Source organism: Rhinolophus sinicus, linkage group LG11 (assembly GCF_036562045.2).
Source record: "Rhinolophus sinicus isolate RSC01 linkage group LG11, ASM3656204v1, whole genome shotgun sequence".
NCBI lineage: Eukaryota > Metazoa > Chordata > Mammalia > Chiroptera > Rhinolophidae > Rhinolophus > Rhinolophus sinicus.
This window is the reverse complement of record NC_133760.1, coordinates 14,856,326-14,970,305: the sequence shown is the minus strand read 5'-3', so window position 1 is coordinate 14,970,305 and position 113,980 is coordinate 14,856,326. Positions and strand designations below refer to the sequence as shown.

At 50.3% G+C, this 113,980-nt stretch overlaps 3 protein-coding genes across 6 annotated transcripts; all 3 read left to right on the top strand.

Moving 5' to 3' along the window:
- Nucleotides 1-25,442: 25,442 nt before the first annotated feature.
- GRAMD1A (GRAM domain containing 1A) lies at nt 25,443-49,750 on the top strand. Of its 3 annotated transcripts, XM_019710634.2 has the most exons (21): nt 25,443-25,579; nt 26,386-26,704; nt 35,452-35,662; nt 35,749-35,769; nt 36,213-36,297; nt 36,434-36,537; nt 36,624-36,719; nt 37,570-37,650; nt 40,701-40,813; nt 40,984-41,134; nt 41,666-41,864; nt 42,854-42,997; nt 44,568-44,686; nt 44,765-44,907; nt 45,502-45,605; nt 45,689-45,862; nt 45,954-46,041; nt 46,942-46,953; nt 47,280-47,387; nt 47,470-47,590; nt 49,292-49,750. In XM_019710634.2, exons 2-21 carry the CDS (start codon nt 26,436-26,438, stop codon nt 49,382-49,384), a joined length of 2,436 nt encoding a protein of 811 aa, XP_019566193.2. In that variant the 5' UTR covers nt 25,443-25,579; nt 26,386-26,435; the 3' UTR covers nt 49,385-49,750. The 3 variants fall into 3 exon arrangements, with proteins under 3 accessions (XP_019566193.2, XP_019566194.2, XP_074171840.1); XM_019710635.2 differs by lacking the exon at nt 46,942-46,953 and having other exon boundaries at nt 25,444-25,579; XM_074315739.1 differs by lacking the exons at nt 25,443-25,579; nt 26,386-26,704 and adding an exon at nt 29,316-29,678.
- Nucleotides 49,751-52,524: 2,774 nt separating this feature from the next.
- Nucleotides 52,525-62,239, top strand: SCN1B (sodium voltage-gated channel beta subunit 1). The gene is made up of 6 exons (XM_074315840.1): nt 52,525-52,947; nt 54,602-54,768; nt 55,568-55,808; nt 60,822-60,963; nt 61,450-61,521; nt 61,611-62,239. Exons 1-5 carry the CDS (start codon nt 52,908-52,910, stop codon nt 61,514-61,516), a joined length of 657 nt encoding a protein of 218 aa, XP_074171941.1. The 5' UTR covers nt 52,525-52,907; the 3' UTR covers nt 61,517-61,521; nt 61,611-62,239.
- Nucleotides 62,240-63,877: 1,638 nt separating this feature from the next.
- HPN (hepsin) lies at nt 63,878-81,541 on the top strand. 2 transcript variants are annotated; one of them, XM_019710632.2, is made up of 13 exons: nt 63,878-64,331; nt 64,872-64,941; nt 70,959-71,060; nt 71,144-71,185; nt 76,460-76,589; nt 76,663-76,785; nt 76,929-76,969; nt 77,252-77,417; nt 77,518-77,708; nt 80,203-80,298; nt 80,489-80,631; nt 80,791-80,955; nt 81,177-81,541. In XM_019710632.2, exons 2-13 carry the CDS (start codon nt 64,926-64,928, stop codon nt 81,213-81,215), a joined length of 1,254 nt encoding a protein of 417 aa, XP_019566191.1. In that variant the 5' UTR covers nt 63,878-64,331; nt 64,872-64,925; the 3' UTR covers nt 81,216-81,541. The 2 variants fall into 2 exon arrangements, with proteins under 2 accessions (XP_019566191.1, XP_074171912.1); XM_074315811.1 differs by lacking the exons at nt 70,959-71,060; nt 71,144-71,185 and having other exon boundaries at nt 64,182-64,331.
- Nucleotides 81,542-113,980: the final 32,439 nt, after the last annotated feature.

Below are 113,980 nucleotides of genomic sequence, written 5' to 3'. Positions count from 1 at the left end.
CAATTTCATGGAAAAGAAAATGTATGTAAAACCAATCACGTTACTAGTAATCAAGTTGTCTGTTTTATGCTAGTAGTTTTTCTGATGTTGTTCCTTTCAAAATATAGGTTTCTCTTTTATACAGGTTCTCAACTATAATTGTTTCAAATGATAGCGGCATCAGTTCTGGCTCCACACATAAGACAGGTACCCCAGACCTGACCCCCAAATTATGTACCGGCATCACATAACTTCTCATTGTCTTCTCCAAATGCTCAACTTCCTGTGCAGTGGAGATGAGTCTCTGAAGACCACGTTTTCATTCCCCCTGAATACTGTACATTTCCTCCAGATTTCCAAACGTATACAGTTGACCCTTGAACAATATGGGGGCTAGGGGTGCCAACCCCTGCGCAGTCAAAAATTCATGTATAACTTTTGCCTTTCCCAACACTTAACTACCGTAGTCCCTTGTCCCTCAGTATCCACAGAGGATTGGTTCCAGGCCCCATGCAGATACCAAAATCTTCGGATGCTCAAATCCCTTAAGTAAAATGGGTGTAGGACAATGTGTATAGTTGGCTGTCACACTCACAGACTCCCAACCACCGATCAAAAATATAGTATTTGATCTGCAGTTGATTGAATCCATGGATGCAAAACCCAGAGACATGAAGGGCTAACTGTATATTAATTGAAAAAAAATCTGCCTATAAGTGGACCTGTGCAGTTCAAACCCATGTTGTCCAAGGGTCAACCATATATAGCCAGCTCTCACTTCTCTGCACTCTTGGCCAGTATTTCCAATAGATATCTCACAGCCTCTCAAAGTGAACATTTTTTTCCTCCAAATCTATTCCTTCTCCAGTATTTCCCATCAGTGAGGAAGAGAGAGGTGAGAAAAGGTAGTGTCTGAGACCGAGGTATGGAGAGAGAGAGAGAGAGAGAGAGAGAGAGAGAGAGAGAGCAAATCGAGTCTTTGAACCTCAGAAAATAACAGATTGAGGAGCAGCCCTGGGCCAGACACACTAAAGACAACCCTGACGGTCTGGGAACCTGATTCCAGGTATTGGGATGGGAGTCCCCAGGTTAAGTCCTTTCCTGGCTAGGACTGATCCCTGAGGAGCATCAACGTTTAAATATCAGGTGCCACTCTTATGGGGATACCCTGCAGGCCGAGAGTTTTTGTGCAGCTGCCTGAGCTCATTATTCTTGCCTAAGGTGCACCTCACTCATGCCTCGTCCCTCCCTCCCACTCTGCTCTCACAATATTATAACTTGACTCATCAAAAGTGTCAAGGTCATGAAAAACAAGGATAGATTGAGGACTTATCACAGATTGGAGGAGACGAAGGCAACAATGACAACAAAAGGCAATGTGGGATATTAGATTGGATCCCGGAGTAAGGAGAGTATATTACCTGGTGAAATCCCCAAAAAGTCTAGAGTTTAGTCAACAGTATTGCACCAGTATTCTTTCATTTTGATTATTGTATTATAGTTATGCAAGATGTTAGCATTAGGGGAGTTTGAGTATACCTGGTATATGGAAACTCTGAGAGTTGTTTTCATTCCCCTTCTATAAATCTAAAATTATTTCGAAACAAAAAGTTACAAAAGACAGATGCAGGAATAGAACATTTCAGGAAAATGTGGGAAGGATTGGTGGTGTCACCTGAAATGGGATTGATGGGGGCAGTTGAAGGGTCATAAGAAAATCTGTCCAAGAGGTGTTGAAAGTCAACAATAAGCAAGAAATGTGGTGAAGCCACCCAGGAATCAGGTGGGTTCTGGAGATCTGAGGACCGGGCTGAAGATGGAGATTTGAGACTCATTGGTCTCCAGGGAATAATTAACACCCAGCGAGTGAGAGTGAGGAACAGAGAGGGTGGACAGAGAGAGGAGCAGGAGGGGCCAGACTAAGCCCTAAAGAATAATACTATTTAAACACAGGATGCATTTTGTGCTTTAGAAAATAAGAATCTAGATTCATATTTGCTTATATATGCATAGAGAATCCAAATGCTACAAATCAATGTTTTTTTTCCGTGAACAGGGAGCTGTTGGTAAATATTTACCAGCATACCACTACATGCACCGGAATTCACTTAATTAGTCCCCCATCACTGAACCTTTAATTGTTTTCCAATCTTTCTGGGGAAAAAAATGGGAGGAAAATGGAAAGGGAAAAAAAAATGCTGAAGTGAATAATTTAATATCTATGTCATACCTCATATGTGTGCATATATCTGTAGGAAAATTTCTAGCACCGTAATTCCTAGTTAAAAGGGAGGTGCATTTGTAATTTTAATAAATATTTCCAAATAGCTTTCTATAGAGGTGATGTCAATTTATGTTCCTACCAGCAATGTATGATGATGCCTGTTTGCCCATATCATCACCAGCACAGTGTTATCAAACTTTTTTTGTCATAGCCGATCTGATACATGAAGAATTATGCTTCCTTGTAGTTTTCATTTGCATTTCTCTTAAGATGAGTGAAGTTGAGTGGCTTTTCTTATGTTTAAGAGGGCTTAGATTTTCCTTGTCTATGAACTATCTCTTCATATTCTTTGCCCATTGTTTAAACTGGATTGCTGGTTTTTTCTTATTGATTTGAAGAGCTCTTTATATATGTGGAAAATTAACTCTGTTATATGACTAGCAGTGATTTTTATCAGTATCTCGTTTGCATTTTATTTTTTTATGGCATTATGTTAATGTGGACATTTTTTAATTTCTATGACATCATACATAGAAAGGCCACCCCAAAGCTGAGTTTTAAAAATGCTCTTCATATTTACTTATAGTATTTTATGGTTTTGGGGCTTGATGGTTACATCTTTGCACCATTTGGAATGGATCCCAATTTAGGATGTTGGCTTTGTGGGGAAAGGAAAAAAATTCCCCTTTCTTCCTCTGGTTCTTTTGGCTGGTTGATAATGAAATCAACATGAGACAGATTGACAAAAGAAAATTGTCATAAATGGGAACCTCACATACATGAGAGAGTCAGGGACCCTGTATACATGAGAGGTTCAGAGACAAAAGTTAAAATAAGGTGTATATGGCATTGTGAGCCAAGGATGAGGTAAGGCACGTTGGAGCTTCAGAAGGGAAGAAGGTCATTGCAGGATGATAAAAAGCACAGATGTTCAGTAATCAGTAGTTTGACCTACCCTATCGATGGGTAATAAAAAACTTATTTCTGGTAATAACTCTTTTTATGGGCAAAGCCCCTAATTAAATTCTTCTGCGTAGTTAGGAGGGGTGGATGCAGAAGTTTCTCTTGAGCCTGCAACATCTTGTTGCTTATAGCTCAAAATAATTCACGTACCACAGAGACAAATCTTGGGGTGACTCATTCTGAACCCCTATAGGTCTATATGTCTTATCCTCCTCCTCTATAGCACTAGTTCCAAAGACAGTGTCTGGAACCTAGTAGATACTCAATAAGTATTTGTCAAATGGATGAAAAAGTTAGCGTGCAGGCCTGCTAACACATGTCTCCTGAAACCATTATTTTCTGTTGCCTGTGGTGCTTTATTGTATTGCAGGGACCTCCGTACTGCATGCCTCCAATTTTCCTTATCTCTCACAGGAGATCTCACTTAGACCATGTCCCCACAGAGCAATGTGCACTGATGTTTCTCAGAAGTTGAGAAAACTACCAGCGTTCTCTCTCCAGGTGAGGGCCTAGGCAGGGAAGACCAACGTGGCTCTGCTTATAGCTGTCTGCAGTATTGGTCTCTGTATGGTGCTTACCTAACTAGTCTTGCTGAATCCTTTCTCATAATGTGGGGTGGCAACTAGGTCATAACTACAGTACGCCTAGCTCCAGAATATAGAAAACATCCTCTTCTATTTCTGGCCCTGAAAACCATTGCAGATGTGAATACAAAAAGTCCTGGGAAAATGCTCTTTTCTCTAGTAATTGAGAACCAAAGCAGGTCCATTTTCCTTGGTGTACAGTGCTTGGTTCTGGTTAATAGAATGTAAATTAAGGCTGTAATGTGTGAAGACAAAAGGAAAGATTGAGGGTATGAAGGCAACCTTTGTGGGGGAAACAACTTATGTTGTCACATAATATAAGTGAGTAGATGTGGGAGCAGAGAGGGGCGGCAGGGAGACCAAGCAGAAATACCCAGGTGGCCTCAGCTTTCACTGTCCTGCTTCCAAATTGTTCTTCATCCAATAAAACTCAGCCCAGAATTCCACTTCTGTTCCTCTCGTCTTCTGGTCTGCTCACATGGAGAATTCCTCCATCAGTCACACTGGGCAAGTCTTCTCAGATTTCAACATGGAGAGCATAGGTGGCTTCTGACCGGGTTCCAGATCTGCCAGAGAAGGAAAGGCAGGAGCTCAAATGAGAGAGAGTTCATGAGTTGGAGGAAATGGTTCTTCCGGCCACAGGAAGAGACAGTACATCCTGAGGAAGCCACTTGTGCAGAGCCAGAGCCTACCTGGCCCGGAGGGAGAGTACATGAATTTGCAATATTCAGGGGTGAAGTGTGTGCCTGAGGCTTTACCTGATCAGACAGAATGTGACACAGGCACCAGGGGAGAAGATTTATGGGGGTGAGGCACGGAGTCAAGTGTTCCAAGATCGGCCCAACAAACACAGGCACAGACACCAGGGAAAGAAGGCAGCGGGCATGTGGCACTGAACTGCTTCCTTCATTTAGACATTGGCTGGCACGCTCGGGTGAGAATGCTGGTGGGTGTGGGCATATGTTTAGCTGGAGTGTGATTGGGGATTCTGATAAAGAAATGACACAGGGGCAGCCAAGGGAAGGGTAGTGTATCAGTTATTTACAAAGGGTGCCAACAAAATGTATACACATTGTAAGAAAGGAAAAAACTGTATTAAATTGTAATACAATGAATGACGCTAGTATTCATTTGATTAACGCCACCTTTTGAGCGAACATCATAGGACACATTGCTACCGTAATTCAATTCAACTTTGAAAAGTAATAACATAGATAACATCTCTTAAAATGTGTACAGTTTTTGGGTACTCCCAGTATTACTGCGTAACAAATTGTCCCCAAACTTAGTGGCTTAGAACAACACACAGTTATTCGCATTATCTCCCAGTGTCTGTGGGTCAGGAGTCCAGGCACAGCTGAGCTGGCTCCCCTGCTCAGGGTCTCTCCCGAGGTGCTAGCCAGGGCTGATGTCTCTTCTTATGGCTCAACTGAGAAGGAGCTGCTTCCAAGTTCTTTCTGTTTCTCGCAGAATGTTGAACTAAGGGCCTCAGTTCTTCACTGGCTGTTGGCCAGAGGCTGCCTTCAAGTCCTCTTCTCCAAATGGCAGCTTGTGTCAGCAAAGTGTGCAAGCCAAGAAAACAACTGAGAGAGTCTGGTAGCAGACAGAAGCCACAATCTTTTGTGGCCAAATCATGGAAGTGACATCTTCCCTCTGCCATATTCTATTGGTTAGAAGCAAGTCAGGAAGTCAGAGCCGCACTGAAGGGAAGGAAATCACACAAGGGCACCAGTAACGGGGTAGGGATCACTGGAGGCCCCCTTGGAAGTCTGCCTCCCACAGATGGGAAGATACCTGGAGAAAAATGCTTAAAGCTACACTTCCCTCTGGTCTACACTGTTCTTGAGAACTATTTCAATGAGTTAAATGGCAAAGAAGAAGTTATAAAAATGCCAGCCTTTATAAAACATTTTAGGGCTGATTTCCTAATAGTTTATAAGCATTGGACTTAATCTCTAAGGAGACTGTCTTTTAAAAATATCAATTAGGGCTGGCCTGGTGGCTAAGGTGGTTGGAGCGCAGTGCTCCTAACGCCAAGGTCGCTGGTTTGATTCCCACATGGGCCAGTGAGCTGTGCCCTCTACAACTAAGATTGTGAACAACAGCTCTCCCTGGAGCTGGGCTGCCGCCAGCTGCCACAGGCTACCGTGTGCTGGCATGAGTGGCCCGCATGCTGGCGAGAGCTCCCATGAGTTGCTGTGAGCGGCCAACCTACGACTGGCAGCCAACTGCCTCATCCTGGGGGAGTGCAAGGCTCATAATACCAGCATGGGCCAGGGAGCTGTGTCCTACTCAACTAGAGTGAGAAACAACGGCTTGAATCAGAGTTGGGGGAGGGAAGGCGGAAGAAGGGGGGGAAAAAGAGAAAGGGCTTTGTGACCCTTATTAAAAAAAAAGTAATTAATGAAAAATAGGCCACTCACCTGTAATTAATCAAAACCAGAGTTTCCTCACCTCCACCCCCAGCCACTGTCAAATTCAGTGTATTTTCCTCGGGAGAGTGTGAGAGTGTTCCAGTTGCCCATTGCCACATAACAAATCACTCCACAGTTTAGTGGCTTAAAACAGCATTTATTTTGCTTACAAATCTGCAACTTAGACAGGGCTCAGTGGGAACAGCCGATGTCTGCTCCACTCGGCATTAGCTGGGGCAGTTGAAGACAGGGAACCAGAATCTTCTAAAGGCTGTCTCACTCACATGTCTGCAATTGATGCTGGCTGTCAGCTGGAGCTGTGGCCCTGCTGTGTGGCTGCTTGGGCTTCCTCATAGCATGGTGCCTGGGTTCCAAGGAGGTGTATTCTGAGAGAGAAAATCAGGCAGGGTGTATCACCTTTTATGATTTAGCCTCAAAAGTCACCTAGCGCCACACCCACTGTAGTCTCACTTCTAGATTCCAGGGCAGGGAACATAGACCCCATATCTTGATGGAGGAGTCTCCAGGTCACATGGTAAGAAGGGCATGTGGGATGGGATTCAGTTTTGGAAAATACAATCTGCCACAGAGAGCAAAATAGCCCCCTGGCCCATCCTTGAGCTTTCACAAGTGTCACTGACAACAAACACCATAAGATTAAAAGAAATGTGCAGTCATGGAGAAAGAGGCAGCAGGTATAATCTTGATACATGAAAGTGCAATCCTTTCTGCCGCTTCTCCTACTGGGACAGGAGGCTGGGAACCAATCCGTCCGCATGGACTAGAGAAGAGGCATGATGCAGGGTCACTGGCCAAGCCTATAGGCTTGGGATTCTCATTATCCTGTTATTGTGAAGCCTATAAAACTCTCTGTGTTTTCTATTGCTACAAAACAATTTCCTACAAATTTATCAGCTTAAACAATACTCATTTATTACTTCACAGTTTTATAGGTCAGGAATCCAGGAAGGTTTGGCTGGGCTCTGCTCAGGCTGAAGTGAAGATGTTGGTGGCTGGGCTCTGGGGAAGAATCTGTAAATATCCCAGAAATTATATTTATTAGAGGAGGCTTCTAACATCAGTTCTTCTCTGCTAGATGCGGCTAGGGAGATTTTGACCACCAGAGGGCGCAAGAACCACAGTCCCTGTCGCATGTGAGCGTCGCCTGAGTTCCAGCTCCTTTCTGCCACTGTGGTCCAGTTACCAGCAGCATCAGCATCACCTGGGAACATGTTAGAAAAGCAGAATCTCGGGCCCCAGTCCCAGACCTGCTGAATTAAAATCTACATTTTGTCAAGACCCCAGGCTATTCGTGTACACACTGAAGTTCAAGGGGCCCTCTGGATTAGTGGTTCTCAACCTTTGTTGGTAGGTAGAATCATCCTAGGAGCTTTAAAAATTTCTGATACAAGACAGCCTTCTCCCCACCCCCACTCCCCGAGATTCTGATTTTAACATTCCTTGTGGCTGGATTCTTAAAGGCTCCCTTGAGGATTTTATGTGCAGCCAAGGTTGAGAATCGCTGAGGCCAGCTCATTCCACACTGTAAGAACCTTGTGTGTGAACAGAGCTGTGCTGTGTACGGTGCCACACCACCTGGTGGGGACAGAGAAGGACATAGAGCCCACGCCCAGGGGTCTCCTGGAATGCAAGACCCCAGGCCTCAGGGGCCTCTAGGTAATAGTGAAGTCAGGGCCAATGTGAAAATGTGAAACACTGAGGAAGTGTTATCTCGCATTCCAAATGCTTTGAAGACCCACATCAAACGCCAACTCTCAGACAGAAATTGTAGTTCCCTGGGCAGGTGCTCAGTGATGGTGCTCCCTGATGGGTGCTCTCTGATCAGTGACGGTGCCTCCTGACTTCTACCTCACGCTGCTTGAGAGCAGGGAATATGTTGGTTCTCCTCTGCAGACTGTTCAGTGAAGCAGTTTCCTCAACAATTTCCTCAACCCTCCGCCACTGCCACGTGACCTGGGCTGACCCCAGCTGGTGTTGGACCTGGTGAGCTGAACCTCAGGAAACAAGGTACCTTCCGATGGACATGTGTCCCATTTGGGAGACCACCTCAGGGATGATGTAGATGCCTGATCTCTGCACAGTACACCTGAAGCTGAACAATACTGAATGCCAACTATAATTTTATATAAATATATATATGTATGTATATTTATATATTTGTATGTATATTGTTACAGGAAGCGGAGTACAGCATTAGGAATAGAGACAGTGGAAATGTATTGGCTCTGTGCGAGGTCAGAGGGATAGTGGATGGGAGGTTCACACAGTGTGAGGGATATAAATGATAAACGTCTAAGTTTTGCTTTGTCTTGTGCACCTGAAACTAATAAAATTAAAAAAAAAAAAAAGAAAGAAAGAAGGTACCTGGAGGACAGAGAAACTCAGCAGTGTCAGGAAGGACTTTAAAAAGATTTATCCCTTCCCATTGATACAGCACTTTGCAGTTCTCAATGCACTTTTATGTGCATTATCTCATGATACCTGTCTGCAGCAGGTTAGATTGGTAGAGATATGAAGAAGTGAGTGACAGAGAGATAAATGGTCATGCAGAAATTTGCAGGAGGAGTCAAGCAGAATTAGAACTAGAAATTGCTTTCCTCAATTTCCTGAGTTTCTAAGCGCTATGTCCAGGAGGGAGCAATATCCCACGTCTGGCTGCTCTATCCTCACTGCTTGAGGGCATTTCTAGGGATTTTGTCTTTGCTCTTCCTTCTCCATTCTCTTCCCCACGTTGAGGGTTTGTTTTGTCATTCTGGAGTTCTCAGTCTCCTACCAAATGTCTGCTGCCATATATTTCTCATTTTCAATAGAAGAGTCACCAGATGTGGAGTAAATTCTCAAAATGTGCTAGCAATAATGATAATATTTTATCATATTACAGATTTCTTGAATGCAAGGAATTTATTTCCCGCTGTGTCTCTAGCACTTTAACAAAATATTTGCGGAATGAGTGAATCACAAATATGAGCAAAGTGAATGAATTTGTGAAGTTAAGTCTGAGAGAGACACAGAAGACTATTCCAGCAGCAGGTGGTGGGGTGGGCAGGGTTCTGACCTCTGAACCAAAAGCTGTGAAAGATAGGGTATGTAGAAATACTGTCAGCACCACGGGGAGGGATTTGGTTTTCTAAAATAACGGCCCACTCCCCTGCATCACATGGTGCAGAAAAAGGAAGTTAAAGTCTATATTTTCTACACAAATGAAATGCTGTATTGTTCTTTTAAGAATTCAGTGAACTTCCGGATGTTGACTCTTTTAATCTGGGCCTTCCTGCTCTCTCCCTTTCTTCTGTCAAGTGCTCTTACTCCTCTCGTCTCAGAAACACTTCTTCTTGGGGCCCTAAACAACTCTCCTCCCCAGACATCTGAGATGTAGAAAGGATGTGAAATGATGGGTTTCTGCCCATCAAAATGAGGCCCCATCTCAAGCCCACCCCTTCTTGAATGACTAACCTTTCCCTTCTCTCATGGCTTGTCTCCCACCATCTCCCACTTTCTTCCTTGAGACCTGGCCCTCCAAGGATCTGAAGTGCCCGTGCAGGGTGGGGCTGTGGCCAAGGGGCATGGCTCCTGCTCTGCCCACTCTGCCCTTGGTACCAAGAATCATTGTCTGGCATCCATGGTGCAGGAGGCCTCTGTTTGCTCTTGGTCCATATTTAGGGTCTCATGAAGGGCAGGTAATGGTGGGTGAAGAGGCTACCACCAGTGGACACCTGAGACTGACAATAGGCAGGCTGAGGGAACAGTGATGGTACCTGGTTAGAGTGCTTCAGGAACAGCATCCCAGGGTAAAGAAAAACTTTGTTTCTCCATATCACAAGGGAAAAACTTACATGAGTGTGTGGATAAAAAGAAAGAATATTATGACTGGATAAGTTGAGGCTGATTTGGGGTTGGATCCCAGGAAAGTGAAGAGGCCCTAAAAGCCCAAATCTTTCCCTTCATGTTGCCTGCAGGGTATTTAGAATTTCCTGTTTCTGCAAGACCCAATCCCTCTCCCTCAGCTTGTCTTGGATCACATCTGAATGAGGTAGCAGACATTTATTAAGAATTTTTATCCCCAAAACTCTGTGCCACGAAGGAACTTCTGGGGCTCATGAGTACATATATTTGCCAAACCATTGAAGTGTACACTCAAAACAAGTACATTTTATTGTGTGTAAATTTTATCCCAGTAAGTTAATTATTTTTAAGATTGGCAAGCATATTGATAACTGTCAAAGCTGGATGATATACACGTCACAGTTCATTATGTTTTTCTCTCTACTTCTGGGAAAATTTGAAAATTTCCATAATAAAATGTAAAAACAACAAAAAAAGATGTACTCTTTGTGCTAGACTTAGTTCAAGGAAGCAAAGTCATGCTTGAATTCTCCCATTTCACAAGCAATTCTTTGAGCCTCAACTGTGTGCCAAACATTGCCACTGGGAATCTGATGACCCAGTCATGCCCTGTCCCTGCCTTGGGCATTCAAATAATCACCCAGATAAATTATGACTTTCAAAATCCATATAAAGAGTACGATGCCATGAGCTGTTATAGAAGGACCCATCTGACTCTAGGCAATCAGAAAGGCTCTCTAGAAGAGGTGATAGTTAAACTGGGTGCTAAAGGATGAACATGAGAGAGAAAAATACTACAGAAGCATATTAATTCAGCAAACTTTTATGGAATCAATGATGTGTGACTAACACCTAGTACTTTCCCTTTGGGGATTCTTATTCTATCAGGAGATTTCAAATGGCGGTGAATACTTTGATTCAAGGTACTTTGATAAGTACTCTGACAAAATCATTCATGTCTTTGGGGACCAAGATGAGAAATATTTCTTGGAGAGGATTACTGCTAACGTGTTTACAGTGAAAGTTGCCAGCAAACTGAGTGTTAAAGCACAGTGTGTATTCACCAGGTAGGCCAAAGGGTATGCATGAAGCAGAAATGCTCCAGCAAGTCAAAAAACTGAGTGAATAGTGTGTCTAGAGATGATCCAGAAGGAAGATATAAGCTTGAAACTGGATTTTGAAAAGTGGGCAGATTTATACAGGGAGAAAGAATATTCCATGCAGCCTGGTAACATGAGTTTGGAGGGGGATATTTCCTAGGATGTGTGTGGGAGATCATGGGACTTGATCTGAGGGTGACCTCTGAGATGCAGTGGGAGATATGGTCCAGCATTTAAGTCAGATGGGGTCAGGATGGGGTTCTTGAATGCCAAGCTGAGGAGGTTGGAGGGTCAAGTGATGTCATTGGTACCAGTTCAGCATCAACAAGAGTCTCCAATTGGGGGTACAGTCATGGGGGAGACTTTATTCAGTGCAAATAGCTCAATTGTGATACAGCTCAATTATGATACGGCATGGCTGTGGAATATCATGGCGGTGAAGCTGAGGCAGCCCTGGGCAAAAGGCAGCTCAGCCCCAGTGTGGCAGTTTGGCCCTTCTCCAGAGAGATGGCTGCAGTCCACGGAGACAGCTCCACTCTGCTCTAGCCCTCTGCTTGGTCCAGCAAGACAACTTTGGTGTTATAGCTCCAGTAAGGTAAACACAGAGCCCAAGGGGTGCCAACCTACAGAAAGATAAGTCCCTGCCTCTGGTCCCTGATTGGTTCATTCCATGCAAATAAGGGCTCCAAATCTCAGTTTGATTGGTTCAAAAAGCACTCTCCTGATTGGTTGGAATGGAGCTGCTCTGGTGGGTCGGTGAAGATGCAAATGAGGATATAGATACGTGGCTCCAATTGGATGGGAAAGCCTCCTCCTAGTGGAATAGAATTTCAGGAACTCCTTTATAAGAGTTGGCTCAGCCAGCAGAAACACAGTACAGGCAGATTAATGCAGGCTTGTTCCTGAAGTGTGACTTGTGTGAGAGGCCCCTGTTCAACAATGGCTGCTAGGCTCTATTTTTAAATGTCAGCCCAATTAACCACCACGATCCTTTTTTGGTAGGTATTTTCTTTTTCAAGTAAACAGAGCAATCCCCGACAGTAGGAACTCACTGCCAGTTGTGGTTTCCTCTCCCCACCTCAACTTTAGGCCTGTGGAAGAGCAGAATCTGGTGGCATTTTACTGCCAAGATGAGTCTTCTATCAAATTTGCTGAGGCTCAAGCCTGGCCAGGACACTTCATCTGGCTGGAAATGAATGTGACCAGGAGCTTAGCATCAAGTGGAGAAAGCTCACAGCATGATGATGAAAGCATAATCCAGTTTACATCTTTCTTTGTGAAAGAATCTTCAGGTTCTCCTGCTTGAACCACAGGCAGTAAGTTTCACATGTCCCTGCTTATAACAAACACCCCACAGCAGTTCATGCCCTGCTGGACGTGGTGCATGGAATTGACAGCTATAGAAAAGAAAGACAATAATGTCATCCACTATGAAATGAATTGACAAAATTCTAATCTTCTCAAAACAATTGCTTGAAATATTAAGTGCTATATTTTTATGTGCCTTTCAAACTCTAGATACATATACAGTAAAATTAAAAGACATATTTAACATTTAAGCATCTGTCACACGGGGAGGCCTCCGGGTCTCTGCTCCCGCTCCCCACATAAGAATGCAGGACATGGTGAGGCCAAAAAGGAACACCCACGGAGGCATAGGTAGGGGAGTCATACCACTGTGGTCTCACTGGAGGCTGGGTTCACACGACGTGCGACCTGCTGTCCGCTTTGCTGCCAACTGACCGACTCTCCTCGACTCTCCTCAACTCCCCAACGTAGCGGCAGCAGTTGTATTAGTGGCCAATGGCTAAATGGTTACAGCTGATGACCAACTAGCCACAGCTGACGGCTATCTACTACCTGAGCCAGCACCTTTCCACATGAGGCCGAGAGCCTGGAAACTGCTCTCTGGGGCTCTGTCCCCACAGCATCATATAATGTTAAAAATATATAAATAAACAACCATCCCCTGCCCTCCAGCCACTTCCTGTAAGCAATCACTTTCATCTTTTAGCTCTTCTGACATTGCTCCATGTTGCTGTATAATTTTCATATTCTGATATCTTTTTTGCATTTTAATATTGTTGAAGGATAATTTATATACAATAAAATGCACCTCTTCTTTTTTGTTACTTGTTTTTTTAGTAATACGTTCATTGCATTCATGTTCATTAAATATTTACAATGCCCTAAGTACATTACAAGTAAGTCTTTCATATATTAGCTTAGCATTTTTACACAGGCATATTGGTAACATGGGAAGTAAAACAATTAATTATAATGCCTTGTTAATGATATCTTGTAAATATCACACACAATGCCTTATTTCTTTGTCTCCATTGCAAACTATGTTGCATTGAACATCCCTGTACAAAAATGTTTAGGTATATTACAAGTATTTCTATCACTTGGATTCTTAGAATTAAAATTGTTGGGCCTAATAAATACAAACTTTAAATTTTCATTTTGATCAAAGTTGTACACATACATAATAGAAAAGATGAAATAACTCAACAGGCAGTCATCTTCTCCACCCCAGGTCTTCTCATCCTGAGTCTGCTCTCCAGAATCATCCATTCTCTTTTGTGGATACTTCTATTTTAATCTTCATGTTTACAAACAGTAAGTTTATATGTAGCCTTGATTTTTCAGCTTTATATACTATTACCAATTTACTTTTCACTAGATGATGATGAATTAGATCTTAACCACTCCTCTCCCTCACACATATTTCCTTCCCCTCCATCCATCCCCTAAAAATTGTTATTTCAAGATTTTTATTAAGTCAAGTTCAGTGATTATATTATGATGATTAGGAAATTGTTAAAGTTGAGCTGTGTAGTGTGCTGTGGTTTACATTTTGTTCTCATGTAAACTTTGGTTTTTCTTTACAACTCGAGCTAATATTTGCCTGTTTTTCCCCTTTGAATAGTTTTACCTCTAATATCTCTGTTCTGTTCCAAGCTGGACTGGCTGCTCTCTCCCTTTCAAGGAGGGCGCAGCTCACCAGTGGCCCATGCAGGGATTAAACTGGCAACTTTGGTGTTATTAGCACCACACTCTAATCATATGAGCTAACAAGCCACCCCTGGACTGGCTGCTCTTAAAACCAGCTGCTGAATTCTCATGCTGGGACATCCCTTTACCATCTTGTATGTTGATTGTCCCATTTTCTCTTTCCTCATTTACTCCCTCATATTTTTGGTGGAAATATCTTCCAGAAGCTTCCTGAGAAAGAGTTTTAACCTTCTCAATTGCTTGGGAGGCATTTTTTGAGACATTGTATGTCTGAAAATGTCTAATCCTGTATCCACTTGATTGATAGTTTGATAAAATCTAGGTTAAATAGCCTTTTCCCCAGACCTTCCAGTGAGCTTCCAACTATGACTCTTTAGCATAATCTTTTTTTTTCCTCTCTGGAAACTTTTTAAACTGATGTTCTGAAGTATCATTACCATATTTTTAACACCTGTGATGGACCCTTCTAATTTCTTTCACTTGTGGGGATTTTTCTTGTAATATTTCTTTCTTCACTACTGTATTTTCAGTTTTGTCTTTTTGGGGATTTCTGAGTTTATCCTCTAATTTTCTTTTGTTTTCTCTTATTATTCATTTTGTTTTATATTCTACTTTCTAGGAGTTGTCCTTTTAGTTTAACACTTTTAGTGCATATACAATTTATCAGTTAAAGTACTCTTTTATTTTCAGTTTGCTAAGAAGTTTTAATCAAAAAACAATCTTGAATTTTTTTTGCATCTTTGGATCTGTTAATGCATTGAATTACATTTATTGATTTTCTATGTTAAACCATCCTTGCATTTCTGGCATAAACCCAACTGCAAGATTCAGTCCACTAATATTTTGTTTAGGATTTTTGCAGGATTTTAAACCAGTAATTCAACCTATTTAATTTATTTGCTACATGACCATTTATATTTTGCATTTATTCTTGAATTTGTTTTGGCAAATTATATATGTTTATCTCTAGGAATTAATTGGTCCATTGTATCTAAGTTTCCAAATATATTGACAAAAAGTTGATCATAATATTCTCTAAATGTCATTTTAATATCTGTAGCATCTGTATCTTTGTCCCTTTTATTCATTTTTAAAAATTTTTTGTGACTTCACTCTGTTTTTTCCCTTGATTAATCTTTCCAAAGTTTTGTTAATTAATTTTTTCCAAGAACCAACTTTTATTATTCTCAGAATCTCTTTTCTATCTTTCTAATTTGGTTGCTTATTTCATTAAATGGCATTTAAGGCTATCATTTTCCTTCAAGTTTTCATAGGTGGCATTTTAATTATTAATTCCATATATTTTCTAATTTCTATTATGGTTTGTTTTTTTGACTCATGAGTTAATTAGAAGTGTGTTTCTTAATTTCAAAATATGAGTTTTTCAAATAATCTTTTTGTATTAATTTCTGACTTAATTTTATTATGATCAGAGATTGCATTTGTTTGCCATCAAGACCTTTAGCAATGCATTGACACTTTCTTTATGACCTAGACTGTGATGAAATTTTGTAAATATTCCATGTGTGCTTAAAAAGAAAGTATATTCTTTCCTTATTATTCATTAGTGCATCCAAGCTTAGAACTGTTATATTTTCCTAGTGAACTGACCTTTTATGTTGTTAGGTCATTGGTGTTTTTACCTCTAAAAATGGCTTTTGCTTTAATATTTTTTTGCCTGGCATTATTATAGCAACGCTGTTTTTCTGTTGGTTAGTATTTTCCTGATAAATCTTTTCCCATCCTTTTACTTTCAACCCTTCTTTGTCCTTACCTGTCAGTTGTTTGTCTGGTAAACAGCATGTAGCCAAATTTTTTCTTGGTCTACTTTGGCAATGTTTGTCTTTTAACTGGGCAGTTAGTCTTTTTACTTGTATTATAATTATTGATATGTTTACTATATTTCAGCCATAATATTTTGTGCACTTTCTCTTTATCCCACAATTTCATGCTTCTTATCTCATCTTTTGTGCTTTATTTTGGATTGAGGGTTTTCCTTTTTCATTTTCTTCCCGCTACCAGTTTAGATGTTATATATTCTCTTTGTATTATTTTAGATGCACGTGTAATGTATCAAAGTTTCTTATCAGTATCTTTATTCTCCTTGAACAACATGAGGACTTTAGAACACTAATTCCAATCAGCCCAAAGAGACCCACACCAAGGCAGATCATAATTAAAATTCAAAAGTTTAAAGACAAAAAGAATCTTAAAAGCAGCAAGAGAGAAGCAGTTAGTTACCTACAAGGGAGTCCCAAGAGACTGTCAGATGATTTCTCAACAGAAACTTTGTAGGCCAGTAGGGACCGGCACAAAATATTCAAAATGATGACCAGCAAGAATCTACAAACAAGATTATTCTACCCAGCAAAGCTATTCTTTAGAATCAAAGGAGAGATAAAGAGCTTCCTAGACAAGAAAAACCTAACAGAGTTCATCATCACCAAACCACTATTAAAGAAATATTAAAGGGACTTCTTTAAGAAGAAGAAGAAAACAAGAGATATAAAATATGACTAATAAAATGGCAATAACTACATATCTATCAATCATTACTTTAAACGTAGATGGATTAAATGCTCCAAACAAAACAAATAGGGTGGCTGAATGGATAAGAAAACAAAACTTACATATGCTGCCTACAAGAGACTCACTTAAGATCGAAAGACACACACAGACTGAAAGTAAAGTGATGGAAAAAGATATTTCATGAAAATGGAAACAAACAAACAAACAAACAAACAAAAGCTGGGGTAGCAATACTTATACTAGATAAAATAGACTTTAAAACAAAGGCTATAAAAAGAGACAAAGAAGGATTCGCTAGTCCCACTTCTGGGTTATTTATTCAAAGAAACCCAAAACACTACTTCAAAGGGATATGTGCATCCATATGTTCATTACAGCATTATTTACAATAGCCAAGGAATGGAGGCAATCTGGGTGTCCATCAATGGATGAATGGATAAAGAAGAGGTGGTACAATCATACAATGGAATATTACTCAGATTTAAAAAACAAGGAAATCTTGCTATCTGCAACAACACGGATGGACGTAGAGGGTATTGTGCTGAGTGAAGTAAGTCAGACAGACAAAGACATGTCCTGTGATTTCACTTACAGGTGGAATTTGCAGAACAGGATGAACAAACAAAACAGAAACAAGCCCATAGATAAAGAGGGCATTTATATGGTTGCTAGAGTTGAGGCAGGGGATTGAAGGGGGTTAAGAGGTACAAATTGGTAGTTACAAAACAGTCATGGAGATGTAGAGTATAGCATAGGGAATATAGTCAGTTGTGATAACTATGAATGGTGTCAGATGAGTACTGGATTTATTGAGCTGATCATAGAAGTTATATAAACATCTAATCACTGTGTTGTACACCTGAAACTAATACAGTATGTCAACTATAATTAAAAAATTAAAATATTTTAAAAATAAATAAATAGACTCCACCCATTTCCCAGTTTGTCAACCTTAGGGGGGAAAAAAAGTAAATTGCAGGCATCAAGTCTGCCTCTAAATCCATCAGCTCTGCACTCTTCTTCTAATTACCTAGCTCTGAACCAGGAGGGAGCAGTGCTCCTCATGCCACTGACTGAAGAGGTTTCTGTGGGGGAGGGGAAGGTTTTGTTTCTGCCAAGCAGGAACTCTCCCTGTGTTCCAACTTCTGAAGTTCCGAATTCAGAGGGCTGTGTGCAAGTGGAGCTGTTTAACCTGCCTGTGCCCCAGCAGGCCAGGAGTGACAGCAGGAAGGTCCTTACAGTGCACCTCACAATCTCACCTGCCAAGCAGTTCCAGCAAAGATTCAGCTGCCAGGCTCATTCTTGTATCCCAGTCAAGTGACTGCTGGTTGCCCGTGGGGAGGAACCTCTTGTGCTTTGCGGGCTCTGCCCGAGGTCATAACCAAAGGCATTCTGTCGGCCTTGGCCTAGACTCATTTGGCTTTCGTTGTATTGGCAGCCCTTCCTCCCAGGCCACGGTCTTGTCTTTCAAACACCCTCTAGTTATCACAGAAGTGGAGAGTGAATTTATGTGTCTAAGTTCTCTTTGCTGGTTTGGTGTAATTCCTGAAAGAAAACATTCAGCAGAGATTTTATTTGTGAAACATTTTAACATACAAATGTCAATGTTATGGTGATGGAGGCCATGTGGAGAGGCCAGAAGTAAACTGAGGGTGGTGGATATGCTGGTTAGCGTGATTGTGGGGATGGTTTCATGGATATATATATATATATATATATATATATATATATATATATATACCAATGTCAAAAATCAAATTGTATGCTTGAAATATGTGCACTTTCTTATATATTAATTATGCTTTAGTAAAGCTGTTAAAATCGTTTTAATGTTGATATATAGCAACTTTACATAAAATTTCATTTTGTAACTATTTATTGAGGTATAACACACATATGGTAATGTGCATAAACCTTAAATACACAGCATAATTAAATTTTCATATATACAGAGGGTGCCAAAATGTATACACATTTTAAGAAAGGAAAACACTGCATTAAAATTGTAATACTCAATATATACTGATAACAAAAGATGAATACAAGTCATGTGTATACATTTTTTGGCACCCCTGGTATATACTGTAACCACGCATATTAAAATATAGAATAGTCCCATGTCTCAGAAGCTCCAATAGTCCCTCCCAGTCATAACCCCCTACAGGGTAAGCACTATGCTAACCTCTGGCATCGTGGATTAGTTTTACCTGTTCTTGAACTTCATATTAATGGAAATGTATCCATGTTGATGCTTGTAGCAATAGTTTGCTCATTTTCTTTGCCATGTAGTATTCTATATCATGACTATATCACAATTTATTTAATCATTCTATTGTGGATAGACATTTGGGTCGTTTCAAGTTTTGGGCGACTGTGAATAAAGTTGCTGTTATCATCCTCATACATTTCTTTTAATGGAGCTTTACAGTCTCTTCTTTTGGGTGATGTAGTGGTGGGTAGCCAGACTTTTCCTCCCGTTTCTGAGAACAGGTAGTGTTTTGTTGCAAGTACAGTAGAGTTGAGAGTGGTCCCAACAGGCTTGTCAGTGTGGATCTGCCAACCTTATCCACTGCAGTGTGAGCCACTTTGAAAGCCATGTTCCATCTCAAGGTGTCTATTCCTTAAGTGGTCTGTGCCTCCTCTGCTTGCGTGGCCAGTTTCCCTACTCCTGCCCTTCCTCTTCTCAGGCTTTCAGGGGTGAGGGTAGTTGTTTCCTATTAAAATTAGCCATACTTCCATTAAAAATTTTTTTTAAAGTAAAAGCAAAAAATATGCATAGTACCAATTCAAAAAATAGAAAAGAAAAAAAAAAAGCCATACAAAACCTGCCCTGTTTGCAGGGTTCCCCTCCTCACAAGTCTGACTATGCAGCAAAATGAAATCCTTCCAGTTCCTCCCTTCTTTAGTCTCTTTGCAAGCAAGTGTGTATCACCTTCCGTTTTGAGAATTTGCCTAATAAGTGGTGTGTAAAAACACCCAGGGCTAAACAAAACCAACATGGGGACATGACAAGCATTCTAGAATTTTTATTTCCAGCATCGTATACAGCATGGTTGTTGAAATCACGATCCATGGATGCTCATTTAAATACTCCTCCCAGCCCCCCACCCCGAATATGTAATAATAGCTAAAACAGTGATTGAGCACTCACAGTGTGCCCAAGCCCAGGCTAAGCACTTCTCTTCTATTGTCTCATTAGATGGTCTCAACACCCCCTGAGGTGGGTAATAACATTTTCCACACTTCACAGATGAGGGCTGTAAGCTCATTGATTACCAGGACTGGGTCCATCTGCCTGTAGTTTAATTCTCATTTTCTAGAAGAGGAGCTGACAAGTACTGTGTTTCCCCAAAAATAAGACCTAGCCAGACAATCAGCTCTACTGTGTCTTTTGGAACAAAAATTAATGTAAGACCTGGTCTTATAGTAAAATAAGACCGGGAATGTAATATAATATAATATAATATAATATAATATAATATAATATAATATAATATAATATAATATAATGCTGGGTCTTATATTAATTTTTGCTCCAAAAGACGCATAGAGCTGATTGGCTGGGTCTTATTTTTGGGGCGACACGGTATGTCCATGGGAGGCAATAGGAAATCATTACAGTTTATCAAAAGGCTCCCCATTGTCACTGCTGAAATGAAGGCTCCAATATCAGAAGTAACCTTGAAGAGTTCAGTCTAGGCGAAATACTGAATGAAAGTTCCCTGGGGCATTATTGATCCCTCCAAAGCAGTTATTTTCTACAGAAAATGTTATATTTGGTCCTGTCAGGCTCCTGCAGAAATGAACCCAAATGATCATGAAAAAAATGCGATTCTGTAGGTTTTGAGAAGTAGAACAGGCCATCCTTTCTTAGACTGTATCTGCACCCCTTCTTGCAGTTTTTAGGGTCGGAAAAAATATATAAAATGAGAAGGCAAAACAGAAAAAAACGGTTCTAGGAAGGAAGCGGGGGAGAAGAAAGAAACCCTTGGGAGGCCTCATCTTTAATCCTCTGGTTGACAAGATGCAAAACATCCATCTTTATCCTTCCTGCCCTGTCCTTGTCAAGGTACACCAAGCTTCCTCCCAGTTTAAGGGCAAGAAATGGTCTTGGACCAGGGTATCTTTGCTCTGAGAGCAGAAGCACCAACATTTGGATCCAAGATACTGGAGTGACAGAGCAGCAGTTCATGAGGAACAGAGATCCCCAGCAATACTGTCGGCGAGGTCAAGGCAGCAGGTGACAGGGAGGGAACGGTTCAGCTCGCCCCACGAACAGCCAGTTAGTACCTGGGAACTCATCAGTTTTGTAGGAATGGAGCTCAGTCTCACCAGGAGGGAGAAATCTCAGGAGGTAAAGAGACAACTGAAGGAGAGGACATCAGAGAATGTGGGACTTTCCAGGGTAGAGAGTGTGGGAAGGATTTCTTAAAATCAGACACACTTGACTAAGACCTTACATACGTAGACAGTGTGGGTGAGAGTGGGTAAGAAGTCAACTTCCCAAACCCACATGGGCATAGAGAAGAAACCAGAAGTAACAGTTCACTGGAAACTGATAGACACATAGGAAAACTTGAAGTATCTGGGGAGTGCAAATATCACATTATTGGTTATTATTTGCCAGAAATACATAAGCCCACACTCTCTTGATCACCCCATAGGAGTGGAAAATGGAAGTCAGCATTGACGCTACCTGTGCATCAACTCTCCATGTGGAAGAATGCTGTGGGAATCGCACCAAATCTGGACCCCTCAACCTACCACACCAACCCCAGCTGGGAGGAGACTCCAGTGCGCAGTCCCATGACACTGCGACTCCCCTGAATATGGGGAAGGCAGAAAGAATGGAATAAGAGGCAGGTGGTTTTCAACACATAGAGCTGTTAGGATAGGAAACATGGGGGCCTTCATGTGGAATCCTCTCATGGTTGTTCTTAGGGAGCTCTGCTCTGTTTGAGGCTTCATTTCCACACACCAACCTCTCCCGTGTTTCCAAGGACATCAGTTTCCTTCTCTCCACAGCCCTAATGCCAACCATGAACTTTACTCAGAAATCTGTCTGTAAGGCAAAGAACAGCAAAGGTAAAGACAGCACTAACTATAAGCCCAGGTCCCCACATAGCTCAACCCCCTAAGTAAGAATCACGAGTCAACCTCAGTGTTTCTGGAAGACAATCATCCTGTGCAGGGAGCGGAGGGTGGGTTCTCAGCAAAGATGTGAGGTGAGGGACATCTTGACAGCTGGACACCTTGGGGCACATGATCACTATCAGTATACTGAGGACACCCAGAGCCAGTCCTGCTCTTTGCTTGGCCAGCTGCCTGCTGGACCTTTCCATCTGGAGTTTCCACAGGCATCTCCAACAAGTTTTTCTAAATAGAGCTCTGATGTTTTTCTGCAAACCATTTTCTTCTTTCAGTCTTCTACTGCCCCTGTAGTTGGAAGGCTAAGCTTTGTGCTGGGCCCCACTTCTAAATATGAACAGACAGGCAAGGACTGTATATATACATACACTGTATATACACATACAGGAAAATTAGGTATATTTAATTAGGATAGTGTGGTTTTGCACAGGGAGAGACAAATGGGTGGATGGATGGATGGATACTTGACGTGTAACAGAAACACAAGGAGACATGTAAAAGAATGTTCCTAGCAGCACTATTTTTAAGATTCTAGACTGGAAAGCCCTCAAATGTCCATCAACATAATCAGTACGTATATAGTGGTGTTTATCTACAATTTATTTTATCGGTGGAATACTATACAATATTAAAAATCAACAAATCTCAGCTATGCACAATAAGGTGGATGATTCACAAATATATTGTTAAATGGAAAAAGTCAAATATGAAAGAATTCAAAGTGTGCTCTTCTATTTATGTGAATGAAGTTCAGAAAGAGGCAAAACTAAACTGTGTACTCCAGTAGTAAAACTCTAAAGAAAAGCAAAGGAAGGGGTTATCACAGAAGTCAGGGTGTATTTGTCTTTAGAGGGCAGGAAGGTTTGGTTGTGGCTTCTAGGCTGCTGACCTGGATGCTTTTTCTTGACCTGGATGGTGGGTCCATGGGTGTTTCCTTTATAAACATACATTTAGCTTTACATTTATATTTTATGCCCTTTCTTGTGTGAATTATCGGATACAGAAAAGTTTGTATAAACATAAAATACCAAAGGAAAAAAAAAACTGGCAAAAATACGAAAGGATTTTATAAGAAACTTTATTTTTCAAAAGTACCTGAAACACCTGGTGGTGATGATTGCACAACAATGTGAATGTACTTATCGCTACTGAACTGTACACTTAAAAATGGTTATGGGTGTAACTTTTTATGGGGGAACAGTGTGTACTTCCAGGACTTTTTTTTTTTTTTCCAAGTCAAGTTGTTGTTCTTTCAATCTTAGTTGTGGAGGGTGCTGTTCAGCTTCAAGATGTTGTCCTTTCAGTCTTAGTTGTGGAGGGCGTAACTCAGCTCCAGGTCCAGTTGCCGTTGCTAGTTGCAGGGGGCACAGCCCACCATCCCTTGCGGGAGTCGAACCTGCAACCTTGTGGTTGAGAGGACACACTCCAACCAACTGAGCCATCTGGGAGCTCAGTGGCAACTCAGCTCAAGATGCCGTGTTCAATTTTAGTTGCAGGGGGCGCTGCCCACCATCCCTTGCGGGACTCGAGGAGTTGAACCGGCAACCTTGTGGTTGAGAGCCCACTGGCCCATGTGGGAATCGAACTGGCAGCCTTCGGAGTTAGGAGCACGGAGCTCTGACCGCCTGAGCCACTGGGCCGGCCCCTGGTTGTAACTTTTATGCTATGTGCATTCTACCACAATTTAAAAAAAATTCCTAAACACACAGAGAGCGACATTAAAACATACCTAAATTCAGGGAGAGTGACTCCATGTGTACATTTTGGAAAACTCAGTATGTTACCATGCAAAGGGCCCGGCTGCTTGCTGAAAGAAAGCCAACACTCGAGAGGTGAGAGTGGTGGAAAGAAAAGCAGGTTATTCTAAATTGCCAGCATTAAGGGAAGACAGTGGACTCCCTGTCACAAAGACTGCCCTTTTCCTCTTAATACTGCCAAAAGGTTTTATAGGCACACGAGGAGGGGCAGAAAAAAGGAAGGAGAAGTTGGCTGGGCAACTCTAGGAAAAAGTGCTTCCTAGAGGTTGGTCTGCCCCAGGGTTAGGAGTGAATCCCATACAGATGCAAAAATCCCCTCCCAACTAATCTGGCCAGGTGTGCACACCGGCCAGAAGTACACAGAACCATTGCAACTGGTTTGCACAGTAAATGTATAGCAAACAGAGTTATTAAGGTTTGGAGGGAAGTCAGAGAAGCAAAGAAAAATATTTTCAAAAGTCCCAAGCCAAACCTCAGTCAAATACAATTACATCAGAGTTTTAAATTTCAAAAATAGAAGATATAGGGTCACTGTTACAGGTAGTGTAAATATATCAGTTGTTAGTTATAGCATGATATAACCAACAGGTTATATTAAAACCCTACGTTGATTTCCCCGCCTTGGAACTTGACAAGCTCACTCTGGTGGAAGAGGAACAAGACAGGAAGACTTGCTTGACCAGATATCAAGACTTACTTTAAAGCTAAAGTAATTGAGGTAATATCTTATAGACTCAGAGCTAGAGAGATCCATGGAACCCACCTGAGCACTCAGAGACAGACCTGCACAGGTAAGTCATGGATGGGAGTTACCCACCCAGGAGTTACCCAAGAAGCACACCCAGAAACATTCAGGGCTGCTTCGGTCATCAGAGCAGAGAATCAGAAACAACCCAGGGTCCATGGGCAGGAAACATAGATAAATAAAGTGTGGTGTATTCCAAAAATGAAATATAGTGCCCCGGCAAAATAGATAAAGTGTAATTCCCTGCACCCGTATGGATGATTCTTAGAAATAATGCTGAGTGAGAAACGCAAGTCACAGAAGATGACACATAGTATGATTCCATTTTATAAAGCTCAAAAGCAAGTAACACTAAGAAATATATTGTTTAGGGATGCATACCAATGTGACAGAAAACTATTTAAAACTATGAGGGCATGATATCTGACAAATGAGGGATGATGGAGGGAGGCAGAGGTGGGATAGGGGAAGGGACCTAAAGCAGCCATGAGTGGGGTGGGGGCACTCACCAGTGATATGCTGTTTCTCACATTGGATGGTGGATGGGGGTTATGGGCTTTATTTTATTGTTATACTTTGTAACTCACATCTACAGTACAGGCAGACTTTAGTATGTATTGATTATTATGTAATAAAAATGGAAAAGTCAGAGAAAAGTGTCTGGACCTAAGCCATGGGGAATACCAGCTTTTACAGATCAGGTAGAAGAGACAGAACTGTGCACAAACGTGAGATGGGAGGAGAGCCAGAAACTGCGGCATTTTGGAGGCTGTGAGAACCTCCCAGAAGGAAGAGGGGGTCTCCCAGTTTCCGGCTTGTAAGAACAGGGCGGGAAGATGAGGAGTGGAAAATATCTTGGACTTGACCCCCTGGAGGATCTCTGGGCTTGAAGGAGCAGTTCTGGGGGAGCAGTGGGGACAGAAGCTACATTGTGGCTGGCTGCTGGCCAACGGGAGGATGGACCAGCAGAGGCCTAGGGAGCAGACAGCCCCTTCCTCAATGGGGCTGTCAGGAGGGAAAGGTGAGACAGACGACTTCAGCCTCCTCCATGATATGCACAGCCCCACCCCCACTCTGTCCTTTCTCCCAGCTGGCTGGAGGGGAACATGACTCCACCAGACATGCTATTCCAGCTGGCAAGGTCACGACTCTCTGGCCAAGACAGGACTCCTAGGGGGAGGGAAGGGCCTGTTTCTCCTGGCCTTACCCTGGAAGTCCAAACCCTATGAGGACAGAAGGAGATAGAAGTGTCAGGTAGGAGTATTGGGGTACTTGGGAAGGACCCTGGGGTCCAGGCCTGCCCTATGAGTCAGGGTCTTCCCTGAACCAGGGAAACTTTCTCTGGTTTCCACAGGCCTCTTTCCCTATTCTCTGGCCGCTGGGTGCCAAAAAGCCCTTGCTGTGAGGATAGACACTGATCTGATCTCCCCAGACCCAGGCGGCCTCCAATATCACAGCCGCAGCCGGAGGAACTGGCCTGGCTTCCTCCCATCTGAGGAGGCCGCAGTCCAGCCTGGGCCACCCTCCCTTTGTTTGTCTTGGGAGGGGCAATTGCTGAGCTGAGCAAACAGGGAAGGGAAATCCTGGATTCTGCCTCTCTTGATCAGCCGCTACTCAGGCCTGAGGCCTCTGGGGTCCCCTCAGGCCTGGCTCCTTCCTGGCCCTGTGTGTGGAAGGGAGCTGGCTGGTGGGTATAAAGAAAACCCAGGGCTGGGCCTTGGTGAATGCTTAGAAAAAATAAACCCCAGCCCTGAACAGGTTTCATGAACAGACATTCACTGACCACTTACTGTGTGCCGGGCCCGGGGCTGGGTGTGCTACATGTCAGAGCTCTCTGACACTGCTCAGCCACCCTAGGATGTCAGCATCAGGACCTTCAGTTTCTGAGGAAACTGAAGCTCAGGGTCATGAAGGGAGGATGTTGGCAGAGGTTGGAATCCCACCCAAACCTCTTTGACCCCTCAGCTCAGCTCCCTTCTTAGTGGAACAGCATGGGGAGGGTGGGTGGGGTAGGGCTTAGACAGGAGATCTCCCCTTCACCTCTCGTTTTTCTACTCCAGAGACTACACAGCTGTCCAAGGTCCCCAACTGGGCAAGCAGAGACTTCCCCATGGCCGAGCTCCTGCCCTTGCTGCCTGGGGCACCCCTGCTGACCCAGGGTGCTGCCCAGGACCCACCTGTCCTCCCAGCCGACTGGCAGAGCCAGCAGCTACAGGATAGCAGGGCTGAGGGCCTGGCCTCCGAGCCCTGGAAGCTCCCGGAGGTGCCCTCCATTCAGATAATGCCATCCAGTGATGGGGAGTCACCCCACTGCATCCCAACACCCCAGTGCCTGCAGCTGCTGAGGACCCCAGACCTGGAGAGTCTGCCCCAGGACAGGTGAGACCTGGGCGGTGGGACAGGAAAGGGATTCTCTCTCTCTAGGAACTCATGCTCCAGAGTGGGTTTCCTGTGGCTGTCACTGTCCAGGTGGGGGGCTGAAGGTGAGAAAGCATGTGGCCTTAGCCCCACAGGGGCCTGACTGGAAGTTGTAAAATAGACGCACAAACAAAAACAGGCAACTGGGACAACCGGCTCTGAGCTCAGTGGATCACTACTTGCTAAGACTGGAGGTGGACACCCGCTTCTACCCACCCAGTGTTTTTCAAACTGTGGCCAGTGTTTTTCAAACTGTGGGTCATGACCCCTATAAGGGCCATGAAACCAATGTAGTACATTGCAATCAGCACTTTTTTCTAAACAGAACTAGGATAGAATAAAAAATAACACAGCATATGAGGCATAGTAAGTGTGGTTTCCTGCAACTTTTGTAACATTATATATATTTCTAAGTGTGTACTGGAAGCCAATGTAAAAGGTTATTCCTGCTGCAGCTCACGGGCAAAGAAAAAGTTTAACAAAACTTCTGCAAAGAAACCCTACCTCTGGCAGAAAGAGACAAAAACTGGGGGTTCAAGGTTACAGGTGAAAAGAGGAAAGAACTACATTGGCCCTGAAGAGAAATCTTCACTGTGGTTTCTTCCAACAATGAACACTCGATAGAGTTCAAGTTTATGAAGCAGAGCTCTGTGTATCAATGTGGTGAAATCTCAGAAATGATGTTGGAGAAAGGTTGCGTGATGATACAGTGGGAGCCTAATTGTGTATCTTTTTTAAATACCTTGAACAATAGGACATATTGTTGGTGGATGCATCCCGATGTTAGAAAACGTTTGGAAAAGTGCACAGGAAGAATATACATCAACTTCGGGGCAGTGGGTACCTTGGGGGGCAGAGGCAGAGAAAGCAGGGATGGGAGTTGGGCCTTTGGTTGTAACTGTAATAATTTATTTCTTTGAAAAAACAAAAAAAGATCTGAAGCAAAAATGGCAAAATATCCATATCAATTATATATGTGTGGTGGGGACATAGATGACCATTTTTTCCTGTTTGAAATAAATATTCCCTAATTAAAAATTTAAAAGTATTTCAAAAGAAGAAACAGGCAGAGAGAAATACAATGAAAGAAAGCAGTGAGACAGAGGGAGATGGTGGAAGGAGGGACTCTCTGAGATCTGACAGTGAGAGGCAGTCAAGGAAAGAACTGCAGGAAGAGCTTCCAAGTAGAGAGAACAGAACAGCACGTGCAAAGGCCCCAGGGCAGGAATGTGCCTGGTGAGTTAGAGGAACTGTAGAGAGGCTGGATGGCTGGAGGGAGGGAGCTGGGGCTAGACAGCGGAGAAGTCAGAGTGGTCCCTAGGGCACCCAGATGAGGGCTTTGCTTTTAGCTGTAGTGAGGTGGAGCCACAGGAGGGCTCAGAGCCCAGAGGCTCCTGACCTGACTCGGGCGACTGCGTGTTGGAAGCTGACTGTGAGGACCTGAACCGGAGCAGGAGACCAGGGAGGAGGTGGCTATGAGGTCCAGGAGGCTGGGGGTGGGGCAGTGGAGGGGAAGAAGAGTTTAAATTCTGGATAGATTGTGTAGCTGGAGCTCCCAGGGTTTGCTGAAAGACTAGAGTGGGTGTGAGGGGAAAAGAGGAGTCAGGAAAGACTGAAGTTCGGGGCCTGCCATCTATAAATGGGTAGGTCAAGTTGGGTTGTTTGGAGGGTGGGGCCAGGGATGGGAATGGACTTTTTTTCAAGACGTAGGAACAGCATATCTTGCAGAGGGGTGGGGAGCAAGTCTCTGTGTGGGGGCTCCTCTGGCCACCGCCTGTAAGGTGGGATGCACATTCTGTGTTCTCGGGCAGAGTCCAGGACCAAAGTACTCAGGCAGCGGGCAGAGATAGGTGCAGGGTTGCGTCCTGCTCTGCAGCCTACCCGCTAGGTGACCTCAGCCAGTCACTTCCCATTTTTGAGGTAGGGCTTCCCCTTCTGTGAAAGGGCTGCTGCTGCCCTTCTCCGCGCTGTCCCATGGGAAAGCCCTTACCACACAGGTAGTGGAATCCCCCAAACTGGGCTGACTTGCCCCAGGTCACAGCAGAGATAAGCGCTAGGAAGGCTGGATTCTAACTTGGTCTGGATGACGGGGACTGGGACCGAGAGGGGTCCCCGGAGACCGAGGTGCTGGGACCGCCTGGGACCAACATCGGGGGCTCGGACACTGGGATCGGCTGGGGGAGGTTGGAGGCCCAGGGATCCCGCGCCCCTCCCGCAACTGCGATCCCCCCAGCGCAAGCCGCCCCAACACCTGGGTGTCTCAGCATCTCCATCCATCCCCAGCTCCGCCCCGCCTCTCAGATTCCGCCCTGGGAAAAGCGGAGAGCTCCGGGCCAGGGGCACCATTGCCGCGGAGGACCCCTTTCCGGGGACGAGGGGAGAGGATGGTAGCCTGTACCAATGCAGCTGCCCTGGCGGTGTTTTGTTTTAATCAAGTCGGCTTCTGTATTTGTCTCCGTCTGTCTTTATCTTCCTCTCTCCCTCTATCTCCGGCGTCCCAGTCACCCCTCTCGATTTCTCCACCTCGCTCTTCCTCCCCCTGCGCCAAGTCCCCCAGTTCCTCCTCCGCAGGAACCAGCCCCCCGGGGTCTCCCTCTCTCTCCCTGGCTCCTTCTCTGCCTCCTGCACCTAGGCCCGCCGTCCTACCCCCCCCCCGCCCGGGCGGGTCCCTCCCCCTCACCCCTCACGGGCGGGGGGCGGCGCCGTGACGCGCGGGGGCGGGGGCAGGAAGAGGGTGCGTGACGCTGCGGCGGCCTCCCGCGGCCTTCGGCGGCTCCGGCCTTTTGTGCCGGCGGCGGGTGGCTGGGTCCGTGGGGCGGCGGCCGCGGAAGGCGCGGCGGGTGCCCTTTGGGGACGCCCAGCTTGGCCCAGCCCCGTTCAGCCGGCCCGGCCCTGCCCTGCGGCTGGGCGCGCCCGCCGCCGCATCCATGTTCGAGTAAGGACCGTGCGGGGGGCGGGGGAGAAGATGGGGGGACCCGGGCGGCAGTGCGGCTGCAGCCGCGGTCCGGGAGCCCGTGCACGTGGGCCGGGCCGGGGGTGGGGAAGGAGGCCTGGGGGGGTTTCAGGAGTGCAAAAGGGGGCTGAGCGCAGACGCTGGAGAGGCCCCGGCCTGACTGGTCGCTGCCGTGGCGCGATGCGCCGGGTTGGCGGGGCTTTCACCAGGGCGTCCCGGGCTCATACCGCGGGAAGCGCTGCCTGCGGGGTGGGCCCCCGGCCTGGATCGCCCCTGTCTGGGAGGGGAGGGGAGTGGAAGGGTGGGCGCGACGCTAATCGGGTCTTTGGACTTGGGGTGGAGGCAGGGCGGGCTCACAGGCCGCGGACCCTGGGGCAGGCCCGGGAGCAGCCCCTCGGGGCTGGGCCTCCTCCTACCGTCCTTGTCTGTTGTGAGTCTGGGGGCTAATGGGGATGGGGGCTTCCGCGTGCCCCGCCGACCGCGTCCTGACCCCTCTGAAGTTCTCCTGCACCCTGTCTGGGCCCCGTATGTTTCCGATTATGAATTGTAGGTGTCTTGGAAGTGTGTATGCGTGTCTGTGTTCCTATGTGCAGGCAGCAGCTGTGATCCTCTTTGGCTGTGTTGTAATTTACCTCGAATTCCATTGTTACTGTAAGTTCCCTGTGTGTGTCGGATTGTGACTGTAGTATGTGTCTGGGGCTCTGCTTGTGTGACTGCGACCTTCTGTGGTTGTATGTGTATGACGTATCTCATCACATCAGACCTCTGCTGTCTGATTGGGGCTTTGGAGTGTGTGTACACGTGTCTAGGTCTCCTAGTTTGCACACAGCTGTGATCTTCCCAGGCTCTGTGTGTGTGTGTGTGTGTGTGTGTGTGTGTGTGTGTGTATTTACTTCTGTGGCTCCGAGTGTCACTGTAAGTTGCCTGTGTGTCCAATTGTGACTTGTAGTGTGTGTCCATATGTATCTGGGGCTCTGTGGTTGCTGCTGCAACCCTCTGCCCAACCCTCTGTATGTGCCTACAATTTACCTCTGAAACTATTAGCTCTGTGTGCAAATGTCAGTTACCTGTGTGTCCATGTGTGACACAGTTGTGCATCTAGGGCCAGGCGTGTATGACAGATCCTCTGGGGTTGTGCCTATAATTTACCTGAGATTCCATCTTTGTGTGAAAGTTCCTATGTGTGTCCATTTGTGACACTGTTATGTGTGTCTGGGCTTCCATGTGTGTACCTCAGACCCTTTGGAGCTTTGTGTGTGAAGAGCAAGGAAAAGAGAGACTCTTTGTGCCTCTTAGTGGGCTTGGGACCTTGGGTGTACCCTTGACTCTCTGGAGCAAAAATCATAACTGACATTGTTCCCATTATAGTTTATAAAGCATGTGCCATGCATTATTTCAATACCTGGCTGCTCTGTTGTTGAGATGTGTCCATAATCCCTGGGGCTGTGTTATTCTGAGTCCATGGTAGTGTGAGTGTCAGGGTTCTCTGCCTGTGACAGCAGCTAATACCTCCATCCCTTGCCAATTCGAGCAGGCCTTTGCTTTGTCTTCCCCGCCTGATGGTGCACCATATGGGAACTGAACTGACCCTGTGACTTAATTTCCCTGGGTTGTACATGTGTTAGCTGGGATCTTATGTGACTGTTCTCTCACTGCGTGACTCTCTAACTATAGGAATGTTGTTTGTTTTCAGCTCTTCTCTGAGATGTTCCAATGGCTGTATGAATATAATTTATCTGAGGCTTTCTGTGGTTTCCTGTGTTTCTGTGACCCTCTGCAGCTGTGTGTGTGTGTGTGTGTGTGCATGCACATGCTATGTGTGTAACTTCTGGGACTTTGTGGCTGTATTATACTTGTAATGCTGCCTGTGTGTATGCTGGGACAGTGGGTCTATGTGTAACTAACATACCTATGATACTGCTGGGAGTGGGGAAGAGAGGGAGACTAATTGCAACTGAGGAGAACAAGAGTTTGCCTGTGATACTGGCTGTCAAGTTTCCCTTGTATGCACATCTGTGTATGCATCTGCCCTTCTTTGGGCTGAGGAAGACTGGTGGTGAGATATCTGACTGCAGTGGGCAAAACCCTATTTTTCTTCTGAGTCCCCTCCCCCCCATAACGGTCCTCCAGACATGTGGGGCTCCTCCCTTCCCTCTGCTTCAGCCTGCTTGGTTGGACAGCTCAGGGCTGGGCCTGCCCTTGGGCACTTCCTGTTCCTCCTGCCAAGGAGCAAGATCTGGGGGTGCGGGCCATGCCCTACTCTGTCTGTATGTTGTACCTGTCTTTCGATGCCCTCCCCAAGACCTGTGGCTGCGGGAGACTGGCACAAGTGGAGGAGGGGGTCCGCAGTTCAGACTAGAGGGGAGAAGATGAGAAGGGAGGAATGTGTCACCCCTTCTTCAGAACTCGCCATAGCTCAGCAGTGCCATCAGGGTGAAGCCCAGACTCCTGACCAGAGCCTGCGGGTGGGCGTGTGTCCTCCTGTCCTCCTCCCTCACCCCTACTGGCCACCACGCTCCTCAGACCTGCCAAGCTCAGCCCTGTTCCTGAACTCGCTGTTCCTGCCCTGAAAACAGCCTTCTTTTGCCCTTTGCCAGATCTGTTCTTTGTCCTTGGGGCTCAGCTCAAGTGTACCCTGTACCCCACCGTCCCACCCACCCACTTGTCCTCCTTTATCACTGCGGTCCTCCTACTTGAACATGCTGCAGCCTCCTGAGGCCCCCCCAGCTCTGATTCAGGAGGTCTGCAGTGGGCCCCTGAACCTGCACTTTTCACAACTTGTAGGTGCTACTAGTGCTGTTGGTCTGACTGGTGTCAATGAGATTATCACCCTCGTTTATGTGTTTCCTTATTGATAGTCCATTCCCCAACCAGAATGTCAGGCCCTGCGGACAGGGATTTGCTCACTGTGTATGCTTAGTGCCTGGTACAGGGCAGGTGGTCAGTGCGTACTCAGAGAGTGAATGACTGCAGTTTGGGGTCAGTTTGGGCTCCGCGTGCCAGGCTGAGGTGTTTGTGCCATACCTGTCAGGGTCAGCATAGCATCTTGGACACAGGTGCACGCGGGTGGTGGCAGGGCCCTGTACTCCATTTTGGTCTGACAGTGCCAGATGATCACACTAGAGTGCCTTCCCTGTGGTGGGCTGTATGTATGTATGGCCTCCTCCAGACAACCCTGTGAGGTGGATACTATTGTATTCCCTCTATACTTAAGAAGAAACTGAGGCACAGAGAGGTTCAGACACTTGCCCAAGGTCACACAGGGAAGTAGCCAAACTGAGACCTGGCACAGCCTCAGCCTGTGGAGGGTTGGGCAAGCCGCACACCTGGTTGAATCCAAGTTCTGTGAGGAGGGGGTGGAGGGTCATTCATTCCATCCACAAGAGCAGGTGCTCAAGGAGCACCCACCATGCATCAGGCCTCATTCTAGGAGCAAAACAGCCTTCCCCTTGGAGTGCACCTCCTGTGTGGATCAGAAACAAGGGAAAATATAGAAGGTTAAGTGGGGGAAGTGCTGAGGAGAGAGATGAAGAGGGATGGGGTCGGGAAATGGGGCGTGTGGTTTAAATTGGTGAGGGAAGGTATCTTAAAGAAATGTCCATTGAGAAGAGATCTGAAAGAGGTAAGGGAGCCCTGCAGACATCTGGGAGGAAGGGCATTTGGGCAGAAGGAACAATCAAGGCAGGAGCTGGGGGTGATGAGAGGGTCCAGCCCTGGGCGTTTAGCTGGAGTGAGGTGTGCAGCCAGGAGAGAGCGCACCAGGAGGGCCCTAAGCTGGCTCAGGTTCACAGGTTCCCTCTGCATGTGGGGGCACAGGGTTGGAGCAGGGAGACCTTGAGAGAAGGTGGCTTCAATAGTGCAGAAGGAGTGGCGGTGGCCCAGGTCACCATTTTTCATTTATTTATTTTATTCCACAAATTCGTTTCACAAATGCCTTCCTTGGGCCTTGTCCTGAGCAATACTGGGGACAGCAATGACCAAGATTTTCCATCAGGGAGCTCACAGACCTGTGGGGAAAAGAGCTGTCATCAGTGACAGCACAGAGTAGTCAGGGCTGGGATGAGGGAAGCATAGGCAGAGTGGTCTGGGCTGGGATGGGAGCTGTGGAGACCCACAGAAGGGAGGCAGCATCCAGGAGGAAGGGGGTTTGTGAGCAAGAGTCCTGAAGGTTGCATAAGAGTTTGCTAGTCAAAGGAGAAAGGGCAGTCTGGACAGGGAACGGTGCTAAAGCTTGGAGGCAGGGGAGAAACGTTTGAGGAGCCCCAAGTGGTAGAGGGTCTCCCACCTCCCCAGGGGAGATTAAGGACCCCACATTGGAATCTCTCCCTGAATTAAACCAGCTATGTGTCCTTGGACTAGAGGTTTGGTTGGTTTTGCTGCTTTGAACCTGTTCCGCTGTGAATAACAGTATCAAATGCATAGTTTGTGTGAGGAACCTTGCAATTCATCATATGCAGAGCTTGCCACGTTCCTGATAACACAGTGAACAAAAGTGTCCCTTTTCAAGTTCCCCCGATTGACGCCACAGCCCTATGACAGTTTGTGTTTATTCAGTCCTCTGAGCGCTGTATGCTCAGGGGCTGCCTCCCAGCAAGAGGCTCATTCCCCTAGGCAGGAGCCCCCCTGTCTGGTGGTCTGGCTGCTCCTCGCTGCAGGCAGCGCGCAGATTATTCAGATTATTCATGTAGTCACCAACCTGTATTCAGAGTTCACTATGGGCTGGTGACAGTTGGGTGCTGGAAGCACAGTGCCAGTCAGGACCTCCTGAAGTTCACAGTCTGGGCAGACTATGAGCAAACCAAATAAGCCATCAGGATGAGCAGAGATGGTACGACTGGGTCTGGGAGCTGGGCGCTACTTCAGGTCAGGCCACCAGGGGAGGAGTATTTGAGTGGAAGAAGACAGAGCCACGTATGCTGGGGCTGTGGAAGGACATTCCAGGCACAGGGAACAGCAGTGCAGAGGCCCTGACTTGGGAATACAATTGGCGAGCTTAGTGGACTTAGGGGCTGGGATGGCTGGGATGAAGAGAGTGGCAGGGACCACACTAAGGCCTTGGGCACCAAGATAAGGATTTTGCTCTTAGCTCGAGTGAGGTGCAGAGGGGGGATGGCTCAACCAGGAAGGCCCTGACCTGACTTGGAGATTCATAGGCTCCCCCTGGCTGCGTGGAGGAAGCAAAGTGTGTGTGGGGGGGGCGGGGGAGGGAGGGGGTACCTGGTATGCAGGAGGCAGAGGGTGGAGGCTGGGTCAAAGCAGTGGAGCAGGGGAAGTGGGTAGAATAAAAATAATGGATATAGATTTTGGAGGTGGACCAGGTGGGATTTGCTAATAGATTAGAAATGAGGGATAAGCAAGAAAGAAAAGACGCTTAGGTGTTGAGCTCAAGCAACTAAGTGGGAAGTGGCTGCTCAGTAAATATTTACTGTATGAATGAATAAGTTAATTCAAAAAATAGCAGGCTTATTGAGAGCTCACGGTATGCCAGGCTCTGTTAGAAGCACTGTACATGTACTGATTCATTTAACGCTCAAAGAACCAGATGAGGACATGTAGTTTTCACCCCTGGATCACAGATGAAGTAACAGAGGTAACGGAGTTTGGGAACCTGCTTTGGGCCACACTTCTAGGAAGTGGAGTCGAATGGATGGGTGGGGTCAATAGGCTGATGGGTGAGCCTCCCAAAACAGGCCTGTTCCCACACCCTGACTTGTTTTTCCCCATAACTCCCTTCTTTCTCTTCCCCCATAATCAGTACCACCCCCCACTCTGGGCGGAGCACGCCAAGCAGCTCCCCATCTCTCCGTAAGCGGCTGCAGCTCTTGCCCCCAAGCCGACCACCGCCTGAGCCAGAACTGAGCACCATGGTGGAGAAGGGGTCAGATAGCTCCTCAGAGAAGGGTGGGGTGTCTGGAACACCCAGTACCCAGAGCCTGGGCAGCCGGAACTTCATCCGCAACAGCAAGGTTGGTGCAAGCCTAGAAGGGTGGAGAGAAGGGTGTGAGGCGGAGGGATCGGGGGCTTGTACTGACTCTACTTCTTTCTCTTGCAGAAGATGCAGAGCTGGTACAGTGTAAGTATTGGGCAGGGGGGCTTGCTGGAGGGGTGGGATGGAGGGGACAGCAATTAAGGAGTGGGTGCTAGGGTCAGTAGACCTAGGGTCACATCCTGTGCTGCTGCGTATGTGCTGTGTGACCTTAAGTGAGTTGCTTCCTCTCTCTGGGCCTCTCTTGAGAAACAGTCCCAACATTACAAGGCTGAAGGGAACTTTCATTAAGAATCAGTGATGGTGGTAGGTACGTGACACAGGGCCTGACTTAAGTAGAAATCAGTAAATGGGAGCTCTCATCATGACTACCCTCATGTTACCGGCAGTGGAAGCCACAGTAAGCTAGACTTGAAGCCTCAGAGAGCCTGTCGGGGGCGGAGGAGACTGAGGGGCTTCTGGGAGCTCTGTGAGGCAGAATTAGGGGTGTGAATCCCCATCTGGGTTCTCACCTCCTAAACTTCCCCCAGATGCTGAGCCCCACATACAAACAGCGGAACGAGGACTTCCGGAAACTGTTTAGCAAACTCCCTGAAGCCGAACGCCTCATTGTGGGTGAGTCCTGATGCCCACCCTGTCCTGGACCCGACCCCGAGCTCCCAGCTCTGCCCTCCCAGCCCTCCCCGCCTGGGTGCTGGCCGGGCCAGCCGTGTGACTCGGGTGTCCGCCTGTCTCTCCCCGGCCGCCTCAGATTACTCCTGTGCCTTGCAGCGTGAGATCCTCCTCCAGGGCCGTCTCTATCTCTCCGAGAACTGGATCTGCTTTTACAGCAACATCTTTCGCTGGGAGACAACAGTGAGCCGACGCGGAGACGTGGGGAGAAGGAGGGGCCCCAGTGCAGGCAGGACCGTAGCCGCTCCTGACCCGCCTGTCCTCCTTAGATTTCCATCCAGTTGAAAGAAGTGACGTGCCTGAAGAAGGAAAAGACGGCTAAGCTCATTCCCAATGCCATCCAGATCTGCACGGAGAGCGAGAAGGTGAGCAAGGGCGCCTGCTGACGGGCCACGTGGTCACCGATCTTAGCCGGCTCCTCTTTCCTCCGCCCACCAAAGCCCTGTTTATTCTGCACCCTGAACTGCTCTTAGTTTGTCGCTTTCTCTTTGTTCTTCCTGCCCCTGCCCTGGCCCAGGCTCCCATCATCTCTGACCTGGATCTCCACACTAACCTCCTGTCTCAGTCCCTGCAGTTTGTCCTCTCACACAGCTGCTCAGAGATAATATTAACAGTAAAAGTCTTCCCTCCCATGTATCTGCAACTCAGACGTCCCCTCTCCTTGGAAGCCTTCCCTGGCTCTCTTCATTCTGTCCTCATGATGGTTGCCTCGTGGTCCCAAGATGGCTGCCTCACAACAATGGCCCAGACAGGAAGGGAGAAGGGATTGGGGCCAGACTCACATGCGCACGCACATACACACACACACACACATGTGCGTGATACTTCATAGTCGACTTCCCTTTCTGTTTTATTGGCCAGAAGAAGATCAGTTGACCACCTCTAGTGGGCAAAGGAGACTGGGAAAATGCCCTAAGTTTCTTCCCTCACAGCCTAGTTACTCTGGGCTGACCCCATCTGGAGATGTGCCTGTCTCCCACCTTGAACTGTGAGCTCTGGGAACAGGGACAGGGGACACCTCCTTATCACGGTGACTCCAGGGTCCAGTGCAGGGCTGGACCCAAGATAAATGTTTTGTGGAATGAGTGAAGGGATGAATGAAGGGATACATCAGGATGGAGATCAGGAACAGAGTATGGATGGGGGTGGAGCTTCCCCTCCCTCTGGCCCTGTCTTTCCCCCACCCCCTGACACCCCTCCCTCTCTCTCCTGCAGCATTTCTTCACCTCCTTTGGGGCCCGGGACCGCTGCTTCCTTCTCATCTTTCGCCTTTGGCAGAATGCGCTGCTTGAAAAGGTGAGCCTGGGTGAGACCTGGCGAGGGGAGTTAGGGGGTGGGCCAGGGGAGAGCATGGGGCCAGGGATGCCAGAAGTTAGGGACGAGGACCCTGCAGCTCTTTTCCATGGACACCTGGCTCAGTGTACTGGCTGCTTCCTCCTAAGGCTGCATCTGAGGCCAGCACAAGCCAGTGCCAGACCCTGCCCACTAGAAATGTGTATCCATGGCCCTTTACTCACCATCTACAAATGAAAAATGCTCTGAAAATGTAGAGGCTTTTTTGTTTTGTATGTGTGGTAGCAAGTTCTGATCAGAGGTAACAGAGTTATTTTTATCGTGTATATCACCACTATCTAATAGAACTTTCTGCTGTGACGGACGTGTTCTGTATCCGTGCTGTCCAGTGCAGTAGCCACTGGCTACACGTGCCTATTGAACTCTGGAAAAGTAGCTAGTGTGACTGAGGAGCTGCATTTTTAATTTAATTTTAGTTGACTTAAATGGACATTCATGCTTCTTGCATAGCCCAGGTCTATATTGAGTCCAATTAATGTGACTATTCATGTGTTTCAGGACAAAAAGTTATTAATGTGTATGTGTAAATCTTAGGTATAATTGTAATTCAATATAAAATTATAGTATCCAATATAGAATATTCCAGTGATTCTCCAACTTTGTAGTTTCAGGAACCCTTTACATTCCTTAACATAATTGTAGACGCCAAAGAGTGTTTGTGTAAGTGGGTTATATCTGTCGGTATTTACCGTATTAGAAATTGAAACTGGGAAAGTTGTAAACACAAAAATACACAAGCACACATTGCAGCATTGCCTGTTCACAGAGCCCCTGGAAAACTCCACTGCGTGCTCATGAGTGATAACAGTGAAAAGGGCAAGTAACATCTTATACTACTGGTAACACTTATCATACTTAGGAAAATAGTTTTTGCCTCATGGACCTCATGAAAGGGTCTAGGGGACCCCCAGAAATCCTTGGACCACCCCGAGAACCTCTGGTGTACATTGCACTGGATACTGCATACAATACATTTATTATCATAGGTGCTGTATTGCAGAATATGGTATTAGCACTGTATTGTTTTTCTTAAATCCCACATCTTAATTTGAATCATGTTTTGCCCCAAGGGTTCTGAGGAAGGGATTTTATTTTAGATTTTTATTTACCACAATCTGATAGTCTATTGAGTGCCAGTCCTGAGCGGGCTCTCCTGGGATGCCCACTATGGTTGCATGATTTTACGTAGGATGCATTCAGCTACAAATGACTGAAAACCCAGCCAAACAATGGTTTAAGCAAACAGATAATTGAATTGTTTCATAAGGTATTAATAATAGCTAATACTTATGGTGCTACTGGGTGCCAGGCACTGATCTGAGCATTACATGAATTAACTCATTTAATCTTCACAACCGCTCTACGAGGTAATATGGTTATTATTTTTATTTCGCTAATGAGGCACGGAGGGATAGACTTGTCCCCGGTCACATGGGCTTTGATGTGGCTGAGCTGGGGTTCTGACCCGTTGTAGTCAGGTTCTGGAGTCCCCTCGACCTCTGTCACACTGACACTCATGTAACGAGAGGTCTGGAGGCAGGCGGTCCAAGTTGGGTTTGAAGGCTCCCCTGTGTCGTCAAGGACTCAAACTCTTGTCCCTTTTTGCACACGGTCATCCCTCTGCATGTTGATATTTTGTGCACATGCTTGTTGCCTTGTGGTTACAAGATGGCTGCTCCAACTCCAGGTGTCATACCCTCACATAAGTGTCCCAAACATGAAGGAGGAAAGGTACGTATAGAAAGTGGACTTCCCTTTATCAGGGAAGAAAAGCCTTCTTTAGCAGACTTGTCTTTGCATTTCTTTGGCTAGTACTCAGTCACATGACTACCTTGGTTGCAAAGGAAGCTGGGTATGTGGCAAAGGAAAGATGAATCTGTGTAAACCAATCATAATTCATCCCTGCAGCTGGAGAAGACTTTTACCCCCAGATGAGGGTTCTGCTGGCAGGGAGGGAAGGTGGCTAGATGTCGGGTAGGCATGGCACAGTGTCTGCCGCTGAGGGCCTGCAGCACCTCACAAGGCCCAAACCCGCTCTTCTAGCAGCGCTGCTGTGTCACGTCCTGTCCTCTCAGGGGCAGTGCCAGCTATGGCCACTGGGGGCAAGAGTGGGGAGCAGGAGCCTGAGAGAGGGAACAGTGCTGCGTCTAAGTCTGCAAGGAGCGTGAGGGCAGAGGAGGGTTCAGAGCTCAGGCCCTAAGCCAGATTGCCAGGGTTTGAATTCCAGCCCCATCACTGAGGAGCTGAGTGACCTGGGGCAAGTCGTTGGACCCTATTGGTCAGGTGGGGACTGTCCCTGCTTCATAGCAGCCAGAGCTGGGCCCAGAGTAAGTTCTCAGCTCTTCTGTGAGGCAGGGTTGCCCAGTGGTTAGCTCTGGATGCTCTCCTGGCCCCTCGGCTCACATCTCAGCACTGCCACTTGGGCACCTCTCTGTCCGTGTCATTGTCTGCAAATGATTACATTAGCCCTGACTTGACAGAATTTTTTTGAAGACTCAGTGAGTTAGCTCATGTGCAGGGGTTAGAAGAATGCCTGGTACATGGTAACATTATTACTGTCGTTATTACTATTTCATCATTGTCATTCACCCCTTCTGGCCGTGGGTAGCTGAAAGCCCAGGGCTCCTGAGAACTCTTGGGAAATAGTGGGGGACGGGACAGCATGGGGTGTGGCAGCAGAGGTTCTGGGGGCTGGTTTGAATCCCTGAGTTGCCTCTTGTCACCTGTGTGACCTCCCCATCTAGGGCCTCATATTCTCTTCTGTAAAATTGGGACCATAAACTTGCAACTATGGGAGTACTGTGAGGACCTGAGGGGAAAGTCCTGAGCTTCTTCCCACTGGGCTGTGATGGGATGTGACATTTGGGATGGAGACCATGCTGCCCCCGTGTGGACACTGGGGAAACTGTTGAGGCTGAGGGCTGGTGGGGATGGGGTGGGAAGGGTTCTGGCCCTGGTGAGCTGGAGGCCAACCCCACGTCCTGCCTGCCCAGACGCTGAGTCCCCGTGAGCTCTGGCACCTGGTACATCAGTGCTACGGCTCAGAGCTGGGCCTTACCAGTGAGGACGAGGACTATGTCTGCCCCTTGCAGCTGAACGGTCTGGGGTGAGTCGGAGGTTGGCGGCTGGTTCCTGGGTTGGGGGAGACAGGAGGGGCTGTTGGCAGCGCTCTTGGACTCCTGGGTGGACTGAGGTTGGTGAACAAAGTCTGGGAGACCAGGAGGGTGTGTGGGGTCTCCAGGATACAGCGTTCCCATACCCTCTCTTTGCCCGTAGGAGCCCCAAGGACGTGGGAGATGTGATCGCCCTGAGTGACATCACCCCCTCGGGGGCAGCTGACCACAGCCAGGAGCCCAGCCCAGTGGGTTCACGCCGTGGCCACATCACTCCCAACCTTTCCCGGGCCAGCAGCGATGCAGACCATGGGGTGAGCAGGAAGGTGGAAGAGAGAGGAGGTTCTGAGTGGAAGAGACCGAGGAAGGCTGGGGGTGGTATCGGGGAGAGGGACTGATGGACAGGTTGGGGGGACAAGGGGGGATGAGAAAGGTGGATGGAGGGATAGGACGGAGCTGGGAAGATGGGCAAGGAAAATAGGGAATGAGAGAGACAGGCAAAGCGGAGATAGAGAGAAAGAATGAGAGACAGAAGAGGCAAGAGATGGGGGGATGGATGAGGAGGAGACAGGCAAGGCATGGGTAGGACAGACAGATGGACAGGACAGGCATAAGAAACCTTAGGGCCCAGGTATCCAAGACAGTCCTGGAAGGGCTGAGAGAAGCCCTTGTCTGGGCAGCCCCAGAGCCCCTCGTACCTCAGCTGTAAACCCTACATACCCGCATGACCTCCCAGCATTGGTTTTCTTACAGTCTCAAATCCTTGTGGCCACAGTGGGGGCCCCCAGGGGGCCCTCAGGCTGGGATGGAGGTGGGACAAGGTTGGATTAAGCTGTTCTCTGCAGGCAGAGGAGGAGAAGGAAGAGCAGACAGACAACCAGCTGGATGCCTCCTCCAGCCAGACAGTGACTGCGGTGGCTGGACCTCCGAGTGCAGAGCCCACCCCATCTGATGGGCCCACTTCCCTGGGCCCCTTGGACCTGCTGCCCAGTGAGGAACTATTGACAGACACAAGTAACTCTTCCTCATCCACGGGGGAGGAAGGTGAGGCAGATGGCTCCAGTCATTTGCTTCGGTTGCACATGACAAACCTTATTCAGACTGGCTTAAATCAGGGATTTACTGGCTCACTGGGCTAAAAAACCTAGGGGGTGGGCAGGTTAAACATTCACATGGTGCTGTTAGGCATCTGTCTTTAGCTCTCCTTTAAAGATAGCACGGCAGGGTGGGTGGGACCACAGACTCTGAAGCCAGATCAGCAGGGTTCAAATCCTGGCCACAGTGGTTCCTTGCTGTGTAACCTGGGCAAATTATTCAACCTCTGGGAGCCTCATGTTCTTTATCTGAAAAATAGGGTTAGCAATCGTACTCACCTCATAGGGTTGTTGTTCAGAATTAAATGAGTTAATGTATGTAAAGTTCTGGGGCCAGTCAGTAAAGGTTGGCTGTTCTTTTCATTATCATCATCATCTCCATTTCTCTGTGCCAGTTTCATTCTCAGGTAGCTTCTCCTTTTGTTGGGGCAGAGAGCCCCCACCCTGCCCTAGACAAGCTTGGCAGAGAGAAAACATGCTTCTCCCAGAGGCTGCACCAAAAGCTCTAGGGTTGGCTCTGATTAGAGAACGAGCCAACTCCTGAACCAGTCACTGGCTGCCTTGCCTGGCCTAGGTCACACGTATATCCCAGAACCAATTACTGGGCAAGAGCCATAGGCTGAGGAGCCTGGGAGCCTGTGCCCACCCTGTGATCACTGGGACTGCAGTTGGCTGGGCCTCCGTGTGTGCTCCATCCTGAGCTGATCGTGGTGGCTTTGATTGTCTGGTCCTGGGGCACATGCCACCCTGAAGCCACCCAGTGGCAGAGGGGGCCGAGTAGTGCGCTGTGTCAGTGTCCAGTCTAGGAGGATAGGTTTGCCCATCTACCCCACAAGTCTGGGAATGGGGAGGAGCTGTCACCCAGAGGGAAACTGAGGAACCAATCTGAGGAGGGGCAAGTGCAGGTGGCCTCATCTGCTGCCCTTCTCTGTTGCCCAGCGGACCTGGCCGCACTGCTTCCTGACCTCTCCGGCCGTCTCCTCATCAACTCCGTCTTCCACATGGGTGCCGAGCGACTCCAGCAAATGCTCTTTTCGGACTCGCCTTTCCTGCAGGGCTTCCTGGAGCAGTGCAAGTTCACAGGTCAGGGGCTGAGGTTCCCCAGGCACTGGGTGGGGTTGGGGGTGGGAGGCAGACAGGCAGTGCTGTGCACATTAAGTGTGGCTGGACGTGGGGCTTAAAAGCAGCATCTATGAGACCAGAGTGCTCTGCCTCTTATTAGCTGAGGGGCCTTGGGCAGGGGTCCAGCCCCTTTTAATGTTTCTTCTTCTTCATAGCGGGGGTGTGATAATAGTACCTGCCTTGTCAGGGTCTCAGGAGAACGAAATGTGTTAATACTAGAAGAGTGCCCAGAACAGCAGCATATAGTAAGCAAGTCATAAAGGCAAGTTAATGATCACACGTGTAGTGCCCGCTCTGTCAGGCCCGTGCAGAGCCCAGGACAGATAGGCCCCAGGATCTAGTGAGAACGAGGGTAGGTTCTCACACAAACAAGTGAGTGTCACAGGGGTAGCTGTGATCTGAGAGGTATCAGATCAGAAAAGGCTGCTGGAAGGATGTGAAATTGAATCCAAGGCCTGAAGGAGGAACTTTTCCAGAGAAAGGGGAGAAGTGTGTGTGTGTGTGGGGTGGGGGGGGGGTGGAATCCCAGGAGGGCTGCTCGGTACCTGCATAGGCCCTGAGGCTGGAGGCAGGCACTATGAGAAATCCCTTGAGGTTGGGCCTCTGCAGCCAGGTGTGGGGAGAGGACGCCACAGCGCCAGGTGAGGCAGAAGGGTTGACGGGGGACCGCAGAGGCGCTCAGGAGGCCGTGAAAGAGATTCAGGTAGGGAAGTGGCTAGTCAGATGGTAGTTTTTCTGTTTCTTTTTTCTATATTAATGAAAACCTTCAGAATGAGTAAGATTGTGCCTTATGTTGGGGGCCTACAAGTCTCCCCAAACTATGCTTACATGCTGGCGAGGCTAGCACATCAGACGGAGGAACTCAGACGGTATGAGGGCATTGGGGAGCCATGGAGTATTCTAGGCAGGTAAAGGGCAGGGTCCGGCTAGCCTTGAAGAAGCTATCCCTGGACCAGAGGTGGAGATTGAGAACAGGAGCTGGGGGAGATTGGAGAGGGCCCTGGGCAGGCAGGGACTTCCTGAACCAGCAGTGATGCCTAGGAGGTGGAGTGAACAGACGGGGGAGGGAGGGAGTGTCCAGGCCGGGGGCTCAAGGGGGAGCCTGGAGGACAGTGGGGCCACCCCTGAGATGAGGCCCCGAGAGGAGGGGCAGGTTTGAGGAGATGCGGAGTCCCTTGTGGAGCTCAGTGGGTATGAGAGGCTCAGGGGACTTCCTGGGGAAGGTGTTCAGGAAGTCGCAGGAAACCTAGGTCTGAGGCTCAGAGGGAAACAAGCTGCAGAAGTGGATGCGATGGCCCCAGGAGGGGTGAGAAGTATAGGAAGGGGAAAGGTCCTAGCTCTGGAGTATCGTCAGCATCTAAAATTTTAGGTGTCCAGAGGAAGGTGGGGCAGACACCAAGATGGGAACATGGAGAAGGGGTGGGTTTGGGGGCAAGTTCCCAGAGAACTGGAGCCTTCCAAAGAGGCTGAGTCCCACGGCCTGTGGGCAAAGCGCTAGAGAATGGTCTCATTCTGCTTTTCTTTCCCCCAGATGTGTCCTTGAGCCCCTGGACTGGGGACAGCAAGTGCCATCAGCGCCGAGTGCTGACCTACACCATTCCCATCAGCAATCCGCTGGGTCCCAAGAGCGCCTCCGTGGTAGAGACACAGGTAAGCCAGGCAGGGTGGCCCGCCAGGTGGGGCGGCCGGATGGGGTGGCCCTGACTCCCTCCTCCCTTGTCCCTGCAGACACTGTTCCGGCGCAGTCCCCAGGCAGGCGGGTGTGTCGTGGACTCGGAAGTGCTGACACAGGGCATCCCTTACCAGGACTACTTCTACACCGCCCACCGCTACTGCATCCTGGGCCTTGCCCGGAACAAGGCCCGTCTCCGGTGAGCACCTGACGCCTTGGTGGTCCCGGGGCCCCCGTCCCATGCTCCCCAGCCCAAGTTAGCAGCAGGATGTTGGGTGCCACCCTGGCTGGCGAGCAGAAGTTTGGGTCCCTGAGGGACCAGGAACACCCGGAGGTGTGTGGCCAGAGCCTCTAGCAGGTCGGGGCTTCCACTGACTGGGAGGGAGCTGACGGGGAGGAGTAGGTTTGGGGGAAGTCGAGGAGCTCAGCTGGGGATGTGTGGGGCTGCCTCTTAGACCTCCGTATGGAGTTGGGCGCAGCAGCAAGATGAAGGGGTTCCGGCCCCAGGTATGACTAAGCCACCAGTTTGGGTGGGCAGTGCCCAGGCAGCACTTATGGCTGGGAGACGTGCCAAGGTAGTGGGTGTGGACACAGAGGGGCTGTGGGCTGACTGGCTGGCACTTGGGGTGAGTGGGGATCGTAGAGTAGCCATGGGTGGGTGGGGAGAGTGCATCTGTTTTGTGTGTGGGTGACACAGGGCCCTCTCTGAATTAGGGGAAGGAAAGCACCCCCTAGGACTGGGGCGGGGCTGGAATCAGACCCTGACCCCCTCCCTCTTTTCCCCCAACCCCAGAGTGTCCTCTGAGATCCGCTACCGGAAGCAGCCCTGGAGCCTCGTGAAGTCTCTCATTGAGAAGAACTCGTGGAGTGGCATTGAAGATTACTTCCATCACCTGGGTAGGGGACTGAGTGAGGCCAGGGTGAGGTGGGGTTGTGGCCTGGTGGGTGCAGACACACAGAGCCCTCTCTTGTGTCCGCAGAGCGAGAGCTCGCCAAGGCCGAGAAGCTGTCCCTGGAGGAAAGCGGGAAGGATGCCCGGGGACTGCTGTCAGGCCTTCGGAGGCGGAAGCGGCCCCTGAGCTGGAGGGGTCACGGTGACGGGCCCCAGCACCCAGACCCTGACCCCTGTGCCCGGGCTGGCATGCATACTTCGGGTGCGTCTGTCAGGTTTGGGCAGGGCAAGCAGAGGAGCAGGGCCCGGTGGAGTGGGCTGGATGGGTCTGACTCTGAGTTGCTCTGTTGCAGGCTCCCTCAGCTCCCGCTTCTCAGAACCGGCCGTGGACCAGGGCCCCGGGGCAGGCATCCCCAGCGCCCTGGTGCTCATCAGCATTGTGTGAGTAAGAGGGCCAGGCTTCGGGATCAGACAGGCCTGGATCTACATCTTGGCTGTGTGACCTCGAACGAGTCCTTGGCCTCTCTGGGCCTCTGCTTAAGTGGGAGCGTGGGCTTAGCTCCTAGCAAGGCTTAAAGGAGCCGATGTTTGGGGTGTTCCCAGCAGAGCTCCGTGCACAGTGTACTGCTCAGTTCATGGTGGAGAAGTCTTCCTGCTGGGAGAGGGATGCCCTGGGGCTCTGGGAGGTTAGAGGGGCCTGACCTTGCCCCGGGGCAGGGTGGGCTTTCTGGAGGAGCAGACACCCAAAGGAGGCAAGATTAGGTGAATCGGGAGAGGTATGTAAAAGAAGCAATTTCATTTAGACATTTCATTAATGTTTTCTGTGCCTGTCCCTAAGCTGGGTGATATGGGGCCACAGTAGTGACAAACCGCTCTGTGGGGAGACAGATTGGCACTGACCGGAATGATGGCTGTTGTGATGGGGGAAACATACGCAGAGGGGACAGGGCCTGGATAGGGAAGCCATGGGAGGCTACCAAAGGCTTCCTCCAGGTGAGACGGGGGCAGTCACGGATGGCTTCCGGGGAAAGCAGAGGACTCCTGAGCTGAGACACGTGAGGGTTAGGCAGGAGACCCACCTGTGTAAAGGCTTGGAGGTGTGAAGGGGCAGGACGCTCTGAGGGTATGGAAGTGAGATCTGTGCTTCCAGCCGACCCTGGGAGGTGTGAGTCAGATCAGCCATACACTCAGCCTCCCTGGTCCGGCCTCAGTTTCCCGACAGCAGCAGTCCAGTGAGAGGCTGTGTGGCATGCTCTGCCGGGAGCTGGGTTTGCGGGGTGGGGTGGCTAGGATGGGCTGGGTAGCTCTCATTTCTTTGTCTTCTCCTCACTGCCTACTCAGGATCTGTGTGAGGTAGGGTCCTGCGTCCTGTACCTCCCCTTACCTCATGTCTCATCCCTGGCTGCAGCCCCTTCTCTACTCCATGCCCTCGGCTCTCCCAGTAAGGTTGTCTGGCGTAGCGGTTAAGGGCGTGGGGATTAGACAAGCCAGGGTTTGAACCCCAACGTTGCTGCTTATGGACCGTGTGACCCTATGCATGTCTCTCCCCTTCTCTGAGTCTTAGCTTCTTCCTCTGAAGAAGAGGTAATCGTAGGTGTCCCATCAAGGTGTGGCTGTGTGTGTGCCTGGCTTGTGGCAGCATCACAGCCCAACTCCTGACCTCTGACCCCTGCCCCTAGCCTCATCATCCTTATCGCCCTCAACGTCCTCCTCTTTTACCGCCTCTGGTCCCTGGAGCGGACGGCCCACACGTTCGAGTCCTGGCACAGTCTGGCCCTGACCAAGGGGTGAGTGGGTGTCCTGAGGGGGTTGGGAGTTGGGCAGGTCGGGGGAGACCAAGGCTACACTGAGGCCCTGCATCCCCCACAGCAAGTTCCCCCAGACGGCCGCCGAGTGGGCCGAGATCCTGGCCCTGCAGAAGCAGTTCCACAGCGTCGAGGTGCACAAGTGGAGGCAGATCCTGCGGGCTTCTGTGGAGCTCCTGGACGAGGTGCGGCCCGGGGCTGCGGGACCTGCATCCAAATGGCAAGATGGGGCAGAAGCCTCTGGGCCTCACACAGGCCTGGGTTTGAGCCCTGACTTTGCTCTTAGGGTTCAAATGGGAAAGCCATTCATAGTCCCAACCCCCTAGGGTTGCCGGAAAAATCAGCAAACGGAGGAAAGAATTTATTGGCTCTTATCCTAGGGAAAAGTCCAGGAGTGTCTGACTTAAGGCATAGCTGGATCTAGCCATTCATTGGTAGTAAGAATTGGTCTCTGGTACCATCTCTTGATCCTGCCATCCCCAGGGTTGGCTTAATTTTGGGGCATCCTTTCCCACAGGATGACCAAGGTGGTACCTGCAGCTCTAGGCTGGCATCCAGAGGAAAGAGCTCACTCTTAATAGCTACTGAGGTCAATGCCCATCCCTGAAGCAGGTTCCTGAGCCTCTGCCCCGTTTGGGGTAACTAAGGGTTCATATAAGGGTGGGAGATAGGTTCTCCAAAGGGTATTGGGGTCTCATCTCCAGAAGGTTTGCCCCAGACACCCCTGTAGTTCAGAGGCAGCATCTATTCTAAAGGCCAGGTTCAAGTTTCTGGCACCTGACCTTGTGCAAATGACTTGGGGCCTTGACTTCCTTCTCTGTAAATGGGGTAGTGATTGACAGTACCTCAAAGACTATTGTGAGGATTAATGGAGTTCGCATTGGAATGGTGCCAAGCTCACAGTAAACACTGTGTATGTTTTTGCTGGTAGTAGAGTGAGCCCAGTGCCAGGCACACAGCAGGTGCTCAGTAAATGTGGTGGGTCAACACAAATGTCAGATACTGGGGTAAGTGCTTATGGTGGGGAGCAGGTGTGAGAAGTTGGGGAGCAGCTGGCATTGGCTGGGCACCCAAGGATATCAGAGCCCAAGGTGGTGGGTGACAGTGAAAATCGTGTCTGGTCACTATGGGCCATAATGCTGAGGGTCACCTTTGGGGCCTTATTGTACCCTGAAATGTTTGGATGGAGACACTTATGCCGGGAAGAGCTGTGCAGGACAGTGTGGAGGGGTGTTGAGGCTGGGACCCCATTGCTTAGCGCGAGGGAGGGCAGAGCTTCCCCATCCTGAGTTAAATTCTTGTTTTTTCCCTCTCAAATTGCCATGGGCACAGAATTGACTTCTCAAATGAATGCTAATAGCAGATACCGATTCAGCAGGGCTGTTTTAAGTACTAAAATGACAACTGCTTTGCATCTCATGGCCAGCCTATAAGGGGGATAGATACTCTTGTTGTCCCCCCATCTAACACAGGGGTGCTGAGCTATGAGGCGTTCAGACTTGCCCAAGGTTGTACAGCAGGGAATAAGAATAGCTAATATGCATTGAGCACCTCCTGTGTGCCAGGTCCTAGGTGGTCACCATTAGATCTTTGAAATAACCTGGTGAAGCTGACCCATCTTTCAGCTGAGGCACCTGGGACAGGTAAGGGGCTTGCCCAAGGTTACCCAGTAAGTAGCAGAGCTGGGACTTGAGCCCAGGCCATCTGGGCCCCTTTAATCTGCGGCCTGTGAGAAGTTATACGGGGTCCAGTATGTCTGCTCTTGTGACTTTGGCAGGGGACATGGCCTCTCTGGACCTTCCCCAGTTTCTCAACTGCAGGATGGGGGGGGGGCGACATTACCCCTCCCAGCGCTCACCCCCCACCCTGCCCACCTCTTCCCCCAGATGAAGTTCTCGCTGGAGAAGCTGCATCAAGGCATCGCTGTCTCAGACCCTCCCTTCGACTCCCAGCCACAGCCCGATGACAGCTTTTCCTGAGGACGCCAGGCCACATAGCCGACCCCCCAAATGGACAGACGGACACAGAGCCTCGGTAGCCACTGCTGGCACGGTGCGAGCGCCGGGAGCTTCCTGCCCACCCCTCCCAGTGGCCCAGCCAGGGGCCACGCAGACATGGGGACCACAGAACCGAGATGCACTTTAGACCAGCGTGTGCGAGTCCAGCTGCCATTGCCTGTCCAGCCAGGGAGCTGGCCTGGCCTTCAGCAGGCCTCCTGCTAACTTATTTTGCCGGGCTGGGGTTGTGGAGGGCGCCTCCCGGGGTGCACGATTTCCTCAGCTCTGGGTTTAATGTATTATATTTATTTGGGGCTGACAGAGCCCCAATAAAGGGTTGGAAATGGCTGTGGCTGTACCTCTGGGGCCCTGAGAGAAGGTGGCCCCCTGTTGGCACTCAGATCCCATTGCAGGAGTGGGGGGGGGGGGTCTGTCCATTTTCTGGGGCCATAGTCACTGATGTCACCTGGAATTCCCCAGCATCTTACACAAGCTTTGCATCATCAGGGTCCAGTGCAGGGGCTCCCAGGACACACACAAATGCCTTGTGGCCTGGGTTCACATCCTTCCTCTGACACTTAGCAGGCATATAATCTGGAGCTGTCATTTTTCTCCCAGCTTCAGGTTCCTCTTCTGTTCAGCGAGCATAAGAATAGCACCAGTATCCCAGGGTTGTTAGAAGTGAGTCGTTCTCAAACTTGAGCTGCATCAGAATCTACCAAAGGGTTTGTTCAAAGGCAGACCGCCAGACCTACTTGCGGAGTTTCTGACTCAGCAGGTCTGGGATGGGCCAACAGCCTGCATTTCTCACAAGTTCTTAGGTGGTGCTGACGAGACTTGGCCAGACCCCACTTTGAGAACCTCTTTGTGAGGATGCAAGGAGTTAATGTGGCTCCGTATAACAGCGCAACACAGAATAAATATTCAATAATGTTACTCTTAATGCATAAAAACTGAGTGAGACTAGTAACTTTGTAGTGAGCCTGTACTCGCAGGCTAAGGTGCCATGGTCTGATGTTCATTTAATTCTCACAGTGGCTCCATGAGCTGGAGACAATAGTACATGCCTGAGGCCCCTCAGCAGGGAGGCAAGGGCTATAGGCCTGGCCCCTGGTGGCTCTATATTTAGATGCGAGGTCCTAATCCCTTCAGGACCCCACAACGGTCCATTCAGGTTGAGGCCATCTGGACCCGTGTTACTAATGAGGAAATAGGCTTCGACACGAAGTCTGTGGTCTGGGTAGAACCTAGATCTGTCCACTCAAACCCTGTGCTGTTCCCCAGTGAGTGAGGGATAGAGACTTTCTATATGTCACCGGCTGTAAGAATCTTCGTAGTTGATGGCTTGGGGCAGAGGACTGGACGAGAGGTTGGATAAAGGCAGGATGGACCACAGGTGGTGAAGAGCAGAGCCAGCCTCTCCAATCCTGTAGCTATGTGGGCATGGCAAATTACCCACCCTGAGCCTCAGTTTCCCATACTTGTAAAGTAGGCATAATGGTAATACTTACCTTGTAGGGAGAATTAGGTGAGTTAATGTGAGTAAAGTGCATAGAGCAGCACCAAGTCCATAGCAGGTGCTCAGGGAACATCAGCTTGTGGGGCTGTCAGGAGGTACCCCTGCCTGGTGCCGGAGGCCTGTCCCCATTGTGCTGCCTGCCACCCCTGCCAGAGGGAGGGCTCAGAACAGCAAGAAAGTTATTTTCTGCAGAGGAGTTTCACAGCCCAGGAGGTGCTGGCACAGAGGCCCAGACCACAATGGTGTCTGGTATCCCTGGCTTCCTGTATCTCTGCCCTAGGCCTGCCCCACCCCCTGGTTCCTCTTGCCTGGCAGGGCTAGGCCAGGGGGATTCTGGAACTTCACCCAGACCTGGTGGCCCGGACCTGAACAGCAAACCCTGCTGGAGGTCTGATAGCCCAGAGCCCCCACCCCCATCCTCTTCATTTGGCAAAACCTACTGATAAGACAGGCCACCTGCCATCACAGGATAGGATTTCACCTGAGGCCAGGGGCATGACCCTAGGCAAGGGAGTGACTCGGCCTCAGTTTTCCTATTCTGTGAAATGGGGATAATAGAACTTGCAACTGTTTAGGGAGGTAGACGAGGATTCAGCATATCACAAGGGCTCTAGCATTGGCATTTATTCATCCGTACAAGTGTGAAACCTACAATGTACCAGGCACAGTTTAAGATGCTGGAGACACTGGTGCACAGGACGATGTTGTCACCTTGGGGGCGTTTATGTTCCAGGGTTGGAGGGACAGGCAGTGAACAGAGAAACTATATAAAGGAAGAGTATAATGTCTGGTGACAACTGCTGTGGGGGAAAAAAAAAATCTGAAGCAAGTAAAGGAGGTCAAGTAAAGGACCGGGAAACAGTTTCCCTGGAATGAACAGAAGACCAAAGGTGACGTTGAAGCCAAGAGCTGCCGTAGGAGCTGGAGTGAGCTCTTTGGTCACCTGCAGAAAAAGGGTCCAGGCAGAGGGAAGAACAAGGACAAAGGTCCTGAGGCAGAAATGGGTTTGGTGTGTTGGGAACAGCAGGGACCTGGACAGCCAGCTGGGAGTGGGGGCAGAGAGGAGTAGAAGATGACATCAGAGACGAGGAGGCGGCATCAAGAAGAGCCCTCCTCCTGAAAGATGGCACCCAGCCCCCCAGGGCAGCCTGTCTGGTTTGGATCCACGGTGTCCCTCCTGCTTGGGAGGGGTCTGGAGTATTATCAGTAACGGTAGCCTGACACCTCCCCTCCATGCCCACTTGGGTTCCCCCGATGCCAGGGATATGAGCGGGAGGTCACTTGGAGGTCCCAGCAAGTACCCCTAATCCCATTGAGCATGATCTCTCTTCTATAATTTGAAGTCTGAAGCCCTGTACCCCAAACCCCCCTCTCAACTCCCTTGTGACTCTGGGGGTGACCTTTCCCAGATTCTGATGCTGAGGGTCCCCAGCGTCTGGAGAGGTCGGACACCCAGACCATGTGCCCATGCCCGTAAGCCGCGGTCCCTGCGCCACCGGGAGAGGCCGGTGCAGCGGGCGCCTCCCGGGCCGCTGCGGCAAACGCTGGGCGGCCGCGCCCTCCCCCCGCGGTGATTCATCCCGCCCTCTCCCTCTCCCTCCTCCTTCCCGGGCCGCCGCCACCGCCACCGCCGCTGCAGTGCGCAGGAGAGCGCTGCCCGCGCGGGAGAGCCAGAGCCGGAGGGGGCCGGGGTCGGGGCGTCTGGTGGATGCGCCCCGCTGCGTGCGCCCGCGCAGCAGCCAGGGTAGCGGCTGCCGCCCGCGCGGCGGGGATGCCCGGACGCCGGGCCCCGGGGCTGGGCCCCCGGCGGTAACCGGAGCGGGGGGGCCGCGCCCCCCCTTTCCTCCCCCCTCGCCGGTCCCAGAGCCGCAGCTGCTGCGCCCGCGCGCTCCGGGGACATTCTAACCGCCGCTGGGTCCCGCCGCCTCTCGCCCCTCTATTAATACCGGCGGCCGGGAACGGGGTCGCAGCGCGCGCAGAGCAGTCATGGAGACACTGCTGGCTTTCGTGGTTGGGGCAGCGTTGGGTGAGTACGCAGGGGACGCGCGGCGGGGGACACAGCAGGGTACCGCCGGGCGGCGGGTTCGTGCTCGGGACCCGGGAGAGCGGGGCGAGGGCCGCCCTCGCCCATCCCCCGGCCCCGCTGAGTCCCTTCAGAAGTTGTGCGCGCGGGTCTGGAGGGGCGGTGGAAGTGCGGGTGGGCCAGAGCCGGCGGGGGCCCGGCTGGCACAGCTTCGCGGCTGCGGGCGCTCAGCCGGGGGCGAGGAAACGCGGAGTCAGCTGCTCTCGGAACCCCGCAGGCTGCAATGTGACACCCACAGCCGCGGGAGGCGCGAGGGGGGGCGGGGAGGCGGGGGGAGGAAGGAGGGAGGTGGTGCTCGGTGAGTGGGACAAGAGAGAAGGAGAGGCTGGGAGAAATGGTGACGGGAGGGAAGGGGTGAGAGACGCAGAAGGACCCGGAGTACTCCTGAGTGCTCCTCTGGGAGCCTGGGGAGTTGGAAGGAAAGGGCTCGGAGATAGGAGAGGCACTGAGTTTGCCAGAAAGAGAGGGGTTGAGGACAGAGAGTTAATCTGAGCTGCAGAGAGAAACTTGAGAGAAGCAGAGATAGACACTGGTAGACTCACAGATAAATGGAGTGTAAAAGGGGACAGGGAAAGGTGGAGAGAGAGACCCATACAGGGAGAGGGTGTCTGAACCTGCAAAGAGGATACAAAGTGGTGGGACCTTCAGAGAGACCCCTACGAAATATAAAGAGAGGGAGACAGAGACAGATATGCTCCGGGAGAGGGAAAGAGACAACAGAGGAGGAGGACAGAAGACCCCAAAATTAATAAAGGAAGAGACTCGGGGACAAAGAAAAAGACCCAGAGCTGGAGCTGGAGAGACACAGCATTGGCTAGTGAGCTTTGGGGGGCAGGAAGGAGGTGGCAGGTAAGAATGTGGAGGAGGGACCCAAAGGGACTGGTATCCAGTGGAGTTACAAAGGCCCTGAGGCAGGGAAAGGCTTGGTGAGTTTTGACAGGCTGATCGGAGGTGGAAGCCTGGGAACAGAGGCAGAAGTTGGAGTGGGGGTGGATGACACAGGGACTTGTGGGACTGGGGAGCAGGGTTGGAGTGTGGGTCTGCCCTGGTTCCAGTGCTCATCGTCCCCTCTAAGGTCTTGCCTTCTCCCAACCCATGTGTCCCCAGACTGCCTGGTTTTGCAGAACAATAATGGTGGAAATGACTTTGCCACCTTGAACTTATAATGCAGCAGGAGTTCTAGACCCACCACCTAGATGCTGCAGTACCTCAGACAAGTGGCCTTCTGCGGAAGGGGTACTTGGGTAGCACAGACTTGGAGTTATTAATACTTACCCCAGTAACAGCCTTATTGATCGGGGGCCTTCTGTGTGCCAGCCCCCTGCTGGGGTCTTACCTAACTTATGGAATCTGCTCAGCAAACTCCAGAAGCAAAGATGATTGCTTCCCTCATCATTCACAGAGGGAAACTGAGACTCAGAGAAGATGAGTGACCTGCCAAGGGCATGCAGCAAGTGGCAGGGCCAGGCTCAGTGTCTGGTTCTGTCCATTCATTATCCTTATTGAGGGGAAACAGATGGCTTCTAAGGGGCCCGAGGGCCAATAACCAGCGAGCCTGGCAGGGCCTAGGGTGATGAGTGCCCTGCTGCCCCTGCAGTGTCCTCAGCCTGGGCGGGCTGTGTGGAGGTGGACTCAGAAACCGAGGCTGTGTACGGGATGGCCTTCAAAATTCTGTGCATCTCCTGCAAGCGCCGCAGTGAGACCACCGCTGAGACCTTCACAGAGTGGACCTTCCGCCAGAAGGGCACTGAGGATTTTGTCAAGGTGTGTGGGTGCCCAGCCTGGGTGTGGGAGGATGGACGTCGGTGTCCAAGTGGGAGGATGGACGTCAGTGTGCAAGTGGGAGTGGGATTCGAGGGAAGGGTTGTTTGTTTTCAATAATGTGCTATTATTGATGACCTGTATTCAAATTTCGGCTCCACCACTGACCAGCTGGTGACCTTGAGCCAGTCCCTGAGCCTGTCCGAGCCTCAGTTTTCTCCTGTGTAAAGATGGGGTGGTCATGGTCTCTAGCTCAAAGGTCTGTGTGAGGACTGATGGAATTGATGCCTCTGGCCCATGGCTGGCACAAGTCAGTGTTATCAGAACTAGGTAGTACCAGCAACAGCATCTCGGATGGTCGTCATGGAGGAGAAGCAGAACTTTTTGGACCTCCTTTACACTATGTGTATTTTTAATGACATCTGAGGAGGCACCATACACTTTTAGGGCCCGCTGGAGAATTGGGGTGTATAGTGGCTGGGTCAGGCTGCCTCTGTCTCTGCATGAGGAGTTTGTCTGGTGGCCAGGACAGACTTGTAGAGAATGAAGGCCAGGAAGTCCAAATGAGGGCTCAGGGATGATGAGGAATGTGTGTGTGTGTCTCAGGACCCGGGGCACAATCAGGGTCTAGGGCAGGCCCAGGGGTGATCTTCATCCCACTGTGTCCTTCCTGCCTGAGGTCATGGTGCCTGAGCCCATGTGTGTGTCCATCTGTCTCTCTGTGTGTCAGAGCAAGGGATGGAATAGAGGTCTAGGTGGGGGACATGGGCCCAGGCAGTGAGCCTGTACTGGCTGCCCCCAGATCCTGCGGTATGAGAACGAGATGCTACAGCTGGAGGAGGACGAGCGTTTTGAGGGCCGTGTAGTGTGGAACGGCAGCCGGGGCACCAAGGACCTGCAGGATCTGTCCATCTTCATCACCAATGTCACCTACAACCACTCGGGCGACTACGAGTGCCACGTCTACCGCCTGCTCTTCTTCGAGAACTACGAGCACAACACCACCGTCGTCAAAAAGATCCACCTTGAGGTGGTGGACAAAGGTGAGTCAGGCCCCGCCTGCCCCCTTGTTCCTGTTGCCCCCTGGCAGCCAGATGGAGGGACAGATGGCAGGTAAGGGACAAGCTGGCTCCACTTCTGGGCCAGCCAACCGCCCACGGCAGCAGGGGCAGCTGCACCTTTTTTCCAGCGCCAGCTGTTGCCTCCATTTCCCTTCAACCCACAGAGGGGGCATAACAGGCATCTCCCATGAAAATTCTGGGTATAAAACCTCTGCTGCCTGTGCAGTGTGACCTCTGGCAGGTGTGTTCCTGTCTCTGAGCTGAAGGGTCCCGTAGGAAACAGGATGATAATAGTATCTACCTCCAAGGTGTTAGTTGAACCATTCCTATGTTCCAGGGAGGTTGTGAGGATTGAGTGATATGCTTGGGTATCAGCTGCTGGCGTGCCTGGCTCACAGCAAGGCCTCTGTATGTGGGGGTGATGGTGGCAGTTCTGCTTGTCAAGTGCCTGAGCCCTACCTCCCTCTGTCACAGTGGAGGAAGAGATATGAGTGTGTCACCTAGAGTAGCGCTCCTCACAGTCTGTGCACACAGCCCCCCGGGAGTCTTGCTAATGTGTAGATCCTGACGGCAGAGCTGGGTGGGCCTAGGGTTCATTTCTGACAAGCTCTCAGGCAAGGCCAGCACTGCAGGCCTGGGGCTACAGTAAACAGTAGGATCTAAAGTGTTTTTGAACTGTTTCATCATTTTGGCTTCAGCTGCCTTGGACCTCTTCTCTGAACCATCTTCTGATGGGTATAAATTGGGTTCTATGGCCCATAGAAAGTCAGAGAGATAGCCCAGAACTTGGGCCACCAAAGAACTGTGGCAAGGCATCCCTTGGGGCCTGCAGCACACACCTAATCATGGGCAACATGCATTGTCCTTCCTTCCCTTGAGATAGGAGTCCCTCAGTGAATCTTTCACTGACCCTCTGGGCTGCGGTTCTTACTGCCCTATTTTACAGATGGGGAAGCCCAGACTCAGGGAGGTAAGAGTATATGGCCAAGGTCACAGAGCTGGGACCTGAATTGGAAGCCAACCAAACCTGTGTGACTGTCATTTCCTGTTCTTGGCATGATTCACTGTCCTCTGCTGGCAGCCAGAGCCAGTGGGTTTCTTTTGATAATTAGCATTTTTATATTTATTATCCAAGTGACCTAGCAGAATTCAATGCAGGAGACATGTCTGAGCAACTCTTTGGTGTAGGACATGATGCTGGGTGGGTAGCCACCCATGTACATAGAAGATGGAGCCCCACCTGTGTGAGTGGGGGCAAAGTGGGATGGCCGTGACAGACGTCCCCAAATATTGTGGCTTAATGAAATCCGTGTCAATCCTGTCTCCCAAATCAGTGCTGAGGTGAAGAGTCAGGAGGCCAGGGAGGCTCTGTGAGCCCTTCAGACACCCAGGTTCTTTCCATCTTGTGGTTGGGCCTGGCTCAGGCTGTGGTGGAGGCTGGGGCTCAGGCATGCCCGTGACCCAGTAGGGCCTCTCTTTTTAAACATTATCTACGATACCTCCCAGGGCCTGTGTTCTTAACAACAGTTCCATAATATAGAGCTCCTTATGTTGTCTTCCCAGAGCCTGTGGTTTCAGCATTATCCACCATTCTCTAGTGTTTTCTATACCACATTATAGTATTGCCTTTCTAACATTGCCCACTGTACTATAATATTTTATACTTTGATGTATACTATGCTATTTTAAAATTACCAACATACTGTGTTTCCCCGAAGATACAACCTAGCGGGACAATCAGCTCTAATGCGTCTTTTGGAGCAAAAATTAATATAAGACCCGGTATTATATTATATTATATTATATTATATTATATTATATTATATTATATTATATTATATTATATTATATTATATTATACCCAGTCTTTATATTATAGTAAAATAAGACTGGGTCTTATATTAATTTTTGCTCCAAAAGACACATTAGAGCTGATTGTCTGGCTAGGTCTTATTTTCGGGGAAACACGGTATAATACATTCATCACCTACCGTACTCTAGTTTTTTATCATTGCGTATCACATTACAGTATTTGTTTCACACCCATGTTATTGTAGTATTAGCATTGTCAGCCATGCCATACACTTGTTTTATTATAGTCCACTGTCCTACTGCAGTTTTAACATTACCCATCAGCCTATATTGCCTCCTGGTAATAACTGGTAAGGAAGGAACTGAGTCATTTCCAAAGGAGGAACAGTGGGTATTGTTGGTGAGACCTTTACTGGCCTGGCAGAGGTGCAGAAGATGGTAGGAAGCACCTGGGGTCCCCCACCAGGAGTGGGGCTGGCAAATGGGGATGAGGGCTTATTCTATTTTGGATAGTGTTCTGAAGAAGAAAGAAAAGCTAAGCGTTCTTACAATAAGAAGTGCGTTCTTGAGAGAAATCAGTCTTGCATTCTTAGACACTGGATTAAAACGAGATGATAATCTTCTAGGTATCCGGTGGTCTAGATAATGGATGTCAGTCGGTCTGGACACGTGGACATTCTTTCTAACTCCTTAGAGTAATCAGAGGGTTATCCGTTAGATCATATATACTGTGTTTCCCCCAAAATAAGACCTGGCCGGACCATAAGCTCTAATGCGTCTTTTGAAGCAAAAATTAATGTAAGACCCAGTCTTAATTTAATACAACATAAGACCCGGTATAATATAATATAATATAATATAATATAATATAATATAATATAATATAATATATATAATATAATACTGGGTCTTAAGTTAACTTTTGCTCCAAAAGATGCATTAGAGCTGATGGTCCAGCTAGGTCTTATTTTCGGGGAAACACGGTATATATAATGACCTAGCAGAATTCTATATATATATAAAATGAATACATACATATATATATATATATATATGTATATATTCATAACTGGAGAGATAAAAATGTATATATTCATAACTGGAGTTTAAAAAGTTTAAGTTCCCAGGAAAGATAAAGCAAGAATAGAATCATTTCCTCTGCCTCAGCCTACTTGATTTTAGTAATTTAGCAGCCTGACTACAGTGACTCCATTTTATTTCTTCACTCCTTTCCTCCGATGTTCCCAGTATGAGTGAAGAATGTCTTGAGGTGAAGCAGTCTGAGGCTGGTGAGAAGTCCGGCCTGCAGAGGTGCAGGCTGGGGCTTCAGGTCTGGGGGCTGCCTGTGTGGGCAGGCAGGGGAAGTTCTTGGAAGACTGGGAGTTTTTGAAGAAATCAAAGGTCTCCCAGAGAAGGTGCCTCTGACCCTCTCTGTGACCTCTCTGCCTCAGTTCCCCATCTGTAATGTAGGTGAATCACAGTCTTACCTCCTGAGATGTCTGTGTGGGTTGATGGAGATGGCACTCGCTGTACAGCAGCTATTACCAAGTCTTTCTTTGGCTGTGGAAGCTTTCCAGATCAGACAAGAGCTCGGACCCTGTAGTCACTTATAGTTGGAGTTGAATCCTGGCTCTGAATGCAATTCTGGCTGTGCATCCTTGCCTAGCACCTTCCCCCTCTCTGCGCCTCAGTTTCCTTGTCTGGAAATGGGCTACAGAGCCAAGCCTGTCACTGTCCTTATCATATTCAGAGAGCAGGAGATACCGGATTACTTAAATCTGTTTGGGCATTGAGTTCCAGGTGCAGGGCTGAGAATTCCAATGACGTGAGCTTTATCCAACACATATCCAACTCAGTGTACTTCCTGAGGTCAGCTGACATGGGAAACTAGGACTGTCTCTATACTTGGGGTTGTTTTAAAGAGACAAGGGATGCTTAGATAAAGAACTCAGCACAGAGCCTGGCTATGAGCATGTTTTCACTGCATGAGATGCATTCATGAGATCTTTTGAGTGAGTGAATGAAAAACGAATGAATCAATGAGTGAATGAGGTACGGAACCTGTCCCCAGCTCCTCCTGTGGAAAAGTAGGGGAGAAGCATCCAGCCCTGCACCCTCACTTGCTCTGGCCCAGAAAGCATTGATGCCATCTGCATGGGTGAGCAGCAGTAAGTGCCCACTGACAGGAAGACCATGTGGGGACAGCAGGGAAGATGAGATCCTGGCCAGCCAGAAGGAGGGGCCGGAGATGCAGAGTGGACACCTGCGAAATCTGGCCCAGGATGACACAGTGGCCTTCAACTCTGGTTCCCTGGCTAAGTGCTCTCCTGTTAACAGTTTAAATTTAGGCTCAATGAAAGGAAACTGGTGGTGGCAAGAGCCAATGCTGCAGAAGGATAGAGGTTTCCGGAAAACGGCTCCCAGTAGCCAACACTTAGGCAGTGCTGCCTGTGAGTGCATCCAAGCATGAGAGGGATGTTAACTGGCATTTCTTCTTCCCAGCAACTCTGTGAGAAGTTATGAGTATTACCCCCATTTTGCAGAGGGGAATCAAGGCCCAGAGAGGGGGAGTCATTTGCCTAAGGTCACACACCTACTAAGAGGCAGAGCCAGGATTTGAACCTGGCAGTCTGGCCACAGAGGCCCTGCTCTTAGCTACTATGCTGTACTGCCCCAATAATAACAGTAATAATAATAATAGCAAACATTTACTGAGTTGTCACTATAAGTCAAACACTATTCTAAGGATTTTTAAAGCTTATTTAATTCTCACAACACTCTCATGAAGGAGATATTGTGATGATCAACTTTTTACAGTTGGGGAAACAGACCCAGAGAGGCTGAGTCACTTGCCCAAAGTCACACAGTTACAAGTGGCAGAGCTGGGGTTTGAACCTGAGCCTTCTGGTTGCAGAGCTATAGTTCTTGGGTACCTACAGCCACTTGCCTGACACAGATGCACCCTTGAGTTACACAGGGAGGCAGGGTGAGTCCATCCTCAGCTGGTTAAGAATCACAGTAACAGCTATGACTTTAGGGAAGCAGCACGTTCCCATTTGCAGACCAGGCCCAGCGAGGTTGAGCCATTTGCCCAAGCTGGCACAACAAGGTCGAGGCACACTCAGGCTGTCCTACCTCCTGAGCTTGGCCTCGGCTGCCACGTAACCCTCCTGGCCCCTGCAGCCAACAGAGACATGGCGTCCATCGTATCTGAGATCATGATGTATGTGCTCATCGTGGTGTTGACCATATGGCTCGTGGCGGAGATGGTTTACTGCTACAAGAAGATCGCTGCTGCTACAGAGGCTGCTGCACAAGAAAATGCGTAAGTGGGTTCGGTGAGGAGGGTTAAGGCATCCCAGGACACCCAGGATTTCCCAAAGGGGAGCATGAACTGAGTGGGGAGGGGGCAAGGGAGCAACCCAGGGTGCCATCTGCCAGTTCTCCCTGGGTGGGGGGCATTTGTTGTCAGAGATGGGATAAGGCCATGCTCAGGTCCCAGCTCTCAGGACCCAGGGTTCAGGCCAGCATCTTGTCCCACAAAGATACTGGAGTCCAAGCGCCAGCCCCTTTCCTCCCCAGGACCCAGGAGTCTGAGCCACAGTTCCCTCTACCTCAGACTCAGGAATCCAGGCCCCCAGCCTGCACTTCTTGTGGGTCCCTAGGAGTACAGCTCACAGCCACCCTCCCACCCCTTCTCTAACTCCAGAGCCCTGTGTACCTGGGGCAGAGACCACAACCCTCTTCAGTCTCCTGGGGGTGGGCCAGACTAATGATGGGGTCACTGTCCATCTGGCCTTTGCCCCCACAGCTCGGAATACCTGGCCATCACCTCAGAAAGCAAAGAGAACTGTACAGGCGTCCAAGTGGCCGAATAACCCTGGTAAGGTGGGTGGGTGGGCAGGGGCTGGTGGGCCTGGGAGGGTGTCAGCTCACTAGGTCCCTGATCCCCTGTCTTTTCCTCACCTTTAGGCCCTGGGCTCCGCCTCAAGGAAGAGCCAGCCCTAGTGGGGAACATCTGGGCACAGCCTGCCCCCAATGGGGGTTGGCCATTCCTGGGCCTCCACAGCCTCAGAGTCCTGCCAGCGGAGCCGCCAGGGTGGGAGAGGGCAGGGGACTTGGCTCACACCCCTAATCCAGCCTTCTTCCTCCTGCCCCCTCACCCACCTTCACCATGCATGACGGGTAAAGCAATACTAACGCTGCTCCCACCTCTGCTTCTGCTGCCTGTTTGCGGGGGAGGGGGGGCGGTGAGGTGGGGTGGTGGCTCTGCACCCCTTCTTCTTGCTGATTTGCACACATTGGCCGCTTCAGACACGCACTACTGGGGCCCAGCCCCTCCTTGCCCAGAGTGGGTTGTCATAGGCTGGAACAGTTTGGGGCAGGGGGTTCTGGGGCTCACTTCAACCCTCAGTGACGTTTCCCCTCCTGCTTCCTCTGGCTGGACCTGGGGTCCCCTCTCCTGTGATGCACTCTTGCCCGGCCCAACCCCGCCTTCTTTCACCAGCGTTGGATTGTGGCCACTTAGAAAGGGGCCCATTCAGCCTCGTCTCTCTTTACACAAATAGTTTTGTTCATGAAATAAAGATTCTTGGACTTGATTCATATTCTCTCTTGTGAACCCAGTTACCCTCTAGACCCCAAATCCATGAGCCTCAGTTTTTCTGAGGACGTGCCCTCCCAGGCAGGCAGCGGGGCCTCTGCACACAATCAGGTATAAGGATGGGTAAGGAACAGGTGGGTGCAGCATCTCAGACTCAGCACCTGCCTGAGGACCCAGCAGATGCAGCCACTTGGTACTTAATTAATGTGGGATTGAGAGGGTCATTAGTTTAGTGGGGACCATGAGTAGGAGGGAGGTCTGGTTGGAGCCAAGGAGACAGCCCGGGAAGGGGGGTGCTGCTCTGGAGAAAAGAGGCAAGGCAACAGTTCTGTGGGGTTTGCTGTGTTCCAGGCTAGCAGTGTCGACCAGGTGACCGAACATAAATGAATCAGGAGGCTTTGTTAAAACTGAAAATGGCAAAATTTTATTCAAGGGACTTGGGCTTTCCAACCCAGAAACACTACCGGGTAACATCCAGAGTGTTCCAAAGAAAAGAGAAAAATTGAGAGCTCTTATAGTAAAAAGGACATTCTTGAGGGGAAAAGAAAAATCAGTTGCATTCTTAGCTTCTGTATTGGTCTGAGAGGGTGATCTTCGAGATGTCAGGGGTCTGGATATATGAACATTCTTTCCTAAGTTCTGCAGACGGTTATCTATAGGGGTTATCTGTATCTCCAGGCATTGATGCATGATTGAAAAGTTCAAAAGTTTAAGTTCCCAGGCTAGTTAAAGCAAGAATAAAATTGTTTCCTCGTACCTCAACCTGCTTGATTTCAGTAATTTAGCAGCTTGACTATAGTGACTCCATTTTATTTCTTCACTCTTTCCTCAGCAGTATGGGTCTCTCTGGAGTGGTAGGAGTTGGAGAGAGGGAAGGAGAGAGAAGAACATGGAGAGATAGTGAGAGACTAGGGGATGGGCAGCCCCATTTCTACCCCAATTTGTCCCCTGTGGGAGGCTGTGGCTCTGAGTGAAGGGGGTACATGGGGCGAGCAGGTGGGTCCAATTGTCTGGGGACAGCCTATTTGGGGTGAGCTGCTGTAGTCTGTGTTTGTGTGGCTGTCCACAGGCAGGTGTCTGATGGTGACCCTTGTGTGTCTGGGTGTTTATCTGGTCCTGGGGTGTGACGTGGATCACTCTTGACTGCTGGCGGGACAGTGTGTATTTGCCTCTGGACACTTCCGGCCACTTGGCGAGGGCCTCCACACTCGGCGCTGGCTTTTCCGGGCCAAGCCCCCTTCCCCCTATCTAGGACTTTCCTGGCTCCAGAGGTCATTGCTGCAGGCTGCAGAGAGGCTGCCAAAGCAAACCAGCCCCCGTGACTTGTAGGAAAGCAACTGGGGGGAGGGGGCTGAGGGGGGGTAGGGTGAACAGGGAAAAGCAGACAGGGGTTGGGCTGGGGACATGGGAAGGGGCAGAGGCTGGAGCAAGAGTTGGGGCAGGGGAGGAGGTTGTGGGGAGAGGTCTGGAGCAGGGTCTGGAACTGGGGCAGAAACAGGAACTGCCTTGTTCAGGAGTTGGACAGGGGGTGCTGGAAGGGGCAGGGGTGGACAGGAACAGAGTTAGGCCTGAGGTCCGGCAGGGCAGGGGCTGGGCAGGAGGCAGAAGCAGCAGGGGCAGGGTGGGCTTGGGGCAGTTGGGGCACTCTGATTCCTTCTAATTCATATTCCCATCCTTTAGTCCTTGTAAGCACACCCAGCCTGCTCTGTCTCCCCAAACCCTCAGTCCTCAGGCCAAGCTTGTCCCTGTTCCCACCTCCCCTCAGACTGGCACACCTGGGCCCACCTCCCAGGCGGGAGGGAGGCAGGTGGCTGGGCTGACCAGCTCCAGCCCCTGCAAACCCTGCCCCACCAGCCAGGTGGCCTCTGGCGCTGCCAATCCCTGTGCCCGGCCCCTCCCCGCCCCTATCCCCGCCTCCTGCCCAGCCCCCTCCTCCTCAGGTGAGGCAGCCAGGCCTAGCAGGCCCCACGCCGCTGCCTCTGCCTCCTGGCTGCCGCTGCTGCGGGGCCACCATGCTCCTGCCCAGGCCTGGAGACTGACCCTCAACCAGCACCATCTCTCAGCTCCGTCCCAACCTGCCGGACCCCAGGGTAAGGACCAGGGCCCTCAGTTCCAGTCCCCAAGACATGGGTCCCCTCGCCCCCACTCAACCTAATGCCCACCTCCCAGTAGAGGGATTCCCAGGGACGCCAAGAGTGGGTTCTCTGACTTCCCTCCAAGGACCTCGGAGCTCCAGCCCTCTCTTCTTCAGACTCAGAGATTGGGGCTCCGTCTCCTCCTCCCTCAAACCCAGGAGTCCGGGCCCCTACACCCCTCTGCCCTCTTTCCCCAGGACCCAAAATGTCAGGCCCCTGCTCTCTCCTTCCTCAGACCCAGCAGTCCAGACCCTCAGTCCTCTCCCCTCCAGGCCCAGGCATGGGAGCCCCTAGCCCTGCAAATCCAGGTGTCCCCCGGTCACTGGTCAGACACTGACCCCATCCTTGAACCTAGACCAATCTGTGTTCGTGATCATGGCGTGCTCTGGCCAGCGCCCAGTTCCTCCAGCCTCCCTGGATAGGCGCCTGGGACTGGGGGCACCGGGGCTGGGCTGGGCTCCCCCAGGCCCTGCCTCCCTGTTCATCTCCCCACAGGTCCTGCCCCGGCCCAAGAGGTCAGCCGGGGAATCATTAACGAGAGGCCGTGACATGGCGGAAAAGGAGGGTGAGTCCCCCTTTCCTCGGGCCTGACTTCGGCTCTGTCTGGCACCCCTCCCTCCCTCTGTGCTCTCTTCCCAATCCTCCGCCCCCCTCAGAGCCCCCTCTCTTTGGCACCCCTCCTGGGCCCATCCCCAATGCTTTCTGAAGCCTTCTCCACCTGATTAACTATTAACCAAATTTTCTGTGGGGCTGTGCCACCACCTGCCTCCCTGCTACCCCGTACGACCTTCCTGGCTCCTTGCCTCAGTTTCCCCTCACCCTCCCAGCAATTCCTCAGCTGACTCTGCACCTGCCCTCTACTTGGGGCTACAGTGGGGAGACTAGCTGTCACGGTTAAGGACACAGACACTGAAGTTGAATGCACTGGCCTGTGTTTGAATCTGCTTCTGCCACTTTTTTGCTGTGTGATCTTGTGCAGATGGCATCATTTCTCTGGGCTTCAGTTCCCACCTGGGTCAAGCATAGATCCTAATGCTACCTACCTACCTATATGAGGTTGTTGGGAGCAGGGACACCAGCAGGGGGCTTAGCATGTCGGACACACGCTGTGAACCAAAGCCGTCATGATAGAGGTCAGCAGACTTGGAGTCCAAGGGATTCAAGACCCCCACCGATTCCAGACATTCCTCCCACCTCCTGGCATTGTGGGCAAAAGAGCAGAGGGAGGACTTTGGACTCGGCCGGATGGATGGAGCTGGGAGAGAGAGCAGAGAAACCATTCCAGGATGACATAGAGAAGCCACCGCTAAGTGGCCGGCACTCAAGGGCTCTTGGCAGCCACTAGCCAGGGCTTCCTACAGCCTAGATTCCTCTCAATCTCTCCCATACTTGGGAGCCAGTTGGAGGGGCCGAGGACTGGTAGCCCTCTTCCTGCCCTCCCCAGCTGGGCTGACTCCCTCTCTTCTTCCTGGAACCAGGCTAGCTGGGTTCAGTCCTAGGCGGTAGCACTTTCTAGCTGTGAGGCCCTAAGCAAGCAGCTTACCCTCTCTGAGCCTCAGTTTCTTCATCTGTAAAATGGAGCTGGTACCAGTGCACACCTCACAGGGTGTTGTGAGGATTTAAATGCAGGAAGTGCTGAGTATGTCATATGAAATGATCAGTGTGGATCACTGGCCTCCTTGGGTCTCAGCACAGTTAAGCACTCAGACTCCCCAACCATTCAGCTATGGCCCAGAGTGCAGCCAGGCTCCCAGTGGCTCAGGAGAAGGCCCTGCGTCTTTGCTGAGCAAATAGACAGTAGAGCCCCATACCTTCTGGAGGATTCCTTCCTGGAGCCGACTGAAGGGAGTTACCAGGGCTGGGGCCTATGGGTGAATGAACCAGGGAAGAAAAGCAGAGCGTCCTGGGAAGGATGGCCAGAGATAGGTCTGTGTACAGAGATAACCAAGGCAGAGTGGGCTCCAGTGCATTCCCAGGCAGCTCATTCTGGCCTTGGAGGGCAGTCAGACTGTTGGGGTTGGAGGGGGTAGTCAAACCTGGACACAGATGCCAGAAGGTTCTGGTGCTGTGCTTACTTGCTGGGTGACCCCGGGTAGGTGGCTGCACCTCTCTGGACCTCCTTTCCTCATTTATAAACCAGGGATGATGACAATGACACTTTCCATATGAAGAGTTTGTAAGGACTTAAGGAAACTACAGGACGGTTCGGACAGGGCCATGAGTCGTTGTGCGATTTGAGAGCCATTCCTGCTGCCATGGCTGCTCGCGTTTGTGTTACCATTCTGGGCTGAAGTACACCCAAGGCCAAGGGTCTTGTGCTCCCTGGGGCCTTAGACTTGGAGGAGGTGATATCTGAGTTGACATTCAGGATGAGGAGGGAGTACGTAGGGTGTGTTAGGCAGAGGGAAGAGCCTAGCTAAATGCTGGGGGGTGACAAACGACTGGGGGTGCAGTAGCACGTAGCTATTTTGGGTGTTTCTGGAGGTAAAGTTGGAATTGGAGCTGGAAGGTGACAAGGTGTGCCAACTGGACCAAGCTCTGTTCAGACTGTTTTTGATGAAGGGCAGGGCAATACCTTGGCAGTGTTGGGCCTTTCCACAAGATGGCATGGAGGTTATTCTTTGTTTCTCTTTTCTAACTTGTAATTTATAATTTCTATGGTTTCGTTTTCTTTTTGGAAACTTTCAGGTGTCTCATAATGACTATGTGGCTGTCTGAAGATTGGGAGAAATATTCAACCCTTAAATATCTAACAGTCGTGCTTGTATCCTAGAGGGGCTGGCACCACAGGCCTAAGGGCCTTAGACTCTGTCCTGGGGGACACTGGGAGTCATGGAGGCTCTAGGTAAAGAAGAGACAGGTTGCATTTGATATTTAGGAAGAGCCCTAGGCTTCCACATGGAGGCTGGACCAGAGGGGGAGCCTGAGCCAGGGGTTGAATGGGGCTGGGGGCAGGGAAGGCGAGGACGGACAGGAGACACTTGGGAAGCCTGCAGGCTGTGGAGCTGGCAAGCTCTGAAGGGAAGGAGGCATCCTGCAGAGGCGGGACAGTGCTAAGGGTGAGGGCCCATGAGACGGTACCTGGGGATTTGGGGAGACATGGAGGCCAGTATGGGACCTGGGAGGTGTGAAGGACCTGAGGAATTTCAGGGGAGGCATCTAAGAGGCTGCAGGACCCTTGATCTGGGACTAAGGAGAGTCCAGGGCTTGGGACAGAAAAGGGAAACTGAGGCTGTAGAGGTGGGTGAGACAGATTTGGAACCAAGGAGACATGAGTGGGAGGAGGTCTTGGCCCGCCCTATGAACTCCAGACCTCAGGAAGTGGATAGCAGGTCAGGAGATGGAGAAGGCACCATCAGGGAAGTAGAAGGAAAGTCAGGTGCCTGTGCTGTCCGGAAGTTAAATGAGGGGGCTTTCATTCCGGAAGTTGGAGTTGGGTCTGAAGAGGACTAAGACACAGACCTATCAGTTGAATGGTTTTAGACCAGGGGTGTCCAAACTTTTTTCAACGATTTTCATCTAGGGCCATATGCGGTAAAATACACAAACAGCCGGGCCACTCACTCGAGGTAAAGTACGTATTGCCTCACCTGGTTTATTTAAGTAAACTAAATATATTTTTGGAATTTGCTGCGGGCCAATAAAAAATGGATCGCGGGCCACAGTTGGCCCGCGGGCCGCAGTTTGGACACCCCTGTTTTAGAGACAAGGAGCCAGAGATGTCACTTGTTCCCCCCCCCCTTTTTCTGCCTCCCCCACACTTCACTCCAGTTCAAGCCGTTGTTACTCACTCTAGTTGTGTAGGACACAGCTCCCTGGCCTATGCTGGCATTATGAGGCTTGTGTCTGCCCCAGCTGAGGCAGTCAGTTGCCAGTTATCTGTTGGCCGCTCACAGCAGTTCACTGCCTCTCTCGCCGGCTGCCGGCCACTCACGCTGGCTGCCGGCCACTCACCCACTCACATTGGCCACCAGCCGCTCATGGCAGCACTCCTCATGGCAGCTCAGCTCCAGAGAGAGCTGTTGTTCACAATCTTAGCTGTAGAGGGCGCAGCTCACTGGCCCATGTGGGAATCGAACTGGCCACCTCCGCTTAGGAGCACGGCGCTCCAACCACCTGAGCCACCGGGCCAACCCAGAGAGATGTCACTTGTGAGAGTTTTGCAGCCAAATGGGGGCAGAAGAACTGTCCATGGAGGAACAGAGAGCAGAGCCTCTGGGAGAAGTTGGGGGGGCGGGGAGCTGGCTTACTGATCGCAAAGGCCGTATAGCTCCCGGAGAATCATGACAAGGATGGTCCTCTCGCAGAGTAAGGATGTGTCCTGTCCACCGGAAGCACCTGTTTTGAGGTTGTCCTAAGTCCCCTGAAACAGAGGGCACGGAAGGAGGTTCTTTCTCGTCCCTAAGAGATATGGGTGGCAATGCTGCCTGCTCCAACAGACATACCAGAGCCTCTAGGCTGGGCTCTGAGTGTCAGAACACATCTGAAAACGAAGGAACCAGCACCAGCCTGATGGCTGCAGGGAGCCAAGACCTCCCACTAGAACCAGGAAGAAGGTTGGTACAGAGTTGGGGGGCGGGCCTGAGAGGCCCTCTTGAGACAGGGAGGGGTCAGCCAACTGGGGTAGAGCTGGCCTGGCCCACTGGGGCCTCTTTGGAGGGAGAGAGTGTTCTCTTATGCCTTGATGGGTACTGTGGGCTCTCAAATTCTTAAGACCCCCAGACAGTGACCACCCCAGGGAGGTCCTGGACCACTCCCCACTCTGTTCTGGGTGCTTGCCTAGCCCTGTGCCTATCGGCCTCACCACCATGACACAGATGGGAGAGCTGGATTCTCCTGCAGCCCTGGGAGTGCCTCACAGATGCCAAGGGCAGTCGGCTGCACGCCAGGCCCAGCGGAAGGCTTTTAGCAGCCTTTTCTCTTTGGTCCTCCTGCAATCCCTAGGAAACGGGCTGGCTTTTAATCCCCAGGGCCCCTGTAGCATTGGGAATAAAGTCCCTCTTCTCCTCAGGGCACCAGGCTCCCTAGCTGGCCCCAGCCTTGGCCCCACTGCCTTCCCCAAGTTCGTGCAGTTCTGGCCGCATCAGTGCCCTGTCTTGCCCTCTAACGGATCACGTTAGTCTCGCCTCAAGGCCTTTGCCAGTGCTGTCCTCTCTGCCCACAGTGCTCTTGCTTGAGGTGTTTGCATCGCTGGCCTCAACCTTCGTGTCTCAGCTCAAAAGTCACTTCTTCGGGAGGCCCTCCCAGAGCACCCTAGAGAAGCCATCTACTGCCCCGACCTCTGTTATTTTCTACATAGACTTTGCCACGATCTGGAAATTATCAAGTGCATTTACTTGTTTACTTATCCCTCTCACGTTACACACATGAGAATGTAAACCCCATGAGAGCCAGCATCTCATCTGTCTTGTTTTGGGATATGTCCCCAGAGCCTAGAGTGGCACCAGGTACATAGCAAACGCTCAAGAGGATAATGAATGACTAAAACTCCATTTTACCAATGAGAAGACTGAGGCCCAGAGAGGTGAAGGGAGTGGCCCAGGACCACACAGCTTTAATGATTTAAAAGCCTTTGTTGAGAACTTGCTGTATGCCAGGGACTACAGTACAGGGAGGGGTAGCGTGGCTTAACGATTATACATTTGGGCTCCAGCACCGTATCTGCCCACTGCTTCTTCCTGGCTGAATCACTTCGGGCATGTGACTTTCTCCGAGCTTCAGTTTTTCCTGTCTGAAAAATGGGAATCATAACTGAGATAAGAACTGAATAAGTTAATGCATTTAGAGCGATGCTTGGTACATAGTAAGCATCTGATAAGAATTTGGCTATTATTGTTAGTATTATTATTAGAAATAACTTTAAAGTATTATTTTTAGAGGTGAATGCTAGGTGGATACCCATTAAATAGATGAGGAAGCTGAGGCTCAAAGAGGTGACGTCACCTGCTCAAGGTCCCAGCTAAGAGGAGGGAAGGCCAGTATTTTTAAGTGAGGCTGGCAAGTTTCCAAACTTAAGTTCTCAACCTCCAGGGGCAAACTTGACCTTGGAGCTGGGTCCTGTGGGAGAGGTCTGGTTTTGGGGGGTACCCAGGGACAGAGGATCTGGAACAGCAAAGAGAAGTGAAGCAGTGAGGAAATGCCAAACAGCAGGGAAGAGAGCTGCCAAGGGGGCAAAGGTTAGGGGTCACAGCCCCTAAGAGGCTCCAAGAACCTTTGGGAAAGTTAGCAGAAGTGAGAGATCCAAGAAGAGATGACCGGATGTGATGAGGGAGCTAGAGAAGTGCAGTGTCACTGAGGAGGAGATACCTCCTAAGTGTTGGGAGTGCAGGCAGGGAACGTGGCCACCATCCTAGCCACACCCCTTCCCAGCTGGAACCCCTGGGGAGCTGGACACCTGGTTGTTCTCTCAGGAGGGGAGGGACAACTCTGCCAACTTCTCTGCCCCAGGAAACTAAGAGCAGGGCCTGGCAGGCTCAGGCATGCTAAGTTAGCTTTGGGGGCAGGGCAGAGCTGGCCCCGTGCTCAGACCCTGCCCCTATGAGGACAGGCCTGGCAGTGGCCCCAGCATGGTGTCTATTGCAGGTGGCCGGACTGTGCCATGCTGCTCTGGACCCAAGGTGGCAGCTCTCACTGCGGGGACCCTGCTGCTCCTGACAGGCATTGGGGCAGCATCCTGGGCCATTGGTGAGAGTGGCTCCCTGCGCCTCTGCCCTCCCCTGCCCCCTGTGGCCCCGGCATGCCTGCCCTCACCTCTGCCTTCTCTGCAGTGACCGTTCTACTCAGGAGTGATCAGGAGCCGCTGTATCCGGGTGAGTAAAGCAGGCTGCGAACTCCTGGGGAGCCCTGCAAATAACCTGTATCTGGTGCGAGCTCAATGGAAGGACTTTTTGAATGAATGCACAAATGCATGAAGAAATGCAATTAATAGTAGTGCACTCGTATTGTGAGCCTGCTCTGGACCAGGTGCTATTCTAAGCACTTCACTTGCTAACCCAGTATTTTTCAGGCTCTAAATGTGTGACCCATTAATGTATCATACAATTAAATTAGTGAGTTGAAAGGTTTTTAAAAACCTTTTAAAAGTATGAAATAGATTAGATTAGAAAATATTTGCATGCATCCCTCTCAGTAAGAAAAAGTCTTGTTAATCTTTTGGTTTTATAAGGGTGGGACTGTTATTTTCTCCATTTTAGAGATGGGAAAACTGAGGCTCAGAGCAATAGGATGGTTTGCCTCAGAAAACAGAAGTTCAGGACCACATCATAGTGGAAAACGGTGTTTCTCACTACAGGGCACAGTCAAAACATGTCTGAGAGGTGCCATATGAAACCAGCAAACCCTTATATTAACAGTTACCTGGGAGGTAGCTGCTATTATTCCCATTCACAGATGTGGAAAGTGAGGACCAGAGAGTATACACAGCTGATGAATGATGAGGCCAGGAATAGCTCTTAGACTTGCCTGGTAGGGATGTGTCTGCTGTAGGAAAGAATAGCCATGTTGATAAATAAACACAGAGGCTCATTGGGGAATGAATGAACGAATCATCCCAAATGCCGACTCCAAGCCACCATCCCATGGCCCAGGGCAGCAGGAAGAAAGAGGAAGTTGGGTGATGGGATGTATTTTTCACTCCCATGAACCTCATCTAGTTCCATAAAGGACTCAGCGCACATTAAGAGAAGAAATGGAAATCCAGACGAGGAAAGCCAACATCAGTGGTAGTCATCATAGCCAGCAAGCACTTAGAGAGCATTTACACGTGCCAGGCACTGGCCTTGGGCTTTACACGTATTAATTCATTAAATCCTCACAACAGCCCTTTCTAATATGGGGAAACTGAGGCACAGAAGGGCCAAGTGACTTACGGAAGGTCACAGAGCTAGTAAGTGGCAGGTCTGGGATCTGAACCCAGGCAGCCTGGATCCAGCTCTTGTGTAGAACTAACTACTATACGCTACTGTTTCTCAAGAAACAGCCAGGTGAGTTGCCATAGGTGAGGGCTTGCATATGCCTGGCTACAGCCTTTGCATAATAGCCCTGTGAAGTTGGGGCTATTATCATCACTCCTGTTGTGCCAATGGGGGAAGCTGAGGCCCAGTGAAGTGAACTGACTTGCCCAAGACCACACATGGCATAAGTGGCAGGGTAGAGAGGTCATGCCCCTGCCAAAAGCCTGTCCATGGCTCCCCACTACCACTGGGCTAAAATCCCAAAGGCTTGCAAGTGCCAGGTCTCCCCAGGTGTGGGCCCGCTCCACCCTCACCTCACGCGTGCTCCTGGCACTCACACCCTCGGCAGACCCTCCTGGCACCACCGCCTATTTTCACCCACCTCTTTCTAGCTCACACCTAGAGGCAGGTTTCAGGGTTCTGCAGTGTCACTGTGGGCAATTGGACCTCACCCGTCCTTCCCTCTCTGTGTCTCGATGTCCTCATCTGTAAGCTGGGGGTGAGAATTAAAGGACATGATGATCCACGCAGGGCTTGGCTCTTAGCCAACTTGGTAAATGTTGGCTTTTGTGTCTCACCCTTCAGGCTTGAACTTCCCTGAGCAAGGCCTTCCTGCAACCCCAGACTCCATGCTTCCCCCCAGCCCATGGCCATCCCCACTGCCCCGGCTAAAGCTCTCACATTCGTAGTGGGTTATTGACTCCTGGTGAATTTCAGGAGGGCAGGGGCATTTTGTTTACTGCTCCAAAGTGTCCTGCACATGGTAGGTGCTCAGGAAATCTTTGCTTTAATGAATAAGCAGGAAGATAAATTGCTGAGATTAACTAGCTTGTCCTGGACCTCCAGCTGGAAGGAAGGTCACCAGGCACCAACTCAGACCTGGCTCTGGTCAATGCTAGCACTCTTACCCTTCAACTATACCTGGGGTTTTCAAAAGCATTTGGAAATTACAGAACAAACAAAAACAACCCCCCAAACTGTATCCTCACCTCATTTTTCTGGGATTGTCACACTTCCAAATATATCAGACAATTTCGTAAGCAACCAGGCAAGCCAGAACACAGTGTGCGTTGCTTAAAATAATACAAACGAGAGAATAAAGTATTTAAAAGTGGGAAACAGTGGCACAGAATGTGGCTTTAAAAATAATTGGAGGGGGCATTTTATATTCCCTCCCCCTTCCATCTTCTTGAACACACATCCATAAAATGATAATGTATTCCTAAAGCCTCATACTTTCTGGAAATTACATTTCTGGAGCACTTAGAAGTCATTTCAAAATAAGAATTCACCCCCACCCCACTTGGTGTTTCAAACCCCAAGTCTTGATCTTGGAACTTAGGGTAGTGGTCAGTACCCTTCAGTGGTGTCAGGAACCCCCTGCCCTCTCCCCAGAGCAGGTGGTCATGATTAAGCCAAGCCAGCCAGGAAGGTCTTAGTCTGGGCTGTAAGTGAATGTATTTGGGGTGGGGACAAGTAAGGAAGTGTCTCTGTGAGACCCACAGGAGGAGGAAATATGCAGGTCGGCAGGTCTGGGTTCAAATCCTGAGTTTGCTAGTTCTTAGCTGAATGCCCCTGGGCAAGTACATCCTTTCTGAGGCTCAGTTTCTCCATCTGTAAGATGGGCGTAGAAATGGTCTCTCCTTCCATAATGATTGCGAGATTCAAAGAACCCCCTAGATATGACATATGGCATGAGGCCAGCCCACTGACATCCCCAGGAAAGGTAGCCAGTATTATTATTACTGTGCTATTATTGTTTAACCCTCAGGAGGGGAAGTCACTCGAGAGGCTGTTAAAAGCGTGGGGTTTGGAGTCACTCAGGCCTGAATGCAAATCCTCTGTCTGCCTCTCACTCAGTGGGCAATGTTGGGCAAGTCACTGCACGTCTCTAAGCTTTAGCTGCCCCATCTGGAAAATGAGGATGATCTTTGTGGCCTCGGAGATATGGTGAGGCCTTGGTTGATGGAGGCAGGGAGAGCATGTAGCACCGCGCTGGCTGGCACACAGCCGGTCCTCCTCATGACAGGGTTCTCCCTGGAAGTCCTGCCTCCCCGTGTCCAGAAGACTGCTCAGCTTGGGTGTGGCCTCGCCAGGTTCCTCCTGAGAGGATGCAGAAGTGACTGCACCAGATTCAGTTTCCCAGAATGTGCTCTCAGAACACCAGCCAAGCAGGAGGCTCAGGAGAAAAGACAAGAGACTCACAGCTCATCTTCCCCCAAACCTTCCTTCCCCAACTTCCCCATTCTGCTCAATGGCAGCTTTGTCCTTCTGGTGGCTCAGGCCAAACACCTTAGAATTGCCCTTGACCCCCCTCTTTCCCTCACACCCATATCCAATCTGTTCAAAAAGCCTGTGGGTTCCACCCACAAAATCTGTCCAGAATCTAAGCCCCCTCACACCCCTCCCCCTCCGCTGTCCCAGCCTCCATCCTCTCCCTCCTGGGCCTCACAGTCACCTCCTCCCTGGTCTCCTGCTCCTGTCCCCACAGACTGCTCCCCACACACAGGCTGAGGAGCCTGTGAACCCCTGAGTCAGGCCAGAGCCCTCCTGGCTCAGAGCCTCCCGAGCGGCACCTCATTTCAGCTCAAAGCAAAGTCCTAGCTAGTGTTGATCCAGTCAATCTCCCGCCTCATCTCCCCTCGCTCACTCTGCTCCAGCCTCCTTGCTGTTTCTCAACCCCCCAACACCCCACCCCCGCCTTGGGATCTTTGCACTTGGCAGTGTCCTTGGCCTATTCTCTGTTCCCTCACCTGTCTTCACAACTCTCTTTCTCACTTCCTTTCGCTCTTTGTTCACTCCCCACCTTCTCAGTGAAGCTTTCTCTTCCCACCTACTGAAAATCGCAACCTCACCTTGCACCCCGGCACCCCTGCCTCCATCAAGCTTGATTTGTCTCCCTGGCCTCTTCTTTTGTGACACACGATCTATTATCCTTATTCATCCCTTTCATTATCCATCTCACATATTGGCCTTTGAGCTCCACAGAGCAGGAGTTTTGTCTGATTTGTTCATTGCCTAAACTAGACCCTGCATGTACGAGTGTTTGGTGAATGTAAATAAATATGCTTAAGGGCTGTGACCTGGCTTAGGTGTGAACAGGGTCCTCTGGCCATGTGTAGGGAGCAGCCTGTGAGGGGCTGAGGGGACATCACTTCCAGCACCCCCAGCCCCAGACCTGAGGATGCCCCCCTAAGCTCTCTCCAGCCTTCCTGTATATTGTCACCCTGCCCCTTCTCAATTTGTGAGGATGTGTTTGGTTGGGTGATTTTTTTATTGTTTGTCTCCCCCATCCCAGACTTTAGCTTGATGAAGGCTACCTCAGGCATCTTTGTGTACCCAGTATCACCCCTCACAGGACTGGGCATGGAGTATGTGTCTAATTAACACTTAGTTAACATTTGTTGAATGAATGAATGAATGAATGAATGAATGACTGCTACATCCTCTGCTTGGAGAACTATCATGTACCGTAGTATAATCAAGGCTCTGACAACTTCTGCAGAAAACATAGCTATTCTTTCCCTTTTTTTAGACTATAGGATATCTATTTAAATATTTTAGAAGTATGATGTGTTAGTCAAGGGTCTTCAGACAGCAAAAGACAAGAAAAAAATAAAGGAACTGGCTAAATGAAAAAAGAAATGATTAACTCACTTAACCAACAATTCTGGGGGTTCTTAAAGCCTGGCACCATCAAGGGGCTTTACAATTATTATCAGCTTTACAACTATAATCTCTTGGCTTTTCTCCACGTTGGCTTATTTTTCCCTTCAAGGGATAAATATGGCCCCAGTAGATCCAGTCTCCCACACCATTTTCTTGGGAGATTGGTTGAAAGAATTTCCCTCTTTCCAAATGTTTCAGTAAAGTTCCATACTTACAACGCATGAACAACCAGCTTAGGAATCCCAGAAAGAGGCAATTCTCAGCAGGGCCAGCCAAAGTCCCAGTGCCACCGCCATTCCTTGAGGCACGTGCCCTTCCTCACGCAATCATGAGTATGGGGGGCATGGGGGTGCCCCGATCAGTCCTGCGGGGACTCAGGACTAGAACCATGTGGCCGGAGAACAGGCCAGGAGGGGCTGGAGAGGGAAGGTGACCCAGGTGGCCTGTCCTGTCGCCATGCAGTGCAGGTCAGTCCAGCAGACGCCCGGCTCACGGTGTTTGACGAGACAGAGGGGACGTGGCGGCTGCTGTGCTCCTCACGCTCCAACGCCAGGGTGGCGGGACTCAGCTGTGAGGAGATGGGCTTCCTCAGGTACTGGGGGTGCTGCTTGGAAGGATGGCAGTGGGAGGGTGGGAGGAGCAGGTCTGACCCCTGCCCTGCCCAGGGCACTCGCCCACTCGGAGCTGGACGTGCGGACGGCAGGCGCCAATGGCACATCGGGCTTCTTCTGCGTGGACGAGGGAAGGCTGCCCTACGCCCAGAGGCTGCTGGAGGTCATCTCCGTGTGGTGAGGAGGGCAGCGGGCAGGTGGGGGCACACACCCGGGTGCCACAGGCCCCAAGGCCCCAGCTCTTCCTCATCTTCCTTCCATCTGTCTCAATTGGCTGCTCCTTTTGTTTCTCTCTGTCTCCTTCCCTGTCTCTCTCACAGTGACTGTCCCAGGGGCCGCTTCCTGGCTACGATCTGCCAAGGTGAGACCCTGAAACTCAGAACCCTTTTCCTTAGACCCCTCCCCACCCCAGGGCAGGACCATGCCCCATCAGACCCCCCCATGGCAGGGCCATGTCCCCTCCGGGCCCCACAGGACTGTGTCATCTCAGGCCCCCCCAGGGTGGGCCCATGCACCCTCAGACCAGGTCTGGGTTTCTCCCCTCACATGCCCCAGGCGGGCATGCTCTCTCAGACCCCTAGGACAGGGCTGGCTCCTAGGGCTCCAGGCCTCCTTGCTGCCCCTAACTGCCCATCTCCCACAGACTGTGGCCGTAGGAAGACTCCCGTAGACCGCATTGTGGGAGGCCAGGACACCAGCCTGGGCAGGTGGCCGTGGCAAGTCAGTCTTCGCTACGACGGAGCGCACCTCTGTGGGGGCTCCTTGCTCTCTGGAGACTGGGTGCTGACAGCTGCCCACTGCTTCCCTGAGTGAGTGACCTCCACAGTGCCGAGGGGGGCAGCGGGCGGTGGCGAAGTGGAGAGGCTGTGCCCACGCAGGCTGCCACCCTCCCTTCCTTTTCCCTGGTAGGCGGAACCGGGTCCTGTCTCGATGGCGAGTGTTTGCTGGCGCTGTGGCCCAGGCCTCACCCCATGGCCTGCAGCTGGGGGTGCAGGCAGTAGTCTACCACAAGGGTTATCTCCCCTTTCGAGACCCCAACAGCGAAGAGAACAGCAATGATATCGCCCTGGTTCACCTCTCCAGCCCCCTGCCCTTCACAGGTAAGTCTAGGGGCTGAGCCGTGGCCTGGGGACTCTAGAGGCCGGAGGACAGAGGCGGGGCCAGGGGTCTAGGAGTCCATGGTGTGAAGGGAAACGCTCTTGAGGGGGCAAAACTGAGAGTCCATCAAGTAGAAATGATTGATGCAGCTGCTTCAGAAAAGTCTGGCAGTTCCTCAAAAAGGGAAACATGGAATTGCCTTGTGACCCAGCAATTCCACTCCGACAGGATATGCTCCAGAGAAATGAAAACATGTGTCCACACAGAAACTTGTAAACAAACGTTCACAACAGCGTTATACACAGTCATCAAAAGGTGGAAACCACCCAGATGCCTATCTGGTAAATGGATAAAAATGTGGTCAAGCCATACAGTAGAATAATATTTGGCCATAAAAAGGAATGAAGTACCGATTTATGATACGCAATGGATGACTCTGGAAAACAATATGGTCAGAAAGGAGCCACTACATGATTCCATGTATATGGACTGTCCCCAGTAGGCACATCTATAGGGAGAGAAAGCAGATGAGTGGTTGCCAGGGTTAGGGATGGGGATGGGGAGATTGGGAGGTGATAGGTAAAGGATACCTTTTGGGGTGATGAGAATGTTCTAAAACTGATTGTGGTGGTGGATTCACCTTCCTATTGCCCGGCACCCGACTCAGCATCAATCTGTGAACCCACTAAAAACCCTTGACTTGTACACCCTAAGTAGGTGAATTGTATGGTATATGAATTATATCTCAAAAACTGTTATCAAAACAAATAATTAAATGAAATGAAAAAAATATTTTAATTAAATCAATGAATCAGAGAGGCAGTGAGGCATTTCCCCCTCTACAGCTCACTTCCTTGCTCGCAGACAGACTCACGGGGGTGCCAGCGTGTCTCTGGCACTTCTCCAGGTGTGCCTGGGGTGCTGAGAGCAGGCCTTGGGCTTCCGCTTTTGGCAGGCCAGGATTGTCATAATAAAAATCCTGGTGATAATGATGGTTCCAGAGTCATAATAGTGATGATGATCAGCCTCCAGCAGGCAACATCTGCTGCTAATAATGAAATAATTCAAAAAAATAATATCATGGTGACAAGAGTAATGACCACCAACACTTGTGTGGCGCCACCTGTGTACCAGGCACTATTCTCAGGGTCCTGAGCACACACTCATTTAGTGTTTACTGAGCCCGGAAGGGTGGGTCCTTTTATGACCCTGCTTTCCACGTGGGGAAAGGTTCCAACATCGAGAAAGTAAATAAGGCCTCAAATTCTTGCTGTTGGCAAATGGCAGAGATTTGAGCCCAGGCCACCTGGCGCTGGAATCCGTGCCCATAACCCCCAGGCTGTGCTGCCAGGGAAGTCAGGACCATTTTGTGGTTTGCATTATACTTATTGTTATGGTTATTTACTTTTTAAAGGTCAGTGATACTGGTTTTTCACTTAAGGGAGTGATCTCTGTTTTTTCTTTAAAGCAAAACAAAGCCTCTTCTTTAGTGAAAAGAGTGTGGGGTTAACAACATTGAAGTAAGGAAGTGTCATCCGTGGGCGCAAGGTGGGAGCAGCTTGGGTTTGAGACACAATGGCGGAAGGGGTAATAGCCTCGGGGGCAATAGCCTCGGGGGCAGGTGCAGGCACTTGCCAGCTGTGTGACCTCAGGCACATAGCTTCACCGCTCTGTGCCTCAGTTTTCCCCAGCTGTAAAATGACTTCCTAGGGTTATTGAGATGATTAAAAAGGTGAACATGAGTAAAGAGCTTAGAGCGATGCCAGCACATAGTGAGCCCTCAGTTAATGTTAGCAGTCATTGCTTTTGTTGTTTATTACTATTACTAGATATGTAAGCATTTCCTACTGCCAGGCATGCTACTCAATGCTTCACCAATTTCTCGCTACAACTTCTGGGGGAAACAATTATTTTTTCCATTTTGCACCGGAGAGCTCTGAGGCTCAGGCAGGTGAAGTCACCAACAGGCAACAGGCAGGGCTGCCAGGACTGCTATGTGGGTTGTGCACTGCACAAGGACCTCACATCTCAGGGGTGCCATTCACACTGTGGCTGGTATAGACTCGTGTATTTATTATTATGATTTTCTGACAGGTGGAAGTCACATATCTTAAGATGGGTGCATTTTTCTATTTCTCACAAAGGCACCCTCTAGTAGGTGGGTTGTGGCCCCATGGGCCATGGTTAAGGCTTGCAAATTGGGCCACCTGGGTTCGAAATCTGGCTCCGCCATTGACTCATGAAGTTTTGGACAAGTGACTTGGCCTCATTTTCCCCTCTGTAAAATGGGGTAATAGTCGCTCCAACGTCCCTGGGCTGATGGAAAATTAACGGAACTGACACAGGAAGGTGCCTAATCCATGAGCTCCCAGTGGAGGGCAACTTCTATGGTGGTTGCTATAAAAGAACAGAGGAAAAGTTGTGTCGGGAGCATTGGCGGCAGCTAAACAGAGGTTGGTACCAGGTGGGGCTGGACTGGCGTCATGTCTCTCACAGAATACATCCAGCCCGTGTGCCTCCCAGCTGCTGGCCAGGCCCTGGTGGATGGCAAGATCTGTACAGTGACTGGCTGGGGCAACACACAGTACTACGGTGAGTCCCTTCCCTGCCTGGGAAGCCACCATTAGGGAGACTGACCTGGGCCAGGGAAGGGCAGTCTGGCAGGTTGAGTGCCCCTTGGCCCTGGGGCGTAGGGGTGCTGAGGAGCCTGGGGTGGGTACCAGGAGGGAAGAGGGGTATGCATGCTCCCCAGCTCTGGCCAGCCTTGCCCGCATACCCCCAGGCCAACAGGCTGGGGTCCTCCAGGAGGCTCGAGTTCCCATAATCAGCAATGATGTCTGCAATGGTCCTGACTTCTATGGGAACCAGATCAAGCCCAAGATGTTCTGTGCCGGCTACCTTGAGGGTGGCATTGATGCCTGCCAGGTGAGGGACCGTACGGGGCAGCCCCTGGCCCTGCCATTCCAGGGATGGAGGCACAAGGCAGTGGGTGGTGGGGCTCCCTATCTCAGGGCCGGAGGGCTCTGACCACAGCCTACTGCCATCTGAGAGGGCCTCCAGCCAGGCCTCCCCTTCCCCCACCAGGGCGACAGTGGTGGTCCCTTTGTGTGTGAGGACAGCATCTCTCGGACGCCGCGTTGGCGGCTGTGTGGCATAGTGAGCTGGGGTACCGGTTGTGCCCTGGCCCAGAAGCCAGGCGTCTACACCAAAGTCAGTGACTTCCGGGAGTGGATCTTCCAGGCCATAAAGGTGAAAGCTGGGCCCATACAGAGCCAGAGGGTGGGATTGTCTGGGCGGGACTCTCATGGGGGAAGGGGAGGCCAAAGTTTTCCTGAGACCTGTGCTCAGGCCTGGAAGAGGCACCCTATGGTACAAGTGGATTTCAGAGGGCTTCTTGGGAGGGGAGGTTAGTTATGGGACTTTTTGGGAAGTCTCTCAGACCTCAGAAGCCCCCAATTGTCTTTCCCCAGACTCACTCCGAAGCCAGCGGCATGGTGACTCAGCTCTGACCTGTGGCTTCTCCTTGCTTCGTGTGCCTCTAGGGCTCAAGTTGATCTAGGTGGCCCCAGCCCCACAAGGTGGGGTCCACCCTGGGCCTAGGATGGAACATTTTTCTTCTTGGGCCCCGCCCACAGATCCAAGGATACCCTCCGTCCAGTGTCCTGTCTTCCTCAGTGGCGGGCCCACTCAACCCTGGCCTCACCCACCCTGACCCACCCACCCGAGCCTCACCTTCCTGACCCCCATGTAAATATTGTTCTGCCATCTGGGGGCCCCCACCTAGGTGCCCCTGATGACAGGCTGCTCTTTAAATAATAAAGATGGTTTTGATTAATATGGCCTCTGAGTTTGCAAATGTAAGCAGCAATAAGGACATTTTGCGGGGAGGGAAGAGAGGAAGTGGAGCCTGGCACAAATCAGGCAGGGACCGTGATCCTCCAACTCCCACTGGCTTAAGAGAAGATTTTAATTGGTTCACTTAACTGGCCATGCCCTGCAGCATCTGGCTTCAGGTACTGCTGGATATAGTTACTCAAATAATTTTCGTCAGGACTGTACCTCATTTCCTCTCAGATCTGCTTTTCTCTGGGTCAGCTTCACTTCCAAACAGCCTCTCCTACAACCAGAGACAGAGCTGTCCCCCCCATTCACCCAAACTCTAGGCTTATATGCCACGGACCACTTAGCAGCCCCAGTGGAAAGGGAATGCTTCTTTCTCAATAGCTACAACATAAAAGCCCCAGGCCTGGCTTTCACTGGACAGATTTGGGTCTTATGCTCATCGCTCATCAAATCACTGTACACCTGACGCATGGGACTGAGGGGAGGTTTGACTCTCAAGACCTGCATGAGTGTGTGTGTGTGTGTGTGTGGTGGCGGGAGGATTCCCCAAAGGAAACTAGAGTGCTATTTCCAGAAAAAAAAGGGGATATATATGCCCAATAAAGAAAAAATACATCCACCATGGACCAACACAGGAAACAGGGTCCTGTAGGATGGAGACAGGAACACCAGGCCCTGTGAGAGCACAGCCTGAGACCCACACCTCTTCATCCAGGCTGGAGGTTAGGTCCCAGCTTCTGAGAACATCTGCGGATCTTATGGGCCCCTGATGGCCACCAGGGGGCGCTGTTGCCCCCGAAACTGTGAGAAATTAAGGTTTTTATTTGCCTAGTCTTGTCCACGTGTTGTTGAAAACCAGAGACTGCAGAAAATCGCTCACCGGTGCCTGTTTTTCATAACTTTCAACGACAAAAATGATAACGTTCTGCCCATCAACTACAGGCCCTGAAGCAATTTCCTAAAATGTAAATAGACACAGGAAAGTGCCTTTGAATAACTTACTATCTGTGCATTTGGAAAATGTTCCACGCATCACTCCCTGGACACCAAACTGCGAACGTGGTTGATCCCCACCATTGCTTTGTCTTTCAGGAGCACCCCAGCCCAACTTCTCTTTTGCAGGGCTCCATGTTTTCCAAACGTCTGCCTGTGGCTGCACTGTCCTACCCATCCTGTTTGAGATATAATTGGAAACTTGACTCACGCATGGCTTTGTTAGAAATATATTGAGTTACGGAGCTGTGACTGTAAATTTTCCTTTGTAATGTCAGCTGAAAAATGGACTGTACATGTGTTTTTATGATGTTCTGGGTCTCAGAGACCACGGCCCACCCTGGGGGTTCTGAGTAAACGCTACCATGTCCTGGAGGGTCTGAGGGGCCACAGCTGGCCAGGAGAGGGCTGATCTGAGCAGATGTGACACTGCTTTGTGGGGGGCTGAAGAGGGCATGACCCTGCCCTGGGGATTCTGAGGGGATGTGGCCCTATTCTAGGGTATCTGGCAGAAGTCTGGGCATTAAAAGTCAATAGGCAGTCTATTGGGAAAATGTCAATGAGGAGGGGGGCCTCTGGGTTCTGTCAGTATCAGTGCTGTCTTTGAGGGGGGCAGGGGTGGGGAGATTGTGATTCACTCAACAGCCATTCACCAGTTTCCTTTGTACGCTAGAGGTCAGTGAGCCTCAGTTTCTCCTTTTGTTCCCACCAACCTTGCTGCTTTCCCCATGAAGCCACACAGAGATGAGAAAAATAATAACATTCACAGGATTACTTTGAAGTTCTGCGGGGATGCTGGTCTTCTTCAGAAGAGCTGAATATCGAAACTCTTACTTCTCTGACGTGGCTGCGCATCTCTGAGCCAGAAGTATCTGGCGTCTTATCTAATTAATGTACCACATCAGGAACACAAGCAAGGCTCGGCATTCATAGTTAGTGTTTATATCTGAATATTCACTTTCAAATATAGAACAGCCTTCTGGATGTAACTGGGAATGGAAAGCTCCATATGTGGTTTATAAGTTGGCATTCTCCAGTCAAGTTAAAGGAGAAATGTACAATTATTCTTTCACAACAGTTATTCTGCAAGTAAAATGGCACCATGATTAACGATGATTTTGATGGCCATTAATTTTATATTCAGAAATCATTATCGTGAATGTTCAGTGGTATAAGTGGGGAATGGATTTTAGTTTCTTCAGAAAAGTAATACTATTTAAATACTGCAGTTATTAAGTGAGCAGCTGTTCCAGTTCCATTGCCACATAACAAACCTTCCCAAGCTCAGTGGTGCAAAATAGCAACCATTTATTATGCTCATGGATTCTGTGGCTCAGAAATTCAGACAAGGAGCAGCAGGGACAGCTTGTCTTTGCTCTGTAATGTCCAGGTCCTCAGCTAGAAGACCTAAAGGATGGAGTGACTCAGTGAAAAGGGACTGAGATGGTGAGCTTGTTTACTCACAAGCCTGGTGCCTGGGCTGGAATGGCTCAGAGACTGGGCTCAGCAGGGACTGTCAATTCAATGTCTGTCTCAGTAGCTTGGCCATCCTGCCAGCATGTCTGCCTCCGGACATTTGGACTTCTCACATGGCTCAGGGCTCTAGAGTGAGCGTTCCAGCAAATGCTGCCTTTTACACCCAGCCTCACTTCTGCTCTGCTCTGTTGATTGAAACAGTCACAAATCTGCCCAGACCCGAGGAGAGGAGATAGAGACAGACCCCACCTCTTGGTCTGTCAGAAAAATTCAGGGCCTTGTTTTAGAACAGCCACAGGAACTCACTGACTGTAGAAACACATTGGCGTCTGACAAAGTGGAGAAATTATCTTCACTAAAGTGTTCAACCTGAAAGATTTGTCTGCTATAATGTGGATAATAAAATTCTGACACTAATACATGTTTAATACATTTTCAGATTTGTTTTTGTATCTCAGAAATTCATTCTTAGATGGTGATATTCAGCTTTGGGCATCTTTTTAATTTTCATTTTTTATTATTCAATGTTATATTAGTTTCAGGTGTACAACATAGTGATTAGACATTTATACAACTTGCGAAGTGATCACCCTGCTAACTCTTGCACCCACCTCACACTATATATAGTTATTACAATATTATTGACTCTATTCCCTATGCTGTACTTTACAACCCTGTGACTCTGACAGGCCCAAATGTGGGAGTTTCTACCACAGAATCTCCCATCATTCTCTGTAGATGCCCCTCTGGGCCCCTCAGCGGGCCTGTGGCTCCTTAATCTCCCTAGGTGTACATCTTGAGCCCCCCCTCAGCTCATGCTCATTCGAGTTCCAGGAGGCTGTGAGTCAGTCTTCAACCTACTGGGGAGAGAACCAGCAGGGTCCCTAGAAGGAGAGGTATGCTGCACTGTCAGCTCTCCAGCAGCAGCAGAACTCCAGTTTCTCCATCTATGTATTGTTTGACCCAGGCTCAGGCCTGCTAATGAAGTGGGGAGTCCCTCCTGGGTCCTGGGAGCGTATGGTAACCCTGCCCACTGGGAAAGCCCTGGATGCCATTTTCTTCTTTCTCCCTCCTTGCTCCACCCTCCACCCACAGGCCTGGCCCAGCCTCAGCCAGGCCAGATGAGAACCAGGATCCCTGGGAGCTTCCTAGGCCCCCTGGATCCACGAGCAATGGGTTGGGGGAGCTGAGTGACAGGCCAGCCCCAGTCCCCACCTTGGCCCCTTCTTGTGCCCCCACGTCAGCTCCAGAAATAAGCCAGTCCAGCCACCCAGTACATGGGGCCATCATGGGGATGATCTGGGTACTGCTGGTGCGTGAAAAGGGAGGGGGGTTCTGGAAGGGGGTCAGCTGTGGTGAGTGGACCCCAGCCCTTAGCTGACACCCCCTCCCCTCAGTTCTGCAGAACAAAGTGACCTGGAGTGAAGGGATCAGAGGTGAGGCTGGACATGCTCCCTTAACCTGTTGAGGGGACAGGACGTGGGGGATGTCTGAGGGTACATGTCCCCATCCTGAGACCTATGGGGACCTGACCCTGCCTTTGGGGACTGAGGGGACATAACCTCTCCTTGGGGGGTCTGAGAAGATGCAGCTTGGCCCTGGTGGGGCTGGGGGAGCCTCAGTGGTCTCAGTGTCCTCAGCCTCACTCCTGTACCCCTATGGGCTGGAGCCTGGGGATGAGGCCCCCCTGCCAAGGACAATGGCTGCTCTGAGGAGCTACAGTTGCTGGAGCCCTTTTACACTCTGAAGTCATGCACAGCATGGCCCGACCCTTGACCAGAGGTCTCTGGGAGCTGTCTCCCTCACCCCCATCCCTGATCTGATGACACGCTCAGCCTATTTCTTTCTTCCCCATCTCCCCCAGATCTGCAGCAATGGGCTGGTGTTCTTTGGGGAGCCTGTGTCCCTATTTAGACACGAGGCATTTCCCCTGGAGATGGGCCAGGCCTTTGCAGCCCTGATCTGGGTGGATTGGTCCACACTGAGGGGGGCTACATGTGGTGCTAGCAGTCACCAGCCTGAGCTGCTGCAGAGGGGGGCCCATGATCTGGTCTATGCTTTCCCCCACACCCCTCCAAACTCTCTGAGCCTGCTCATGACCACTTGGGATCAAATTCCCTTTCTGGGGTTCTTTGGCCCCAGGTGAGGAAGGGATGGTGGAGAAGGGCCCAGGTTGGGGCTCTGTGGCCCAGCCCCTGGGGAAGAAAGATTTGCTTCCGGAGCAAGTGGGAGACACAATGAGGGAGGGAGGGAGAAAGAGAGAGAGAGAGAGAGAGAGAGAGAGAGAGAGAGAGAGAGAGAGAAACAAGGACGAGACATGGAAAGACAGAAGGGAACATAGAGACACAGTGACAGAGAACATGGGTGACACAGAAAGAGGGAAAGAGACCAGGAGCAAGATGAAGAAGGAAAGACAGAGAGACAATGAGAAATAGAGAGAGGAAAGACAGAGGATAGCAAGGGGAGCAAGACGATCAGATGGAGAAAGACAGAAAAACAGAAAGAAAAGGAAAGAGGGTGGAGGGTTGGAGGGGAGAGGCAGAAAAAGACAAATAGGAAAATAGAGACCGAATAGAGAGGGAGGCTGCCACAGGCCCTGATGGAAGTGGACCTGGACAGGGGACTGGGGAGAAGCCAGCCTGATGGAGCAGGTGGAGCCCAGCTGAGGAGTGGGCATGAGGGGGCATGATACTCCTGGACCAGCCCATAATGCACCAGCTCCCGCTGCACTCTCCTCCTTCCAGGTGTTGTTGGCCATGACCAAGGGCACATCCTGGACACTCTTTCTCTACAAGGACACCCAGTGGACCATGGTCATAGCCAGTGGCAGGACCCCCACAATGGGCTGGGGACATCATGGCACAGGTGAGTGGGGAACCAGCAGAGGCTGCCCAGTTCTCAGGAGGGTGAGGAGATGGCCTGGCTGGCCCTGTCCTCAATCACACGCCGGACGGGCTTCAACAGCAGCCAGCAGAGGGACTACTTCACCCTCCCTGGCTCTAGGACCCCCGACACCCTGTGTGTGGCAGACACCAGCAACGTGGGCATCCCAGGGTACTGAGCGTTCTGCACTGACACCTTTGTGGTTGCCCATGGCTGTGCCTACAATGGTGAGGCGGTGGGGGCCCTACCCCAGACCTGCCTGCTTCCAGGTCCAAGCCCACAAGACCAGGAGCCCAAGGTCCCAGCCCTCTCTTCCTCCAGGATCATGGGGACTGGGCCCCCATCCCATTCCATCCTCGGACGCAGGAGTCCAAGCCCCAGCCTCAGGCACCCCCACGCCAGCCCCACTCTCTCCTACAGCCCAGTTCCTGTCCTTTGGGTCCTCTTTCTGGAAGAGCAGTGCCTGTAGCCACCGGTTCCACTGTGGGCCGCAAGGCCAGGTGCCCTGCTGACTGGAGGGCTGCCCGGTGGGTCAGCAGTGTGCACCTGCACACCGCTTCCCACGCTGCCAGGCCCCTCATGGGCCCTCCTGCTGTGGGGCCCCCAGAGCCATCTGTACACACTCTTGGGATGGCAGCTACAGCTCCAGCCTTGCCACTTTGTCCTGGCCTTGCTTCCTGGTGTCTGCGTGGAGGTGGAGCAGGGCTGGGGAGCCCCGATGCCAGAGGCCCTAATGCAGCTGGTGGTCCACAGCCAGGACGTGGTGGTGAGATTGGCAGGCCCAGCAGGACACCTGCTGGGGAGTGAGACTGGGGGCTAGGCTAGAGGGTAGAGCAGGGATGGGGCGCCCATGGATTGATAGGTACAATCAGATAAGTGGGCTGTCACAGAGATTGTCACAGAGACTGGCAGACGGAGAATCAAACAGCAGATGGACAATGGACAGGCAGATGGACAGACTGACAGACAGAAAGATAGATAAGAAATTAGACCATCAGGCAGATGGACACACATGAACAGAAAGAAAGGATGGTTAGGCAGAAGGACAGAGAGCGTCGGGTTAGTGGAAAAACAGAAAACCAGAATGTTATTGGGATGAACAGAAGAGGTGGCATGACAGAAGTCAGGGAGACAGATGGGCAGGTGGACAAATGGTGGACAGATGGTGAGTCACGTGGTGGACTCGCCTGAGGCAGACAGATGGTCACAGGAGAGATGCAGCCTCCCTGAGCCTGCTCTTCACCACAGGCCTCATTGCCCCTCAGGGCGGTCGTCCTCGGCCTTGGCACCCTCCCCCACTGCCCCCCCCTTGTCACACAACCGAGTCTCTGGCTCCCACACTTGCCTCCAGACACTGGTTGCGACCTCACTGGCCATCCACACTGCTGGCCCACTGACCCTCCTGCTTCTTCCCCAGACTTTTCCTCCTCGGATTTCAGGCTCCCTCTGTAATTCCTCCTAGCCTGCATCCTCACCGCCTGTGCCTTCTCTCCCACTCACTAGGCAACTCCACTTCAGAAAGCTCCCCTCTCCTCTTGCCCTCATACCTGCACTTCAGCAGCTGACCCCTGGGCCAGCTTCAGACCCGTGCTCACGCACCTGAAGGGCCATTTTACTCACTCCCTGGTAGTTTTACTTGCCCCCTCTCCCTGATGACCAGTTCACTCCTCCTCGTCCCTCAGACCAAACCTCACTCTTGGCTGCAATGATCTCACTTCCTATATCACTGGGAAACTTCAGCAGGAACTCCCTCTACCCTGCCTGCAACTCTGCCCAGCCCCTCTGCCTTCCAGGCTGCTGGGACCGAAGATGGGATGTGCTCCTGGCTCAGCCCCCCTGCCATTCTTCCTGTGCTCTTTCCATCTCCTGTCCCCCTTCAACTTCTTGCCGCTAAAACCACTCTTGCAGGTCCCCCAGTGCAGTGGTCAATCCTCATTCCATGTCCTACTTGACCATCCGTGGCTTTAGACACTTCCCGACCCCTTCCTCCTCCATGCAGCACTTTATTCCCGCTGCCAAGTCCCCACGCACCTGGTTTTCCTCCCAAATCTCTAGCGAGGCCTCCATCAGCCCCCACCCTGGCCACTGAGTGCCCAAGGGCTCAGCCTGCCCTCCTCTTCCCCATCTTCAACCATTCCCTTGAGTGTCTCTTCCAGATTTTCTGCTGTAAATGCCCCTATCTACTGCCCCCTTTCCCCTCAAGAGTGTTATCCATCACCTGAGCCTTACCCCCTTCTTCCTGACACGTGCATTTCTACCCCATGCCTCCCACTAGGCACCTCCCCTGCCCCTAATGCTTTCTCCTGTCCCCACAGGTGAATGGGCATCTGCTTCCTCTGGCCCTCTCTATCCCTGAGGCTGGGCTTCCTGTCCACAAACAGGACTCAGTCATCCATCTGACCATGTTCACAGGCCTTGAACTGTGGATCTAGGATGGGCATCTGGAATTCATGCTACTGGAAGCTAAAGTCACTGTCACCAAGGACTTATATGGTCCCAAGGCCCTGACCCCTCTGGGATCACCCCAGCTGGAGCCTGGGCCATTCCAGGTCAGCTGGCAGGGGCCAGGGCCCTGCAGCTCAGAATGGTCAGTCTGCTTAGTTCACCTGAGGGCCAGGTATGTAGGTCCCAAGGTCTGTGGGTGGCTTTCAGAGCTGACAGGACCCTTTGCGGCCTGTACCTGGACCCTCCCTCTAGGCCCATTCGTGAACAGCTGTGTTTAGGAGGTGTCTGGGAGCCCAGTTGTCTTCTGTCAGGCCCTGGCAGCCTTTGCCCAGGCCGGTAAAGCTATTGACATCCCTGTGGGCACCTGGCATAGTCCTGGCTTCTGTGGTGAGCTAGAAGGAGCTAGTAAAGGGGAGGGTGGGAGGGGCCAGGGCCGGCCCGTGGCTCAGGCGATTGGAGCTGCGTGCTCCTAATGCCGAAGGCTGTCGGTTTGATTTCCACATGGGCCAGTGCCAGATGGCTCAGTTGGTTGGAGCGCAGGCTCTCAACCACAAGGTTGCCGGCTTGACTCCTCAACTCCCGCAAGGGATGGTGGTCTGCGCCCCCTGCAACTAACAACGGCAACTAGACCTGGAGCTGAGTTGTGCCCTCCATAACTAAGATTGAAGACAACAGCTTGACTTGAAAAAAGTCCTGGAAGTACACACTGTTCCCCAACAAAGTCCTGTAAAAAAAATTCCGGTAAAAAAAAGAAAAAAAGAGGGTGGGAGCTGGGTCCAAGGCACCTGTGTACAGTAGCACAGGCTGTGAAATGCACGAAAACATGTGACCATGACCTGGGGTCTGAGAGGACATAGCTCTACCCTGTGTGTGTGTGTGTGTGTGTGTGTGTGTGTGTGGCGGAGGCAGGGTTTCTGAGGAAAACACAATTCTGGGGCTCTGCGGGGTCACGAACCTGACCTGAGTGGAGGTGTGGGGGGTGTGAAGGGATTGTCTTGAATCCAATACTTGGTGCTGATCTCTCTCTCTCTCTCTCTCTCTCTCTCTCTCTCTCTCTCTCTCTCTCTCTCTCTCTTCCTTCCTTCTTCCAGAACAACAACCAGACATGTGCCGTTATCTGCGGGCCCAACTGCCCATAAGAGCAGGTGCCTCTGGCCTGCCACAGCCCATGTTGTGAGGGCTGCGCGTGTCATACTGGCTACTTGTTCAGCGGTGAACCCGGCCCTCTGTGGCTGCTCCTGGCAGAACCATGTCCTGCCCCTGGGGGCTTGAGACCTCTGAGCCCCAATTGCCATGAGCTGTGTGAGTGCAAGGAGGCAGCACGCTTCCTGCATCCTGGGACCTGGCACTATGGGGGCCCAAAAGACAGCAGCTGGGTGTCAGGTACCCTCATTAGCACATCTTTGATGGAGCAGCCTTTACAACCCAGGGCACCTGCTGCTGCTTACTGAGCTGCACCTTTAGCCCGCCCTGGGGCACTGGCATTTACAATATGGGTGGACAATGAGCACCTTAGCCCCACCCAGCGTGACTGGAGCACAGTGGATTGAGGTGGATGTCCACAGTGTGAAGGTGATGATGGAGGCTCAGATTTCCAGGAGAGTACAGGTAAGCATGGGCAGAGGCAGGGACAGGGCCCCATCCCAAGGGTTTTGGGGGGGTCAGGGCCAACCTGGGGGTGTCTGACATGGACATGGATCCATCTATGTTAATGGGACGCAGTTCCATCTGCCCCTCCCCCTAGCCAGCGGCCGTGTGTGTCTACGTCAGTGGTTCCGGGGCAGTCCTGCAGGCCGACGCTGCCACCACATATCCTTCATGGTGCCTGAGACCTACTCTGGTGCCCTCAGCGGCCTGGGTGGGGAATTCAATGGGGAACCCCCAGGATGACTTCTGTGGCCCCATCGTCTCCCTGCTGTCTGACACGGAAGCCTTTGCACTCAGCTGGAAGGCCCTGAGCTCCCCAGCTAGCTGCTCCATCACGAAGCCTGACCTTCTGTGCCCACACAACAGGGAGGGCCGGTACAAGTCCTTGGCCTTCAGTGGGCTACTGAGTGCCTGTGACAGGCCCTTCTGGGCCTGTGATGAGCCCAGCCAAGGCCGAAGTCTACATGGAGAGCTGTGCCTGTGACCATTATGCCACTGGGCATTAAGCAGCCTTTCAAATGTTTCTGATGGATATCCACAGTATAAAATTACAGTTAGTTTGGGGACCCAATTCTATTAGTTTTTTATTGCTACTATAGCAAATTGCCACAAACTAGGAATCTTAAAACAACAGAACTTTATGATCTTACAGTTCTGTAGGTCAGAAGTCTGACACAGTTCTCATCAGGTTAAAATCAAGGTGTCTGCAGGGCTGCAGGCCTTTCTGGAGGCTCAGGGGAGAATCATTTCTTCGCTTATTCAGATCGTTGGCCGATTCAGTTCCTGGCATTTGAAGGACTGAGGTCCTTATATCTTTGCTGGCTGTAATCTGAGGGCCGTTCTTAGCTTCTAGAGGCCACCCACACTTCTTGGCTGTGGCCCCTTCCTCCATCTTCAAAGTCTCCAACAGCGGGTCTAGTCCCTCTCATGCTTCTCATGTCTCCTGCCTCTTTCTGACTAACATTTCTGCCTCCCTCTTCCACTCTGAAGAGCCCGTGTGATTCAACTGGGCCCATCTGGGTAACCCAGGCTAATCTCAGCCATCTCAAGGTCCATAACCTTCATCCCATCTGTAAAGTCCCTTTTGTGATATAACATATTCACAGGATCCAGGGATTAGAACATTATTTGGCCACATCAACATATGCATACACACATACAAAGTGTCACAAGGTACGATTGTGCACTCAAATACTTCCCATTCCATTTTTTTTTCTATTCTATTTCAGTTTTTTAAAAGCAGGGATTGCCCAATTTACCCATATAGTCTTGAGGTTGAGAACATAGACCCCCGAAGTCAGCCTGCCCTGGTGAGAGTGCCAGCAACACCACTTCCTAGCTGTGGGCTCTTGGGAAGTTGCTGAACGTCTCTCTGTGCTTCAGGTTCCCCTTTAATGAAAACAAATGATGATCATAGTATATAGCTTTAGGGTTGTGAATCGAATAGATGAATAGTTCTCAATACAGTGAACGCTGTCAAGCATTAGCTGTCATTACTCAATTGATTTATAATCTTCACATTAGGGAAAGACACTGCTCTGATGTCACTCCGCCCCCAGATCAGAACGGCAGGGCTCTGCATCTGGTGACAGATGTTATTTCAGAGCCCTGAGTTAGGCTGTCCTGGTGAGGACATGGAGTTGGCCCTGCCCAGACTCTGACGGGGACACAGCAGTGACTGAGAAAGGCCCAGACTCTGTCCCATGGAGCCCATACTCTGTTGGGGTAGATTGAGCTGTGCTCAGATGGCAACAACCCAGGGTGGTGGGGGCCTCGAGGGGGAAGCTCAGGCTGAGTGATCTGAGCTCAGATGAGGGATGCTTCGGGATCTGTGGGAGCCCCGGGGAGGTGTGCGGGCCATCCTGGGAAGTTAGGGAAAGTTTCTCAGAAGAGGGGCCATCTGAGCTGAGGCCTGAATGACAAGTCAAAGTCAGGCAGGTAAACAAGAACAAGGACTGTTTTGAGCCCAGAAAAAAAAAGTTGAAGAAAGCACAGGGGGCCCCCACAGAGGAGCCAGAGGGTGAAGGGAGCCTGGAGAAGGCTGAGGCTGGACATGGGCCAGGGCTGGGCCTGTAGGGCCTTGAGTGACAGGCATGGAGTGATGACTTTTTCTGGTGGCTTGGGATACCCAGGCCAGGGACTCCCTTCCCTTACCCCAGTCCTATGCACCTCTTAGGACAGGAAGAGAGTACAAGGTCTCTCAAACAAAGCCAGAGACTAGCTCTAGGGTCATTACTCATTTCACAGTAACAATAACTAATGTTAATTGAATACCTACTAAGTGCCAAGCAGTGTTTTCGGCTGGGGACACAGTAGTAAGCAAAACGGACAAAAACCCTGCCCTAATGGGGCTGACTTTCCAGTGGAGAAAACAGAACGCAGATAAATACATAGATTGGACTGTATGTCAGCAAAATGAGGCAGGGTGGGGGCTGGGAAGTGCTGGGGAAGGGTCGACAGTATTAAATATTAGAGTCAGGGATGGCCTGGGTGTGTGGGAAGTACCATGAGAGTGAAAGGAGGGGGTCACTTGACTGAGGAGGAGATTTCAAGGCAGAGGGAACCCAGGAACATGGCCCAGGAAGGGTGCAGGTACTCCCCTCTCCCCAGGACTCTGGGTGCCCAAATAAGATAAACTTTGAGCTGAAAAAAACTCCCCTGTCCCATTCCACAGCATTTCTTCTTCCCTGACTTCCTTTATTAATTATGAGACTGAGAGACACCCTTTCCCCTCCCAAACACACACACACACACACACACACACACACACACACCACACACACACACACACTCAGTAATCTCTCCTTCAATATCTGTCTTTCCCTTGATCTTTGAAACCCCCAAAGAGAGGGATAGGGTCTATCTTCAGGGATAGGATCTGTCTTAGTCACCACTGTGTCACCAGCAACCTGGCATGAAGTCTTTAAAAGTATAAATTTGATCTCATCAAATCCTTGGTTAAAACCATCCATGGTTCTCCATTGCTCTTGAAATAAAATTTGACCTTCACGCATCTTCCTAAGAGACCCTCACGTGCTGCCTCTCCTTGTTTGACAACTCCCCTCCCCTCCTGTAGTCCCTCTCCTTCTATCTTACTGGGCTCCCGCCTCACTGGCCTCTCTGCTGTTCCTGGAACATGTCAGATCATTCCTACCTCAGGGCCATTGTATTTGCTGTTCCCTCTCCTAGAAAGCTCTTCCCTAGATATCATATGTCTGGCTCCTTCCCATCATTCAGGTCTTAGCTCAAATGTTACCTCGGCAGAGAGGTCTTTCTGTCCATCATACTCAAAGCAGCCCATAGGGCTCAGCCACTGTTTGTTACTCAGCCCAGTTTCTCAATCTGAAGTTATCTTCTTTTATTTGTTACTAATTTTACTGTAAAGGACCAGATAATAAATATTTTAGGCTTTCTGGGCCACACTTTTCTACAACTACTTAACTTTTCTGTTGTAGTGCAAGAGCAGCCCTAGACAATATATAAACAAATGAGCTGGGTTACATTAAAATGTTATTTATGGACACTGAGATTTGAATTTTACATAATTTTCACGCCTCACAAAATGTTTTTACCAACCATTAAAAAAAAAGGATTCTGAGCTGTTTTTTACTCACACTTCTGATGCCAAATGTGTGGGTTTTTTTCCTTCACATCAACCAGTTCTCCAGCTCTTTGCACATCAGCTAGTGTCCTCCAATTCAATTCAATTCTGACATTAACTACCCAGGGTTAAAGTATCAGACTCTACAGGTGTAAGGCCTCAGTCCCATAGGACCATCCTCACTTTGGATGCCAATCACAAAATCCACAGTTTCAAGGGAAAAAATTATTTTCCCTCCAATGTTTCCAATTTTTACTTCTATGCTCTGATTATACTCACTTTTCTATCTACATCTGTCAGAATGCATCAGTTGAAAATAACAGAAAACCCCTCAGTCCAGTTTAAGAAAGAAAAAAATTCCTTGGTTTACATAACTGAAAAAATGTCTACCGGTCTCTGGCTGCAGGCATCGCTGCATCCAAGCACTCAGACAACATGTCCAGAATTTGTCTCCATTTCTGGGTTCTACTTTCCTCTGTAGTGGCTTCCTTTCTAGGCATGTGCTGCCCCACATTGTGAGGACAAAGATGGCTGCCAGTTTGCTAAATGCCACGGACAAGGAGGACATCTTTCTGAAAAGTCTCAGGGCTGTGCCTCATTGGCCCAGCTTGAGTCATGTGACCATCTCTGAACCAGTCATGTGGACCAGCTGATTGGCTGGGTTTGGGTAATGTGTTAAAGTTAGTGTGGCATTAACTCCCTGTGACCTACACAGTCAGAGATTGGAGGGGTGGCTTCCCAAGGAAATCCGCAGAAAGGAGTAAAGAACGCTGAGCAGGATAAAACAAGAAATGTTCACTATTATAGTTCTGTGTTTGCTTCTTCACATTGAAATATTTTACATGTATTTGAGCACCTCCTACGTGACAAGCAACACTGAACAAAACCAACATGGTCTTGTTCTGAACCTTCCTTTATCTATCTGTTCCTTAGGTGAATGGTGGACCGTCACCCTCCCTGCCAGCTTGAATGGGTGCAGGCTTATCATGGACTAGAACAGCTTCTTCTCCACTCTGTAGTATGGCTTTGGCCTACGGCTCAGCACAGACCTCACCTAAAGCCTCATCCTCATCCTGCCGCAGCCTTATGGGGGGGTCACACTGGTGGGCTCTGCAGCCACTTCAGTGGCGACTCCAGTGATGGTACTGAGGGCCGCATTACCTTGGAGATGAACAAGGCTTGTAGGAATGACCGTGGGGCTGGCTGCCTGTGTGGTCTGTAGTGACGCGGCACAGATTGTGTCAGCCAGGAGGCACTACTGACTTTGCCCCCTGCCAAAATGAAATCAATCCAGATTCATATATATCCAGCGGTGTCGGCGATCTGTGTCTTGCTGGAGTCAGTGTCTGCATCCTCTGCTTGGCCCTGTAGACTTGGCCACAGTCGGCCAGGGTGCAGACATCACTCTCAGGCACTAGAGGAATTCCTCCTGTGATGAGTCATGATTGAGCAGGGCGGGAACTCATCCACACGCTGATTGGTACAGAGCCTGTATGCTATCGAATGCTGTATACTTTACTAACACCCCTGGCTCACTCTATGAACCGGTGCCCTTCCCTGACTCCCTGTCAAGTGGACTGGGTATCCTTTTCCACCATTAGAAAGCCTGACCTGTGAGGCCCACCTTCCTCCCAGAGATACCAAGGTAACAATCCCAACAACTGCTGATACTGACCCTCATTGTCCCAGGCACGGGGCTCAGGGCTCCATGCACTTGTTGCTCTCACCTCCTCAGAAACACCCTGTAAGTGACAGACAATGACTGTTTTTATCCCCATCTTAAAGTTGGGAAAACTGAGGCTCACAGAGGAAAAGTCACTCATCCACAGCTAGCAAAGGACACTGTTGAGATTTAAATCCAAGATTTTCTCCAGGGATGGAAGAAATGTTATTATAACAACATCCCCCAATTCTTTTTTTTTTTTTAATTTACTTCATTCTATACTATAGAATTTTTCAAACGTAAACAGAAGTAGAGAGAAGAGTAGAATATGATAATAGTATAGAATGCTCCTGAATCCATGAGGCAGCTCAACTACGGCCAAGTTGTGGCCAACCTTGTTTACGCACCCACTCCTCACCTTATTCATTTACGTTCTGTAAAGCAAATCCCAGATAGCGTGTAAACCTGTAAATACTTCAGCATGATTCTCTAATAGATTGGGGGGGGGGGGAAAGCCATGATTTGCTCATACGTAACAAAATGAACAGTAATTTTCTGATATCATGAAAAACCTAGCCCATATTCAGATCTTTCTGCTCATCCCTGAAACACCCTGCTCTCCTGCCCTGTACTGCAGTTTTGCTGGCTCTCTACTTCTTGGATGTCATTGGTTTGAACATTAGAGTTGCAATAGGGGCAAGGCACATTCTCTGCGGGGGCACTACTCCCTTGTCCAACCAAAAGGCACCAAAAGAACCCAGGAGGCCATCCTGGGGGTCAAGACACCTCTAAAACCATGCCCTGCTCTCTGACCTCCTGTCTCCCCGTCACACACACACAGGCAGTAGGGAGCCCTCAAAAGCTTTGGAGTAGGGGAGAGGGTCAGGTCAGTGTTCATGGAGTGGGAAAGGTAGGCCAACTAGGGGTTGTTTCTAGAATAATAGTGTACATTTTTCCTGGGCTCAGGATATGCCAGGCCACTGTCACAATTTGTTTTACTTGCTTCATCCTCAAAACGAGTCTGAGGCCAGTACTAAAGAACTCATTTTAGAGATGGGGGGCGGCTGGCACTGCTGGGTCCTAGAGAGGTGAGGCAACTGGACCCTGGTGGCAACAGGGCTGGGATTGGAAGTACTCAGACAGGGAGCTGGGGCACCGGGTGTGCAGATCCTAGGCCACCTTAGCCCCGATGTTTTCCCCTCCTTGCTCAGCCGCGACGTGCCCCAAGCACAGTGGCTGCCAGCTCTGCCTGGAATCCCACGACCTGCGTCTCTCAGTCCCCGCCCATCAGCACCAGCCCAGCGGTGGCCCTGCCTGGGCCCACCCATCAGCACCAGCCCAGTGGTGGCCCTGCTGGGCCAAGGGCTGTGCTGGAACAACAACCGGCACCTGTGGGCCCCAGACTGGTACATGTGCCCCAGAAGTGCGGCTGCTTGCACAGCATTTGCTCTTAACAGGTGAGTGGAGGGCTGGACCTTGCTCCTGTGAGGGAGGCCCGGGCATCTTGAGGGTCAGGAACACCCAAAACAGGCCAGGTATGGGCCTCCAATCCAGGACACCCATATTCAACTAGTGTGGTTGGCAGATTGGGGATTGACAATATGTTACAATTCACATCTATATTATTGATGATTCCAATACTAATTACAGATTTTTACTAAAGCCATTCCCTGTGCTCAGGAATGTGTGCTAAATGCTTATTAGTGTTGTTGTTGCTGTTAGTAGTATTGTTTTTTTTCAGCCATCATTTATGGAGTGCTCGGCCCAATGAGCCATTTTGATAATAATAATGACAATGATAACAATAATAAAAAACCCATAATCACAACAGGTACAATTACTTAGCATCAATAAGTACAAGATTCTGTATGCTTTATTATTGTTTTTAGTGTTATTTTAATGATCAACATTTAAGTCCTGACTATATGTCTTTCCCATGTTACTACTGCTAATAATGAAAATGTATTGGGTATTTAGTTTGTGTCCATGCCGGGACTAAACACTGTAATAAGAATAATTATAACAGCAACAACAACAATGGCCAATATATTTGGGCACGTACGATGTGCCTATCTGTGTGGAAGCATACTAAAATAATGATGATGATGATGATAATAATGGCCAATATGGACGGGGCATTTGCTCTGTACCTGTGCTAAGTATTTAACAATATATGGGAATAACAGTGGCTAACATGTTTTGGTCATTTACTGTGTGTGTAATCCTGTCTTCGTAATAACAGGTACAATTTTCTGAGCTCTCACTGTGTGTTAAGCACTGAACCAGCATGTTCTTAATAATAATTATAGTTAATGTATGTCAGCAGCTTACTGTGGGCCACCTGGGTGCAAAGTGTCTCATGGACACAGTTACACTGAGCCTCCAACAGCCCTTTGTCACCCCTACTGGACAGAGGAGGAAACAGAATACCAGATGACAGCTCTCAAGAGACAGAGCCAGATCTGGACTCCAGATCGACCCCCAACTGTGCCCTTAACAGTGGGTTGGGCTTTCCGCTGAGGGAGGCAGGTGTCACTGTGCGTGAGCATCAGGCACCCCTGTTGTTGACTCTGAGCATCATCTTCATGCCCATCCTCATGCTGAGCCAGCGCCTCGGCCTCTGCTCTCTCCAGTCCAGCTGCCAGGCCCAGACTTCTGCCCGACCCAAGCCTCTACTACGTATCCAGGTCGGGCCTCCCTCCCTTGGTGCAGCACCTGGTCTGGCTGAACCGATGCCCCCGCCACTGCAGCTGTGGCAGATCAGGGCGGTTGTGCTGCAGCCAGCTTGATGCCCTGCTGGGAAGGTCTGTGGTCTGTGGGGTGGCCAGCTGGGCTGCCAGAGCCCCCTCGGCATCTGCATGGCCACTGGAGGATCTCATTTCTTCACTTTTGATGGGGCCGTGGCTCACTTCCAAGGCACCTGCACCTACCACCTGGCCCACTCCTGTGGGCTGGCTCCATCCCTGGGGGATCCTCTTTAGTGTGGAGGCTTCCAACAGGCACGTCCTTAGCCAGCACATGTCCTGCTTGTACTGCGTGGAGGTGGCACTCAGCACTGAAAACCCGTGTGATCCTGGAACAAAGGCAGCAAGTTCAGGTGAGAAGGTAGTAGGGTAAGCCCTACTCTCAGCCCTGTCCAGGTCAATCCCTCATCTTACCCTCATCCATTTAAGCCCATGCTGCATCCATCCATCAATCCCTACAACCATCCTTCCGTTTAATTATCCATCCATCCCTCCATCCTTCAATCCCTCCATCCACCTTTCCGTCTATTCATTGATCCATCCATCCATCCCTCTACCTCTCCATCTCCATCCTTCTACTCCTCAATTGATCTACCCCTCCATCAACCCACCCCTTCATTAAAACTCCCTGTATCAAATCATCCCCAATAATATAGCACACCATTGATCCATCTATCCATCCATCCATCCATCCATCCATCCATCCATCCATCCTCCCATCCATCATCCATCCATTTAGCAAAACTTTACTGAACATTAATTTTGTGTCAAGCCCTTTTCTACATTCTGGGGGCACAGCCAAGAACAAAACAGGTCCCTTCCTTCCTGGAGCTCACAATATAATAGTGGGAGAAAGAGATAGTGACAAATAAATATATATTAGATGGTAGTAAGTCCCAGAAAAATAAAACATGAAAAGAAGATTGGGAGAGCATGTGTGTATGGGGTGAGGGTTATAATCTTAAATGCGGCAAGGTTCTCTCTGGCTTTGTGGGGGAACAGACTATTAGGGGCCTGGGGATGCAGGTAGATTGATTCAATAGTCCAAGAGGGAAAGGCCAGTGGTTGGAATCAGGGAGAGGGTAGTAGGGGCCGGGAGAAGTGGTGGGATTCTGAAATATTTTGAAAGGATCAGATGTGGGGTGAGAAAGAGGGTGGTTTCCAGGATGACCTGGTTTTGGCTTGAGATGGAAAAGGTGGGGGGACGGGATTTGGGGTAAGACGGGAGCTCAGATTTGGATGGTGAACTTGGACATGTCTCTTAGCGCTTCCTCCCTCCCTTCATACATGTTATGGGGGTCATGAAGGGGTGTGTGGCTGGTATTGGGCAGGGACAGGAGGTATTAGGAGGAGACAGACCATGAGCTCCCCCACCCCCGGGTGGACAGCCAGGTGGTGAGTCTCCCGGAGCAGCTGGGCCCTGAGACCCACATGTGGTGGGAGGTGAACCTGGTGCTACTGCAGGTGGGCGCCCAGCTCCAGGTGTGTTTCAATAGCTGCAACGCACTCTTCCTGCAGGTGGGGCCTGAGTACCCGGTTGCCTCTGCAGACTCTGTGGCAACTTCAATAGTGACTCCAGCAATAACAAGTTATTCCCCAGCAGGGCACCCGTCCCCAGTGATGCCAACTTCAGCAATGTCTGGCAGACCCAGGACAGCTGGTCTGGGTGAGTGGCCACAATGGGCCGAGGGGCCTGGGTTGGGGGAAAGACTGGGCTGGGGGCACAGAGTGGGCAAACAGGCAGTGCCTCAAAGACAGATAGGCTGAAACAGGCCACTAATAGCAAACATGCGGGGCTCCTTAGTGCAGGTGGGGAAACCATGGCACAGAAGGATCAGTATTTGCCCCAGTTTCCACAGAAGAAAGGGTGGAACAGGGATTGGAACCCAGGCAGCCTGGCTCCAGAGCCTGTGATCTTAAATACTCCACTCTACCATCTCCCAAAGAAGAGGCTGGAAAAACTACCCCCTTACTGAAACTTTAGTCCAGAGATGGCCAATGCAGCAGCCACTAACCTCACATACTATTTAAGTTTAAATGTACATTAATTTAAAATAAACATCTCGTTCCTTGGTCACACTAGTTGCATTTCAAGTGTTCAATGGCCACAGGTGGCTGGTGACTACTGTATTGGATGGCACAGATTTAGAGATTTGTCCAAGTGGCAGAGCTGGGATTTGAAGCCAACGAGGCTGATTCCAGAATCCGTGTTCCAACAACTACTCTGCTGAGCAACAGTATGAAAGTCACTTGCTACTGTGGGTTGGGGTTTTTAAGTTTGTAAAACTGTGCCAGGAGCTGTCAGGGGCTGAAAGAGAGAGATGGTCGGGTGGCTGGAGGAGGAGGCCTGGCAGGGTTGGCCAGGCAGGGCGGCAGGACACGAGGCTTGGAGGTGGCCATGCTGCGTCCCCAGGATCCCCCAGCTGCTGGCAGGACACTGGGGGCATCAAGCCTTGCCAGGACTGGCCCCGTGTGGAGCAGCTCTGCAGAGTTCTGGTGAACTGTTCCAGGCCCTTTGCCGAGTGCCACTGGCACAAGGACCCTGTGTCCTACACAAAGGCCTGTGTCTTCGACCTCTGCTACTACGGCTCGGGCAACCACATGCGGTGTATCACGCTGGAGGCCTACGCCGAGCTCTGCGTGTGGTCTGCCTGCTGGAGTGGCGAGCCAGCCTGGGACTCAGTAAGTGCCCCTTCACCTTCTGACGAGGCCCTCACCCTTTTGGCCAGCTAGTATACCATCTTCCCCGGCTGATTGGAACCCCTCATTCCTAGGGAGACCCCAAGACCTGCTCCTGGATATGGTGACCCAAATCTCACACCAGAACCAGGGCCCCTCTCAGCCCTTTTTGAATCTACCTTCCACCTCCCTGCACTTGATCCTGAGTTGTCTTCATTGTTCATCACATGCCACAATTTTTAAGTGACCCACGGACATGATATTAATAAAACACATGGAGGGAAAGCATTAACCAGGCACAATGGTGATTTGGGAAGCGTCCTGTGGTCCATCCCTGACCCCTCCCTGCCCTGCACCCATCCTAGGTTTTTCTCCCCCTGACTGAAGCACCCAGGGTTTCAGGGTGGTGGCCCCAGGCCATCTATTCCCTCCCCCAGGTGAGACATGTCCCGTCAACAGCTACTACTACTTCTGTGGACCACCTGCCCATACACATGTACCAGCCTTAACTCCTCAGCAACCTGCACCCGCCAGTGCACGGCCAGCTGTTTCTGCCATGAGGTCTTTGCCCTGGAAACGGCATCTGCATGCCACACACTCGATGCAGCTGCCACCTGCAGGGCCACTACATCCTTCTGAGCACTGAGGTGTTGCCTACAGCCACTTGTGACCAGAAGTACATGTGCTATGGGTCTGGACACCTGCCTGAGTGCCACCCTCATGCTTGTGGGCCCCACGAGCTGTGCTGCCAGCACAGGGGTGTTTGGGGTTGTCACCCCCTGCGCTACGAGACACTGGCTCTCTGGAGACCCCCACCTGCACACCTTCAGTGGACCCACCACCGGTTTCAAGGGCCTGGCCAGGAGGTGTTAACAGAATATGCTGATCCCACCACACCTCCTTCACCAGCTGGCGGAGGTCGGGTGCCACATGGGCCTGTCAGGTGGACGTGAACATGGCAGGATGGCGGCTGTCACTGCGGGGAGGACAGTTTGAGGTGGTCCAGGTAAGTCTCACCTAAGTCTGCTCCTGGGTCTCAGAGAACCGTGATGACTAATGAACATAAATAATAGGCTGATGAGACGGTAGCCCAGTGGCATCCACTTTGGAGAGGGAGAGGTGACCTTAGAACTGGGCAGAGGGTCCCTGCCCCAGCCCTACAGTTCAGAGGGCCTGCTCTGGCCTCCTCTGACTGCACCCTTCCCCAGGGGCAGCAGGTTCCAAGGACCTCTGGGCAGTGGCCCTTGGAGTCCATGCCTCCTGCCAACCCCCTTCTAGACCACGCTCCAGGAGCCAGAATTCCCTGCATAAAAGGCTCACAGCCCATTCCAGGGCCCTCATTGACCGTCCTTACGACAGTGGCCCATGCAGCCAATGTGCACACATTAAGGTCCCATCGCAGAAGGTGAGGGGACCAAGCTGGGCTGAGGAGCACAAGCTGGGTGGTATGAGTATGTAAGACTCCCTGCAGTGTGAGCCAAAGCCAAGGTTGGGAAGACAGGAGGAGGCCCTGGGGCAGCCTCTCCTTGGTGCTCTGAGGAGTCAAAAACCCTAAATTCACAGCCGGTGTCCAGGGAATTAGGAAGGTCATGTGTCACGCAGGAAGATAAAACATATGTCATTTAACTGTTTGGCAGCTTGAAGACATATGAAAAGTGAGCTTCTGTTGATACTCTCATTCTGGACCCCACAAGTAGAGGACAAATGGATGGGGACCTACCAGGGTGTTAGCTCTAGTAGACAATGTGGTGAGGCAGTGAAGTGCTGGTACTGGGCTCAGAAGCCTGGGTTTGAATCCCACTGTGCCATTCGTTAGCTATTGACCTTGGCCTGGTGGCTTCACCTACCTGTGCCTTGGCTTCCCCATCTATAAAATGGGAGCTAATGGTACTATTCTCTGCTCACACAGAACACTTCTGTGAGTAGATGTGTGGGTTTTCCACACCAAGCAATTCTCTGTGACACCAGCTGGATGCCCTACAGTTCAGCTCAATTCTGACTCTATCTACCTGGAGATAGCGTCAGACTCCATAGGATAAGGATTCAGTCTGGCGAGACTGCCCCCTACCTCAGACAGCAATCACAAGTGGTGGGTCCCCAAGTTAACCACACTTCTGTCTGACTTGGCTACAAATTGGGGTTCTCACAACCCTCTCCTCATTTCTGATAATTTGCTATAACAGCTCACAGAACTCAAGGAAACACGTTTACCGGTTTATTATAAAGGTTGTTTGTTACAAAGGGTACTGATGAACAGCCAGATGGAGAGGTACACAGGGTGAGGTCCAGAAGGGTCCCAAACGCAAGCGCTTCTGTCCCTATGCATCTTCCAGCACATGAATGTGTTCACCAACACGGAAGCTCTCTGAACCCCATACTTCAGGGATTTTTATGGAGGTTTCATCACATAGGCACGATCAGTTATTAACTCAATGCCTAACCCCTCTCCTCTCCTCAGAGGATGAGGATGGGGCCCACCAAATGTTGCCTCATTAGAATAAAAGACACTCCTGTCATCCAGAAAATTCCAAGAGATTTAGGAGCTCTGCATCAGGAGCTAGGGGCAAAGACCAACTATCAGAATAGAAGATGCTTCTAGCACTCCGATCATCGCTCAGGTAATTGCAAGGGTTTTAGGAGCTGTGTGCTAAAGAAAACATATAACTGCGAAGTCACACCGGCTTTCTAAGCAGTGCCCTGCCCCCCATGGCAGGGAGTAAAGCAGCAATCTCTCAAATTCTGAATCAGGTCACATAGATCTTATCTCAAAGCCCTCCCATGGCTCCATCTTCCTCAGGAGCAAAACTGTGGCCTATGTGACCCCACAAAACTGGCCTCTATCACCTCGCTGCCCTCATCTCCTGCCACTTGCCCCTCACTCACTCTTCTCCAGCCGCGATCACCTCTCTGCTGTCCCTCCGACACTCCAGCCAGGCCCCCAAATCAGGGCCTTGGCAGTGGCTGTTCCCTCTCTCTGAAACACTGTTCCTTGAGATGCTCACGTAGCTGATGCACTCTCATCCTTGAAGTTTCAGCTCAAATGTCACCTCCTCTGAGAAGTCCTTCCTGACCACCCCCATGAAAGGACCCACCTCTCCAAGTCTCTCTTTTTTATAATCCCCCATTTTCATTTTTTTTCCAAAGTATTTGCCAGTATCTTACATCATCTTTTCTATTAATCATTTCTTTATTTCCTGTCTGTCTTCCTCTTGACAGAATAGAAGTTCTCCAAGGGCAGAGACTTTGTTTATTTTGTTGAAAAATAGATAAAAATCCCTGGAGAAAGACTTAAGCATTATAATGAGATGCAATAATAACTTACCTGTAATAATGTACATAACTTCCGGACGTCGGAAGGTAATACAGGTTTTTTTTCTGGAGGAAAATAAAGCTGGCAAGAGAGTGCAGTGGGCTGTTATGCTTTAAGACAGGGCGGGCGAGGAAGCAGTCGGGCAGAGACCTGAAGAAGATGACAGTGGGAGTCATGTAGACACAGGAGAGAGAGTATCCAGGCAGAGGGGACAGCCAATATAAAGGTCCACAGGTTGGAATGGTGCCTGGCGTGTCGCTGGAGCAGAAGGACTGAGTGAGAGGACATGAGAACAAAGAGGTGACAAAGGCCTGTTTCGTAGGGTTGCACAGGCCATGGTAAGGAGTTTGGATTTTATCTGAGTGTGCTAGGGAACCACGGAAGGGTTCTGAGCAAGGGAGGGACAGGATCTGATTTGTGATTTTGAAGGACTCTTCAGATGCACGTGGAAAGTGGATCACAGGGGCAGAAGCAGGGGAGCCCAAAGGGGCTGGTATCTGGGCAGGACTGCCTGACACCCCATGTACCCGTGTTCCAGGTGAATGGATCCCAGACCAGCCTGCCTTGGCTGGACCTTCTTCATGTACTTGGCCATCACAGTCCAGGTGACCTCTGTCCTCTCCATGGCCTTTCGTGAATCTCCTGCCCTCTGGGTAACAGTGCCCGAGACCTGCGCTAGCACCCTCTGTGGCCTGAATGGGGACTTTCACATGGGTGCTCGGGATAACTTCAGTGGTTCCAACAACATGTGGCTCTCTGATGCCCATGGCTCAACCACAGGCGTAGGCAGTCTTATACCGGGCTTTCTGTGGATGGCTGGATGCTGTGATGGGCCCCACCAGGCCTGCAATGAGGCTGTGGAGCCTTGGGTCCACGTGGAGAACTGTGTCCACTACCTCTGTGCCACCGGGGGCTCAAGGGACACTTTCCATGTGGTGATGGGGAGCTCTGTCCAGGAATGCCAGTGACATGGCCTCCCTGTGCGGCCCTAGAGACACCTGGTGGCCTGTGGTGAGTGGGTGTTGCCAGGAGAGGGTCTTTCTCATCTTGATCTCACCAGTTGTCTCAATGCCACCTCCATGATGTTTTCCTAGGTCAATACCACCCAAGCTGCGTGACTGCACACCCTGCTGGATAACTGTCTTCCCTGACGACCCTCCCTGATGAAAAGACTTCAGTAATAATGACAGCTGACATTGAGTGCTATCAAGTCAGCCAGGATCATCTAGGTTAGGAGACTATCTGTAGTAGCAAACTAACCTGATATCTCCCTGGCCCGACATGACCAAGGACTATTCTCTCTTCTTACGCATTCCACAGTATTCTCCAGGACACCATTCAAGTTCACTTCCATCCTGTGATGCCACCCTCGTAATATGTGCACCCCCACTCTTCAGTCCTTCACCTTGGAAGTCACATTCATAATTCATAGCACTTTGGCCAGCATTAGTCATGGTCCCACCCATCGGCAAGGGGGCCTGGAATGGGGAAGCCTGTGGGCATAAAGTGGCTATAAGTGACTCTGCCATATGAGTCACTTCAATTAACTGATTGAAGCTAAAAGAAATGCATTGGCTCAAACTAAGTAAAAGCCATGTGACATATCCCAGTGAAAGTGCTGTGATTCTGGGTTCACGGAATTTCTTTGTATGCCAGTTTGGCTGTTCTTGGTTACAAATAACAAGAAACCCCATTAAAACTCCCTTAAACAAGTCAAAATTTTAGACCACATAACTGAAAATTCCATGGTGAGATCAGGCATGGTTTGATCAGGGTGCTGAGGCTGTTTCTCACCTTTTCTCTTAGTCTGTGGTCCTCTATGGTGTTAGTTTTGTCCTCAGGCTGACTTTTCTTGTGGTGGCAAAATACTGCAATTCCCAGGCCTCCAATGCACATTCCCCACCATCCAAACCCCATATCTTTTCTTCCCCCAATTACTAAACAAATCCCCGGGTTTCACTTTGATTGGACCCTACTGAACCAATCATTGTGGCCCAGAGCTTGCCTTAGGCAAATCTAGTCCTAGCCTCAGGAGCTACAGATGGGAGAGATCCCCCCAACCCTCACAACTGCTGTTCCAGGGACAAGGATACAATGGGAATACACCTCTGTGGGCTCACATTCCCAAACCAGTATTTCTTGTTGCAACAATCCTCAAAGAATGTAAATGCCCAGAAAGACCTGCCTTCTGAGACCTAAGCCTTCGGTCTGGAAACCACAGGGGTGAATGTGTTTTCCACGCCTGAGGTCCCCCGCCTACAAGAGTTCCATTGTTGGCTGTTGGAATACACACAGCCGGTGCCCCTTCCACCCCACCCGTTCCAGGAAGGGAACAGCTTTCAGAATTAGTCACGCTATCAACATTCCACACAACAATGCTGTTTAATCCAAAGGGCAACCCTGCAGGGTGAGTGTTATTCTTATCCCCATTTTACAGATGGGGAAACCAAGGCCCTGGAGGGAGACTTCCTTGCCTGAGGTCACACAATAAGAAGAAAGTGGAGCTAGGATTTGGACCTAGGCTTTCTAGCTCTGAGTTCCTTCCCTCTCCACCTGTGGGCCTATTGTGTGCCCCCAAAGTGTAATCTACTTAAGGAGAATGGGTTACCTCATTCATCTGTTATGGGCCCGTGATATAGTAACTATCAAGAATGGATTTCATTAATTCACTGAACAAATATTTCCGGAGCACCTACTATGGGCCAGACCCTGTGCTCAGTGTTGGAGACACAGAGGGAATAGAATAGACAATGTCCCTCACTCACCGAGCTGACATTCCAGAGGGGAGAGAGACAAACATAGCCAAGAGGTGTATAATTAATTATACAGTATATCAGAAGGCAGTGGGGCGGCCGGTTAGCTCAGTTGGTTAGAGCGTGGTGCTAATAACACCAAGGTTGCCGGTTCAATCCCTACATGGGCCACTGTGAGCTGCGCCCTCCTTAAAAAAAAAAAAAAAAAAAGGTGATACGTGCCAGTGCCACAGGAAAAAATAAGGGCGAGAACAGGTTGGAGGGCGGAGGGGCGGTGGTTTCCAGGTGGAAGCTGTGGTTTTAAATAGAGTGGCCAAGGAAAGCCTCATCAAGAAGGTGATGTTTGAGCAAAGCCCTGAAGAAAGGAGATGAGAAGGAACTCATGCGCACATCTGCAGGAGGAGTGAATCCCCAGACGGAAAAGCAAGTGCAAATACCTGGAGGCCAGTAAGGTACCTGGGGTGTTAGAGGAATAGCAGGGAGTAGTGAGTGAGTGAAGGGCTTATGGGGAGGAGGAGATGAGATCAGAGAGGTGACAGGGAACCAGTTGGAGGGGGCTTATGGGTCGCGGTGAAGACACTGCTTTTATTGTGAATGAGGTGTAGTTAAGGAGGTCCCAATCAGGAGGACCCTGACCTGACTCAGGGGTTCATAGGTTCCATCCCACTGTGTGTGGCCAGCAGACTGTGGGGGAGGGGCGGGAGCAGAAGACCAGGGAGGAGACAGCTCCTCCCTGTAGGGAGAGGATGGAGGCTGGGTCAGGATGGGGCAATGGAGGTGGGGGATGGTGGGTTCTGAAAATATTCTCTGCAGTCTTATTCTTTCTTCCCACCATGCTGTCTGTTCTTGGGACCCTCAAAGGTTTGTGGCGCCCTGTTTTCATTTGTCACCACACACACACACACACACACACACACACACACACACACACACACACACACACACACACACACACACACACACGCTGTGGAGTCAGACAACCTAGCTTGCAATCACAGCTTTGACACTTAATTAACTGTGTGACTGCTGCTAAGTGACTGAACTCCTCTGTGTCACAGCTTCCTCCACTGGGAGAATTATGCCTGCCTAGCAGTAAGTCCTGCAGCTGCGTGCATGCGTCAGGATTGTTCGTTGAAAATAGAGACGGTTAGCAATAGTAGGCAAATGACTCAGGGATGTGCAGGGCTCTGGAGCTGGCTCTCGCTGGGCACAGCATCACCTTTTTGGATACTGAGGTGCAGGGGAAGGGGGATGGGAATGCTGAGATGTCAGGGGTCCCGCTGCCAGCAGGCTGCTGGGTCAGTACCTCCCCATGGCCTCCAGTGCTAGCCAAGTTCTTAGGACTGCAGACTCATCTCCCTGCCTCTGCAGCCAGGCAGCAGCCTGCCAGCCCTAGCGCCAGCCACAGAGCCTCAGCCACCCACCACTGCCAGGCCAGAGCTGAGCAGCCAGGAGGGGGGAAGACGCCCACCACTAGGGAGGTGCAGAGCTGAGTAATGAGGGGTCACAGACGGGGAACTGATCCAAGAGAAGGAAAAGGAAGACATTGTGGGAGGGCAAAAAAGAACACAGGCTTTTATCTAAAAGGAAAAAATTATATGTAATATATTTAATATACAATCTATACATAAATATATTACTACCTAAGTTCAATTAAATTATTTGACTTTTAGGTTACCCAATCCTAAATTTCCTTTTTCTTCCATTCTTTTGCTCTTGTTTTTTAGTCTTGTGATTTATTATTTTGTGTTAACTTTAATTTTAAGATTTTTATTGATGTTTTCCCAACTTTCATTTTGAATTTTTTCAGTTACAGAAAAGTTACATAAACAGTACAGTGCAATGAAGCTAAATAACCTTTGCAGAGATTCACCAGTTCTTAGTGTTCTGCCTCATTTACTTCATCTCTCTCTACCTGTGTCTATGTTTACTTAGTTTTCTTCGGTGTTTCTTGCATCTCAGAAGTGTCCTGCCCTTCTTTGTGTAGACATTTCCAAAGACAGTCTCCTCCACTGTTAGTTGTTCATCAAAGTCTTTTCAAAAGGGAGTCACAAAACATGACCAAGCTTTTCCTCAATTGTGCCTTTTCCTCTGGCCATGGGCAGGCTTGGGGTGACAGTCCTGGGGATGTTTTCTGCATACACCCTACCCTGATACATTCCCCAGAGTCTGTGCTGTGATGGTGGCCACGTAGGTGGACAGTGGGTCTGAGATGGGAGATGACAGAAACTATTTATAGGCTTGGTTTTTCTCATTGGCAAGAATTCCCAGGATGCTGAGAAATAGCAGCCAATCACAGCTTCAACAGGGTTTTCAGGGCCAAATGGTTTCAAAGGCAGAATGAAGGGGTAATATTTCAAATGATTTTATTATATATATATATATATATATATATATATATATATATATATATACACTTTAAATGTGACTAAAGTCAAATTGGCCTGGAAGACTCATCCCAAAAGAGAGTCAACCTCCAATAAGAGGCTGCATGCCCCCCAGGGTCCCAGTGTGCACAACTTTACCCATCCACACATCCACAGGGGGTCTCGGGTCCTACCCCTCCCTGCCATAAGCCCCAGCCCCAGCCCCAACTCACTCTTGGATGTGGCATGTTCAGGGCCAGCCCTTGGAGGAAGCTATGGTTGGCCTGGGTTCGGCATAAGCCCATAAATGTCTGGATATCCAAAGATTCAGGAAATGATGATGGCAAAAGTCTCTAGGTGGTGGTCCACCAGGCTGAAATCAGCTCTTCGATGTGTTCTGTTTGACCTGCATAATTAAAAAAAAAAATCTGATCCAATTTTTAATACTGGAAATCCCACCTAAAGATTCGGGTTTCTGATATCTATTGAACACATAGTAGCAATTGGCTGGAACTGTGTAGAGGCTACCCTTTCGTTTTTTAAATTAAACTTTTTTTTCCCAAGGTCGTACATTTTCAGGATATAAAATTCAAAAGTACAGAAGGGCATATGATGATAAGTGAGTGTCTCTTCCACCCCATTCTGCAGCCTCCCACTGCCCCTCCCTGTTCCCCTCCCCAAAGCAGCAATATTTTATTCATACACAAGAATATACACATACATTATTTTTCCCCTCACAAATGGTAACATACTTCTCTACATCTTGCTTTTTTCCCTTAGCAAATTATCTGGGAAGTACTTCTTTATCTGTCCACGTGAGCTTGCTCCAGTCTTTTTGGTGGCTACCCTTTAGACAGGACAATAGTTCTCCTGTTTGCCCAGTTGCCACCGTACTTCATAATCTCACGCCTGTCCTGCTGCACTTGTTCATGATTCTTGCCTGGCCCCTTTGGCATCTGAGTTTGCAGACTCTGGCACAGGTGGGCAAATCAAGCCTCCTTCTCCGCAAAGGAGCGTTCAGCCCCTCCCGCTCTCTGATGCCTGCAGTTCCCGGACTTCCCGGCAGAGGGAGAAACAACTCCACTCCCAAGACCACCTAAGGGGTCTCCCCAGGGATATTACAATCTTGAAATGTCTAGGCAAGAGATGCTATCTGCCCAGACACAAAGACCCTTTAGCTGGACTGGAATCCCCGCACGGCCTCCCCTTCCTCTGTTTCTATTCCCCCCTGAATTTCCCACTGTGACAAAGCCCCACCCTTCCTGAGTGCTCCCTCCATTCCTTGCAGGGACTGGCCCCTCCTGACTGGGGGTCAGGGAGGGCTTGTCTTAGTCTAGGGTCTGGGATTAAGAAATTGCCTGGGGGAACCACATAAAGGAGGCATGCAGCTGGGCGAGCAATCCTGCTTCCCTGTCCCTCCCTGCTGAGAAGTGGGGGGTCCATTTTCCCTGCCCCCAGAAGACAGTCCACAGAAGACAGATCCTTGATCTTCCAAACCCCCTTTTCCTGTCCTTCACTCCACCCTCCCAATAGTACACTCTCCCTGGCCTGGCTCCTGCAGCCCTCCTCCCCACCCCTTGTGGTGCTGTTGGGGGTCGCCTGGAGTCCAGCTGGTGGCCAGCATAGAGCCACCCCTTTCCTGGCCCTGCCCCTCCCCGTGACCCCAATCCTCCGCCAGCCACTCAAAGGCGCCTTGTTCTCCATCCAGCCCCCAGACAAAAGTCCTTCTGTCTAAAAAGGCTGAATTGGGGGGAGGGGGCACCCCAACGGGGACCATGCGGGGGCCTGCACAGACCCCAGCCGGAAGGAATGCATTGAGGAGGAGGAACAGGAGAGGGAGAAGAGAGAGGAAGGGAGAGTTGCCCAATGCAGCGGGCCTTATCCGGAGTGGGACACAGCCCCCCATCTCAACGCCCACTGTGTAGACCCAGGCTCCCAACACTCTTAGGAAAAGCCTGGGCGAGGAAGTTCTGGCTTAGTGCTCAGGAGTCAGTTCCCAATCTCTTTAGGGCATGATGGCACAATGAGGGAGGGGTCATGGTCTAAGGCCCAACAGCCCCACCCCGCCCCTACCCTTTGTGCATCCCACACCACCTTATGACCTTGGTCATCTCAGCATCTTCTGCTGATCCTCAAACCAAGTCAAGAGCAACAAGTGACTTGGAAGGGGACATTAGGTCTCCCATAATCATCACCAATCCCTTCTCCAAGCTCAACACACAGTCTAAGTAAAAGAAATTAAACTGTTTTACCCCTATAGTTCCCTCCCCCACCATGCCACCAGACAGAAGCCCTACTGTTAAAGACCCTGGACTTTCTTCCTTCCAGGTCCTTTTCTGAGGGGCAGGAGATTGAAGAAAGCCCGCTCCTCTAATGTGTGGGGCAGAGTTCCAGCCCATCCTATTATCTCTACACCTCACCTGAGGCTGCTATGATCTTAGACCCCAGGGAACTCCCTGTCACTAGTGGGGACAGCAGCAGGGAACTGTCTCTTTAAGAGCAGGAATGGGGTGAGAGCCCCTGTGCTTTAGGGAGTCTGACTTGTTCTCTACCTGCCCAGCTTTGCCCAGGTTTGCTTAGGGCGTGGCAGCTGCAGATAAAGGCAGGACTCGGGCTGAACCTGGAACCTACAAGCAGCCTAGGGAGCCACACAGGTGAGCGACTGGGGTACCCTCTCTCCAACCCCCTCTTGGTTCTACCCCCAAACTATCAGCCCCTCCCCTCTCTACTCTCTGTTAAAGACCCTAGAACCTTCCTCCTTCCAGGTGCTTTTCTGGAAGGATAGGGGATTAGAGAAAGCCTCCCTCCCCTAATGAGATTGTCCCCTCCATTGTTCTCCTCTCAGGGGCTGGGTGAGCCAGCTGGGGTGAGGAGAAGGCCCACAGGTAGGATTGGGGTGTCTGGGAAGATCAGGGGTGTCTGAGTGGATCAGAAGTATCTGGAGTATCAGCGGTGTCTAGGTGGCCAGGGGTGGGTTGGGGGTGCCTGGATGGGGGTCTCTAAGTGGTCTAGGGGTGGCTGGGGGTATCAGAGTGGATGGGGGGTTACTAGCTAGACTAAAGATTGGGGTCCTATGGATCTAGGAAAAGAAGGTAATGTTTCCTGAGGAGCTGTAAAATGGGGAGTTGGGTAGAAGATTTCAGGGACACAGGGAATCATTCTGCATGCCTGAATGGCCTGGCCACCATCATGGAAGAAAAGGGGAGAGCAGAGAGCAGAGACAGGACCTCTGGGGCCGGGAAGAAGCTGAGAGGGGTGGGCAGAGCCTCCATCTGCAGGCCGCATTCCTCTCCAAGCCTCACACCAACAGCAGGCATTTCAGGAGCAGCTCAGGGACTCTTCCAACAATGGCCTGACCTGGGAAGAGGACAGCAGACCCCCACACAACAGCTCCCAGTGGCCTACCATGGGAGAGCCAGGCTGGAAATGTTGTGCAGGGGCTGGGGCACAGCTGAGGTCACCATCAGTCTCCCCTGACCTGGGGAGGCCTCACAGTGGGGCAGGGATCCATGGAAAGAGGCTTAAGGGCTGAGACTCGGAGTCCCAGGTGACAGAGTATACAGCATTAAGCTGAGTTCGTAGGGGTTACAGGGTAGCAACAGCAACGTGGGATAATCATAGTGCCAATTTCATTAAGCTGCGAAGATTATACGCATGAATAAGTGCACAGAACTGAGAACAGCGCCTGCCATGGAATGAGTACTCTATAAACGCACGCTCTTGTTACTAGTAACAGTATAGTCAGAGCGACAAAGCCTCCTAGGTAGCTTTAGACAACAGCCAACCATCTAGAGACCTGATCCCAGAATCACTGGGCTGTCCTGCCTACACACCCATTCCAGCTCTCCCCAAAACATTTTGGGTTCCTAAA

Coding starts and splice junctions, on each gene's coding strand:
- GRAMD1A (XM_019710634.2), top strand. CDS start 26,436: ATGGCCGAGCTCCTGCCCTTGCTGCCTGGGGCACCCCTGCTGACCCAG. Junction 42,998..44,567: donor GGAGCAGTGCAAGTTCACAG/GTCAGGGGCTGA, acceptor TCTTTCCCCCAG/ATGTGTCCTTGAGCCCCTGG. Junction 44,687..44,764: donor CCTCCGTGGTAGAGACACAG/GTAAGCCAGGCA, acceptor TTGTCCCTGCAG/ACACTGTTCCGGCGCAGTCC.
- SCN1B (XM_074315840.1), top strand. CDS start 52,908: ATGGAGACACTGCTGGCTTTCGTGGTTGGGGCAGCGTTGG. Junction 52,948..54,601: donor CGTGGTTGGGGCAGCGTTGG/GTGAGTACGCAG, acceptor CTGCCCCTGCAG/TGTCCTCAGCCTGGGCGGGC. Junction 55,809..60,821: donor CCTTGAGGTGGTGGACAAAG/GTGAGTCAGGCC, acceptor TGGCCCCTGCAG/CCAACAGAGACATGGCGTCC.
- HPN (XM_019710632.2), top strand. Junction 76,786..76,928: donor CTGGAGGTCATCTCCGTGTG/GTGAGGAGGGCA, acceptor TCTCTCTCACAG/TGACTGTCCCAGGGGCCGCT. Junction 77,418..77,517: donor GCTGCCCACTGCTTCCCTGA/GTGAGTGACCTC, acceptor TTTCCCTGGTAG/GCGGAACCGGGTCCTGTCTC.